Source organism: Neolamprologus brichardi, chromosome 7 (assembly GCF_056152115.1).
Source record: "Neolamprologus brichardi isolate AB-2024 chromosome 7, ASM5615211v1, whole genome shotgun sequence".
Lineage (NCBI taxonomy): Eukaryota > Metazoa > Chordata > Actinopteri > Cichliformes > Cichlidae > Neolamprologus > Neolamprologus brichardi.
In genome coordinates this window covers 21670327-21814505 of record NC_142110.1, presented here as the reverse complement: position 1 = coordinate 21814505, position 144179 = coordinate 21670327, and the positions used below count along the sequence as shown (strand labels likewise).

Genomic DNA, 144179 nt, shown 5'->3' with positions numbered 1-144179 from the left:
TTTCATACCATGTCACAGTTCAAAAGTAAGATAACTAAGTGGTTATATTTTGGTTACACAGGCAAACTTAGGCTACTTATACGCACGCCGTAATACAATTACATTGTAATTTCAACTAAAATACATTGGAATTCAGTTTAATTACAGGAGAATTATGCTGTTAAAATAAACACACACACAAAAACCCACTGGGAAAAATATCCAGGACCATGGCACAGCAGGGTGAAAAACTACAGAAAATACTAACATAAAGGGTCTTATTGAGGTGATAGAGCAACTTTGTACTTAGGCACAGATTCTCCAGGTTTCTGGAACTGTTTTGGAGGATGAAGCATCGTCGTTCCAACACATTTCCCTTCAGTGGTGTCTTCATGATGGCGGTGGAGAATGTTATTTAATGTTTAACTAAATTCTCCTATAGATGTTCAGTTGAATTGAGATCAGGTGACTGCAAAGGCGATTTCACATGATCATTAATTTCATATTCATTCAACTGTTCAGTGACCCCTTTGTGCCTGCTGCAATATCTTTGTATTGATTTGCTGTGACCCTTCCTTCCAAATGAACTGAAAATTCTCTCAGCAAATAGAGCCACTGAATCCCTTTTTCCTTTAATATTTACTCATCTGCATGAATTAGCAGTGTTTTACTACCTTAAAACATAATTACAATACTATACTAAAATGCACTAATTGACATTTTAACCACTGTGTTCTACTGTACTGTATTTGTTGACTATTAAACTGTTTTTGATGTTTTTAAAAAACAAAGAACAAAGGTGATTCTTTCTGTCACTGCTGCATTATTAAAACACAGTAAGAAATATCAGTGTTGTCATGTATGAAGATAAAGTTAAAGGAAATGCGACGGAATGAAGAGCGATAACAAAATGTTTGCTCACTTCAGGGGATCTTTGGGGGAAAAGGAGAGAAGGTAGCACACAGAGAGGCTTGATGAACCCGTTCACCTCTTTAACTGTCAGTAATGACTGTTCACAGTCTTTACCCATGCAAGAAAACGACATGAGAAGAAGTATCCAAGATGGGTTTTTTTAATTATTTGGTTTGACATTAAGCTAAGTTGGCCTCAGTGCACACATTTAACCACCTCCTCTGTAAATGCTCACTGTTACTTTACTGCTTACAGTTTAATGACGTTTTAGCAAAGAAGTCTTTCAAATAAAAAGTTCCCTCCTGGTTTTTGTCTCCTTGCAAGTGAAACGTGACTTAAAGCATACAAAATAACCTTCAGTGAGAGTGAGCTTACCGAATCAGTGGAGACAGAGTTCTTCAGAGTGCATTTAGTTATTTATTTTACACGCAATTCATAATTTCCATTGGGTAAAAAAAGAGATTTTTGAACACTGGATAGGTGGTGAGAGAGAAGATGAGAGAAGGAGGGAGTGGTGGTTACTGGTTTTAGTGAACACTACTTCCTTATGCTGTACAGACTGGCTTCCCTTATTCTGCTGCATGATGGGGCAGAGAGACTCTCCACATTTTCTTGACAGGTTGCCAGATTCACATCAGCCTCACCAGGCTGTCTGGCAGTGAACGGTGCTGGTCTCATGCTGGGAACAACTTCATGGGAAGCAAAGAGAACTGCAGGATTGGGAAGTAATACATGTGAAGCTTGCATCATATTTTAGCTGACAGCCTTGTGGAATAAAGTGAAATTAAAAATCTTTGTGTGTTATATAACTCAAAGCATGCAATCCATTCTTCCATCGATGAAATAATGAAGAAGGAGGAATACTTCCATATTCTTTAACTTCACCTCAAATCGACAGCTTAGACACAGCTGGATGCTTCAACAGGACGATGATCCCAAACGCAGATCAAAATCAGTACAGGACTAGATAAAGTAGGCTAGCATTAAACTTCTGGAATGGCACAGCCAATGCCCCCAACTGAACCCTATTGAAAATGAGTAGATTATGGTTAAAAGCTGGGTCTGTGCCAGGAAACTAACTGAGAAGAGTCATTAAATAGTCACCCGAGATTAATGCCAGAAGCCTGCGGATGGCTACCAAAAGTGTCTGGTCGAGGTGCAACTTGGTAAGGGACTCTTAATTAAATATTAGTGGAGGTGTAAATGTGAGCCTGGCCTGCCAACAAAGGAAGAGACGAGGAGGAAAGTGTGTCAGGAGGCATCAAGAGAGAAGGAAACGTATGTGATAGTAGAGACTCTAAATGTAGGGACGATGACTGGTAAAGGGAGGCTGTTGGGTGATGTGATTCAGGTTAAAATGTGTTTTAAATCTGCACCACTGCTTTTTGTCATGAAATTACCTCCCACCTACACCCTCATCTTTTTTCTACTGCAGAAACAAAAGTCTGATTTAAGCTTTTAATGAAAAGTCCTTCTGTTAATAATAAAACTAAACTACATTATTATTACTGGTATTTTTATAGTTGTTTTTATGGGTACTGTGATGAAATGTAGGAGCCCAAAAATGGTCTAAACTCACTTATGAGAACAACAAAGACTACATGTGTGTGACAGAGATGGACACAGACGCAAGAGGAAAGCATCGAGGAACAGAATGAGTGAAGGTGGATGAAATTCATGGGATGAACCATCCACAGCAATGGACAGTGGACAAGAGAGGTGAAGATGAGACTGCAGGCAGGGTGGAGTGGGTGGAGATGTCAGAGGTTATTTGTGACAGAAAGATAGTAGCAAGAATAAAAGGAAAGGTTTACAAGATAGTAGGGAGACTTGTGATGTGTGATTTGGAGATGGTGGCACTGACAAAAATACAGGAGACTAGAGCTGGAGGAAAAGTTGAAGATGTTAAGATATTCACTGAGGGTGACCAGGTTATTAGGAATGAGTGGGACAGCTCAGGACACAAGGTTAGAGAGCCGAGATGTAGATATCTTGGACGTGTACAGAGGAAGGACAATATGGAGCACCAGGCAGAAGGGAAAGACAAAGACCACAAGAAGATCAGAAGATCCATGAATCTTCTCTGATCCACAAATCTACAGAAAACATTTATGGATGTAGTTAAGGAGGACGTGCAGACTGTTCATGTGAAAGAACAGGAAAGATAGGGTGAGATTCAGGCAAATGATCGACCTTTGGCGACCCCTAGAGGGAGCAGCTGGAAGAAAAAGAAGCTTTTAAAATATCGGAATTTTCATTTATGTTTTTAAGCGCAATTTTTAATTTTTGTATACTTTAAAAAATCCATTAAACAATTCTTCTATCATTGCTGTGCAGATTATATAAAATTTTTAGACTATACCCTTTTATTCATCTCACCTTGTCTGCAGCGATGCACAATTCGGCCGCTAGGTGGGAGTAACGTCACAGCTTTGACAAACGATACCTTCCGAATAAAAAAGGAGAAAAAAAGGAAGGAAGCAGCAACAGCAAACCGCCAGCACTGACCTCACGTGAACTTAAAATGTCGTTTACAACTTCATAGGCAGTTCAGAAGTAAAGAGAGAGGTAGTAGCCGTTTCAGTCAGCGGAAACAAGGAAGTGAGCAGCTGACTGCCTTCCAGTTGTTCTCTGCTGCCGCTGGTAAGACTTGTTCACTTTAACGCTTCGTGTTGTCTCGTCGCGGCGGAGCCGTGTGTTCGGAGAAAGTGTGGGTGTGTGTTTTCTTTTTGTTTGCTGGACTTTGTAGAAATGAAGAAAAGCAGCGCAACTTTTTGTACCTGGCGTGTACGTATGTGAAGGGTGCTGAGTGGTGGGCAGGCTGACGCACTGATTTGTGCGTGTATTTCGTTTCTCTGTGGAGCCACGTTCCGATTTTTAAACCTCCAAAAGCCTCATTCATTGTTTTTGAAGCGAAAGCGGAGGGAGACCTGTAGTGTTGGTCCCTGTTGAGGTGTGTAAAACATTTAGAGAGCGAGGGGTTTGCTATTGTGCAAAAGCCATAGTATCAGAACTCATCTGAACCATTTCCTGAACATGAATTCAATGTAAAACACACTGCAAAGAGACTAGAAACACGTGTGTGTGTGTGTGTGTGTGTGTGTGTGTGTGTGTGTGTGTGTGTGTGTGTGGCTTCTAACAAGGCGAATACTTGTGTCCAATGAATACGGAAATCGTTATTTTTCGTTATTCTAAACACAAAAAATGCTTGTCTTTATTTTTGTTTACTTATTTATTTATTATTCAATTTATTTTCGAACTATTTTGATTCAGAAGTTGAAAAAAACAAGTCAGCTGTAAACAAAGATCACAACTATTATCAGTCGGTCCTCCGTTTGAGCATTTGGAGCACATCCTCTTGTGAAACTCTTGTGAAAAAAGGAATAAAAAAGAAAAACGATCTACACAAAACCCTTCACCTAATTAAACGCTACCTGGTTCACAACAAACTATTGTTCTAACAGATGGTGCTCAACAGATCCGCATTTTTTACATCGCTATAAAAGGATCTATTGACTCCAGACTTACCTGGAACAGTAATCAGTTGTTTTTGTCTTGGCTTTGGCCTGGTACGTGTTACAGGGATTGGTAATGTGGATAGACAGGCTGTTTTAAAAACATTTCATTAGGCTTTTTTATATTCTTTCATCTTAAGTGAAGAAAATGGCCTAATGAAATGTTTTTAAAACAGCCTGTCTATCCACATTACCAATCCCTGTAACACGTACCAGGCCAAAGCCAAGACAAAAACAACTTAAGAAATGTTGGCCACTCTTTATGTATTTTCATTTTCAGACTGAACCTAATCATCACGTGCTATAACTTGTCTGGTTTTGTAATAATAAAACAAAGCTTTTGTTGAACTCAAATTAAAGTCAAAACTGTATCAACACAGTTGGGTCAGGTCACGATTACAAAAACAGCCCTGCTGTACTTACCAACTGTATATCATATATTAAAAGACTTTGAACATTTAAAACTGTCTGAGAGCTGAGCTCTTGTTTGGGATGCATTCTCTTCTTGCTAACTGAGATGAGTTGGACTTGATGAGCATAAAATCTGAACATCATCTTTGAACACAAAGCTTTTGTTATTTTTAAGCATCTCCTCATGTAGAGAGAGTAGGTTTATTTCAAATCACACATTTCTATAGTAAATAGTTGAAAAACATGAACTTTTAATTGTTTGTCTAATACTTTAGCGTTGTATATGTGACCATAGGTGAGCTCTTTATCAGTAGAAAGAGCTGTAAAAGTAATAAAAATACAGTGAACAGTCCAAAATGTCTGCCCTCCTGCACAAAGCCAGCCAGTTTTTGCTGTGCTGCCTCTGGCCCCGGGCCTTATGTTTGACACCCCTGCTCAACCGGATTCAGTGTAATGTAGCCACACAGTTCTTTAAATGTAAATTGGACTAATCATAGGTACTTAGTTTTATAATCAGCTGTGTGTCGAACTCTTTAGGATTCCTCTGTCCTCTCACCCCTAAAGCCATTTTCAGAGCTTTTTCCTTTATGAGAGGTAAACCAGTAAAGCTGCGTAATAGTGGAAAAATCAGGTTGTGTATCTTTCAACCTAACATAAATGAACCTATTAGTTTACAGAGGTCGTGTGTCCTGCGGTAACACTCTGATAAGTGTATGTAAGTAGTGGACCTTTATACTGGCAAGCCTTTTATGGGCTCTTTTTTCCCCCCAGTGAAGACAATTTGTATTTGCATGCAAAGCTAATTGTGTGCTCAGTGCATAATAAATGTATAATCTTGTAGTGGCCGCTGTACCTGCTGATCCACTGGCTGTGTCATAAAAACGTCACACGCATGTTATCTAGCTCTCCACGGTGATATATTTCAGGGCTGATGTTCACCTGCGCTTCAACAGGAGACTTTATTAAATATAATAATTAACAGCTTTGTTAATGATTTAGTTGTTAACAACTTTTGGAGAACAATAACCTTTTCTTTGGACCATCTCAAAAATTATGCTTCAGTGACTCAGTAGTTTTTGTGTTTAATAAAAGGGAGCCAATAACTATTCAATCAGTCCACGGAAAACAAATAGTCCAGCCGCACATTACGTCTCTGTATTTCTCATTTGATAGCTAATCACAGAATTGCTGATGGCTAAATTGAACTAATGACTGACTCCTCCCCGTCATTATTGCGACACAGGTGAACTGTGGCAGATTGTCTCAAAGGTTAAAAGCCTTTTATTGGAGCCCTGTTGCTGATCTCCGGTGCTGCTGTGATGAGATGACTAATCCCCCCCGGACAAGGAGCTGCAGGTGACAGCTGGGAATGTTATAATTTAGCTGCCTAATTTATTTATGGGCGAGCAAGGTTTTTATTTTTCCAGGGGAACAAAAGAACAGGCAGACTGGAGAGAATGCTGTTGTCATTTTTGTGTGTGGTGCTTTTGTTTATGTCTGTTTGTTCTGCTTTATAGAGAAACATTAACTAATGCGACTTCAGTGGAGCTTTGGTGGTACTGACAGATACAAGATTTCTATTTAGTTTAACAACAGAGAGTGATGCTCTAAAGTTCAATAAATAAATGAAATACTCTCACTTGCCACTGTATTAGGTACACCTTGCTTGCCCCCCCCCCCCCCCCCCCCTTGCGCCTCCAGAACTGGCCGACTCCATAATAGCATAGATTCAACAGAGATTTTGTTCCATATTGTCGCGATGGCATCACACAGTTGATACAGATTTATCATCTGCACATCCAATTTCCTTTCCTCCGCATCTGCATCTTGCTATATTGGATTGAGATCTGGTAACTCTTGCAGTCAAAACATACACTTATTGGATGGTCTTTATCCCACAGCAAGATGTTATTTCTCTTATAATCCCAGCAAAATGCTTCAAAAGGCAAGCTCCAATACCCAGATCAGATGGAGAAGTTTGTTTGCTTGTGTGAATGGGTGTGATCGGGTGAATGTGGCATGTTGTATAGAGCGCTTAGAGTACTCTGGTAGAGTAGAAAAGTGCTATATAAGAATCAGTCCATTTACCATTTACCAAAAACCCTCCAGAGTCTGAGGTTCCTTTCCTCAGGGTAGCTCAGTGTCCCTGCCACAATATTAAGTTAAGTTTGAAGTTAAATAAATGTTCTACTCTATTTTTAAATTTTCAGGATTTATGTAATTTATATTTAACACACTCACTCATCTCACACAAGTCTTATTTTGTTGCCTGTTAGCCATTTATTGAATCTAGACATAGGTGGTAAGCAGCGGCATTGCTTACTACCGATGTGTACGCACCGTGGATACCTCATGAATGCCAATCCAATCTTCAGTGTGCACTATACCTTGAAATATTGTAATGGCAGTGGTGCTAAGTCATGTTTAAAAGAAAGCTGATAGCAAATGCACACGCTGCTCTCACTGAGCCTTTGCTCAGGCCCTGCCCAGTTATTTATATTAGAATAACTCTAGAATCTGGAATGCTAATTAAAACTTGAACTGCTGTGAAGTGTTTGCATTCAGGTGTTTCTGGTCGTCACGCTATATTTCGCTCTGTTCTTTAACTCTGTCTTACTGGTGGCGTGCTAAAGGTCATGACCTTCGTGTAACAAAGACTGAATGACCTCAGGGTCACTGTCGGTTACTCACAGCAGTTATAGATGTTTATTTACAGTTTATATCCGTTAGAATTCTTTGACCCTCTGGCCAGCAAGAAGGGCTTCCACTTGCTTTACTGCGACCTGTCATCGCCTCAGAGGTCAGTAATGATAAGTTATCTTTGGGCAGTGGCTGGCCTCCCAACTCCCTGCCTTGACTCCTCCCCTTTTAGTTTGTGTGTTGCAGAAGAGGACACGGTTATTTCTGGGTACCAAGGTTAGCCAGGGTCACGTGTGGGATTCAGCTTACGTCCGTCCTGGCTGAAAGTCCAGGACATGGGAGGGATGTGTCTGCTCTTCAGCAGCCAAAGCATTTAACTGCCACTAAAATAATCTGCTCCGCATGTTGAGTGGAAGTGACTTTAAATAAGCTCTTAGAGTCATTCAAAGACTGTGGGGCACGTGCAGTTGGCTTATGTGCCATCACTGAGAGCTGATATGATCTGCCTCGTCTGTTCCCGACGACTTTTCCCCTGGAATCAGCGGTTTGGTACGGGTGGATGGGTAAGCATGGCAGTGGTGTTTATACCGATGAGAGAAGAGTAATATAGATCTGGGTTTGTGTTCTGTTTGTGGACATAACAATCTCATACATTAGCAAGCTTCTACTTTAAGCTTGGCTTCATTTCACGTATGGCTCATGGGTTTTGGCTCAGCTAAGAGGGTGTGACACATCAGCTTTGCGTCCTTATTGTGTGGTCTCGGGTAACATAACAGATAAGCCGTGGCCCTACAGATGCTTATTATATCAAAATGCTTAGGCTGCAAGTCTTAACAGTTAAGCAACTGCTTTCACTATGGCTAGGCCACTTTCTTCTCACCTGAGCCACAGGTGATGGGACTGTATCCTCACTGTCTGTCTGACTTAATTCACAAAGGTATAATGACCAAGTATATGTATATGAAAGTCGTAAACAGAAGTTTCAAAGCGAGCACTTTCATTCTGCGTCTTTTATTCTGATAAATCAGCTTTTTTTTTTTTTCTTAAATAAACTGTCAAGTCAACTGTAATTAACTCCTTTTTTCCTGCAATAATAAATGTAGAAAAAGTAGTGTGTGCGACCTTTTTGGTGTACGTTCCCACTTCCCAGTTTATGGGCGTTACTTGTACATATTGAGCTTGGAGTTTGTTTGCATTAAATTCTGCGTTGTTCTGCGTTTTTTGTGAATGATGTATATCAGTTGGCTGATATTATCAGATGATTGTGGCCTTTCATAGATATACTTGCATTAATATACTGGATGTTGCTCAATATGAAAGCTTTACTGATAATTGCTAGTGGGAAGCCACATTAGCAGTGTATGGTTTGAAACTCCATTGTTTTCTGGCCATTGTTACAACAGTGGCGATAGCGAAACAGCAGCAGCAACAAAGACGATGGCAGGCAGCAGCTCTGGGTTCCATTTCCTCGAACACCTCTGGGAGATTAAACCTTCAGTTATGCATCAGCATGTTGTGAAGCAGTTGACTGATAACCCTGACCACAAACTTCATAGAGCAAAAATCTAAATCGGAGCGGTTGAGATCTCTAGATCTACGGACACCTAAAACAATGAATGCATTCATAAAAATACTTGGAAAAGTAGAAGATCTACACTTTAATTTAGACTTGTTCATGGTACTACATATGGTAACACATAGAACAGAGGTAATCAACTAAAACTTAACGAGGTCCATTAAACGTCCAGAATATAAAGTTCCACATGCATTATCATTCAGTGCGAGATACTCAGAAATAGCCCAGCAGTCGTGGAAGTGTCGGTAAACAAAGTACAATTTAATTATAAACTTCTACAATAAGCTGAAGGCTACTCTAATAACAAAATATTAATAAAATCGTATTTTCTCTTTTCACATGTAAACGATCTAAGCTTTAGACTCTCTTTTCTCTCTATCCTTCCCCTGACTTACTTTTACAGACTTCTGCATCTCGTGCCTTTATGCAGTCTCTGTTTTCACACACTCTCTGAGTAAAGGATTTGAGAGGTTGAGTAGTGTCACGTGTGATGAGTTAAAGCACGTGACTTGTCTCCTGTTTCCTGTGTGCAGTCAGTGAGTGCTGCAAAGGCGAAAGAAATGGTTGCACAGATTAAAAAAACATTACCGTAAATAGGAGAAATGTTGCATGGCGTGAAACAGAACTGTGTCTGACACGATCATACTGGGGATCTTCTCACTCAGTTGCATCATGTAGATCCAAAACTAGGCAATAAAACTGCCTTAAACCATTTACAGCAGTCTGAAGCTTGAGATTTAGCTTCACGCAGGTTGCATGTCCATACACGGACATCATAAACAGTCTTTGTATGCATTTATGTGATAGGTATCGAGCTGTTTGTATTTTCTATCTTAAGAATGTAAATGCTAGCTAGAGTAAAAGGCTACAGTTAAATGTACACGTGACTCAATAGAGGGAAGGCCTGGCTTCTGTTTGGGCCTTGTCGTTATGGAAACAACAAGTAGCCAGACTGGCTCTTTAGAAAACAGATATTCATCTAAAAAAAAAAAAAAAATTAGCGTTCTTGATAAGGACAAGTAGTTGCAGAACCTAAGCTACAGCATGGGCTCATATTTATGAAAATGACAGGATCTTTTAAAGATTTTTTTCTATCAATTAAATGTTTAAATTCAATTGGAGGCTTAAGGTCCTCCTCGAGTGTCTAATGAGAGTTTGCAGTGAGGATAAAGCTGGGACTGATTTCACTGATGCATCAGTCTGGCACAAAACTCTGTTTTCTCACACGTCTGTCTGATGGCTGCTTTGTTTTTCTCACAGCACATTATTAGTATAAGCTTCATTTGCCTGCTCTGTAATGACAAGGGGATTCCTCAGCACTTAATTCCTTATGTTTGATTTGGCAGGATTTTTTTTTTTTAAATGCCAAATTCCCTTGCTGACACAACGCTGAAAGGATTTGTCTCCCACAGATTATATGTATAAGTGCAATGTCAAACATCGAGGAATGAACATGAATAGACTTAAATAGGATTTAAAAAATAGCAATGTACGATGACTGACAAATTAAAGGAAAACCTGAACTCTTGACTCCCTACAATGTAGGAATCCAATGGCTCTGGTCAGCATTATGCTGGCATGGGAGGGGTCTTCTGAAACTTATGTTACAGTATTCACATCCACAAGCTGCCAAGAGATATAAATTTTGTTATCAGAAGGTGAACACAGGGCACTATATACACATACACATTTACATAGACAAAATTAGAAAATAGTACAGCAACTAGTTTTTCAGAGTCACCAGAGATCAACTCAGCCCACCTTTTTTTTTTGGGGGGGGGGGGGGGGGGGGGGGTGGCCTGATATAATGGATAACTCACTCCATCACCATCATCAAAACACAAAATGAAGCAAGAAAGGTGTTTCATGCTTCCTGTAGGATGGTAGTTTTTTCCCCTTTCATACTATCTACAAAAAAGCTACTAATTATTTGGCTTTTTAGATGATTCATACAGAACTCGTATATTAAAAATAATTACAGATCTTTAAATACCTCCGCTTCCATTTGGGAGGTTTTATGTATCAGGGCGTAAAAATGATCTTTTCCGTAGTTCTTAAAATACAACTTAAGATAAACTGCAACACAAGATGTCATACTGTGCCATTATTAATTTAACAAACTAGTTAAAATGCAAAAGCAATGAGTGAAAAAAACAACAACAACTAGGGTAAGCACATAAATATTTGAATGAGTAGTAGCCAGTTGCTGCTACTCAAATTCACTTGATTATCATCAGCAAGTGTTTTCACCATTTTGGCAGTTAGCAGCACTCAAATGTGTTAACAAACGATAAGGTAGAAAAATATTAGAAGTGAGAATCATTCAAGACACAAAGAGTGGACCTCTAAGCAAATTCACCCAATGTCAGAAAAACTGAAAAAAACAAACCAAGAGCAACAGCTCAGACTCTACAGGCCACAGTTACCATGTTAAATGTTAAAGTTCATGACAGTACAATTAGAAAAAGTCTGAGCAGGAACATGGCAGCACAGCTTAGGTTTGCAAAGTTACAGCTCAACAAACCATAAGACTTGTGGGGGGTCATTCCTATTATCCACTGCCATTTGAATCCCTGTGACAGAAGTGAAAAACTGGTCATTACTTATTTCTGAAAGCGTGCCTTATACTTGTAACCCACATCTACCATAAAATGCAATTATATGTGTCAGAAATTATTTAACCATAATCCCACATCCCCAGTTACCTTTGTTTAAGGTCAGTTACCAAGTAGGTCGGTAACAATTATCACTGTTGCAATCCCTTGCATTCACAAGGACCACAGGAAGTGTCACTCTTTTGTTCTTTCAAAATGGTTCACTGATGTGTTAAAGCATAACATCCCCACCCTGTGACCCTTATTTACAGTTCAAACTGATATTGTTTTTGTAATCTTGATCATATGGATGATAAACATGTTGCAAATTCTTTTATTGTCTTCTGTGTGTGTATTTGCATGTGTGGTTCTGCATCACATGAGTAATCATAGCTGACTTGAGCATAAAACATCTACCCTGTTACTGCTTTGCATACTAAAATGGTAACGTGCACACACTACTGGGCAGGTTGGTCATTGATGCGATATGCATAATGTTTGAGTGTTTTTAATTTATTTTAAGCATGACTTGTACAGGTTTACCCTATAAAACCTTTTTTAGTTTGAATATTTTTCCGTGCAATCATGTAATATAAAGTGTTTCATATTTTGGTATCTAAACCACAAACGTGTCAGGCAGTGAGACTGCCCATGTGAGGAAGACTATTAAAACTATTACAAGTTGTGTTTACACGATAATGATAGTAAATTTGAAAGGAAGTACACTGGAATGATTTTATTTTTAATTTTTTATCTTGTGCTGTTGAAAAAATTAAAATAAGCAAGCTTTATAGCTGTTTGAGTTTTAGCTCTCTCTGAAATTTGAGTATGAATAACTTCAAAAAGGTGGACTGGTATTCCTTTCTATGCCAGGTGCAGCTAGCATAAAACTAGGAACATATTAACTTGTCATGAAATCTTTATTGTATTTAAAAATGATGTGTATGTTCTTGTTATCAAAACCAAAAGCAAATACAGGTGTCCAGGTATTTTTATTTAAATAATGTTAGAAACTTTTAAACATTTTAAATGATTATAATTTCATTAAACAAGGTGAATTAAGCATTTCATATAATGATGTAGTATGAGATTGTACAAATTTTGTTTGTTTTTTTGCTAATTGCTAAGCCCTAGCCATGAAACAAAATAGACCAAACTGCATTAAAATTTCTTTTCAATTCACATCTTTTAGATTAAAACTAGGTTGTACTTCAAAACAGATCATTCATTTTCTTTGAAATACTTATCTATTAACACCCTCTTAAAATACATTTCAGCTGTTAGAAAACATAAATATGAAAGTGACTGTACATTCAAACCCCTTAGTAATAGAGGTGAGATTGTCTCGTAACAGGGGGAAGATTTGACGTACATCACATGTGGAGAATTTGGACAGTTGTTATAGCATGATATCCTGACTTGAACAGTGTGTTTTTCTAATAGTTTAACAACCCCTATTTTACGTTAATTGATAAAATCATGAAAATCTTGACTTTTCTATCTACTATCTTGAAATCAACCAAATTGTAGGAGTGATCCAGTAACATCCATAGTGGAGAAAACCAAACAGAGTATATCATCAGAACTACCTCGTTTCAGCTGTCAAGCATGGTGGTGGAGAAGTCATGATTTGGTCGTGTTTTGCTGCCACAGGAACCATGAAAATACAACAGCACAATGATCCCAAGCATAGCTGCAAATCTACAACATAATGACTGAAAATAAGGGGGAAAAGTCAAGGTGTTGCAATAGTCCAGTGTAGTTTTGATTGAAATGCCTTTAAGAGAGATGTGCTTAAATGAATGCCAGCAAACCTCAATTAATTGAAGCAAAGTTATAAAGATTCAAGGCCAAAATTCTCAACAATGATGTGAGAGACTGAAGTCATAGAAAATTATTACTTTAAGTTACTGTTCAAAGGCAATCTGCAAGTTACTGTGTCATGGGTGTACTTAGTTTTTTTTTTCTTGGTTTTTGTGCAATAAATAATGACACAGTGTAATATGCTATGTGTCATATGTTATGTGTTTTAATGGTAAATGGAATGGTTCTATAGGGACATAATTGAACTTCTCCTAACCCTGTATTTCTATTTTGGTACCTGGTCATTATTACTACATGCATTGTGAATATCTCTCAATACAAAAATATAACAATAACAAATATGTAAATGTTATTTGACTGTGGTTCAATAAATAATTGCATATAAATAAACTGCAGTTATCTCATAGGTAGAATGGGCTTTAAAATTGCAATAACCCAGTTTCATCATGGTTTTTATAGCCCTCCATTTCATTCTCCACTGGTAGATGTAGCGACACTGTGCAAACTCGTAATGTTGTGTTTCACATACAGTTCTGTCTTTTTCAGCTACTGAGTGCTTCTGCTACTACCAAATAGTGCTTCATTAGTCATGCTTTTTAAAGTATTTGTGTACTGTTTGTTCCCAGGGCAAGAACAATGGTATGCAGATGTTGGCTGTGAGGTTTCCTGTGTCAAGAAGACGCTTCTACGCTGGGACATGACTCTCTACCTCAGTCCACGTGGAGTCCACGCCATCTTTTCTACCTCTTAGGACAGCTGCTGTTGTTTTATTTTTTCTGTTTTCTTCTTTCTTTCCTACCTCAGCACATACTTTATCAAACTTGTTATCAGCCAACAGACTTTCGTCTATGACCAGGCCTTCAAGTTTTAGTCACCCAGTCACGGTCTATCACAGTTGACTGGTTTTGTTCTTGCTTAGTAGCCACCTTCATCACAACCTACCCCCTTTGACGGCAGGAGCAACCTGAAGGAGCCATGTCACATTGGAGTGTGTGATGTTGGAGCCCTGTGTAGGAGCAGCAAGAAAAAACAGAGACAAACCAGGGTTGGAGCTGCAGAGACATTCCTCAGTTTGTGGTTGGCTATGAAAGTTATCAACGTGACATGGGCCAAATGGACGCAGGCATGAAGAACGAGTTGTTTCGAGAAGAGGAAATGGACGATGATGATGAGTCGGTAAGTAGCAAGTGTACAATATTAATATAGTTACCATACACTTTTACAGTGGGCAAAGAAGATCTCATTTTATAACAGAACAGGAAGCTGCAGTGTTGGACATTTTTAGGCATGAGGAAGTGACAGGGCTGGAAACTTATAAAAGTTATGTTTGGAATTGGATAATGGAAAAAGAAATGGAAACAAAAATACACAAAGAATGGCATGAGAACAGTGTAGCAGATAAACAGTGGTAAGGCTTCTGGGCCTTAGTGTCCTGTTGCTATAAATGGGCTATAAAGTCCTGATTCATTAGGAGCCGTAACCTTTGTCTCCATCTTTGAGATTCACAACGTTAGCTTGGTTAATAGGATTGTGGCTGACACTATATTGTGGAGTAATCTTGTATCCAATATATTCACCATAAATGTGATCAAGTGTCCTTATCAGAAAAGCTTTAGTTTCTTTTCGTGTGATGTTTAATGCATTTGCAAAGCTGCAAGAACCATCATATTTTTCAGGTTTCAGAAAGGGTAATTACTGACTTAATGTTCTAATGGTCATCCACGGTTGTTCTTCTCGCCCTGTGGGACTGTAGCGCTCATTACCCACAAGACGGGGTGTTGATGAAACTCCTATTTTAGGATCCTTATCAGATGAGGAAAAGTAATTCAAAGTTTGGCTCAAGGAAAGAGTGTGCTGCAATTTAAACACTGCTCTGTCCCCTCTGCAGTGGTCCTCTTTATTATCACACTTGTAGCAGCGCTCTGAGCTGGACTTTGAACAGCTTCAGTTTGTGTTTTTTGCACTTTTCAAATATCATTTTCAGGGTTTCGTAGCCGCAGTACTAATTAACAACATAATCTACTCTCTGCCCCCCAAAAACTCTATATTTAAATGTAATAAACAGTCAGAGGGAACTTTAGAAGCAACTGAAGGTGTCTTATTTCTCTGTCGGTCACTCTCTAAACCCTCACTGCTCACTCATCAAGTGAACACAGAAGAAAGAGAGCTTGCACTGTGCTTCCAGTTGGAGAGGAAGATGTCATAAATCAGTACTGTCTATAGGTTAGATACTAATTCTTTATTGCAAAGCATTAGAGAATTAGAATTAGAGTTACTTAAGCTTCAGCTCACCTGATTTTTAACAGTTACTGCTTTGAAGGAGAGAGATGTCATTTGGATAGTTAGTAAAATAAATAATAACCATAATTAAAATAAAAAGAATAAATAAATGTGTACCCTAACAAATATCTCAATATTTAAATATTTAGGTCGATCTCTACACAATGATTAGCATGCTAATGAGACATAAAAAGCTTTAGCTTAACTTAAATTTACAGCTGTGCTGTGAACTGAAAGTTAGTGATAGTTCAGTTAATGCTGCCCACTACATGTCTTCACTATACATACTTGTATAGTGCACATTTTCCTTTTTTGATAGTATTATTGTGGGTATAACCTTAACCTGCAGCTGTTTATTCCTACTCTGCCCACTTTGCTGCTGTGATAATGTGAATTGCCCAACTGTGAAAGTAATAAAGCCCATCTTTACACTGCCCGGCCACTCAGACATGTTGTCAGGGTCAACTGACTCTTGTCTTCTCTAGCTTAACCTTCTCTGCCCTCTTCCTTGCTCCACCAGCCCTCAGAGCGACAGATTGTGGTCGGCATATGCGCGATGACAAAGAAATCCAAATCCAAGCCCATGACTCAGATCTTGGAGCGCCTTTGTAAGTTTGACTACATTGATGTGGTCATCTTTCCTGAGGAGGTCATCCTGGAGGAGCCTGTGGAGAAATGGCCCCTCTGTGATTGCCTCATCTCCTTCCACTCCAAAGGTAAAAGTTGCAAACCGAAGCATCTGTTGTATGAGGAGAAATGCGAAGGTGGGAGGGAGACATGACTGGGGGATATTAGGGTTGAAACCTTACCTGGTTTAAGTTAGATTTGGAACGCTATTTTTTTCATCTATTTTTATTTCTTTACTTTTTGTGATTCATGTTTTATTCTTCTTTTCTTTTTGTACCTAAACAAGATGAGATGCTTCTCACCACAGATCAGTTCATTAGTAAACACAGGAAAAAACTGTCCTTTGTGAAACAGATCATATAGCAAGTACAGTAAAATAGTGCAACAGTAATAATGAAAGTCTCCACTGCAGACTGTAAATACCTGTTTATTAACCCATTTATTTTGACCACCTCACATGCTCAAGTTCACATTTATGACAAGAGACTTTCTGTTGATGAAATGTATTTGTTTTTTTTCATCTGCATCTTTTCATAGTGGTGTCTGATGAAAAAATAAACTTTGAAGGGTGTTCCAAGTGCATATTTTTATGATGTGGGGAAAAAAGGCAATATACAGCGCCTCTCCATATTCTGCCATTTCTTACAAACTTTCCTGGGGAAAGCTCAAATGAGTACCTACATTAGAAATCTGGAGGAAAACACAACTTTCATTTGTATTGCCCAAAGTCATTTCTGCTCTTCCAGATTTTTGAAGAATTTCATCCCCTCATGTCGATCGCATCTTCAAAAAGCAGGTTGAACATGGCCCTGCTAAATTATACCAACTTCATAACACGGAAAGCCTCAAACATCTTTATATATTTTTAAGTGCTGAGGCCATTAAAGGACATCATTTTGCTCCTGGGTGTCAGAGGGTTTCAGTGATGACTGTTTAAAACTTCAACGAACTGTAAATGCTTTTAAACACTTCCTGATTAAAAATTTATGCTCATTTCGGAATTGAAGTTAAAACATTTCCAACATTTGCATCTAGGAGATGTTCAGTTTTGTTCATCTCTTATTTGAGGACTCACACACTGTTGTATATCCAGAGTTTTCAAAGCATAAAAAAAATCACGATTACTGTATTATTTTTAAATGCTGGTCCAGCTTGTACTGATGAAGATATGTTTGACTTTTTAGGTTTCCCTCTGGACAAAGCAGTGGAATATGCCAAACTTAGGAATCCACTGCTCATCAATGATCTCAACATGCAGTATTTCATTCAGGATAGGTACGTGTGAGCACACACGCACAGCTGAAGGTTATCATAATGTAAAAACGTAACTAGCTGATTTTAAAATTAGGCCTCAACTGTGTGGCCGCCAGTGAGATGGTGGCCACACAGCTGAGGCAGCTGTGCCTAAAGGGTCCTCCTAAAATATCAGTTTAACTCTTAAAGTGCATTTATCAGATGCTGTCGGATTTTCCAGAATGTATTTAAAAAAACAAACTCACTGTTTTGCTTGGAAGAGTTTTGATGTCAGTGAAGCTGAAGGGTGAGCTCATTCTTTGGAGCGGCTTGCAGGAGAGATGGGAATCATTTTCAAACATTTGCATTGCTCTCTGCCACGGTCCTCATGCAAACCCCCACACCTCTAAGACCGGCTTTTGCTTGCCAAAGGGAAATTCTAAATGTGAAATTCTTTCATGAATCTGATTTATTTGCATCTTTGTTTATTTTTTTTCCTGGATAATCAGAGCAGCGAGAGGTTGTGTGATGTGAACAACATTGCTATTTTCACATGTATTGCATGTTCCCTCCGACTTGCCCAGCTCTTGTATACATACACTGCACATGGCCACATTAAATAAACTGTGACGTTTGTTCTCGGAGGCTCACTAACTCCTATCAATTCATGTCAGGAGGGAAGTGTATCGGATCCTGCAGGAGGAGGGCATCGACCTGCCTCGTTACGCTGTGCTGAACCGAGACCCTGACAATCCTGAAGGTGGGCTTTTACTTTGTGTTAAAGAAGTATTTTCATTTCAACAGAATGAACACAAGATAACATGGTAAATCTCAAATGTGGTGATTTCTGCTACCGAATATCACATAGAAAACATCAGTAATCTAATTAACTGCCATCTTTAAGCAAAACTAATTTCATTCCATATGTAAACATCAATGCTGTGGATTTTCTTGTGCTTTTTCTGTATGTTTTAACTATTTCTTGGCAACCTGAATTTAAAAGCTTAAGTCTTGCCCTGTGCAGAGTGTAACCTGGTGGAGGGGGAGGACCAAGTTGAGGTGAATGGGGAGGTGTTCCATAAACCCTTTGTGGAGAAACCAGTGTGCGCAGAGGACCACAACGTCTACATCTATTACCCAACATCTGCCGGAGGAGGAAGCCAAAGACTCTTCAGAAAGGTACCCGTTTATCACTGAAGCTGGAAAAAATACCATGTTTTTGTTGTGACAGTTAGCTTAACATGCTGAACATTAAATATGGCTATATGTTTATTTTGGGGGGGGGGGGTTTCTTCTTCTGTGTTTTTCTCTCTCTCTGCTGTAGATAGGGAGCCGTAGTAGTGTGTACTCCCCAGAAAGCAGTGTACGAAAGACTGGCTCTTATATCTACGAGGAGTTCATGCCGACAGATGGCACTGATGTAAAGGTACCGTTCATAGTTATTTGAGGTTTATACATTGTTGAACTGATGTGGTGCGAGCTACCATATTGGTCAAGAATAGAAAAATGAAATATTTCATCTGCTCTGAGACGTCTTCTGAGTCATTGGCTCTGTGCTGTTTCTTAGGTTTATACAGTGGGCCCGGACTATGCTCACGCTGAGGCCAGGAAGTCTCCAGCACTGGATGGGAAGGTAGAGAGGGACAGCGAGGGGAAGGAGATACGCTACCCAGTCATGCTGACCGCCATGGAGAAACTGGTGGCCCGCAAGGTCTGCCTGGCATTCAAGGTAAAAGACTCGTACAAGCGCACCATGTGTGAATGTAGTGAGTGTTCACTGTGAGCCGTGTAACCGCCGTGGTCTCTTTCTTGTTATTTTTACTGCTTCCTGTGCCTCGAGTGGTCAAAGACTGTACACCTGTTTATGTAACCCTTGTAGAGTCTCCAGATGTGGGGAAAACGATGAGTGAAAGGCGAAACTACTTAGATTTTTTTTTTTTTTGAATAAATGAAAGGAACTAAAATCATTTTTTGAGTACACAGTGTAGTAACCAGCAGAGAGGATTTCTGCTGCTTACTCTTCTAACACCTACAATTCATCATATACGACTCATAAATAGAAGAAACTCCTGCACTCTGAACAAAGTAAAACACATAACTGCAGCAGAAGGCAAAAATGTATTACTGCTGAGAAATGTAATGTAATGTAGCATTTTGTTCCCGTAATGAAATCTTAAAACAGCTTCTCAGTTGCTCTATTTTCTATCCAGTGGAAAACAACACATACGCACATTCTTTATGTCAAATGTCACCAAATTAATTCAAATGTAAAGTAGGATATATATATATTTTTTTTTATAATCCTACTTCACCTGTTTAGTTGTTTGAATGTGTTTTCTGCTCAGCGGCTAACTACATTCTCATGCACTGTGAACTGGCTTTAATGCTTTTGCTTGTGTGATTATAGCAAACAGTGTGTGGGTTCGACCTGCTCAGAGCCAATGGCCATTCGTTTGTCTGTGACGTTAACGGCTTCAGCTTTGTCAAAAACTCCATGAAATACTACGACGACTGTGCCAAAGTCCTGGGGTAGGTGTCGCTGCTATACTGTGTTAAACACTGGACTGTGACTTAGATGGACATGCTCAATTTCAAACAGCCGTGGATTGTTTAGCACAAGGAAGAGCTGATGGAATGAGCTTTGCTTCGCATTTAGTCATTTTGTTTGTTTTTCTGCTTTTCTCGACATCTCCAGGAATATGGTAATGAGGGAGTTAGCCCCCCAGCTCCACATCCCCTGGTCCATCCCCATGGAGGCTGAAGACATCCCCATCGTCCCAACAACCTCAGGAACCATGTACGTAGAGAAAAACAAAACATTAACTAATTCTGAGGAAAGATGTTGTTGAGCAGGCCACTGTGTGTACTACACGTCTTTGTCTTATAAATTCCTTAAATGATTTTTTTTTTTTTTAATTAAGGGTCATGTTAAAATATTTTTGCACTTAAAAATATTTTTAAGTGCAAAAATAATGAAAACATAAATTAGTTTTTTATTTTATTTAATTAAAAAATTTTTGTTGCCTAGTACTACATGGGATAAGAAGTTCCATTTTTCATTTCTCGTTTTAGCCTTCACTTAAAATTATTCCCAGATGGGATTATGCAAAATCCTCAAAGGATTCCCAGAATAATTCTTAAGAAAAAAAAAAAGTAGTAATGGGAAAATGACACAACACATTAACAGATGGATGCTTGGGTCCACTGAGATCCCAAACTCAGTTTAGTGTCAGTTTGAAGTCTCTGGTGTGTTTTGCTCATTTTGCCTCATTTTTTATTTCTTCAGGATGGAGCTGCGCTGTGTTATCGCCATTATCCGACACGGAGACCGCACGCCAAAGCAAAAGATGAAAATGGAAGTCCGCCATCCTCTGTGAGTCGCTCAGACTAAGCCTTGAGTTGCCTTCCTTCTTCCCTGTTCATACAACTTAATGCTTAGTTTTGTTTTTTTTTAATGTATAATAAAGTTCTGTATATGTGGAAAAATAAACAAGACAAGGATGGATATATTCCCCATTTCTCCCATAATTTACTCATGAGCGTGTCCACATATATACATAATTTAACATGAAAAAAGTAAACCTTGTGTTGTTAAGAGATAACAGATACAGCTCACTGTCATGAGTAAATCATAGTATAGAAACATCTATTTACAGGATTTACAAGAAGCATAATTTATTAAAAGGAATGTGGAAGCAATTAGATTTATTTTCCACAGAATGAAATTAATGCATTTAGAGGATGACATACCCATATACCCATAATGAGTTTTGTCACCTCAGTACATATTAATATAGATGTGGTTTGATGATTAGTCAGAGTAGTTTCCGGGTTTCTCCGTGTGTGGCTGCATAGGCAGAGACCAGCTTATGATGCTCACTCAGTCATTTTGTTTTATAAGCCTGAAAGACTTCCCGAAGCATTGCTCCGAGTAGCCTTTCAAGGAGTAATATAGAAGAGAACAGATGGTAACAACAAGTTTATAAGCTACCTCACAAAATTAATGCTCACTCACGGCTTTGTATTGGGCAGCCACTGTTGAATGTTGCTGTGCATTTTATTTCAAGAACTTCCCCTCAGAAACTTTAACTCTGGGTCAATGATGGCAGTGTCTGCTGTCTGCAATCCTCCTGGTTGTCCGCTTTTCTGTTTGTGCCTGCATGGGTTTCCTCAGGCCGCTCCGACTAGAGTGTATGCGTGCATGTGTGTACACGTCACTCTGCTGGCCCAGTGATGGACTGGTGACCTGTCCACTGTATAAATAGAATTGGCTCCAGCTCCTTGCGAACTTTTGTTGGATAAACATTTAACATAAATGTTTTGTTTTTTAATTGTGTTCTGATATTTTTCCTCTGATTATCCTTCACCAGATTCTTTGAACTGTTTGAAAAGTACGGAGGATATAAAACAGGAAAGCTAAAACTCAAAAAACCAAAACAGCTGCAGGTGAGAGACAACAGTAATAATCTCCTGCTTCTTTTTTCCCAGGCTGTCTCTTATTTGCATATTTGTTTTTCTTTTGTTTGTTTGTTTGTTTTGACTGATTATGACTGAATCCTTTAACAATAATAAAGTACTTTTAAATATTCCCACATATCAAGCGTTATCATCATCATGGACCACAAACCTTCATTGTCTTGTTGTCTAAATATTTACACTCAGCTGTCTAAATCCCGTCTTGCACACTGCGTTCATGCCATCACTGCGTGCAGCTCAAGCTCCAATATTTCACCAGCACTCGAGTTTAAAGGTAAAAACCTCTGTGCTTCCAGGAAGTGCTGGACATCGCTCGCCTGCTCCTGGTCGAACTGGGTCAGCATACTGACTGTGAGATTGAGGAGAAGAAGTCCAAACTGGAACAGCTTAAGACTGTTCTGGAAATGTGAGTGACATTTCACCTGGAAAACAAACACACACACATCATCACTCATCACCCTCCTGTTTCCTGTCATCTCAGTCATCAGCAGATCAGCAGACTTTCTCATACTCACAGACACCTTCACCATGAAGATGCTCCCTCCCTCTTGGCTTGTCTTTAACTGCGTTATCTTTTCTTCCCTCCTCCATCCCTCTTTCCCACCCACCCATCCTTCCCTTCTTCACCCATCTGTTCTCTCAAAAGGGAATCCAGCTTGAATGACAATCAGTACGCACCCTCTCCCTTCTCACTTGTAAAGGATGAGGTTTTACTGGCCTCCTTTTCTTTAGCCAACCTAGACTGTGTGTACAAAATATTTGAAATATTACAGATCTTTTTATGTTTCAGGCAGACCAAAACTCTGAAACTTTTTCCCCAGATTTTACTGATTAAAACTGTAAAGAAAGCAGAAGATGGATTAGTTATTGCATTTTAAGATTAGGCATTTGGAAGATATTTCTAATGTTTTGTACACTAACTGTAGACTTAATTTCCATTAAAATTCATTCATTTGTAGCTATTAACACCAGACACATACACAGTCAAATGTCTCTGATTATTTCACTGTGTTTCTGTGTGTGTAAATCAGCGTGTGTGTGTGTGTGGTGCTACTTCGTGTGCATGCTTTCCTCACCACCTATCAGCTACACTCTAAACCTCCTAATGTCTTCCTTCCTCCCGCCTCAGATCTGCATTCTGGTAATTTGATGGCGCTGTACTCTGCACAGGAGCACATTAAAAATCATTAGAAAGACAGGGACGGTCAAATTTGCAAGAAAAGCACCGTTCAAACTACTGGCTGTTTAAACGCAGTGACATCACCATTTTTTTAGCCTCAGCGGTAACATTTTGCCTGACGCTATGTTTGTTTTTAGAAGCCAGAGGTTTACCACATTTGGATGAGAGGGTGAAGTACTCAGTTATCCAATAACACTAGCTAGCTTGATTGGCAAGCTGCATTCATAAACTGTGCGAGTGCAATGCAAAGATGCACACATGTGCAAATTAGTTTTTAGTAACAGTTTAATAAAATGCTAGAATTTCACTCAAACAGACTGGAGCACAGTCTTAGACAGACAGTACCACACAGCAGGGTTTATCATTTTTCAGATGATTTCATTAAAAGCGCTCCAGAAAGCACCACCGACGCTAAGACGGCAGGGCGGTCCATTTCAGTGTCTCTAATTAGCTTAGCTGAGACTTGGTAGACACCGGTCGACTACAGCGCTACGTGTCGGCACATTTGCCAGTTAATGCAGCCACACCCATGTTTCCAGTAACAAGGTTGTTTTAAAGAAATTCATCAACTGTAGAGGTGATGGGAAATCTGTTGTGACGATTCTGAGGCCAGGACTATAGTGTTTTCTGGCAGGCTGTGAAGCTGTGCATTTTATGTCAACTAATTTTACACCTTGATGTAAGTGGGCCAGACCAGTGAAACACCCTTTTCTGCTGGTGTAAGGAAGATTAACTAAACATTTAATTCGTTAGGCATTTAATTATAAGAACAAGAAGTGCAGTCTCAACAATACGTTTTAGTTTTTCTACAGGATAAAGACATCTGCTGTAGTACGTGAAAGACATCTATCAGCACTCTTTGGGCTTGGACTGTTTGGACTGTAAGAAATTAATGTGGGGGATTAAATGTCTCCTAGCTCATTTGCTCAGACTGTCCTGTTTTTGTTAATAGACAGAAAATGTCCTGTTTTTTTGTTTGGTTGTTTGTTTGGGGTTTTTTTTTTTGGGGGGGGGGGGGGGGGGGGGGGGCTTTCTCTCAGTTAATTGCTTATCTATTAATTAATTACTTATTTACTTTGGTGTCGTGTGAATGGCTGTAGGGGAGGTCTTTTACGGCTTTTTTACTAATGAGGTTATAAAAACGCAGTTAAAACTCCAAATTTTATACTCTCCTTTATCCATTCACTGGGCCAGACTGGAACCTTTGATGGGCCGATTCTGGCCTCCAGACCTTATATTTGACACACCTGTACTAGAGGAACTGCAGCTTCTAACTTTTGATGAATAAATATAAAATTAAACTGTCAGTGAAGTAGAGAGGAAAGCCAGCTCATGTACAGTGACCAAGCGTTGCATAGCAAGGCCCTTAAGTCTGAAGGGCATCTATACGCGTGCTGTGAGCTTATGCAGTAGTGTAAGCTGTCCTGCTTTTTCAATCTAAAAAAGCTATAAACAGTGATCATGTTGCTTCCATTAAGACACAGAGCTAGGGAGCTGGCCACTTTAACATCACGTGGAGCTACGCAGATGAGACCAAACCACATTTCCACATTTCTATAGGCGTCTGCACCTGCTTTCCCTTATTTTCTCCCTTATTATTTATAAACGTTGTTGCATCCTCCGATACTGCGTTTTAATCCAATAGTAGCAGAGTGTATGATCGTTGTGTCATTGAAAGTTGTTGCCTTGGTCTTATCTCTCTTAAGCTCGTCTTGTCATAAACATGGAATGAAAGTCAGACGTGTGTTTGCTGCTAAACATTTGGACGAAACTCTTGGATTTGAGATGAAATCTATTCGACTGTCTCTGTACATATGAAACTTTGTTGTGTTTGCTTGATGGTGTGTGTGTTCATCCCCCCCACCAGGTATGGTCATTTCTCAGGTATCAACAGGAAAGTCCAGCTCACCTACTTGCGGAATGGCAAACCTAAAGCATCCAGTGAGGAAGAAGGTATCGTACTCAGACACCGATTGTTGTGTGTGCTGGGTCACAGAGATAAATTATATGTAAACAAATACACACAAATGGTGATTGGAAGTGAATGTCAGTGTAATCAGTCATCAGTTAGTAACTGTGTTTTGGAGCCTCGCCTGCAGTGTTTTGGTTGCACCTCACCACGGACAACATTATTTGTCAGTATGGCACAGAAAACGTTTTGAGTTTTGATTATTTATATAAAGAAAAACCAAATGTTAAACTTTCTGCTTCTTGTTTCAGATTCTAAGAAGGATGGCCCATCTCTGCTGCTGGTGTTGAAGTGGGGTGGGGAGCTGACGCCTGCAGGCCGGGTTCAGGCTGAGGAGCTGGGCAGGGCTTTTCGCTGCATGTACCCCGGAGGTCAAGGTACCAGCCAGACACATGCTCTAGCCTATAAGATGTAGTTACAACGGCTCTCACGCCTTCTGCTCTGGTGTCAGTTTTCAGTCCCCCTTTGTAGTTTCTAAAAATGGCACGTTTGCAGTGCCAACACATGATAGGAGTCATACATGCACTGTGTGAAAAGAGGTCAGGCTGAAACGGCTATGTTAGAGTTGACAAGCCAGAGTTTCAGGCTTCCAGCTGCCGCTGCACTCTTTTTATCCCATTCATTGTCATTTGTGGCTGCGATGTTGTAGAAGGATTGCTGACTTACTGTTGCCAAGAGCAGGAACTTTAAAGTGTTACTCAACAACAATTTATTATTATAGTGTGGGACATTGTTTTGTAGTAATAAAAAACATTAGAAAGGCTACTTGTAGCAAATCTCTTAAGTTTACTGAAAAGTAAACTGAGGAGTTGCATACACAGCATCTGTAAATAAAAAATACTGATGCCTAAAGTAATGATGACTGCACATTTTTCTTCTTGGCGCAGCCCCTTAGCTCATCTGCTGTCTGAAACAAACTGTTTCAGATGGCAGTAAACTTTAAGTAAACTTTGCTGTGATTGGCCTGGACTTGCAACGAAAAAGGTGTAAACAATGGGGGGGTGGGGCTTCTGTGCTCACAGTCAAAGCTGTCCCAAAGACAATCAAATTAAAAATTTCACTGTTGTTAATATCGTACAGAGCAAACACTGGAAAATGTTTGGCCAGGTTTAGTATGAACAGCCAGCGCTGTAACAGTGAGACAGAAGATAAGGAAAACAATGATAGGGATGAAGGACTTTGGTGACCTAGTTACACTGTTTATATATAAAAAGATTAATTAATTTCTTTAAGTTTAAAGAAATCCATTGCAGTTAATTGGTAGTAAAATAATCTTTAGTTTAAGGTGGAAAAATTAATGAGACTAATCTTGCCACTTTAGTACAATCACTCATGTCTTGCAGACACCTTCTGAGGACATTAAGTCACATTTTTACCTCAAGGCTTTAAAACTGTTTGAACAAACTGCTGCTCCATAACAGAGTGAACTCTCTCTGTTGATGAAGATCATGTGGTCTGCACCACAATAAGCAGGAATTATGACCTGGATTTAAGAGTATACTGTCAACACCGGCTTAAACAGTCTGATGTGAAAGGTCGTTGAGATTAAACAAAGATGCTGAGCTGCAACTCTAGTGAAGGCTAACAGTATCAGGACAAAAATGAGAATCAGAGGATCCAAACAGAAATGCAGTCAGTGGATGATTTATTAGGTACACATGTAAAATCTAAGCCAATACAGTCAACCTAGCTATAAAATTCATTATTACACTCGTAATGATAACTACTTCTTACTGACACACTCAGAGAGGTATTAATTTGGCTCTATTCATTCCTATAGTGTTGTAGATTCAATTATACTGATTTGTCCCACTCTAATAAAATTCAATAAAGATATAACTTTAATAAAGAATAATTCACGTAAGACTGCTGTAACCTTAATTCGTAGCCATTGTGCTGGATTGAATGTTCAAAAGCCAGGAAGTGTAGCCTCAAGTATGGGGGGAAAAAAAGAACTGCTTACACATTTTTTTAAAGTACTGATTTAAATTCACGACATTCAATATTTTCTTTCTATTTTTTTTAAACAGTAACAGTACCTAAGCTGAAAATGCTGCTCGCACTGCCACCTAGAGGCTGTACCAAGTTGTCCTGCAGTTAGGTGTGGCCTCATCTGAGAACACCCAAAATGAGTTTTGTTCAGTGTTTTAAAACAGAAAAGCAGCTTTAATTTTTCTCTGTTCAGATTGAGCAGTAAGAAGTCAGCTGCATAAAGGCTTTTCTTGACGTTATTTCCTGTAGGGTCTTAAATTTAACAATAGTGCCATTTAGTCATCACCTGTCCTACTTATAGGTTTGTTTTGTGCTGCATGCAAAACTCAAACTATAAAGAAAACCAACCTGAAGCAGAACTAAAAGTAGACCTTGTGTTGCTTCTTTTTTATCTATAAAAAGAAGACAATTGTCTCATCCCAGCCACTGTTTTCAATCCTTTCTTTCTCTCCACCACAAGTTTTGTCGATTAACTCTGCTCTTCTCTGTTGTTGTTGCTCTATGTAAACTACTAGCCGGTAATCGCCGGTCCCTTGGCTGCGATTCCCCTATTGACTTTGGTAAGAGAAGGGTTTCCTGGATATCACCGCTCTTCCGCTCCTCTGTCATTCTGAGCGTTTGTCGCTCCGTCCACTAACGTGGTCTGCTCTCTCCTCATATCCTCATGATTTTGGTTAATTTCACATGGCGACTAGTCCTGTTTTGTATCAGATTGCTGTGGACTGCTTTATTTTGTGTCGATGTGTTTCCAAGATGATCCTCCAATGTAGACATTGTTTAGGTCACTTGCCCGTACATATGCGGGCAGCTAAAGTGACTGGAGCTTTTCTTTTTCAAAGCTAACGCGCATCATCTCACACTAATCCTACTGCATTTTTTTTCACGAGTTGTTGAGATGTTGTTTGATAAAACCTATCTATTTTGGCCTGTGTTAAGCTTTAAACAGGGATATGTCTTCATCACGTCCCAGATTTGCTGATCTCTGTCAAATGAGGCATGGCGATGCAGTGTCAGGCTACCTGCAGAAGAGAAATGCATGAAGCATCAGTGTGATTTGATCTGTAGCGTTTGCATCCACCCCCTACATTAACATGGCATACTGGGAATGTTAAAAGACTTGGTCTGTTTTCAAAGAGAGGTAATCTAGGATATTTAATCTCATCTGCAGGGGAGTTATTGTCACAAATTTTGGGGAGACTACTAAAACTTCACTTCACTTCACTTTCACTTCATTTTATTTTCAGCTTAAACAACAACATTTAAGTGAAACGAACCCTATTAAAATCTGACAAGCCAATGCATTTGAACTGAAAGTGATGTTGCACTCGCACATGTGCTGTACTGGCCCGTTGTGCAATATTTGATGGAAATCTTTGCTACTATTGGGTACAATCAAAACTAAAATTTGTTTTTCTCTATTCTTTCAACTATCTCACCGACTCAGTCGTTTCTTTAAAAAAGAAAAGGAAAGGGAAAAAATGTGTTGTACTGTACATCTGAGTGCTGTAATCATGCCAGTTAACTGTGGCGCTCCACTCTGTGTTCAATTCTACAGGTGACTATGCCGGGTTTCCTGGCTGTGGCCTCCTGCGCCTGCACAGCACTTACCGCCATGACCTGAAGATCTACGCCTCTGACGAAGGAAGGGTGCAGATGACGGCTGCTGCTTTTGCCAAGGTAACTATGTCACTGTATTGGAAGACTAAACTCTTCATATAAATGTTACTTTAGTACTTAAGCGATTCTGATGGAGCTTGAGGAGAGCATTTAAGGCAGCTTTGCATGAACAAGACCCACTTGTTTGCCATAAATTGGAGCCGCTTGGCTTGCTTTCCTGGCCAGTGTGGAATTTATGTTCCCACTGCTCAATATTAAACACAGAAGTGTGATGGCTGTAAAACGGCTAACTGATCATCTGCAGAGGAATGGTCTGTTTGAAGAGTTTGAGACAGGTTGAGAATTTATCTCAAAAATAGAAACAACATTAGTTAAGGTTATGAATGACAACACGAGCGTAGTGATGAGAGTGGACTCATCTACCTTGTTTGCTTCGGGTTACTCGTCACGACTTAACCCTCACATATTTATGTTATTTTTTAACCATTTCAAATCTGATGCATGTCTGCAGGGTCTGCTGGCTCTAGAAGGGGAGCTCACGCCCATCCTGGTTCAAATGGTAAAGAGTGCCAACATGAACGGTCTGCTGGACAGTGACAGCGATTCTCTGACTGACTGTCAGCAGAAAGTGAAAGCCAGGCTGCACGAGATCATGCAAAAGGACCAGGACTTTACAGAGCAGGACTACCAAAAGGTGTTGTCACACATGGAATTGCTCAATTAGTGATAAGCTGTATGGTGCAATTTCTTGTTTGCAAGTAAAGTCTCCAGTTAGTTTAAACAGTTAAATGTGCCTCTTAATCCAGATAAGATTTGGATTATCCAAAGAATTTTGCAACTGCTCATACATATATTGACTGTCTTTTCTGGCATAATCTCTTGCATGGTGTTTGGCAGAACATGTTATCTATTTACTTCTGCTTCTATCGTGTCCCAGTTGGCTCCGACTGGCAGTCCGTCACTGGTGAACTCCATGAAGGTCATAGAGAATCCAGTCAAAACTTGTGACAAGGTGTATGCCCTCATCCAGAGCCTTACATCGCAGATCCGAAAGAGACTAGAGGACCCCAAGTCTGCAGGTACTGAGAACCTGCAGAAAGGATGGCTTTTAAAATGTTTTACTGTTTTTAAAGCCTCAGTATTTATTTTAGTCATCAGGTGTTACGTATGAATAAGACTGATGCAGAAAAGCTTGTAACTGTAGTGTATATATGGACAAGTTCAAAATTGATCCACCCCCCATTTCTTTATATTCTGGTAGGAAAATTGGAACCATGTGGAGTTATTTATTGAAACATGAGGTTAGCCAGCTTTCTTGTCATTTCTTTAAGAAGTCTTCAGGAATAGTTCTCCAGGCTTCTTCAAGTACATTCAAAGCTCTTTTTTGGATGTTGGCTGCTTTTTGTTCTGTTCTCTGATAAGATGATCCCGCCCTGCTCAATAGTGTGTTTTTGTTTTTTGTTTGTTTGTTTTTCTATCCAGTTATGCTTCTATTACATCGGCAGTGTGATTCCTTGGTTTCATGCTGAAAAGTGAAGCTGTTGCAAATAAAACGCTTTCCGTGTGGTTTTGCATGGTTAATCAAAATCTGAGGGTGTTTTTTCTGTATTCATGATTTCAACAAGATCTCTGATACCAGTGACTGAAATCCAGCTCCAGCCATGACAGAGCCTCCACCCTGTTGTACAGGTGGCTGTAGAATGTCAATGTCCCAAGAAGAAATGTGTAAAAACCTTCAGAAAGCTGGAGTATTAATCTTCAAGAACCCTTTTAAAAATCTTTTATATTTAGGGTTTGTTTTTTGTTTTTTTTTTTACAACAATGATAAAATTAGTCACTGTATTTTAAAAAAAATTTCCCCAGACCTACAGCTTTACCACAGCGAGACGTTGGAGTTGATGCTACAGCGCTGGTCTAAGCTGGAGAGAGACTTCCGCATGAAGAATGGGCGCTACGACATCAGCAAGATCCCAGATATCTACGACTGCATCAAATATGACCTTCAGCATAATGCCTCTCTTGACCTGGAGGACACGCGGGAACTTTTCAGACTGTCCCGTGCTCTGGCTGATATAGTCATACCACAGGTAAATCACATCAATGTCTTTAATTGCATTTTTCCAAGTGCTGCCCAGCACTTATTTTTAAATTCTGCACAAATTTGGCATTAGTAATGAGTGATGTAGCAACATTATTCCAATAGCGCATTTAAAATGTCATGCTTTAGTCAGAAAACCTTACCAGCGAGAGCAGGGTTCAAATCAACCCTCTATTCATTAACATGTCTTCTGAATTAAAGTGCCTTGTCACAATTAACATGTAAAAACATGGTATTTTAATGGATTGCCCTCTTGTTCATTGACATCAGGAGTATGGCATCAACAGAGCAGAGAAATTGGACATCGCCCAGGCTTATTGTGTTCCCCTGATGAAGAAAATCCAGCTGGACCTGCAAAGGACCCATGAGGACGAGGCTGTCAACAAGTTGCACCCTCTGTGAGAATGCAGAACACCACTGAAGTGCACAAACATGTTTATAAGCCACATGCATACATGTATTAACAAGTATTACAGGTGTTGTGTTACTCACTTGTGTCTCTTCCTCCGCCCTGGTGTTCAGGTATTCTCGGGGTGTCATGTCTCCTGGGCGTCACGTCCGCACACGCCTCTACTTCACGAGCGAGAGCCACGTTCACTCCCTGCTCAGCATCTTCCGCTACGGCGGCTTGCTGAATGTATGCAGTGGTTTTGTCACCTTTGACTTTTTGATTTTCTGCAGGTGTGCATGTGCACATTCAGAGGGCGAATTGCCAGAACAGAGCTTTTGTAGCGTTGCACTTATTGCACACAGGTATTCCTTCCAAGACAGAAGGCTTTTTGAAGATGACTTCAGTGACTTGTTCTAATAAAACTAAGTTGAACTGTAGTTCTAAGTTAATAGAACGCTTATGTCTAAATTAGACTGTAGAACTGATGTTTACCTTGCCCTTGCATGAATTTTCACACATCTGTGGTGTTTCAGTCATTGGCTTTAATTTTGCATCTGCTTGTCTTTGCACATCAGGAGGAGAAGGACCAGCAGTGGAAGCAAGCAATGGACTACCTGAGCGCTGTGACTGAACTCAACTATATGACACAGATAGTCATCATGCTGTACGAAGACAACAACAAGGTGGGCAGGATGGAATGAAACGCATACCTCCTCCTCCAAACTGCAGCTTCCTTTGCAGGATTGCAGGCTCCTTTACGCAGCCTCTTTTGTATATTTGTGTCTGTGTGCTGAGCAGGACCCCTCCTCAGAGGAGCGCTTCCATGTGGAGCTTCACTTCAGTCCAGGAGTAAAAGGATGTGAAGATGAAGAGACTATTCCTCTTGGATTCGGCTTCCGGCCGGCCTCCTCAGAGGTGTGTGACCATACCACACTCAAATTGCTGGTTGAAAATGTGAAAAATTTCAGTTTCAAACCAGACAAGAGGCCATTTAAGGTTTCAAAAATAAAAAGCTCCCTTGTAGTTGTGTGTCGACATCAGGTGTGTTTTGTTGCTCAGAGATGTCAGTCACTTCTTTCTTCTCTGACCAATTAGAATGAAGACAAGAAGCCTAATCAGGGCAGTCTGGAGGACCTTTCTCAGGATGAGCCAGACCAGGCACTTCAAGTCTCCGATCCAATCAACATTCAGCGAAGGTCTCCCATGATTCGGAACCGCAAGACTGGCTCCATGGAGGTACCAGACTGCCAGAGTTCAGTGTTAAAATGACAAAATGCGGTCTGGGTGTGAACTAGCTCTTTTGACACTTTTGCCTGTAATTTTAAAAGTGCGATGATGCTCTTGAAGCAACTATTAAACATCAGGTCCCTGAATAATATGTTGAGGATATCAGTATTAATCCCTGGTCTCTTTGGCCCCATTCAGGTCCTCTCTGAAACCTCCCCCACCCATTCCGCCAAAGGCTGCACATCCCATCGACTCTTCATATCCTGCTCACGCCAGTCTCCTGAGATCAAACCAGCCAGTGGCTTAGGTAGGGATCAAATTTTTGGAGCAAGTGTGGGAGAATGTGTGTTTTCGCTGTGTTCATATCTGCGTTCATGGCCCCACCGCTCATTCCTTTCCAGCCGTCATCACTGCGCCTCCTCTTCATCACGAGCTGCAGCTGTGACTTTTTTCCCCCCTTCACCCTCCCACTTTTCCATTTCACTTTCAGTCTGTCCCTCGTTTCTTTCACATAGCTTCCACCCCAGCTTAGTGTAGCTTAGCGGCAGCCGAACAGGATCAGAATCCAAACTATGCTGGCCAGAGGTCAGCAGGGAAGAGTCATGTTCACAGCCAACTGCAGGATCACTGTGTCATATGGTGATCAAAGACGTGTTCCTCTCCCCTCTAGGTGATAAGGTGACAACACGGTGGACACGTTTTACTTGTGTGTATATAATTTAATTTCATATTTCAAAGGCATCCACAGACGCTAATACCTTCATAGTCAAACAAAACCAGACTCTCTAGTTACTAATGTTTGAGTTTTCTTTGTTTAATGTCAGTATAACTGATATTGACTTGACTAACATAAACTAATATAATTAGTAAAGATTATTAATATTGTCATATAGTGACTTGGAGACTCGGAGACTCAATAACTCAAATCCCTGCTCCAAAAAATGAGGTCAGCATATGTGCTGATAATCCAAAGTTCAGGTGTTTGTGGATAGCAGCCAATCAGAAGAAGCCTGGCTGAAAGGGAAGGAGAAGGGAGCAAAAAAACCAAAAACTAAACTAAACCAAAACTTTTTTGTTTAAAACAGTGGATAAACTGAGGAGCTGGACCGAGGACCAGTATAAGATAAATGATTATTTTTAACAGTGAATTATACAAAGCATCTCTAGTAGAGGCCAAGAATAAAAATACCGGTGACCACCAGTTCTACCCCTCAGCCTCCTGGTAGACACAGCTGTGGTATTAATTTCAAAATCCTACGGCGATGCCTGCCCAGCAGGATTAAGCCAAAACCCCATCCGCCGTATGCAGCTGTGGGGTAAAAAGGTTTAGCTGGAACTGAGCATACAGTAACAGGTCACCTTTGAGTATACACCTATTCACGAGACCAGATTGCTGCATTTATTTTTTTCAGATCAAGTTTGATTTTTTTTTCTTCAAATCTTCACATGTGAATAATCAGATCTGACCAATGCATTTAGCTGCATTTGACAAATGTGTGCACGAAGTTCAAAACTCAAGACAGTATTGAATTATACGAATTTTCCGTGCTGTTGCCTTGTTGTGAGAAATGGATGAATCCACAATCTCAATTTCTTCTTTTTCTCACCAAGTTGGCATCCCAAAAATTTGTAACTGAATTTTATGTTGTTGTTTTTTTTACAATGCGCTCGGTGCGTAAAAGCCTTAATTGTGCAACATTAGCATCAAAAGATGTCAGAACAGAAGAAGTGTTATTATATTGCCAGAAACTGAATTTGCTGTAAGCTCACACAGTTGAAACAAATGCAGATGATAATATTACAAGTATGTGACATGTTGCGCTGTTGTAACCACTCCAGATATCAGGTTATCCTGCTAAAGAATACATCTGTGATTTAAAAGAAAAGCGTCTTCATTAACATTAATTGTCCCTTTATAAATAAGTTACATGTTCCTGTTTGGTAACTCCTTCAACTAGAGAAAATTGCCCTCACAAATTCTTAAAAATCTACTCTAAATATTATTAGTCTTATAACAAAACATTTTTGGTCCCATACATAAAGTAAGATATCAGTGTAGGTCCCTTTGACCTCTTTAAATTGTTCCAAATCAGACCGCTCTGGTCCATGAATGTAGTTTAACCTCAGCCTAAATAAAGGGAATTTTGAAGGGCATGCAACATCCAACAACCTGCTAACATGGTGACACTTACAAGCATGACATGCTTCCATCTAAATAAAGACGTGTGGAGAAAACCATAAAACCAACAATGTGAGCAGAGAGTGGAGTCGTGGTGTGGAACGAAACAAGAGATCGAAAGCTTTCAAAGACTAGCGTACATCAACCTGCGTCACTACTTACTGCTGGATATCACCAGGGAATGAGTGATGGTCCTTTAAAAATCCTTATTGTTTTAAATGTCACATCGCTACAGTAGGTTAACGTGCCCCTTTCTGTATAATGCACCGATCGGCGTGCTGCTCGGTGCTTAATTGTCACGTTTGAAAGCAGCAGTTGGCTTTATGTCCACGTTACATTAATGTTTTAAACCCTCTCTGAGTGGAGCCATTCGGTTTGTTGTGTGCTGCGTTGCTGAGGTCACAGTTCTTCAGCACACTGACGCTCCGTCAACACAACGCTTAGTCGGTGTTTCAAATATTTAGATAAAATATTCATTTAAAGTCTTTGGAATTTGAATTTGTCCTACGAATATGAGGATTAGTTTGTTTTATTCATGTACAGCAAGTCTAAAACTCCTGCCTGCTTGATATGCTATTGTGACGGTTGCATAGGAAACCCATATGTTCTGTGCATGTGCACACATCACTCACATAAGGGTCTTACACACTGAGTTACTGTTCTGAAAAACCTTAAAGCTTGCATGTCATCTAGGTATTTTCCTTCTATTATAAACTTTATCAAATCTATATAATAAATATCTGTTTACAGGGTGTTCATACAGGTAAACTCATTTTTCCCAAAGCACAAACACACTCTTGGGCCACACTATTTAGTGTGTAATTAAAAAAAAAAAAAAAAATTCTCACCCTTCACATGTCCACTTCACCCATCCCTTCACCTCTTCCCCCCGCACTCCCACGGCTCCTCCACACAGGCTCGCTCTGCTCTGGCCTCTTCAGTGCCTCAGCCCTCGGGGTGTCCTGTAGTGCCCCCAACCTTCGGGACTACGTCCGCACACACCACCGTCACCACCACCCGAAGCCTCCTCTGTCCCCCGGCAGTTTGCCGTGCAAGAGTGGCATGTTTGGTACGTTCACCACGCTCTCTGTCCTCTCGCATGGAGCTGGTCTTTTCATCTGTATCCATTTGAAAAGCTTTTTTTTTTCCTGGCTTTGAAAAGTCTTGTTTTTTTTTCCTTCCTACTTTATGTGTTTTTTGCTCCTAAATTCATCTTATTGATTTTTGGGGACATTTTTTCCCTTCACATCAAAACAAATCAGCAGCTGTAATATATTGCATCATTTCTCCTAACGATTTTTGCCCTGCAAGAATGGGCAGCAAGGGCACTGATTTGACAGCAGAGGGATTGGCTGTGTAGTAAATGCTGAGCATGCAGGCTGGAATACAATTAATACTTTTCCACATCAACTTGACTGCTAACCGATCAACCCGCTCTCCTCTCGGATTCAAGTGTTTTGTCTCTCTGTGCATGTTGTGTTAACATATCCTCTTTATTTCACAATCCTTCGTAAAGTGAAGTAGTGTGTCTATAAGCCAAAAGCCTGGCTTTTTATTTTTTCATATTAATCAAAATTTACGGTAATCCTTACATTAAGAAACTCAGCCTGTTATTTGGAACAGATATAAGACCCAGTAATCCACCTTAAAATAATCCCTTTTCCCTGAGTCTGGTAATGGTGGTAATGGTAAGTGAAAGAAAGCTGTTTTCACAGCCACCAGGGGTCCTTGCAGCAGGTTTAATTACCACAAACATCTGGAATGGATAGATTTCTCATGGTTGCAGCTGGTTAATCACACAAATTTGTTTAGTGCTTCCCAAATATGAATGTGACTCATCTACAGGTGACGTCATCATTTTCCTATTAGGTGTATTTATGCATATGGATCCGAACTGCAGGGATTTGTTTTCCCACCACTGCAGGTTTTTAAACACAGCAAACTGAGCCGGTCAGTTCATCCGCTTGGTGTCACTCTGACTGCAGAGCTACACACTGGCAGATGCTTTACTTTCTCAGCTCTGTTGCATCAGGGCTGTGGGCTGCTGTCTGAGAGACAGGTCAGGGTCTGGACCTGACGTCAGTGCAGTTCGTTTAAAGAAAAAAAGAACAGGGCAACAAGAGATGGGTTTATTGCTGGAAAGGTGAAAGGAAGTGCACACTTCAGATCTGAAGATGGCCTGCAGTGTCAGTGGTAAGTGCATTTCAGAGAGGCGGTTCCCAACCTTTATTTTACAGCTTTTCCCAATAATAAAAAATTACCTAATGGATTCTTACCTGACATAAAAGTGGGTTTTCTTCTTTTGTAAACCGTATATTACATGCATAAGCTCTACAGAGCTTTATTTCACCTGTCAGCTCAGTTGTTTTTTTTTTCTGTTTTATTTTTCCCAGTCTGCAGCTTTACTGCGTTAGTAAAAACTACGTTACACCAACACATTGAATGTGATCAACAGCCAGTAGTAGTCAGGCTGGAGGAAAAAGGAGACGTGTTCCTGTCGGTGACATTTAGATCAGCACACTTCTTACGTCCGTTGTTTACTCCACCCACTCCACAGCAGCCTTAGCACTCAGTCTCCACTCTGTTCATTCAAAGATGACCCTCCTTTTCACACAGATCTGTTGGCAGACAGACACTGATGAATCGACAGGCCAACTCTCCTAATCTGTTTTCTCCTTTTTTTTTCTTTCCCCCCCCTCGTGTTCAAACACACAGACTCACAAGCAGACTCAGATCCCAGCTGCCCCAGTAATGCCAGTTACCTTTCTTATCTCCTCAGAGCTGTTGTCTATGCCGGCAGTAAAGAGATTTTCTGTGTCGTATGCCAGGCATCCGACTAATGGTATGTCTGCCTTTTTTTTTCGACACTCCTCCAGTTCTCCTCTTATCTTGCATGACCATTTTGTGGGAAAACATTTTCTATGTTTTCTGTTTTGGGAGGTGTGACATGTGGCTACATTACTTACATCATCTCAGATTTTTTGGTTTTTTTTGTTTTGTCTTCCAGCACACACCTTCGGTGTTTGCGTTTTGTTTTGTTTTTTACTTATGTTGTCAGCCCTTCACCTCTAACATCACCTGCTCTGCCTGCAAGTGTTTTCACCTTCAATCCTGCTGTTCACAGGATGGGTAGCTATGTGGAATATATCGTGTTCCTTAGATATATCTCCACGGGTAGATAATCAATGCACATAAAAAAATTAAAAAATCCTCACTGGCATATGCACTGTTGATTCTAAAATAATTTATTTGACAAATGTCTGGGTTTTTGCTATAAATGCCAAATAAAACTTTAAATAGGAGGTGTTTATCTTGTTTAAGTTTAACCCCAGTTTAACCACACACATACTTACAGTGATGTCACAGTGTACTGACCACACACATACTAGACGTCCACATCACTGATGCAGGGTCATAAATTCTAAATAAAATCTGGACCGTGTGTGTGTGTGTGTGTGTGTGTGTGTGTGTGTGTGTGTGTGTGTGTGTGTGTGTGTGTGTGTGTGTGTGTGTGTGTGTGTGTGTGTGTGTGTGTGTGTGTGTGTGTGTGTGTGTGTGTGTGTGTGTGTGTGTGTGTGTGTGTGTGTGTGTGTGTGTGTGACGGTTGCAGAAAAGCGATGTGTGAACGTGTGATATTTGCTTTACCTCGTCACACTTAGTAGTTGATGTACACGTTGCTGCTCAGCAGAATTGATGTCAGCTGATCCACAGGCTGCTCTCACATGTTGATTCAGAGTGGCTGAAGAGTTGGTGGAATTCACAAATCTCATATGTTGAAACGTATTTATTTTTTATTTTTTTTTAAAGACAGCTGGAGCCACAGTCATGAGCCTTTCCCTCCAGTTTGCTGTAGTCACATTTTAATTTATAATAATAGGCGCTGATGATCCATTTAAAAAGTGTCAGTTTTCCTTAGATCCATTAACATTGGTGTGATCTGCTTTGTTACAGGTATTTGCTTTCAATAAATATTATTCTTATATTTTATTTACAATTGTCCAAGTTCAGTTTTGAACAGCCACCTGCGTTAATGCTCATCAAGCTGCTGTTTGTTATATATATTATTATTTAACTAAGGACATTCCTCACTTTATCAACGATGAATTATCTGTTGTTATGAAGCTGTGTTTTTTTTCTGAATCATAACCATGTTGATGGGTAAAATATTGTAGATAAAGTAACGTGTGCTGTACACATATTCTCATTTGCTTGGTTACTCAAATGGCACTAGAGGTGAAATTGTTCTCATTTGGTTGTTTTGATGTGAAAGCCAGGTGGGATTAACCAACCGAGGAGCGATGTCGGGCAAAAATTGAGCTGAAGAATGGGTCAGTAATGAACTTGCATTCATCAGGTTCACACAAACGCATGTTTGAGGGTCTGTGGTGTCCTGTTAACTGTTCCATTTGTAAATATGCAAATGTCTGGTCTTTTATTGCAGATTGAAAGCTCATGCTGCTTTCTGATGATGGGATTGAGTGGTGCATACAAACAAGTTAGGAATGAGTCACCATTAGCCAACTGCCACACAGTGAACACCGAACCTTTGAACAAACCCCCCCCCCCCCCCCCCCCCCCCTCCCCCGAGTGTTCTGAGCCCTGGGGCAGTTGCCCAATTTGAAGAGCTAGTGATAGAAATCTGTCAGAAAGTCACGCCTTCATGCTACAAATCTAAAATACGACTTCTCTTGTCACATTGCAGTTCTGTTCTCACACATACAGTTTCTTGAAAAATACCCTGGGGGTCACTGATGTTTGAGCACTGATTGACTGAAAAAGCCTCTCATTCAGATTACGTGGAGCAGATCTCAGGTGTGTTTTTAGTCATTCGTTTCCCCCCCGACGTCTCTATTTGACCTCAGGCTATCTGCTTTGGATTTGATTTCTTTGAAATGGAAAGGTGGGACTGAGTCTGTTTTTTTTCTGTTTGAGCTGTGAGGTTTTTGTCCGGCGCAGCCTACAATCAATCGAATGCCCTCCGGCCGCACTGCTTTTCAGCTCCTCCCGTTTCTGCTCCCGCTCCGCTGCACTTTCCAGTTCTACTCTTCTCTCCCTGCTCTGCCTCTCATCCCCTTAGAGCCCTCGGACGTGCCTAACGTAACCCAGCTGCTGGAGTGGCTGCCTGCTGAGACAGCCCTGCTGGGGTTTGCCCCTCTGGCTGTGGATGGGGCCATGGCCCACCACCTGCGTCACTGCCCCTACCACTTCCGCCTCTTCAAGACTGAGCTGGTGTCTAGTCAGGAGCTCCCAGAGTCTCACTACGGTCAGCCACTGCAGTCCCTGAAAATACTTGGTGCTGCCTCCTCTTCCTCGTCCTAGCCAGTCGGTGCTGGGAAAAGTGGGATACTGCCAGTGCCAGTTCTTAGCATCTGTTGTGGCTCATTGCTTTTATTTTTCTTGCAGCCTGTGCGTTCATTTTCCCTCCTAGGTCTGCCTGTTAATGATATCTATAGCCCTGCCTCATGCTCCATTTATTGTCCGACTATAAACATTCTCATTTTGCACATCTGCCCAAATATGCAAATGCTGTATTCCTCTGCTTATTTAAAGACACAGTGAAACTATTAAAGCAACTTAGCTTTCACTCGAGCACTGCGGCTCTCAACATTTTTTAGGTGTCACCTGACAGAGGTGAACAGGAGGGGGGAAAAAATCTAATGGACATCTAAAGGTCATTAAGTTTCCAGCTTCCCAGCTGAATGTCCATGTAATGTCCACTCGTGACATTAGTGGAGGTAATTGCCCAGATAATTCCAGTCAAGCAAGGCTGAGGCATGTGTCCTGAATGCTTCACCCAGACGGAGTATTCTTAGGAGAATAATTAGGCCTGAAGTTTGAGAGGCGTGAGGAAGGACAACTTTCTGACCTGAATCTTGTAACACTGTCTTGGGTTCATCTGTAAAAACAACTATAATTTCCAACTAAACCAGAATGTTGTCCTTTCTTATGAATGACACAGAAGGAAATGGACGAGCTGCATCCACACTGCTGGGAATACACGGATGGCGTCCCTCTTAATTCTCCACGCTGTTAGCTGCTCAGTTTTCACATCATTATAATCCCACATCACACAGCTTTGTACCAGGCATCTGGCAGATTAAGATGCGTTTATGTGACTCAGTTCAAGGGACATTTGAGTTCTCACATCTTTATAAGATGGTTCTGCTTTGATGTGAGCACTGAGAAATGCTCATGGACTAAGGAGCTGTAGAGACTGTTAGCATTATTGTAGTTTCATTCTTTCTGCGTCCAAAAAGGGGAGAATACTATGACAAGAAGTGAGAAAAAGGTTCAATCGATATGAAATGGGATGCGTATATATTTTATTTATTTATTTTGAAAGGACCAATAAGTAACCAAACAATTAGGACCTGATAAGACACTTTGAGTGTTATCTTTAATTTCACTGTGTCTTTAAGTCTTTGCATATGATTGGACATTTAAAGCTCACTTGTGGAATTGGTAGAACATAGCAATTCATTTTTAACCATAATCTCAAATTATAACAAAAAATACCTCTGCAAAAAGGACGACTAATGGATCTACATGCATGCGGTTCAGTCTGGTAAACCAGACTCTTTTATGCGATGGTTAGAGGCCTGCCTAATTGCATTGTGTGCATGTTCCATCCTGAGCAGTGGGTGCAGGAAAAAGAAGCCTTTACAGCCGGGCTTTTGTTCAGGAATGAGGTCTGTGTGGAAATACGTGTCGGATATTGATGGCGCTAATTTGGCCTTTGCACTGGGAAGTAACAACTGAACCTCCACTGTGTCTTCCTCAAAATAACAAAATATCTCTTGGCTGGGTTGAAGATATTTCAGTATCTGTCTGTAAGATCTGGGTCATCATCTATTGGCTAATTTTAATTGGCTAATTAAGTGGCGGCCTGTCCGTTAACTGTCGATCGCGTCAAGTGTTTATGGAGCAGGTCCTGGTACATTGTCAGCTTAACACAGCTTGCATGCACTCAGCAGAGATGACCGTCTGTTATGACTTGTGCCATCGTTATCTGCATTCATTCCCTGCCTCGTATGTTTATGTCTGCCTTTGTGGAGAGTGAATAGTGCAGTGAAGGATCAGTGGGCTTTTTTTTCTCCTCTCACTGCATCTACTGTGTGAGCTGAATTGTAAAGTCCATGTGAACGCACTGCAGCAGCGATGAGGAGGGAAAGGTGATAAAAGCCAACTAATGTGTTTTTATATAACGCCTGCTCTATTACACAGTACACTAAAGACAGAAGGAGAAATACTGGAGCATGGAACTTGTCTGAACTGGCAAAACATTTCCTCCTGAGACTTTGTAATATCACTTTAAACGGTAGAATAATTTTTCTGCTGTCATCACATCTTTGGCAGGAAGCTGTTTTCAGATTCCATATTAGTCTTTGTTTTGTCAAATGAATAAAGCTGCTCAAGGCTGTATCGGGTAAGGAAAAGATTTTTTGATTAGTCCATGGAAGGCCTGAAGGCCTTTGTCGTATCCTGACATTCCTGTTCTTCTTCTAGGCTTTAGATTAAAAAGCAGAAGCAACAGGTTGTATAATGTTCTTAACTCTTGAAAGTGCACACAATCCCATGAGAAACATTAACAACAAGCAACTCAACTAATTATAAATTGATATCTTGGCCCCTTGAGGCCTTGAAAGGTTCCTCTCCATTAAGCATTTCGTTCCGCTTGAATTGAATAAGTTGTTTTAGGTAATAGCCGTGCACACATTCGTGGTTGTTGCACATTATTCATGGTGAAGGCAAGGATGACCAGCATGCTGTCTGGGTAGATGGATAAAGGGGGAAGCAGCACTTCAACCTCCATCCATTCCTTACTGTCATCATAGAGCTTCATGTTCTCTGTTGGGCTACTGTGAATTCCTGCTAAAGAGGCCACAGCCAGCGGGTAATACTGTTCAATGAAAGGGTGTACATGGTCTGCAATATTGCTTGGGTAGGTGGTACGTGTCAAAGTAACATCCACATCAATGGCAGGACCCAAGGTTTCCCACCAGAATATTATCCGAAGCATCACACTGCCTCAGCTGGCTTGCCAGGTGTTCCCCAGGTAAATGCCTCACATGCACCTGACCATCCACGTGATGTAAAAGAAAACACAATTCATCAGATCAGACCTTCTTCCATTCCTCCGTGGGCCAGTTCTGATGCCCTTCGTTGGTGCTTTCAGCAGTCAACGAGGTCAGCATGGACACACTGACTGCTCTGCTGCTATGCAGCCACATACACAACAAACTGTGATGCTCTGTGTACACCTTTACATCTGAACCAGCATGAACTTTTTTCAGCAGTCTGAGCTGCACTTACTCGTCCGTTGGATGAGACCACACAGGCCAGCCTTTACTCCTCACATGCGTGAGTGAGTCTTAGCTTCCCATGACACTGTCACTTATTCACCACTGTACCGAGCACTGCAGATCAGGACCGCCCCACAATAGCTGCAGTTTTGCAGATGCTCTGACAAGCACCAAACTCACTCCAATCCTTACACTTGTCATTTTTTCCTGCTTGCAACATCAACTTTGAGGGCAAAAGGTTCACTTTGCTCTCTCATATATCCCACCCCCTAACAGGTGCCATCAGTGTTTTTCACTCCACCTGGCAATGCTCATAATGTTATGCCACATCTCCCCAGAATTTCATTTTCTTCTTTGTGGTTTCAGAACCTCATCTGTAGCTAATATTAATTTTTGCTTTATATCACACACTTCACCTGAAGGAAATACCATTTACAGCATCAACTTAGAAATGAAGTTGAGTACTCACATCTTAAACACTCGAATCTCTGTAGTCCTCACCTACTTATTACATATACAAACACAGAACTGTATTTCTTCTTATCTTTAAATCAACAAGCATATCATATCCTGTTAACACACAAGTGAGCTCTACTATAATCACTTCATGTATCAGCAGCAACATGTAACGAGTGTGTTTTCTTGTCATTTTAAGCAGAGTGCTCTGTAACCATGTTAGAAACAAGACAAAAATATTATTTTTGTTCTTGTGGTCTCACTAACTCAGGAATTGGTTATTTGTGTTTGCATTATATCTGGCTTGCTTGTGTTGTGTAGCTACAGCCAGTCAGCTGCTGTGAGAGGTCACACGCTGCCGACTGTAGATCTTGTGTGTGACTGGTAACAAATATAAATCACTGCTAGATTTTTTGTTTTTTTTTCTATGGCACTCAAATCACGTGGAACCGTAATGCACAGAGAGCAGTACTTTCCTCACCGCTCTTCCTGCTAGTACACGATCGGCTGTATTGTACCCTTTGTCCTGCAGGCTTTGAAGGATGCTCCATGGTGCCTTCCATCTACCCGCTGGAGACGCTGCACAACTCACTTTCCCTGAAGCAGGTGGACGAGTTTCTCAACTCGGTGTGTGAGAGCAACAGTGAGGTCCAGGCCAAAACCATGAAAGGTGTGAAAGCTTCAGTGTAATTTTTGTTTTATAGAATCTGATCGTCAGATCTTGAGCATGAATATAAATGGCCACAGTTCACTGGTTTTTAATCTGTTAATTCATATAAAGACATTTAAATAAAGCCTGAGAGTCGGCAGTTAAATGTCTAGCAACAAAACATCACTTTCTGAATCCAAAAGCAGAAGAGAGCAGTATTTCTCAGAAGCATAATGAGCTTCAATTACATTTGTAAACTGATCCTAATGTGTTTTCTTTTCTCTCTGCTCCAGCGCTCTCTGGCTTGTTTGCCTCTCAGAGCCAGATTTCTCTCTATAGCCCGCAGCAGCCTCTTTCCTCTTCTGGATCTGAAGCATCTCTTCGACCGCCTAGCCAGCCTTTGTGGCGTAAGTGCAATGATTTTCATGGCATTATCAGTGCGTTGACCTGCTTTCACGGCACAAAGTGTTTTTCAAGAGGCTGAAACCTCTTTAAACATATCGGCTTCATGTTTAAATATTTACCCTCCTTACTATCGTGTAAAAGTCTAAATGACAACATTGCGTAGTCAAACTTAGTAGCATTTATGTATATGCTTTTATATTAATGGATTATTAGACTTACAATTATGACCGCATTCTTCGTAGCTCACTAAAGGACCTAAATGTTGGTAATAATGTGATGGGTAGGGGAAACAAAGCAACCTAAACATTAGTCTGTTTCATTTTTTTCAGCAACAATATTGATTCAAGCATTGATTAAGCATAAGAGAGCGCAAAGAACACAGGCCAGATGTCTTCTGTTGTTTGACGTGTGCACAGACCGCAACAACTCAGTCGCGTCACTACAGTTTCACACAGATTTAAATGCTTCAATACTGTGGTTACTGCTACAGCTCAACCGATGTAATGATTTTTTTTTTCTTCTTTCAGACACACGAAACAAACAGATTTCCCCTAAAATGTGTCATGTGTAGTTTTTTCTGTACATGTTTACACCCTGTCCAGCTCTGCTTGGTTTCACTGTGTGTTGTCTGGTGCTGAAGGGTGTTTGTCCCGTCTCTTCGTCTTCTAAATTGTTTTTTATTGGCTGTTAGAAATGCTGACAAATCAGCAAATGGCTAATGGCAGCTCAGCTAAATTGGTCCTAGTTACCACAGTGAAGATGGAATCTCAGGTTGGAGAGATGAAACTCAGCACTTTATCACATTGACAAATATCATAGACTGTGCAGGGGGGGTGGATGTAGCCATCGAGACGTCAGCCATGCTTTTGTGAAGCGTTCATATGTGGATGAGACGGGGGAGTTTCAAGATAAGTCAGCCAAAAGCAGCCAGCTTGGTTAGCAGGGTACTGCATGGATATATCACACAGACACAGATGAACTGCTAATTAGTGTGTAGAAAAAAAATGTACAGTTTCACTCAGTTGCACTGACAGACTGTCCAAGTCTGCTCCAGTTTTAACTACAAAACAATCCACATATTTGTCATATAATATCACTGAAATGCTTCGAAATGCAGATTTTCACCCACCATACAACCGCTCTGAAAATTATTATAGAGACCAAAACACAGGAGTCTAAGCACACTGATTTACAGACTCAAGTGGCCGAAGGAGGAACTGCAATTTTTGGCAATTTATTGTCTTTTTTTTTTTTTTAATCCCTCGATGTCTTATTAAAACTTTAAAAACAAAAAACGGGGGGAAAAAAACAACCAATTTGTGACCTAGTAAACAATAGCACACTTGTGAATTTAAAAAACAACAACAAAATATCCAAATAAAGAAACTAGAACAAAAAATGTGTGGTTGTTGTTTATAAATAACAGCAGACTGTGCAGCAGATTACACCGCAGCATCAACCGTCACTTAAAACTGAAGTAAAAAGTACTCTGAAAATCACAGCCCCTTCATCTTTAACCAGCACATTGTCCTCCTTTCTCCCTTAGATGGTGAGCTGAATTCATGCACATGTTATATGTGTGCACTCGGTTTGGGTGGCTGCTCCAGATTCTGGTGCCTGTAACTGCACAGAACTCATTTAGCCTCATTTACCACACAGTGCGCAGACAGACGGGGAGGCACTTCTTCTGCTGCTCGTGTAACTCTGTTCTCTTATCAGCTGTAGTTACAGGGCAGCTGTTTACAAGTGTAGCCCTGTGACCTGTTCAGGAACATTTTTAACCGCAGCTTCTATCTTTAGTGTAAAACGCTTTAAACCCTTATTCTTGATTTTGCTGCTTTGTGATTGACGGCAAATCTTGATTACATTCTAGTCAGATTATTGATATAAACATTCATGTGGCTCAATTTATGAAACCCAGCACATAAAGTAACAGTTTACATAAAGTTCCCCATGGCAACGAGATGAAGAGACGAGCAGATGATGCTTTCCTGTTATTGTGCCAGCTCGCTCTCTCATTTGTGTTCACTTTGTGTCCTTCCCCGTGACGCACGTACAACAGCAAATAACATGGCTCCTGACTCGCAGAGTGAAGCGAGGGCTCCGGGGTGGAAAGTAATGGGATTATTAGTTGCGTCATGGATGGACCTTTTAAAACATCGACAGTTTGTACCAGTGGGGGAAAACAAGTGTTTACAGAGAGCTTGTGTGTGTGTTTTCTGTTCAGATGGCAGCATCCCCTCCAGTGCTGTATCCAGTGCGGGCCCCTCATCCCCGATTACAGAGTCTTCTGGTCTGAACTTCAGCTTCAGTGAGTAGGCCGTCTGTTTGGAGAACCACGAGGACCTCTGGGAATCGGAGGCCACGGTGTAACGACTTCACTTCCTGCGCTGTTATTCAGCCTTCTGCTCATATTCACGATGTCAGACGCGATATGATCAAACAAACTGTGCACAGTGATTCTCCTGCTGCACCCCCACTGCATCACCACTGACTGCACTATCCTCACCACGCCTGCTCTTCTCCATAAAGAGGAAATAAAGAAAAATACGTGGGACCTCTCATCGCCTCAATCCACCTCCTCAGATCGCTCACACTTTCCTGAACCGTCCATTGTGCCAACATTCAGACCATTTGTGCCTTTAGTTTAATTTGGATCAGAGCAGTTCTTGCTATTTGCTCTGGAGATGTTTTTTTCCCTCACACATCAGCAGTCTGTTTTTCTCACCTGAACTGCCGACATTTCCGGTTCAAATGCGTCACGGGCAAGTCTGTGGTGGATTTCATCCAAAGATGTCAGCACGCCTGCTTTCTAACCAAGAATTAGATTATCAATACTGCTCTCATATCTAGCTGCTAGCTCAGCTTGGCAAATACACTGGGAATGGGGAAACAGCCTGTTTTAAAGATGGCAGAACAGTAGTAGTCTTTTCTTTTTATGAATTCTATGTTTTATCTTTTTTTCTTTTTTTTAATAATAAGTAAATTGAACATTAAGTGTTAGTTTTTCAAGCAGTTGTACCTTAGACAAGGCCACTGTTAGCTGTTTCCATTCCTTAAAAAGGCTGAACTACCTGCTGGATTTGAGAGTTAATCATGTTATTTAAGGCTTCAGTCATACAGACTTGGAGACCAGTTAGCAACCTGCTGATGTTGTCGCAGTCACGTGTAGTTTGCATGGAAGATGCCAGTCTGTCTGTAAACACCTCCGTCAATAAACCAGACAAACAGGATGCACAAACTGAAACCAGAGGTTCATCTACTAAAAATGTCAGACAAGTTTGAATCTAAGAGGTGTGAAAATCTTGTGATCACTCAAGTCTGGTTTGCTTCGCACTTTTCACAGTTTCACTGCTGCTTGGTGACTGTTTGTTGCCAGATGTGCAGACAACAGATGGGATCTGCAACAGCCACCAACCAATCGCCAACTGGATTTTGGATACATATTTTTCCCTAGTTGTTGCCGACCCTTCTCTAAGCCTGTTTGTGACTGAAGTCTATCCTGTTGCAAGAAAAGAAGGAAGGGTAATTTAACCAAAAATGTCAAAATGTTCCTATATCCGTTTCACACATCAAACGTCTGGATTACAAAATCAGTTCTCCCGCAGACTGAAAACCATCATGTAAAGCTTGTAACACTGTAACCAAAGCAACCACAGCCCAAATACTCTCTAATGTAACATACAAAGCATCTGCAGAGATGCAAGTTTGCAGTGTGCCTGATAAATTATTGCTCACATGATTTGTTTTACGTCATGCATTAAACAAAAAAGAGTAGTATATTTTATAATTTTTCACTCGTGCCAGCCTGATCAAGCTGTTTAGCTCTGTGTTCTTCAGCTGTTAAGTAGGAACAAAGACGCATCTGTAAATGTGCCTTCAGATAATAATGTGATATTAAATCCAAATGTTAGGAATCTGCTGTATTCTTTTACTGAGATGTTTTAGAGTTACAGGGATAAGCCACTTGATTAAGTGAGTAGTATAGCTGTGTCTGCAATCTGTCACCATATATTGAGATGTGTTTTTAATGTCAAATGACTGTTTCTCATCTCATTAATCATGCTCAGGTAAAGCAGTATAATCCAAAGGTTGCAACTGGTTCATCAGTTTGTGACTGAACTGTTGGACGGTCAGTTCACTTTCAATTCAGAAAATAATTACAGTTAATTGAAATTCCAAAATATATGTATATACTTTGACAAAAGCCTGTAAACAAAATGAAAAGCTGAATGTAATTGTGGGCATTGTGTTCAGTCGGCATTGTCAGCTTTAACAAAGTATAAACAGCAGAGGGGGGAAAGTCCCTCTTTTCATTACAAAGCAGTTCAATTGAAAAACAAACTGACCTTCGAAACTTGAAACGTCTGCTGTTGAATGAATTTCTGAATTTTAGCCATCTTGTATAAGAGTTCTAGATTTTTGATTTGAAGGCTTATAACCTGTTTTTATCGTAATTGTGAGTTGATGTTGGTGTAGTTGTGTATTTATGTGGTTATTTAATGTCAGCCAAAGAGAGGTGCGTGTGTGTGCGCGCTCTCTTTAACGAGGTTTAAAGGTGTAAGATGTCTGTGATGCCCTGTCTTCTGTGGTTCAGGTCAGGCTGTGACATCGGGGAAAGGAGAGGGGCAATAATAAAAAGAGAAAATAAAGACTGAAAGTGTTGTTTAGTGTGTTATCAAGCACAACAAATCATGTTGTCACACCTGCTGCAATAGATGGTGTGAGAGTGATGTTTTATTGAGCTTGTGTTGACCATGGCTGCATGCTAAGTGGATTGAGTTGATGCCATGTGATCAGGTGATTAGATATTTGCATTAACAGTTAAGCATTTGAACAAGTGTACCTAATAAAGTGGCCAGTGACTGCATGTCAGCTACTAATTGTGAAATTCATCATGTTTGAGAACTCAAACATGGGTGAAGAATTATTTCCCTGTAAAACTGTACAAGCAGGCAGCTTTTTGAAACCAGAGAGGTCGCCCCCTGCTGGACAATAGAAAGAATGCAGGTTTAAAGCACTTCGACGTCACCTTTACCATGCTGGCCCAGAATCTACAAATGTTTTGAGTTTCTGTGGCCACAAGATATTTTTTTTCTAGTTTTAATGACATCTTGAAGTTCTCTGTAAAACTGACAACTTGAGCTCAAACGGGACGCATTTTGGAGTTTCCAAAGCGTTTTTTTTTTTTTTTTCGTCAAATTGATATGTGAATATTATTTGTAATATTAGCCCTCTGGACCTCTCCTGATACGGTCAGTAAACACCACATTTTAAATGTTATTAGCTACCATAGTGTCTTATAAAATAGAGGTCGCATATTAATCATATTAATCATTTTACCCACTCGTTTCCTCCTATGCCTCCTGTCTCCTGCTTGCTTCCTCTCCTTGTTTCCTCTCATCTCTTCTTTCTTCCCTTTTCTTATGCCTTTCCTCTCCTGGTTTTCTCCTCTCCTTCTTGTCTCCTCTTTCTATCCTCACGTTTTCTCTCACCGACCACCTGTTTCATTTTTTATGCTTTATTATCTTATTTTCCCTCTCTCTACCTTCTTTTTCCTTTCCTCTCTTGCCTTCTAACCTCATCCTGTTTACCTCTCTCCTTGTCTCCCTCTCCACTCTTCTCTGAATGGCTTTTAAGAATAGTGATGACTCATGTCTCCTCGTATTGCTGCCATGCGTTGCTATGGTGACACCCCCAGATGTAATTGGCTACTCCTGAGGGATGCTGGGTGAATGGAAGGGAGGGAGGGATGGGGGTACGGACACAGACTGCCAACTCACCGGAAGCCAAAAGCTGATGTCATTTATTCTGTCTGGACGACAAGTCTTTCCCTCCTGGGTTTTATGTCCTACATTCTCACACACACATTCAGCTCTCATGCGCGTACGCACACACACACACACACACATTCAGCTCACACACACATTCAGCTCACACACACATTCAGCTCACACACACATTCAGCTCACACACATATTCAGCTCACACACACATTCAGCTCACACACATATTCAGCTCACACACACACACAGTTCATCTCCAGACAGCCTTTTCCAGCTTCAAAACAAATAACAGTTCCCAGCTTCTGTGAGTTTTTATGAGACAATCGCTCCTTGGCTGTAGGGTAGTTTTTGTGACCTTTATCAAATTGCAGTCACTCCAGCAGGAATCAGAAAAAATGCATTAATTACTTTCATTGGTGTTTACTTCTTAAATATTTTAAACCTACTGTTACATATTAGGTTTTACATATCGCAACGTGATTCAAAATCATCTGGTTCCAAATTTGTGTGTCATTATTTATTTAATAAAAACTGAATGAAAATACAGAAGCATTGTGTCAAGAATTAAGTGCACCTTATGATTCAGTAGCTTTAGCAGCAGTAACTTGAAGTAGCTGTTGATTGAGTCTCTCACACTCCAAAACAGTATTTTAAATTTGCAGTTTAACCCAGTTTAAAATTTACTTAAGCCCTATACATGTGTACACACAACAGAAACGTTATATTCTGCACAGCTAACGGTTGGGTGTGTAAATGATGGGCGGGAGGAGGAACACCGAGCACATCTGGATGATTTGGGGGAAGAAATCATGAGCTTCTGAATGTGAAGATCAGAGGTGGTACTCGACTTTGGGACAGGATGTTGGCATGGTGGAAGAGTGGTTGGTGGAAGCACCTGGGCGTCCACACCAACAACAAACTGAAGACCGACACAATACAATTCAATTTTATTTATATAGCGCCAAATCACAACAGCAGTCGCCTCAAGGCGCTTTATATTGTACAGTAGATCGTACAATAATAGATACAGAGAAAAACCCAACAATCATATGACCCCCCTATGAGCAAGCACTTTGGCAACAGTGGGAAGGAAAAACTCCCTTTTAACAGGAAGAAACCTCCAGCAGAACCAGGCTCAGGGAGGGGCGGCCATCTGCTGCGACTGGTTGGGGTGAGAGAAGGAAGACAGGATGAAAGACATGCTGTGGAAGAGAGACAGAGATTAATAAGAGATATGATTTGGTGCAGAGATGTCTGTCAACACATAGTGTTGATAGGACATACAGATGGAGCTCGGAGCCACTTTTCCCTTGTGTCTAAAGCCAGCTGAGGTGGCTCAGACTTCTGATAAGGATATCTGCTGAGCACCTCCCTTTTTAGATTATCTGGCCTGTTGGGAGGAGACCCAGATTCACACTCAGAACCGGTTACATAGTTTACAGCCATGTAAAAAAAACAAAAAAAAAACAAAACTTTTCCACAGGACTCTGTGCAAACACACTGTGATTCAGTCATCTTTTTCTGTATGACTTTATCAGTTTCTCATGCGTTTTGGAGGAATCTTGAGCTACTCTCCTTTACAATGTTGCTTCAGTTTGTTAAGGTTTACAGGTGTTTGTTTGTTTGGTTCTTTTTAATGCACAACTTCCTTGAGGTCAGGCCACAGCGTTTCAATCAGGGTGAGGTCTGGACCATTGCAACCCCTTGATTCTTTCCTTTTTCAGCCATCCTGTTGTAGATTTGCTGCTGTGCTTGGGATCATTGTCCTGTTGAATAAACCAATCTCAGCCAAGCTTTAACTGTTGAACAGATGAGCTCATAGATGGCCTTTGTGAGCCTCACATTTGTCTTTCGAATACTCTAGAATACTTTGGTACACAGGGGAGTTGCCAGGTCTTGTGGCCCCAAAACAAGCCCAAATCATCACTCCTCCACCACTGGCTTGACAGCTGGTATGAAGTATTTGCGCTGATATACTGTGCTTGGTTTGTGGTGCTGTGCACTATAGCCAAACATCTCCATTTTGGTTTTGTCTATTCCACAGCAGATTGTTCCAGAAGTCTTGTGGTTTATTCACATCCAACTTTGCAACTTAGCCATGCTGCCATGATCTTTTTACAGAGAAGAGGCATTTCTCCAGGCAGCCCTTTTCAAATCATATTTGTTTAGTCTATTTCTAATTGTGAACTCATGAACTTTAACATTTAGCATGCTAACTGAAGCGCGTAGAGTCTGAGATGGTACTCTTACCTAGCTCTGACACCAACCCCTTTTTTTTTTGCAGTTTCTCTAAACACTGCAATATCTGACCTTGAGGTAATTTTGCTGGATCATCCATTCTGGGAAAGATCAGCAATTTTCTCAAATGTTTTCCACTTTTGGATAATCTTTCTCACTGTTAAATGATGGTTCGGCTTTTTAAGCCGGGTGCTACTTTCCATCTTCATTCTTGTGGAATAAGTTACTTGGTTTTTGAGACACTGCTTTTGCATTCTAGCGTATGTAAAAATAAATAAATAAATAAAGACACGGGGTAATAGGTCATGTGAACTTGTATTTACCCAATTTTAAGATCTGCCAAAGACCAGATTGTTTTTTCTTATGTTCATATAGTACATAAAACCTCAGAATTAAAAGCAGGCATACTTTTCCACTCAGAGGAAGCAGAACCATTCTTTAAAAACAACCCTGACAAACTTTTAAGGTTGTTGAGGACAAAAGGACCCCCTGATGATCCTCTAATCGCCTGAGCCAAGGTGTGGAACTGGGTGTGGGTCCCAATCAGCCAGAGTTTCGGGTGAGTTTATTGTGAAACCTGGCCCCACCTTATCATGCGAATTCCTGAGGTCAGATGGCCCAGGGTGTGAGTGGGCGTTAAGGCGTCTGGGAAGGAATCTCAAAACTGGATTATAGATGGCAGAGAGTTGGTGTCGTAAACCACCGCCTCTGTTCAAAGATGGTCGCTCACAGTGGACATAGATGGCTTCTTTCACTCCTCTTTCAAACCATCTGTCCTCTCTGTCCAAAATGTGAACATTGGCATCCTCGAAAGAGTGACCTTTATCCTTAAGATGCAGATGGACAGCTGAGTCTTGTCCTGTGGAGGTGGCTCTTCTGTGTTGTGCCATGCGCTTGTGAAGTGGCTGTTTGGTCTCTCCAATGTAGAGGTCTGGGCATTCCTCGCTGCACTGTACAGCATACACCACATTGTTAAGTCTGTGTTTTGGCGTTTTGTCTTTCGGGTGAACCAGTTTTTGTCTGAGCGTGTTGCTGGGTCTGAAATGCACCGGGATGTCATGCTTGGAGAAAACCCTCCTGAGTTTTTCTGATACACCGGCTACATAGGGGATGACAATGTTGTTGCGTCTGTCCTTCTTATCCTCCCTCGCTGGTGTCTGATCTTCTTTTCTGTGCCTCTTTGCTGACTTTAAGAACGCCCATTTGGGATAGCCGCACGTTTTGAGTGCTTCCTTTACATGTGTGTGTTCCTTCCTTTTCCCTTCAGGCTTAGAGGGAACATGTTCTGCCTGGTGGTTAGGTAGCTCTGATTTTGGGTGGCATCAACTGCCAGGGGATATGTATGGTTGTCAACATTTTACTGCAGCTATTAAAGAAGGCCAAAAAAAAAATTTCAGCAGTGCAAACACGAAAAAAACATTAATAGGAAAAAGTGAATTTGCCCCACAGAGAGATGCTTCGACAGACAAGAATTGGATATGGTTTGATTTCAGATGAAATGGGAGGGAAAAGCAGCAGCACATAATCAGATAACTGTCAGAATGAATCAACTTTATAAAATGACAATGTAAATTTGCCACTCTGTAAAATGCTTGAAGTCTGAGCCCACTGTATGAATAATCTGACCAATATTAGAGTGAAGTATGAAGTGGAGGTGGTCATTCGGTTTATTTCTTGCATTTTTCCAAAGCCAAATTATTCATCTAAAGGCAAAAAAAAAGTTCAAAAGTATTGATTTTTCTTCTAACCTGATCTAAAACTCCAACTAGGCTTCCACTCAACTTGTTTTATTTAGCTATTTATTTCAGTTACATCCCTTTTACATGACTTGTTTACACTTCAGTTTCCCAGAGCATCGACTTCCTGCTGGTTCCATTTATTTGCACTCAGTAAAGAGAGAAGTGGGAGGGAAAGACAGGAGACAAGACTAACTATTAGGCTGGTCTTGTTGATGAGACAATTACCCTCATCCAACGGGAAGGTGTCTGGTTCGACCTTCAGTGCCACCTCCCCACCCACACGCCATCCTCGACTCCCTCATAGCCTTCCTCCAAATTGTGTCACCAAGGTAACGTAGGAAAGTAAAGTAAAAGGGAGCACATGCTGCTTTCCTTGATGATGTGGCAGGACCTGGGTGATCAACGGGTCACATTTATGTTTTTTCCTTCCCTTTCATTGTCTTCTGCTGTGAGCACAGACAGAAAAAGAACAAGTGGCTGACACACTGACTGCAGAGGAGTAATGAAATGGAGGCAAAGATAAATTAGGAGCCATTCATCAGCAACTGACACGAATGCACCGAGTTTGCTGGAGTTTCAGGTCTGGGTGTGGATCCATCAAGTTTGATGCTGGAGCCCAAATTGATCTGCTTAATTCTCTCCCCGGGAGTTTTTTTTCTCCCTCTATTATTGAACCATTCTATCTCTGTTTGTTTCAGTTACCACCATGAGTAACCTCAATAAACAGTGTTGTGCAATGAATAAATGAATAAATAAATAAATACAATTTTATTTATATAGCACCTTTCAAGATAAAATCACAAAGTGCTTTACAGAGGCAGAAAACAGACATTAAAATCTAAAACAAAACAAAATAAACCAAAAGCGAATGCAGCTGGAGTATAGCATAACCTTCATTTTTCAGACATTCATGCTTTCAGATTTTAAAAAATGTACCTCTAGTCTTTTATTTTAGTGCTGCCAGCGTTAATCTCGTTACAATGCATTAACGCGGGGCAGCCATATGCATGCCATCGCATGGGGCGATTTGCGTTAACTCGCTAACGGAGATTTGCCGTGTTAATGCGGCGTTAACATCATTTTAATGAGATTAACGCTGACAGCACTAGTTTATTTATTTATTCATTTTTGATGGAGGGAGTTCTCTCATTGGACGAGAGTACAGGATGTAGTGTAAAATACATTGAGTGACATCCCTTTCTCAATCCCTGGGGTTTAATATGATCTTGTCCCACCCTTTGCAGCTAGAACAGCTTTAACTCTTCTGGGAAGGCTTTCCACAGGTTTAGGAGTGTTTATGAGAATTTTTGACCATTCTCCTGGAAGCAAATTTGTGAGGTCGGACAGTGATTTCTGACTCGCAGTCTCCAGTCTAATCCATTCAAAAGGTGTTTTATTAGGGTTGAGGTCAGGACTCTGTGCAGGCCAGTCAAATTCTTCCACACCAAACTCACTCATCCATATCTTTATGGACCTTGCTTTGTGCATTGTGTGATAGAAATTTTGTGCTTCACCTCATCTAACCTCTGTGTACTATTGATATGTATTTGTAACTTTCTTGTACAAAGTAAGCGTGTATGTAGATGGGGAAACAACGCACTGTAAACTTTGCTCAAGGCCATGACATGGTTCATTATCAGGCTGGTGCCCACATGATGGTGAGAATTTCACTCCCAACCGCTGAATAGACAAGATTGTATCCACACGATGGATGGATGGATGTAAAGGACATGTTGTAGTTCTGCCTTTTTGTAAGTTCTGGTATGAAGAACCCCTTTCGTGTTGTATTGATCCATCTCCAAATGTTTTAACTTTCTTTCAGTAAATCTCCGAGAATCTTTTTGGTTTTGAAGCTCAAATAACTTTTCCACAGCACACTGGTGTGCAGCCTTGCTGGAAAAGGAAGGGGCATCCCTAAACTGTTCCCACAAAGTTGGGTGCATGAGTTATCCAAAATGTCTTGATATGCTGAATGAAGCATTAAGAGTTTCTTTCACTGGAACTGAGGGGCCGAGTCCAACTCCTGAAAAACAACCTCCTCCTAAAAACCCCTGCTCCATCAAGCTTTACACACAATGCAGTCAACAACAAGTACCATTCTCATGGCAACCACCAAACTCAGACTTGTCCACTGATTTGCCAAACAGAGGAACATGATTCATCACTCCAGAGAACACATCTGCACTGCTCTAGAGTCCAGTAGCAGCATGCTTTACACCACCTCGTCTGACATTTTGCATTGCATTTGGTGATGCAAGGCTTGGATGCAGCTGCTCTGCCATTGAAACCCAGTCCATTAAGCGTTCTACGCACTTTTCTTGAGCTAATCTGAAGGCCACATGAAGTTTGGAGGTCTGTAGTGATTGACTGATTGCTGACTGATTGATTTTATGTGGCTCTGGCTGATTCTCAATCACTTCCACTTTGTTATAATACCAGTAACATTTGCTCCTGAGAATCACACCCCTTGAGGGCAACCCATTCTTTCGCCAATCTTTGTAGAGGCGGTCTGCATGCCTAGGTGGTTTATTTTATACACCTGTGGCCATGGAAGTGATTGGAACGTATTTTGAATCATTTGGATGGCTAAGTGAATACTTGGGCAACACAGTGTATGTTTGTGTTGTGTCATATTTTCCACAGACCTATATGACAACTTGCACAGCTCTGACTCCAATCACGTAATGCTGCTTTGTTTTTCAAACCAGCATTTTGTTTTAACTCAAAACCACAGAGGAAGGTATTTTATAAAACCTGAATCTGTGGAGTACACTCACTCATGACATCCTTTACCAAATAGTTACCAAAGTATCTCTATGTATACATTTTTTATGTGGGACCTCTAAATGAAGGTTCATGGGGAAAAAAACAAACAAACAAACAAACAGGACATTCACTGGCCAATTTTTAAATTGCATTTTACCTTAGTTCTTCATGACATAGATTAAATAAGGTGTTGGAAATATTGCAAAGAGATTCCAAAAAGTTGATTCTGTTCATCGGGACGAAGCATTTTCAGTGGGAGAAACGTTTCATCACTCATCCAAGTTCTTCTTCTTCAGTTTCAGCTGACTGCAGGTTTCCCAACCTTACGAAAATGACATTTGCATAATGACTGAAACTAGCGCCACTGACTCTGTGGTCAGTTTCTTGATTATTAATATGCAAATTGTCATACCTGTTAACCAACAACCGCCGATCAATGACCATTATTCAATTGCCATGAGTACCATTCACAGAGAGTTGGGGGATGGCTGCAATCACAGCATTGTAAGATGGTGAAAATGTACCCTTAAGCCCCTCCTCGATTCAGAGATGGTCTTTCCCTTTTCACATGATCAGTGGTTATTGGTCAGTGGCTTCCTCCTCCTTTGACCTCTGATATCAACAAGGTATTTTCATCCAGAGACTTGCTTCTCGGATATTTTCTCTTTTCGACCAATTCTCTGTAAACTCTAGAGATGGTTGCGTGGAACATCTGAGATGATCAGCAGCTTCTGAAATGCACCAACAATCATGCTACCGTCAAAGTCTCTTAAATCACCTTTCTTTCCTACTCTGATGCTCGGTTTGAAATTCAGCAGCTCTTCTTGACCATGTCTACATGCCTAAATGCCTCGGATTGCTGCCATGTGATTGATTTGCATTAAGAAGGGGTTGAATAAGTGCATTTAAGAAAGTGAGCAGTGAGTGCATAGCCTCATGTAAAAATAATCGATGTGAAAATTTAATCTGATGGGAAAAGAAATGTCTAAACTAACTTTTACCGCAGTCCAAATATTTCAAATATAGTCAGTCTTAAATTAAATGATGTCATCACCAGTGAGACTGGCCAGTGCTTGCATTGTGAAGGGTCTAAATAATAAACACAAATAGCATGACTGAGTATATTAATATGTTATGATGTCCCATAACACTCATGGTAATAGACTTGTTAATCAGCTGTCACTGTTTCAACCAAACGTGAAGATTTGGTGCTAATCCCGTATCACAGAGTGGTAATGTCAGACTGTCAGACTAGCACAGTTGAGCTGCTGTAACTAGAATAGAAGCAAATAGCTGGATGTCCACCCTCTGGAACTAATCACAGTTAATGAGAACAGCCCAATAAAGCAACAAATTAAAAAAAAAAAACATGTTCAAACCAGCTTCACTTTATGTGACAATATTATGTTGCTAAAAACAACATGAATGCTCTGCTTTATCCTATATTTGCTATGTGAAAATATAGACATCATGCTTAGCAAGAATCATTCTTACAAACTGTGTCTTCATTTCATCCTTAATTGCATTACTTTATGCAATTTTCTGGTTGCTTATTACACTTTCGAGTGAAGGGTGGAAGGTTTTTTGTTTGTTTTGTTTTTGTCAAAAATCGTTTAGTTTCCCAACCTAAAAAACTAAAATAAAGTAAATTATACCTGGATAGTAACTGTTGTCTGGATCAGCTGACAGTATTTTGGTCTGACTGCGTCAGATATTTGATATTGTCACTGCAGGCAGTGCAGACACTGTTGTCCAAATTCACCCTTGTCCCCAAATTATTTTGGACAATATATGTGCTCACTTACATCTGGATGAGAATTTCCCTAAAATTTGAACATTACATCAAAAATACCATCAAAAATATTCTTTCAATACCCTCTAGGGTTATGCCGCATATTTATATTTGGTGTCCACAGCTGTAAGTTGTTTTGGTAGAGAATTCATGTTCCCCTTAACATAGTTTTTTCCCCCCAGAACCATCAATTATTCAATTATTTGTACTTTTTGCCAGTAAACTGGCCAGCATAGCTACATACATTCATTAATGAATTTGTACTTGCTGTTGTTTTGATTTCTATTATTATGTCTTATAGCTCATAAACAGCTTATAGCCACACTTTATGTGTAAATATTTGAATATAGAATATATAAAAGTTTATCATTCTGAATTAAATGACCAAAAAACCCTTTTTTTTCCTATTTTTTTGTGATGCCGTAGTACTTAATATACAGAGTGTATTAAAAAGAATGGTCTGATTTCAAAGTATAATTCAAAGTGTTTTACAAACAATGGCATTACCTGCTTAGAATTAACAACCATTTTATGCTCAGTCCTGGTTTTCAGTTAACTGGACATACATTTATTCCTCTGGCTGTGGTATGGGGCCTCTCTTCAAGTGTTCTTGGCTTCACTAGATGTTTATTAGAAGTTAATTTTCTTAACCATAGAAATCATTCTGAGATCATCAACTTTCAGGTCTTTTGGTCTTGCTGAGCTGGCCAGTGCATTTATTCTTTTTAAGAATTAACCAGACTCCATATCCTGAAGTTTGTTTCTATCTCTGTAACAGGGTTTTGTTTTGTTTTTTCAGCAAAATGATGGCCTCCTCTTAATTTCATACTGTATTTAGAGTGCCTCTGACATGATACCAAATACAAGTTAAACACTTGAACTCTACTCCAGATCTTTTACCTGATTAATTCATCACAGAATGATCAGGGAGCAGGCCTTGTCTGGTCAGAAAACTGCTGTCAGTCAATCATGCAATTAGTTTTGTGCCTCTGAAAATGGGGGACTGTGTATAAAATGTCTCTAAAACAGTTAATCAGATAATTAGACCTTGCTTTACAGCTGAATTGCTTAATTGCTGGAACAAACTGTAGTGGTGCACAGAGACAAAATCACAACAACAACAACAAAAAATCACTTAAAAAAAAATGTGTACAGAAACATACAGCAGATGACATACTGTAAGTGGTCTCTCATAATTCAGTTAGATTTTAGTGACATTTTCAAAAAAGAAAAATAATAAAAATAAAAAAACACACACAGGGACCACATTTAGATTTCATATATTTTAATTGATGATCACCAGGCTGTTTCCCTTTTACAATGAATCTGCAGTAGTTCTAGTTTTACCAGTTAGATTTAAAGAGACAGAGAGATATTGAATATTGCGCTGCGGAAGAAACCATAAATTTAATACAATGCAAAAAAATAAAAAATAAAAATAAAATAAGAGAGAGAGACAGAAAGAGAGAGAGAGAGAATCAAACAGAACTACCAGTACAGTGTCTTTTTTACAACATGTTAATAGGGCAAGCAATAAAAGCACAGCCCAGTTTTATATTAGGTCAGTACCAGTTAAGACAATTAGCTTTTTTTTTTCAAATATACTTCTTTAAAATAGCATTGTATTTTTTTTTCATTATAATTATTATTGTTATTATTATTTCAATGTTAAACAAGTACATTCAGGATATAACTAAATAAATCACATGCAGAAAGATTAGATGGACAGATGACACCATACGCTGATTGCGATCATTTTAATGCAGGAGATGAAATCAAACTGAAAGATGCACTTTTTTTTTTCTTTCCATATCTTATCAGCGTTTTGTGTAGCTTCAGCTGTTTTTGATCATCCCGTCACATAAAACTGCCTAAAATAAACAAGATTCGCTTCTTCATTGTATCTTTCAGATTTGCTCTTTCCAGAGCAATATGTACAAATCTGTGTACAGCACACAAGTGTGCGTGTCGCATTTTATTGAGTTTATCAATTTTATTAATGGTGTATTGAGTCTGCATGTGTTTCAAGTCATTTTCAGGAAAAGGAAAAAGTTGCAGCTGCAGTTAGTACTATGTTACTGTGTTACTGTTAATATGTTGCTTGTGGGATCTCAGTTACTTTCTTGAACCTTCCTCTTTCTTTGGAACAGAACTGAGACTGCAGTATCTGCTCGTCTTCTGCACACCGTTAAATTTATTTCTGTCTAAGTTGGTGTGAATGTTTTTTTTTTCTATTTGCATTTTTTCTTTGTTTTTGTCTATTGTTTTTGATCCAGCAGCATTCATATGGTAGTACCAACTCTACATTCAGAAAAATAGATCTCCTGTATAGTGCATTCAGCTTCTGTATAGCAATACAGTTCAGTATTAAGTGATTCACAGCGTTCTACTTAATGCCTCGGGAAAAAAATCTCAAGGCCGGGTATTTGGAATCTGCCAACTTAAAAACATTATTCAAAGACAGTACAACAAATCAGACCATCCATAAAATCTGATTCGCACATTTAATAAAAAGCTTTTTCCTGCTTTGATCCCAGCTCATACAGCATCGAAAGGAGAAGTGAAAAGGACTTTTTGCTTGCTTGATCGGTTCAGACATTTAAACATGTCTTCAGGGGAGTCGTTTTAAAACCTTCATGCTAGGCTGGATATGTACTTGTGCGTACGCATATGTTTGATATACAACCTGCATCAAACTCAGAGATTCTCTGCAGGTGTGATTTTTTTAAAAGAAAGGAAAAACACACAGAAGCCATGTCTGCCTCTGAAACAACAGAAGCATGGGATGCATATCAAGGCTTGTACAGTGCATAATGGATAAGGGTTATGATGAAAAGAAAAGGAAAATAACATTCAGTGGCAGCCGTGTGAGTTCGCCATCTTTGATTTTAAAACTAAAGTAGAGCGGGCAGAACAGAGAGGCATTGGAAGATGAGGTATAAAGTAAGGAGTCTTATGAGCAGCAAGATATTGGCACTGGTCCCAGGCTAGCCCGAGGTGATGACGCGGTCTAGCCTTAGTTTCTTCTGTGTATTGAATCCAATTGAGGTAAAGGACTGACTAAAGTTTAGCTGTGAAAGCTTTTAATAGCAACATCCTGACAATAATGACTTTTTGGGAATCAAAACCAGCCACGCGTCCTCCATCCTGGCCCTCCTTTTTAGCTTTAAATCAGCCAACAAAAGAAACACAACAAAACAAAAAAACCATAAAATATTTCTTGATTTTATATCTCAAACAAAGAGCGAATTAACCTCTGAAAAATAAATCAGAATTGGATTTGCTTTGCAGCACAAAATTTAAAGGTTAAATTGTGAATATCTTTTAAAAAACGTGCATATAAATTAGGAAATGAAACATGGCCCAATGTGAATATGAGCTGCTCTCGAGTCTGGCTGTAAACAAGCAGAAAGACCTTTCACAGTGAACTCGCAGAAAACTCGCCTACAAAACCAAAACCATGCTGCAATTAAAAACAGCTACTCAGAGAGCGTACTGTATACTCAAGCACACAAAAAACTACTTCTAAAACATTCCTACAGTATATCTGGGACCATAACCCACATTCATGCTCATTCTCTATATATATATGTATATATATATATAAATATATATATTACTGTGTGACTAACATCAGGCAATTGCTTCACGTTGATCTCGTCCCTCGCTATTAGCAAGCTCAGTCTGGAGGAACGTCCTGTACATAGTTTCATTTATATTATTGAAAACTTCCTCTCTGCTACTACACAAACTCTCTGTGCTTCGACTTCAAACAGTGCCCCATCCCTGCCTCAGAAAAGTGCATTGCTATTTGGTGCAACACGTTGCTCTCAGACATTCATATTGGTTAGAAAGTAGTATTTCGATATGAGGATTTAATGCTTGGCTTGAATTATACGGTTCCAAAGTTTGAGCAGTGGGAGTGTACTATATCGCAGTGCAATTTACAACTTTAGTGTATGAAGAGATTGGTCCTCAGTTTTAAAGTTTTAAAGTCTACTTGGTTTCTTTCATATTTTTTTTCTGACTCTGCTTCAAAATGGCTGACATGTCCATAAAACATCCTCCCCTCTCTAAAGGCACGTGAAAGAAACCTCCTGTAACATGTTTTTGTTGTGAAAAGTACCCCCCTCCTTAATAAATAGAAATACTGCAGTTCCCGCTGGCATATCGTTACCTCTGAAGGGACGAGCAGGCAAGCTTTCGTTGCTACATTTGCCACAGGTCACTGCTTGCTGTTGTTTTTTTTCTTTCCCATCCCTTTGTGATACTAACGGAGACGGTACATTGTAGCTAAACAGGAGGAAATGACAAGAATTAAACCCTCTCACTTAAAACGCTGCGTTCTCCTCAGGATCAAATCATCACAAAATATATCATTTATTCAACAGAAACTCTGTGTTGATATGAAACATTAATCTTATATGCATATGTACACAGAACCAACAAAGACTGTGATAAAGACTTAAAGAAGAACACCCAGCAGAGATGTGATTACTGTAGAAACGTTGTCCCTTTTGCCTGGCGCCTACTGAAATCACTTGAGCGCAGACAGCCAACAGTGCAGTAGTCTATCCACACTATACTGCATTTCACACTTGAAAGGCCGGCTAAAGAAAGGTTTAACCCTACGCAGTTCTCTCCAGAAGAGTCCGAGCTAAAACACAAGCAACATGCACCAGCTAAGCTGTGAGAGCCAGAAGAAGAAAGAGTTTTCCAGGCACCTCCTAAAACTTCACCACAAATCACAAGAAGGAACTTTTTTTGTTGTTTTGTTACATAACATCAATTTATGCCGTTATCGAGTTAATCAAAACACTACTGTAGCATGAGCTGAATTGCAAAGGATGCGTTTTGCTGTGTACGCCGATGGAAAAGAAAGGTTCGGATTAAGAAACGAAAGCTTTTCTAGTCTTCTAAAAACACTTTGCGTATGATCTTAAGAAATAATTGATCACGGATTCGTTTAGACACCATTTTGGAGATGATGAGAATTCCTAGTTCAGTAGTGTTTTGGCACTTGTTTTGACCACTTGGAGGTCTAACTTTGCAATGCAATTTGAGTCACCTTCGTAAGAGCTACACGTGACTAATCTTGATCTTTAACTGTGGCATTATTATTCCTTTGTGGGATAATAATCTATGTTTATCTGTCAGGTGTTTGAAAAGTATTTAAATTTGTTCCACAACTGCTAGTGCTTGTATAAGAAATGTGTAAGGGCAGACATTTAACTCACAGAAAAAAACAAATATAAAAAGTACGGTATTATTTGCGAGATAGCCCCACTATCACAAAGCATATACCCAGAATTTTGACTAACAGAATCTAGTGTATTGAGGACTGCAGCAAATGGGTCCGAGACTGGTACCATGAGAGAATGAGAAGCTTTGAAGAAGCAGAGTACTGTTCGCTCTCGCTCTAACGTCATGATGAGGAGAAAGGGGTTGTTGGTGGCGGGAAAAGCGGAGCGGTGCCCTCGAAGCTCAGAACTCGATCTTGCAGGCGGGGAAGGATTCATCCTGCATGACTACAGTGCTGCTGGAGGCCAGAACCATGATGTTCAGGTCTTGCTGCCTCTCGTGCGTCTGCTGATACCATTCCCGGGTCACCTCTGTGTCATGGGTCGGGATCAGAGTAACCTGACAGAGATATAACAAAAGGAAATGAGAGGCGAGCTGGCAGGAAGGGAGTAGGACAGATTGATTTGTAGAGGACTCTGGATTCAGAATTTGTACAGATCCATTGGCTAGTGTTTTAACTAACAGTACATAGTCTCCAAACCATTGTCCAGACAGCTCTACCTGCCAGAGATGTCTTATATCATCAATGCTGTTCATACGTGCCACAGGGCCACTGACTGTATAAGACAGCTTCCAAACCGAAAGTACTACTATTGATCCACTCAGTTATGCTCTGCACTCTTCTATTTTTGACTGACTGAGCCTCTACCTCTAAAACAGTTCTTATAATTCAATTCAATTCAATTTTAGTGATATAGCGCCAAATCACAACAACAGTCGCCTCAAGGTAGACTCTGAAATACAAAAAAGAACAACAGGAAACCCTTTTCTTAGAAATACAATAGACATGTGATGTAAATTTTATTAGCATATTAAAGATACTCCCTCCATATCACCCTTCTGCCTCTTGTGGATGCATCATATAGTGCTTAGAATTTGGATGAGAAAAGGTGTCCAAACAATGCGGACTTGTACATGGATAGTAATCTTCTGACAATTAACCAGTAATCTCAGATATATGAGTTTTGTCAAAAATATTTTCAAAAACATGCAATTAAAACATCTGATATCATCAAAATATAGGCAATGTGAGCTGCCATGATCCCATCTTGGGGACTCTATTCTTCACAATAAGAACAGCCTTGTTTGTTGCATGGTGGTGAATCCAGTACTGACATGTGTGACAGAATACAGATGAAAAGGAGCGGGGACGGGTACGCTTAAAAACCAAATACTTAATCTATTCAAACTAGAACGAAACTGTTAACATACAAACTGCTGATGAGGAATTATATTGCACCAGTGAACATTTCTAACACATGTGTCAAATGTTTGAGGTAAAAGCCACTTTCACTGTGTATGGGACTATCCTAAATTACAACTATGCTCGAAAGCAGTTGTTTAAATTTTATCAACTGTAAATTTAAAGATTTGCTATTAGGCAATAAATGTACATATTTGGTAAACAACCCAAAATTTTTACTGTCTTAATTAATTTTGGACTGCAGTAAAACAGGAGGCCAAAACTGGATTTACCAACAATACATGCATGAGTCAAAGAAATGGCACGGCACTCTGATGGAAAGACTGACTTAGATAACAAGAGGAAGAGCAGGAGACTTTAAAACACTGTGGAAAACTTTAGCTGAATTTCTTGGTTGTCAAGGTGCACAGTTATTTATAAAGTGCTCTGTTGCAGAGTGTGTGTTTTCTTAAATATGTTTAGTTCATAAACCACGTGAGCCTAAAGCTCAGGCTTCAGATTGCTCTAAATGCTCAGTAGCCTTAATAGGGTCATGTTGTGCACACCATAGACAGCGTATAAGGTGGACATGGCTATCATGACATCGCCAATCAGTTTCTTAAGTCCAGTGAGTTGAGAGGAGCAGCCAATCAGAAGAAAGTTGGCTTAAAAGGAAATGAGGTAAAACAGCTTTTTTTAGACAGTGGGTTAATTGAGGGGCTGCACCAATTAACCCCTGAATTTATCTCACACAATTAACTGTGTGAGATAAATAAGGTTTACTTTGAGCTGTGACTCACACAAAGCTACTCTAGTAGAGTATATAGGAATACAAAAAAGGAGTCGGAAATGAAAATAGCAAACCTTTAATTTTTTGTTACAATTTGATAATTGATATTGTGCTCACTTGAGCTATAGCTGTCTTTTCTTTAGAGACAAGAATGACGTTCTAGTTATATTTGCTGCTGTGGGCCACAAGGTCAAGTAAATGTACACATTAGGTGCTCTGTGGTATACAGTGAAGTCATCAGCCTTATTATGATTATTATCCTTTTAGCTCGGATATCTACCAACTTCTGTAATAAGAAAGTGTTGATTCCATGATTGACATGGTTTCCCAAAGTAATGAATCTATGCTGTGCACTTCATATATGTAATCCAGCGGTCCCCAACCTTTTTTGCGCCACAGACTGGTTTATGTCCGACAATATTTTCACGGGCCGGCCTTTAAGGTGTTGCGGGTAACTACAACAAAATAAAACTAGTACTGGTACCAGAAAAAAACATTTTTTTCTGGTACCAGTAACACATGGTAAAAGACCCAGGGAAACAGTTAATGATAAAAACAATTTAAAAAATAACGATAAAAACCCTGAAAACCATAAATTTCACACCCGAGCCTCAACTCTTGCTGATGTAATCTATCCATATATTATAGAGTACATATACTATAGTCATAGAAAATGTGAGAAAATATCAAAAGAGAACAAGATGCCCAAGCTAAGGCAGCGAGGGGTTAAATACCTGCAAATTGGAACCCCACTGAGCTTTGCCTTCCAGCAGGGCATCCAGGACTCCACGGCTAGGCTCTCCACTGCTTGGGTCATTCCCACTCACAACGTAGTATGCAGCCCGCACTCTCTTGAAGAATTCCTGGTCCACATTCTTGGCACTGCAGTGGTTGGGCACATAGGCCAGGTCAACATAGACAGGTGGTCCAGGGGGGACAGTCGAACTGGATTTCTGGGCGTTATTACCTGGAAGTGATCAAGGATACAAAATAAGAATTCAAATATTAAAAATGACTCTCCTGAAAATGCAGAAAGAAATAAGCGCTTTCATCAAGTGAGATAATTATCTAATTCATTCATATGATGAAATTCTTTTTGCAATATATGACTGTGTCATCGCAACACAACGACTGTGTGCTGCATTTCCATCACTCTAATGTGCTCTTCCTTACCCACGCTTTGCTGTTAAATGTTTGATTGTAACTGAGCACAGTAATTTCCATCATTACTCCCTCACATAAAGATTAGTGTAACTATATTATATTCACAGACAGATGAAAAGAAGCAATACCAGTTTCATGCAAACACACACGCAAACAGAACATATCCATCTTTCCCAAATTATATCTTTTGAGGGCATAACTGAGAGCTTTGAGATTTAAAATTGGAGAATGACATTTAAATCCACTTCTGCTTGTGTCTAAATTTTAAACTTAACAACTCTCTTTAGTTTTATCAAATCCATTACAGAATATTTTGTTTGGATTTTTAAATGTGATCCGATTGGGACCTGAACATTCTCCATTTTGTTTGAAGTGCTAATGTTATCACCACCTGAGGAGTTATCACTTGAAGTGATTTTTCTTAGAAAATCTTTGTAAGTAATGAGTTCTATTGTTATACAATCAACCTTGATGTCACTGTTTTGTGTGCAACAAACATAGACTTAAAATTCAAGACAAACATAGCCAATAATTTTTCAGCTGTGAAGCCTCAATTTGAGCATTTTTGCCATTGTCACTTTGGCTTTTTGAAAGCAGATGCTACAGGTCTGACAAAGCTTGCCCTGCTTAATCATTCTTTTTACTCTGATGAAGGCATACAAAATGAAAAATATGAACATCATGTTTCATGGACCCCTTCTGGCCATTATAAATAATACAGGTTAAAGGAACCTTTTCACTGGCGTCACTTTTCAGACCCAGAAGCTATTTCCATCAAACAGTAATACAGCAGGTAAATAAGTATTAAAAAACTCATACATTTTCTAAGAAAAGAGGTGCAGAAAGGCATGGAAAGTCACGACACCCACTGAAATCTATCAGTAATTAGATAATGAGCTCTTTCAAGGCTTAACCTTATTGTTGCAAAACATACTGATGGCATTGGTTACAGAACAATTTCTAGACTACTGGATGTTCCAGTGAGCACTGTTGGGGCCATAATCTGGAAGTTGAAAGAACATCATTTCACCATAAAGTGGCCACAACCAGGTGCTCCCTGCAAGATTTCAGACAGGATTGAAAAGAATTATCAGAAGAGTTGTCCAAGAGCCAAGGAGTACTTGTGGAGCGTTACAGAAAGACCTAGAATCAGCAGGTACAATTGTTTCAAAGAAAACAATAAGTAATGTATTCAACCGCCATGGCCTGTATCATGGCAATGGAGTCACACAAGACTCCATTGCTGAAGAAATGGAGTTAAATGCATGTTAAATCACATTTCAAGTTTGCTGAACAACATTTAGACAAGTCTGTGAAATACTGGAAGGATTCAGTCTGGCTAGATGAGACCAAAACTGAAGTCTTTAGATGCCATGATACGTTCTACGTTTGGAGATCAAAAGTCACTGCATTTCACCAAAAAACACCATACCAACAGTGAAGTCTGGAGGTGGGAGGTGAAATCTGTTTTTCAGCATACAGTACTGCTTCATATAACAGAAGGAAGGATAAATGGGAAAATGTACCAAGACATTCTAGGTATAAATCTGCTGCCATCTACCAGGAGGATGAAGATGAAACAAGTGAGAACATTTTAGCAAGACTGTGCGTGTGTGGATTGGATGGGCTGTTACTGACGTCTGGTGATAATTTTATGTCAACAGCACCTTTAGAAGTATATTTACTTGGAAAATTGGTGACTTGTTCGATGCTTATTTTACCTGCTGTAAGTGTGCAAAATTCTTAAAGTGCTCCTTCTGAATATGCATTACACAGTAAAGTCAAGGTCAAATATCTAGGGGCAATAATGATAATAACAGCTCTCCTGATTAAATTTGGTTTTCCAAAAGCTTAGTCTTACAGAATGTTAATGATTAACCTCACCTGAACTGCTCTTGATGCCATTGACCAAGCCTTTCCCAGGGTTGAGGATCTCGCTCCTTGAACCATGGGTTTCAGACATTTTGATGAGCCTGGAGCTTCTGTCTGTGTCCTTCCTCCTGAGGGAGGCTGATCGCGGTGAGGCAGAGTCCTTAGACTGTTTCACTGGAGTAGAAGACCTCTTCCTGACTTCCCCCTTTCGAGCAGGAGAGGCTGACTTGGGTTTCCCCTTTCTCAGGCCCTTGGTGGTCTTGTGCTCCTTCTTGAGAATTTTCTCTGTACTGCTGTGATCATTGAGAAGAGCCTCTGGATCCACCATGCACACATCTGGGTGAGGTGGGTGGGGTAGAGGGTCCTTCATCGGAGCGGGAAGGGGATCGTGAGTCTTCTGAGATGACCGTGGTGATGAAGGATGGTGGCCACCACCAGCTCCAGATAATTTGTCCACCGGCAGATGCTCAGCATCTTCGTCTGAGTCCAGATTTCCCTCTGCCGTTATTGATGGACACTCCTCAGTTTCTGGAGGGACATCAGAGTCGGACTGTGACGGCAATGACTCGCTCACTGATGTCGGTGGTGTCTCCTCACCAGCTAAAGTCACAGCCAAACCAGATGACATTGCACCAGGCAGCTGGCCTTGTCCCTGTCCGGCATCTCCATGGTGACTCTGAGCATGGTGGCGCCTCTGCTTGTGTGACCTCCTTTTCACAGAGTGCTGCTCTTGATCATCCTCACCCCCTTCCTGGGAGTGGCCACTGCCACAATCATCTTCACCCTCATCACTGGAGAGCTGGTGAGGGCTGGGGTTGATGAAAGATGGCGAAAGTTCGCCTTTGCGATGTTTGTATTCACAGGAGGAGAATCCTGGCGGGGATTCAGAGGAGGAAGTTGCTCCAGTGTTCAAATCTGAAGGGCGATCAGTCTTTACATCTCCTTTGCTGGATGTTTCAGTGTGGTACATGTCTTTTGAGGTACTGTGGGCACTTGCCATCCACTCCATTCCTTCCTCATCATCATCATCACCATAACCTGGAGGGGGGGCACTTGGAAAGTCGTCCGGCCTTTGTAGAAGCTCCCAATCAGATATACTGCTCTTTCTCCTTACCTCTAATCTCTCAGACGGCATCTCCAATAAGCTTTTCTCCTCCACTATTTCGGCCTCCCTTTGTTTCCCATCTTCTACCTTTTCACTCAGTTTGGGATCAGAAGTTACTTTTTTCTCCTCTGTGATGTCTTTAATGCTCTTTTCCTCTGGTTTATTTTCTTCTATTACCTGTTTGAATTCAGTGTCTTTCATTTTGTCTGCCTTTTCATCTTTTTCACTTGATTCTTTTTCTGACACCTTGGCATCATCTTTTAGTGGTGCAGTATCCCCAGCACTCTTTTCTTCTTTTACCTGCGATTGTTTCTCTTTCACCTCTTCTGATTTGGGCAGGTCTGTTACGGCACATGAGGTTTTGGTAGTGTTAGTGTCACTCACCGGAGTGACCGATGCTGCCTGTTGAGCTGTTTCCATCGTTGCATCAGGTTTAGACACAGCGGTTGCAGAGGTAATGGCGACTGTCTTTGTTTCTTCAGAGGATGTTGTACTCTGTGCAACACATGATTCAGTTATTAATGAGAACATCTGTTTTTGCTCAGCTACTTGGATTTTTTGACATTCGATACGACACGGTAGGGTGCCATCCTCCATTTCAAGGGTATCAGGTTCTTGGGACTGTTTGTCAGAAGAGTCAGCCCTTTGGAGGGGAGAGACATCAAAGCGTGCTTCTGATGTGGATGAACTCTCCTTAACGTCTCCTGTAGTTTGTAAAAATGGTGCTGTGGTGGATGCTTTTAACACAGGTTCAAACATATGAAAGCTGTCAGTAGAAGATTTTGCGTCTGGCTTTACAGAGCTACTTTGATCTTCTGGCTGCTTGGCAGTAGTAGACAAGCCTGGAGATGATGGTTTGCTCTCTTCAAACTGACTGGGCAAGGACTCTTTTGTTTCAGGTTTTGTCATTACCTCCATGTACTCATCTCTTTGAAACCCTCCAAAGCAGGAACTTGTTGACGCTGCCGCAGTCGATGGTTCCTCTTTGGCCAAAGATACTTCAGAGGTTGATAATTTATAAGGTTCATCTTTGCCTCCCAGCTTTTGGCTCAGATGGGTAGACCCTGAATATGAATAACTGTACGATGTTGAGGAGTACGTCGAAGCGGAGTATGTTAAGCTTGTGTATGGGCAAGGTGATGAGGTAGAGTCCTCGTGTTTTTCTGTGATACCAGAAGTATGCCTCACATCTTGACTTCCTTCTTGGACATCTCTTTGGCTTAAATACTTATCGTCACTTTGCTGGGAGGCATCTGAGAGCACAAGGGTGTCTTTCCTGTCATCCTTCAATGCTACTCGATTCTCTTCACTGTAGTAACTCTCATACCTACTATGTCCAATATCAGCATAGCTACCTGTTAGCGGTGAGGATGGACTGGACGTAGGCTTTGACATAGAATCAGTTTGGTCTGTTGCCAAAGAGCTGCCAGTTAAGCTACTCGTGGATGTCGGGTGACAGGTTTCCTTTGTTGAAAGACTTGACTCTGGTAATGGAGACTCTTTATCTTCAACTCCTTTCTTTGATTCTAGTACATCAGATGAAGAAACACCCTCTGCTGACGACAACCTCCTCTTTGTGGATGGCTCAGGGGACAAATGCTTTTTGTCAGTATCCTCTAATTTTATTTCTTCAGTATGTTTGGGTGTAACTGTTGGAGCAACAGAGCTTTCATCTATTTTCTGCGCACACGTGCCTTCGTCTTTACTTGCTGCTTCAGGAGGTTTGGATGTGCTTGTATCTCTAGCAGTGTCCTCCTCTTTAATTGGTTTTGGTTCAGATGCTTTTTTACTTACATCCTGGACTTCTTTATCCATGGCTTTAAAAGCTGAGGCATCATCAGGTGTCATCTTACATACAGTCTCCTCTTTAGTTGAGTCAGGGACCTGTGACTTTTTATTTGAGTCCTCTGCCTCTGCTAACCCAGCACTGTCACCAGAGCTACGTCTGCACATTTCCTTCTCAGACTGTTCTCTCGCACCTTTTTCCATATCTATGTCACTTGACTCTTCCTCTTCTTCGTCCTCCTCCTCATCCTCATCTTCATCTTCGTCATCATCAACGTTAAAATCTTCTCCCTCAACAAGTAATCTTTTGTCTATCAGGCTCTCTTTTCCTTCAGCACAACTTAAGGATTTAGATGTAGCAGAACTGCTAACTTCGCTATAATCAGATGCCAAAACATTATCATCAATTTCATGTCCTATAAATGTGGCCGAAGAGGGACTCCTTGAATCACTTGATGCATCCTCGCTCTCTAACACCGATGGCTGCTGAGGTAAAATGTCTTTTTCTGCAGGCGAGTACCGACCAGATGGAGATCCCTCTCTATGGTCACAGGAGTCAGTTTTGTCTTTGAGTGACTCCTCAGATTTTTCTTTGTCTTTTTCTGTTGCTTCCTTTTCTCTGAATTCTGCAAAAGGTGAAGCAGTACCTGATGCTTGTGCACCAAGATCTGTCTGGCTCCATGGGGGAGAGGGTATTTCATGTCTTACGCCTGCTGATTGAAGAGCAGCACTGCTGGACTCTAAATCACTTTCTACTGGTGCCTGTGTTTGAAAGGCTGCTGCAGCACCTTCCTTTATGTCATCTTTCTCTTTTTCTGACCTCTCTGGTTTGTCTTCTTTTGGAGTGAAAGAATAGGCCTCAGCAGCTTGAGACATTTTGTTGTCTTGCACCTCTAAAGCTGAAAAGCTTTTGTCAACATATGGTGTGTCTGCCCTTTCTTCTCTCTCACTCTCTTCCTCTTGGCCTTTCTCACGGTCTTCATATCTTGGGGAGGCACTTCGACTGTGGTGGCTGCTTCGCTCGCTCTCTGTGAGGGAAACTGGGCTGTAGTCGACTCTGCTGAATGAGAGAGGTTCTTCTTTGTACTGCTCATCCAGGAGGAACATGGCTCCTCCAGCTTCTGCCTGGCTTGATCTTCTGTTATCATCAATGCAGATGTCAGAAGCATGATCAAAACCAAGAGAAACTTCTCGTGAGTCCAAATCGTGATCTCCTGGAATAGGTTTTTCATATGGATCGTACTTGGAGGCGCCAAAGCTGTGCTTCTCGTCTTCAAGCCTTCCACTGACAGTCTCCTCTGTGCTCAGTTTTTCACTTTCCACTTTTGCTGGGCCAGCTGTGCGTCTGACATGTTCAGAATCTTTGTCCAGCATAAAATACGAACAAGGTTGTGATAATCCCGGAGACGCCACCTCTCGTTCTCCTTCCATCTCTCTCTCTGTTTCTTTTACTGGTTTCTCATCCAGTTTTGTCTTCTCTGGAGCACTCTGGATTCCTGAGCTCACCTCAGCTGGCATCTGTTTCTCTTGATGTGGCATTTCCTCCACGCTAGATTGGCTTTCAGTACTTGAAAGTGTGTAGCTCATAGGTTGGCTGTCTGTGCTTGATATTGCTGACAGTGCTGGCTTTTTCTCAGATGAGTCTGACACTGGTTCTGTTCTGGCAGAGGTTGTCTCCTTTGATGTGGGAATATCAAAGGATGGCTCGGGCTTGGCGAGTGGTGCAGGTGTAGCTTCTGTTTTTGCAATATTTTTGTCTGCTTCAAGGAAAAGCATGGACTCCTCTTTCCCAAACTCTTTGAAGTCCTCATCCATAGAGGGTTCCTGCATTGTAAGTGTAGGTATAATCACTGTGGGCTGTTGAGATGTAGGTGATTTTGTTTGATCACCCATCTGTACTGTTTGGGTTAAAGGCAAACCTGCAGAAGAGATGTCATGGTCAGATTTTCTAGGCTCCACTGACAAAGGTCTGGAACCTGCTCCTCCCATACAAATGTCTTCATCCTCTTCATCTTCTCTGTCTTCATCAGATGACTGAACCACAAATGCAGGTTTGTACTCTAACTTGGATGCCGATACTTCCTCTCCAGAGAGCACCAGAGCAGGTTGCTTAATGGTTTTGTCCATGTCCTTCTCCTGTAATTCCTCTTTCTCCCATTTCTCCTCTTTGGTGTGGTCTGCATCAGAGACATCTTGTTTTTCCTTCTCTGAGAGCTCACCGGTCTTTACGCTGGCAGAAACCTTTTCTTTAATCATCGTTTCGTCCTCTGTCGTCTCTTTCTTTTCTTCTGTGATGCCTTCAGGTTCGTATGTGTATTCTTTTTCTTGCTCTTTTTCCATTTTCTGTTCTTTGCTCAGTTCCGCAACATGTGCATCATCTTTTTCTTTTCCCATCTTGTCTTCAACACCAATAATGATCCCTGATTCTATATCTTTTTCTTTTGTATCCTCTAAAATTTGGTCAGGAGATTTACAAATGTCATCTTTTACTGACGTTGCTGCCAAGGAGTCTGGCTGCTTTTCGACTGATGCAGCTCCAAAAATATCCTTCTTATCTGCTTCAGGAAGCTTATCAGAGGTCACTCCATGTTTATCACTAATATCAAAAACATAGTCTTTCTTAGTCTTCTCCTCTTCCAAGATCTGGGTCTGTGAAAGACCTAGTTTTCCATCATCTTTCTTAGATTCTGGCTCAAGAGGGAAATAATCTTTCATTTCCTTCTCTTCTTTAGAAACTGTTGGAGTGTACACCTCCTTCTCCAGTTCCTGTTTGATAGATTCTGCATCACAAATGTGATGTTTGACCGTATCTATTGTTTCATCCTTAATGGTTTCAACTTTAGATGGTTCTGTTTTTTTTGCATCTGTGGGTTGCTCGTCAGTGGTGTCAGCTTCTTTCTCTTTTGTTGCATCAACCTTAACAGTTTCTTTATCCTTAAAATCTTCCAAAATAGCTTTGTGGTCATCAGTATCACTCTTCCCCTGCTCTTTAGGCTCCTGCTTTATTTTTTGTTTCTCAGAAATGTCACTTTTTCCCACAACTTTGTCATCCTCAGTGGGTTGAAAGTTGGTATCATCAGTGTCTTTTTCCTTCATCTCCTTCATGGGTGCCCCTTCAGAAATAATCTGTTCATCCTCCTTTTTAATATCTTTATCACAAGTTTCCTCCTTTGGTATTTCTTTTGCCTCTTCCTGGATGAGTTTTACATCTGATGGAGCATCTCTAAGTTCAGCCTCCTTTACCTCGTCTGTGAGGGACTTGACACCAGCTGTGTCTTTGGTTTCCTCCGCTATGGAGGGTTTTGCATCAGAAATTACATCTTTAATAGTGTCTGTATCTTTTTCTTCTTTCTTGATGGGTTTGATAGCAACACTATGATCCTGGATTGTCTCTTCTTCCTTGGACAGTTTGACAGTCAGCATTTCCTCCTCACGTGTCGTCTTCCTTTTTCCTTCTTCTGTGGCTGATTCCACAGCACAAATATCTTTACCATTTTCTTTGTCTTTTTTGTCCTGCGCTGTTGGTGTAGCACCAACTACAACAATCTCTGCGCTTGTTTTGACAGGAGGAATCTCTTTGCTCATCATTACATCCTCTTCCTCCATCTTGGCGGATTTGACAGAAGGAGTTACGTCTTTACTCAATATTTGTTCCTTTTCTTCTTCTACAACTGGTTCGACGGTCTGAAGTGTTTTCTTTGTGTCTGCTTCAGTTGGTGTAGCAGAGAAAGTATCAACTTTAGATACGGTCAGGTGATCTTTTTCCATCTCGGTAGGTTTAATGGTGGCAGCATCTTTACTTTCCTCTTGTTGCTTTTCTTCTTCACCTGCTGGTTTAACACCAGAAATTTCATCTATACTTGTAAGTTTATCTTTGTCTTCTGCCAAGGTAGGTTTAATAGCAGGAGGAGTCTCATCTTTACATATGCCCTCCTTCTCCTCTTCTACAGTGGGTGTGAAGATGTAAGCGTCATCCTTGTTTGTTGTTATATCTTTAGCCAGTTCCCTGGGAGATGTGGTGTCATCACTCTCTTTTTCGCTTTCTTTTTTGTCCTTTTCTAGCTTTTCTGTGGCTGGTTTAGGCACAGAGCCATCTCTACACATTGTTGCATCCTTTTCCTCTGACTTGGTAAGGCTTGGTGTAATATCCATACTAATCTCTTGCCCCTTTTCTTCTTTTATAGTAATGGCTGATTCATCTTTTTTGCTAATACTTTCTTCTTCTTTGCTGACTTTAGGAACAGTAATGTCAAAAACCTCTTTTTTCTCCTCTTTCTGCTCAACAGTAAAGGGCTTGGCAGCAAAAGAATCTATCTTATCGATCTCTTTTTCCTCTTTATTATCTTTGAAGACTTGACTAGTATCAAATGTTTCAGTCTCCTTTTTCTTCTCCATGAAAGGGAGATCTTCTTCCTTTCCCTCTTTCCCCATGTCTTCCTTCTCAGGCTTGATATCTGAAAGGTGGATTTCTTTGACTTCTTTTTCTTTAATCTTAAAAGTGCTACTATCAAGGGTGTCACTCTTTTCTGTCTCTTCCTTCTCCTCCATCAAAATCTTGCTATCAGACACATCCTCCCTTTTAACCTCTGTCTCCTTAACCTCACCTGTGGTTTTGAGGTCAAAATCATCTTTTTGTGTTTCGTCTTTCTGTTTCTGTTCATCTGTAAGTTTTTTGTCCTCAGGAGCACCAGTTTCTACCTCTACGTCTTGGGCTACTGGGGTGTAGTCTTTTTCTGGCTCCTTGTATTCATCTTTAATATCAACAGTCAATGTGTCCTTAGCCACTTCCTCTTTGACAGGTTTAGCATCAGAAGTATCATCTATCACTGCCTCTTCCTGTGTGTTCTCATCTGTGACAGATTTAATGGCTGAAATGTCTTCCTGAATGACAGATTCCTGCTTCTGTTCTTCCTTGATTTGTTCAGCATGTAAAGTATCGTCATTTTCCATTTCCCGGTCTGCCTTGATGGTTTTAACTGCAGGTTTATCATCATGATCGTCATCATCTTTCTTGTTATCATCATCATCATCGTCCAAGAAACGACTCTCCCTGTCTGGAAATTTACCCGTTTCAGGCACTTTAGGTTCTTTCTCTGTGAGCCTGTCGTCAGATTCCAGTGAATCGCTCCCTAAAACTGGTAGTTGTACATCTGTTACAGGTTCTGCAACAACAGGTAAAGTTTCTGCCTGTTTTCCTTCATCTTTTGGCACGAATGAAGCGTCTTTTTCTTGGTCTTTGATCACTGGAGCCTCTTTCATGTCTTTTTCAGATAATTTGTCCAAAGATTTTGCAGATTCTACTTCATGCTGATCTGCTTTCTGTTGATCAACCTCTTTCTGTGTCTCAGTTTTTGCATCATCTTTTGCGCCTTTTTTGTCCTCAGTTGTGGTCACTATATCGCCAAATTCCTCTTGCTTTTGCAGCTCCAAATCAGGGAGCTTCATCTTGTCTTCCACTGGTGACTGACGAAGTGGAGAGTGAGCTGCGCTTGAGGGTCCAGACTGCGGAGGAGAGGCCATTTTCACAGTGACATCATCCGGACTGAAGCAACGCTCTTCGCTCTCTGAAGTCACTGAGTCGGATCCGAAAGGTCTAGTAGGCACAACAGATGAAATGTCTTTAGGTGTAACTGCGTCAATATTTTCCTCTTCAACTGGTAGATGGTCAGGTTTGAGGTCTTGTAGAGACTTTTCAGGTGACCCCGAGCTAGCAACTTTTTCAATGTCTTTCTCTTTACCCTGCAACAATTGGGTTGAAGCGTAGCCCTCTTGGAGTTTTTCAAGTGAAATTTCAACATTAGGAGTTTGGTCTTCTTCCTCCTCCTCCTCTTCCTGCTCCTCCTCCTCTTCCTGAGTATCTACAACCTTAGCTCCCATTTGCACTTCTGCAACAGGAAGTTGTAGATCATCAGATGGAGACTTGGACTGTTTGTCTTCTTCCAAAGAAGGTGGTGAAAGAGTTCCTGCAGAAAGTGGCTGCTCTTTGAATTGAGTAGAGTCAGGCGGAGTAGACAGGGGACTTGGAGCTTTAGGCAGCTCTTCAGATTGAGGTGCTGCAACGGATGTCACCGACTGATCTTCAGCGATAGATGTAGGAAAGGAGGATATTTTGTCGTACTCTGTTATGGACGTTGCAGAAGATACATGCTCTTCTTCTGCCAGAGGAGCAGTGATGATGTTGGTGAACACCGATACTTGCTCTTGCACACCTGGAATAAAACCTTTCTCTGTCATGGCTGCAGCTTGCATCTCCCTCATGCCGTGGATGTTTACAAATGAACCCGTCTGATCTGGAACAGAGATGTCGTAGGCACCAACATCATACTGAAGATGTGGTATTCTCTCCTCTGCCTCCTCGTGAATCTCCTCATCAGAGATAGTCTGTTCTGTTTCAGAGTAACCAGGAATAGTTTCATCTTGGATGTAGGACATGGGTTCAGCTGCAGCAGCACCTTGAGCTACTGAGGTTATAGGAGCAGTAGCCCCTCCAACATGTGATAGGTAGCCTTCCTCCTCTTCTTCTTCTTCTTCTTCCTCCACTTTGACGTCAGTAAGAATTTCTGTGGTTTCGCTTTCATCCATATGTTCAGGTTTGATCTCTTCATCAGCTATTACATCTAAATCTTCCACCTCCTCCAGTTCAGCCTTCTCCACTGCCTCCTCCTCTTCCTCTTTCTCATCCCTTGATGGAATCATCTGTTGCTCCTCTTTAGTCACAACCTTGGCTAAGAGAGTTTCTGACTTCTCCATTTCCTCTATCTCGTGTTTTCTATCAAATGCTTCATCTTTTGCCTCCTTCCATTTTGACTCATCTTCCTCCTCACCTATTCCCATGTCTTCTTCCACCTCCTCCTGTATTTTCTTTACAGCAGCTGGGGGCTCTTCCTCTTCTTCCTCATCCTCATCCTGAGTTTGTGCTCCCTCATCTTCAAACTTTTGAGCGTCTTCTAGCTCTCGCTCCTGAGTCACTTCCTTGTCTTCGTCTTTAGCTTCAGCTTTGACTTCTGAGGCTGGTGATTCCTTTTCAGGGGACTTTGTTCCAGGTGGAATTTCAGACACTTCTTCGTGTTTTCTTTTCTCTTCTGTTTCTGCTTGTGGCTCAGAAGAGACCTTATTGCTGTCCACCAGCTCTGCTGAAACAGTTTTAACTTGAGTCTTTTTAAGTTCTTCAAACTCCTTGGTGAGGTCTTCAGGTGTGGAGGGAACAGATGTTCCCTCAACAGCTCCATTTTCTACCGGTTCAGGTTGTATAACTTCAGGTTTGGACACCTCTGCTTTGGGTTCAGCAGGTTCAACCTTCACCGTTTTGCTTTTGCCAGTTTTGGCTTTACTTGACACTTTAGCTTTATGTAATGTCTTCCTTACCTCTGGTGTAAGTGGTTTCAGGTCAGGCTTAGTAATTTTTCTCAGCTCAGGTTTGGATGAGTCCTTCTTCTTGTCATCCTTGAACTTTGCATCCTTCTTGTCATCTTTTTTGGCAGAGTCATCCTTCTTCACTTTTTTGATCTCCTTTTTTTCCTTGTCCTTTTTCTCATCCATCTTTGACACTCTTTCCTTGGAATGTTTTTTCAGTGATTTTTCTTTCATGATTTTTTTCTTCTCTGGCACTTCAGTTTTAGATTTTATAGTCTTAGTGGGCTTTTTCTCCTCTTTTTTCTCTGATATGTTTTCTTTCACAGAGTCACTCTTTGCCTCTGTGGTGGCTGACACATCATCCTGCCCCTCGACTTCTTTCTTTGGGGCCTTTGCAGTGGTCTTAGGAGAGGATTTGAGACTCTCTTTGCTATCCGTTCTTTGTTTTAACTTGGTTTGTTTTATAACAGAGGGAGGAGCTCCTGAGGCAATGTCCTTTTGTGTGGCGACAGGATAGCGCAAGAAGTCAAGGTGCTTTAATTTTTCGAGGCCCTCTAGGATCTTGTTTTGTGGCGCATTCCCGGGGAACAGCACCCTAACAATCTTTTCTGTAGGGCTGGCAGGAAGCCATACAACTAAGGCTGTGACTGATGTCAGGTAGGGCACAGATATTTCTCCTTCTTTCCCGTTGGGCAGCACAATGCCAGTTTTGGCCTTGCTGTTGCCAGCCCACTTCTGCATTAAAAATTGCATCTCTTTACTGTCTTTGACGGGGTTGAGAATGTACATGTCTAACCGGCCCACTCCCATCTTGTGGAAAAGTGTAATGGGCTCAATGGTGTTGCTCACAACTCGAAAGAGAGGCTCCGGCTTGATACCGAGTTTGTTAAGGTACTGCAAAGTAAGCGAGGCCTCTTCGATGCTACGTTTCACTTTAAGATTAGATTCTGGCATGCGAAGCTTCTCTGGCACGTTGAAGAACACAACACCTAGTTCAGGAGAAATCAGGTTCTTCATCCAGTCACTATAGTTGGTGGAGCCTTGTGACTGCTCCTCTTCCTGTTCTGCTATCTTCCTTTGAAGAAGCCCATTGATGCCCGGGAGATTGTCAGCGCCGATGTGTGTGAGGAGTATTGAGTCGATGCGGTCTAAGTGGCGGACCAGCTTCCAGAAGCAGGACTTTCGATCGGAGCCTCCATCCACTAAGATGTTGAAGCCATTCACAGCAAACAGAGCAGAGTCTCCTCTTCCGCCAGGAAAGATGTAGCAGCATGGCTTGGACAGTTTCAGGAAGCCTCCAGAAGTGGGCGGCTCCAGGAGGTCAAAAGGTGAAGGGACATCGACGGTTTCAGAGACGTACTCTGTGAACTCTGTGACGCCCTCCATCTTGGGCAGAACAGGTTCAGGGTTTAGTTTGTATTCAAAGAACTCCCGCAGGGTCTGCTGCTGTCCCAGGGAGCTCCAGCCCACCTCCCCGCGGCAGGACACAGTAAGTGTAGCCTGCTGCTTGGGGGCTGATGTGCCCAGCAATTCACTGACCTGCAAGAAAAGCACACCCAGACATGTCTGAGTCAGTGATGATATGCATAGAAACAACACAAACTCTTATGTCAAGGGAAGAAATGACATAAAAAGATATTTCAACTAAACGAACCACCAAAACTACCTAAATAAATAAATAATACAGAAAATAAAAATAGGCAATTGGGGATTTCAGTTTTTAATTTGATTTTGTATTATTTTTGTGTTGTAATGAGATGCTTAGACAATGACTTGCTTGAAATTATTTAAAACTGAAGGTTCAGCCGTGTGTCCATGTATGCTGCTAATTGAAACAGACGGTAAGTCAGAGCATCCACACGAAAAAGTAAATAGTCCTGACTGACAGCACTATTTTCAGCTAGATTAGCTAAGCGCCTCAGCTCTTCAGCAATCTCCCGACTAAAGGAAGTCATTTCTGCTGTGAGCCTGACATTGATCAACAAAGGTGACACCATTGCACCCTTTGAATGACAAGCCCTCATTTCCATAATGCAGAAATGCAAAAAGTGTAAAAAGAAATAAATAAACATTCAAGGAAGCAAACAGGAAACAAAGTGAAGGGTAAATAATTAGCAAACAAATACATTATAAAATACTTTATAATTAAAGTGAACTTATGATAAAACAAAGGTAAATAAATATAGAAGTAAATTATACAGATCTTTTAAATATAAATTAATAGACGACTTTATTTATTTATAGTGCTTTTTATTTAATAATCGATTGACTTATTTCTTCTTCCTCTTCTTTCGGCTGTTCCCTTTACGGGTGTCCTGTCACACTGCATGTCCTCCTTCACTACATCCATGAAGCTCTTCTAAAGTCTTCCTCTTTTCCTTCTACCTGTAAACTTCATCTTCAACGTCCTTTGTCTGCACATGTCCAAACTACCTCAGCCTTGTGTCTCTAACTTTGTCTCCAAGCCGCTCAATCTGAAACGTCCCTCTGATGCACTCATTTCTAATCTTGTTCATCCAGGTACTACCCAATGAATATCTTAAGATTTTCAACTGCCACATCCAGCTTGGCCTCCTGTCTTTTTTTCAATGTCACCATCTCCACACCATACTTCATAGCAGGTCCCACTATCATCTCAATAAACCTCCCCTCTCACTCTTGCTGCTATCCTTCTGTCACAAATCACCCCTGACACTCGTTTCCACCCATCCAGTACCACAGTTCTTCTCTTGGCACCCTATCGTCTGCTTTCACTGGACCTCTAGTCCTTCTGTCTCTATCACCCTAACTTTCTGCACATCCTTTCCAAGTCTTTTTCCTCTTCCTTAACCTCCTAAGACCCGAACTCTTCCAGAGCATGCATTTTTAATTTCTCTTTGATATTTGGGCATATTGGGGCCCGATGAATGTAAAAACAAAGAATTACCAGATTTTTTTTTTTTTACCTTATTTTTGTTTTTAAGAATAATAAGAGCCACATATGAGCATATTCGTTTAAAATTTTGATAGAACAGAGGCAGTATAATGTTCTTGTAAGTGGATATCCGGCCCTTGTAGAGCAAAATTGAGTATTTTGGTCTAAATAACCCAAAATGTGATGTCCACATATGTGGACGCCAGGTCCTAGGAGGTTAATGTACAGCCTAACATACAACTCACGACAAGCCTTTCTTTTTGTCATTTCTTTACACCTAGTCTCACTACTTTCTCTTTCCCTCTCTCTACTTTCTTCATCTCCCTAACTATCCAACTTTGTTTTGTTTTTTTGCTAATCTTTTCCTTTAACTTACCTCCTCATTCCACCACCAAGTCTTCTTCCTCTGTCCAGAAGATCATACACATCAAACACCTTCTTCACCCCTACAGCTGTGTTTTCCCAGTCATCTGGTAACTCTTCCCTACTACCCAGAGCCTGTCTGAACTCCTCTCTGAACTCTGTGCAACACCCTTCTATCTCACTTAATGAACATATTTATTTGTTTAATTTAATTTTGCGAGCTTTGATCTTTTTTAAAACTGAACGTTTAGAAAGTTGGGACAGGAATACTTTCAATTCTCATCATCTTTTGTGAAATATACAGTTATACATATTGTTTGTCTTTGTAGTCATTTTACAACTGATAAAAATTTGCATTTGTCCTTTGAAAGTAAACAGTTTTTAACCACACACATAACTGTGAATGCAAAATCTGAATGTTGTTATTTGTTTCATTATTACCAAAGAACAGTAGATGGCTTACCCCAGGATCAGTAAAGACACGTGAAAAGGTCTGGGAGGTGAAAACACCAGTTTGAAGGAGGAGGGCACCGTGATCTGAGCTCTGCCCACTCAAGACCAGAAGCTTGTGTCCTGCTGAGTCTGTGACTAAAGACTGGATCTGGGACACACACAGAGGAAGAAAGGACAGAGAGGGACAGAGGACAGTTAAAGGGGAGCCAACACAGCCAAGATAGATAGAGAAATACCTGCATTAGTGATAAATAAAGATTCACTTAAACTGTGTCAAGGTTAACAAGATTAAGCATTAATGGCCTGATTTTTTTCACCCTTCTTTCCTTTCAAAAGGGACAAAAAAATAATGCCAACTACTTGATTTAAGCAACTGAAATCAGGCCTTTATTTTGTGTCATAGAAAGTCATAGAAACAACTCAAATTTGTGTGCAATAAAAAGATGAACGTAACTGTGAGGAAAATGACATGGAATAAAGAATTTGAATTAAGTGTATTTGTGGCCTCACCACTATGCTTTAGCTTTTCCCCAGAACCTTTGTACTTTTTGCCAATTCTACCAATTGGCAACTCTAAAGCAGTCATAACCTCGCCAATTCCACACTACATTTAGGTAAACATGTAATATGGCTTAACATCTGTGGAAAGGTCTGCCATTTTAAAAAGGACTTTTAAGAAGAAAGCAATCTCCATCTGTTAGCATAGTTTAATTTCAGCATAGTTGTTAACATACATCTGCTCAAACATGTCTGAAAACCATCTGAGCACAATGAAAGCAGAAACCTCTGGAGCTGAAAACAAAATGTGACGCTGGTTCCAGAACATAGCTAATCCCCAAAGACTCCCGTGTTAAAATGTCAGACTTTACTGCAATAAAAAGCTGGCAAGGTTGAAATTTTTTTTAACCGGAGTAAGGGGAGTGGTCATATTGACACGTGTCAGTAGAACAAGCACGAATGCAACTGTAGCTGATTGTGTGTCTGCTAAGCGTCATCTGGTGGTGGTCAGAGGGCCTGGTGGCGCCTGTGTCCGGCAGCCTCGCCTCTGTCAGTGCGCCCCAGGGCAGCTGTGGCTACAATGTGGCTTGCCATCACCAGTGTGTGAATGTGTGTGTGAATGGGTGAATGACTGAATGTAGTGTAAAGCGCTTTGGGGTCCTTAAGGACTAGAAAAGCGCTATACAAATGCAGGCCATTTACCATCTCTGCTAAATGGTGTCGCTGAACTGGAACTCTACTGTTTTGTGCATTTTTGGAGCCTTTTTAATGGAATTATCAGACAAATAATGTGGCTTCATAGATGCTGACTGCTAACTAAGTTTGCTTGCACTGGCTGGTAGCTTAGGGCTTCATCTTCTCGTCCATATATGGTAACTTCTGCCTCCAAAAACATAGGGCAGCCAAACTAGTCGGTGAAATCACAGTGGGTACATCCATATTTTACATCACCTATGGTTCTGATAAACTATGGAAGGAATAGTAACAGCTAAAACCAAAACCAGAAGAAGTTAACAAGTTCATGAATGTCATTATCCTCAAAGAGGTTTTCCATAAAGGAAAGTTAGGTAAAATAATTAGGTAAAATAGGGCCGCTAAACACAGATGAACTCACTGTAAGCATCTCCTTTTCTCACATCAATAAATGTAAACCAGCAAAGAACAGTAATTCAGAACATGCTGCTCTTACCTCTGATAAAACAGTGCCTTCTGAAGGGTTGACGAGCACTACGGTCTCTAAGACATCACTCCTGTGGTGGAGAGTCCTTTGTCCTGAAAGAGAAGATGGAAAACCTTTTAAATATTTTTTTAATGTAACAAATCTGAAGAAAGGTTATAGAGGCCGGAAAGGTCGAAGAAGGTAAGCGACTTGATCGAAACTGCTGGCAGACATTCAGCCATCTGGTTTGAAGACATCCTGTTTGGATTGCATCCAGACTTGATCTGGAAAACCTCTTTGAGTCAGAGAGATTTACTATACTGCATTCTCTACTATATGTGGGGCAGTCCCTTTATAGAGACAGGCAACCCACTTGTGCATCAATGCAAGAGCAAAAGTTGGAATAAGAAAGAGGTCACAAATGTCTGTTGGGTGAAGTTTAAAATTAAAGCCTCGAGATTTTATTTGTTGTTTCTCTGCACTCGTCTTTCCTCCCTTCGTTCTCTCCTCACCACAACCTGGTGAGGGAGATGCTCCCCTCCCTCAGGCTGGTTTTGCTGGAGCTTTATTCCCATTAAAAGGGAGATCTCCCCTTTCTGCTGCAAAGTTCTCGATTAAAGGGAACTACTGGGCCATGAGCTTGCTGTATGCAAGTTGCGCTAGGATGGCTAACAGCATTTTATACAGTGCATTACAGAACTCGGGAACAATGTCTGTAAATTGGACATCATTTTTCTCTATTTTTTGACTGAATAGAAACAGTATTTGGACATGGATTGAAAGTAAACACTAACGCACTTATGCATAGAGGACATAAAACAAGCTTTTTTTTTTTTGTGCATTTAAATTTTTGATATTACGTGTCTCCCCCAAAAGTACACCACAAATTAAAAGTTAGGTTTTATCTCACTTATTAACAGAGAAACAATCAACACTTTAAATTCAAAGATTTAAAACAGCAGCAGCATGTCAGAGTCATGTCATGTTTAGCTAGAAACAAGCCACTACAACAGAGGCTGCTGTCCCATTTTAGAGAGCTCAGCCCAGAGTTTATATTTTAGTTAATGTGCAAATGTTACATATGGCAAAATTCCTATAGCTGCACAGGGAGTCTATGGAGATGCTGAGATCTCCGTTGCACTGAGGTTGATCACAGTCAGCTTGACTATAGTATGAGTTACAAAATCTTTACATGGATGATGAGCAAAATATTGTTTTATATTCGTGCAGATCATTTCATCAAAAGTCTTTGAGTGAATGGGAATGAATGACACAGGGACAGTGGTCAGCTTCCCTGCGTTCTCATCTAACGTGTTAGGCTGAGGTCTGGCATTTTGTCAGCAACTGACAGCTCTACTCACATGATTGGTAACCAATGTATTGTTTATGTAGTACCAGGTGACCAATCCAGGGCAGGGATTTTAGAAAGGTCTAGACAGGAGCTAAACGTACAGTATGTAAAAAAAAAAAGACATTTTAAACATTAACATTTAAAATAATTTAAAAAACACTTACTTACTAAATGAGCATAAAAATGGGAACTATCATATTTGTTATATTATGTACACTACTCATTTTAGAGGTGGTGTTAAGCTTTTAATTCCCCTTTGTTTCAGGGCAAATTAGATATCTCAGAGCTCTATTAATAGGAGGATCTCAGTGACTCCACCATCCGCCGGGATCTTCAGTGCATCCCCCGAGTTTGCAGTACTTTGCCTTCCTCTTTGCAATCTGTCACATGTTTTCCATGAAAAGACTATAATGTAAATCACTGCCAGCTTAAGATACCATGCTGCAAAAAGAACAGCATTAAGAAAAAAAAGGACTGTTAAGATGCAGCGGAGTTTATATGAAACAAGTAATTTAATACATTAAAGAGAAGCTCTGAAATTATTCCACTTGAATATCAATAATGCAATCAGTGTGATATTAAGTCTAGACCATCTGTGATCACAGGAAGAAGCACTCAAATATTATATTGCACACAATAATCACAGACATATTATCTGTTTTCAGCTGATCTGATTCATCCATTTATATCCTTTTTTTTTGTACCAAATGACATTAGTACAATTTTGGAAAAAAACAGAGTGAACTGAATAATTTTGTATTCAACCACATTTTTCTCTTTTCTACACATCATCTGTGACATTTTCAGAAAATGTCAAGAGTTATTTTCTCTCCTCACAGTGATTCTACCTATTCTCAGATCACAAACTCATTCACACACGTGATCTTTTTGTGGTGCGTCATAAGAACTAAAAGCTGCATATCACGTTTTCAATAGCAATAACAATGGTTCAATGTAGAGTTAATAAACGTTTTATCCTAATTAAGCTCCCACAGTTTTAACACCAAAAACCACAGCATATATACTACTATTATCAAGGAGAAGACAGGCTATCTGGATATTTACATTAAATTACAGATGTTGGTTGTTACTTCAGGAACTGAACAATGAACTTTCAGACGGTCTAATTGCTTCTTTTTGATTCAAATGTTCTGGTTCATTAGGAGTTACACAGGGATATGGTTGATGGTTTTTGATATCACCATTTCATAAACACAATATCCTTTTTTATATTTGATTTATGTCATTTGAGAGTAATAATTGTGTTTAAATTACTGGCACACGTACGTCAGCTTAATCTCTCTTCTGAGTGGTCTTGGAAACAAAAGCGTTTGGACTTCTTTAAGTTTCTTGAAGATGTTTCATCTCTCATCCGAGAAGCTTCTTCAGTTCAGCTCTGAGTGGATGTTGGAATGTCTGAGGTATTTTTTTTACATGTAATTTATATGCATAATTTAATAAATGAGTACATGCCCATGCTACGATATTGGTTGACCTGTTCTTGGAACTGGATAAATGCAAAAACTGAGTCATTTTAGCCCATTGCTAGGTGGTTGCTAGGGAAAATGATGACATCATGCTATCTGATATAGATGAGACCCTTATAGTTGCTGCTGATTTTTAGCTATCATCTATTTCCATTTTTAGTCATGTTGATATATTAAATTGTGTCAGTGTCCTTATATAGAGCCCTTAAAACTGGCTAGTTTAAAGTAGCTATACAAATAAAAAAGACTTCTGCTTGCATTTAGCATTCATTATGTTTTGATTCGTTTTAGCATTTTAAGCTAATTGTTATTGTTCATTAAGCTCTCCTGTTACTGGTGCATTAAACTACAAACAGGAAATGTGAGCTAGCAATACATCTACCATAGTGAAAGACTATTTTCATCCAAAACCTCTTGCATCTTGACTGATTTATCACAACTAAGGATGCAAACTGTTTAAATTATGAAACCCATGTGAACCTATAAAGTGGATTTATTTTCATATTGCAATGTATTCTTCATAAGGCAGCATTCAGCCAGCATCATTCAACCAAATTAGAAAATGTGGCTCCCTCTGTTGATGTTACCATAGGAACACACTGCAGACCAATAGAAAGCAATGATTTCTAATCAACTGACAGCTTCATGGGGTGAGTGGCGATGAGAGGTCACTGAAGGATTTAACTGAAGAACGACACCCCTTGCTGGGACAGCAGTCAGAAGTTCTAACACTCCAGCAGATCTGCCCACAGACGCGTCCGGTTTCACAGCGCAATGACTAAGCTGCGAGGGTGAGCCATGATTTGCAAGTTTGCTTTGATACTTTAATCCCTGGCAAGAGCAAAACGCAACACCGAGCAGCCTCATCGATATGGACAATAGAGACGCTGGAACCACACAGCTGCAGGATGAATTTGTTAATTTGCTCTCACAAGAACGAGGCCCATACACTTGGTGCTTTCCTTTCACCTCCAGGTGAAGCAGATGAGGAGAGACTCCATTAGCTGCTGCCGATGGCTGCCCACAAGCTGATTGTTCGCTGACACTGCAGACTGGTACGACAAGATACTACAACAACAAAGACACTCTCTGTCAGTGTGAAATGCTGATGTTTCTCCTCGGGGTCACAGCAAATCAACAAGCCTCTCAGAGGGCTCGTTGTCACTGCAGGATAAGGTTTCTCAGACCACGTCACCTTTACTCCTAATTACTGCTAATGGGGATAATTCTGTGTAGGTGACAGTGGTGCACTGGCAGGTTAAAAGGCCCTCCAACACTCAACTTTTAGCATTTTGTTATTATATTTACTGTAATTCAGGTGAAGACCCCTCCCCTCTTATGTTTTAACCCTCTCAGGCCCAAATTAAGTTTTTTGTTGCTAATGCACAACCAAGTCCTGCAGTGGTACTTCTGAGTGAAAAAAACTCATAAAATATGTATGTGGGGTAATCAGGTTGTTAGGTCTTAACTGTTGCAAATCTGCAACGTCTGCCTGGAGAGGGTTAAGGGGATTTAATTTTAAAAAAATGAATTTCAAACAACATTTATAATCATTTCATATTTGGAGGTATTTTTTTTAAGATGATAAACATTTTTTAAAGCTTTCCATATAAGAAAATGTGCAGCTAATTTTTGTTTTAACTATATAAAATATAAGATTTGGGTGGTATAAACTGGAAAACCTGTGAATGGGGTACAGCAGCAGAAGACACCAGGTCGCTCCTTTCCGATGAGAACAAGAAACTGATGCTACAGTTCATAGAGGCTCACCGAAACTTGACAATAGACTGGAACTGGTGCCAGGTCTCATGAGTCTGATTATTTTTCTTTATGTTAGAATCAACAACATGAAAGTATAGATCCATCCTTCCAAACCGTGTCAACAGTTTATGCTGGAGGTGGTATAATGATGTGTGGGATGTTTTCCTGGAACACGGCCTCTTAGTACCAACTCAGTATTGTTTAAGATTACAGCCTGCCTGACTATTGTCTTCCTTAGTTGTCTTTCAGTGACTGCCTCTGTCACAAAGCTCAAATCAGCTCAAACTAGTTTCTTGAACGTGACGGTGAGATCACTGCTTTAAAATGGCCTCCACTGCCACCAGATATCACTTCAGTAGAGCACCTTTGGGATGTGATGCTGGGAGATTTGGATCATAAATGTAGGGCCATCAAATCTGCAACAGATGTTATCATGTCAACATGAATCAAAGTCTCTGAGGAATGTTTCCACAACCTTGTTGAGTCTATGACATGAAGACATTAAGGTAATCTTAATGCGCTAGACTTAACATACAGACATGCACAAGGTAAAAAATGTAAAACGAGTAGCAGGCAGAGGAGTTTAGATGGTTGTAGGCAAGTGAAGGTTAGGGCACCGAGTTAGTCATCCCTCCTACTGAGGAGCTGGAACATCAGTAATGAAAATTTCTTGTCCTTTAAAAAGACAAGGTGTTACTACTACTGCACTATACCAAGTCACTGTTTTATCATTATCTTTATTTATTTATGTTTTTACTTTTTAACCCAATGTATCCTAATACATGCTGTTTCTCTGTGAATTATAAAAATTCTCTTCACATACACAGTGAAACAACCGGGTCAGCATCATTATATTCCTGTCTCCAAAATAATGATGTAAGCTACATTATGAGCCAAGGACAGATGTCCTTGGCTCATAATGTATTTCCAGTGTCATCTATATCTGTCTGAACATGAGACACATCAATGCATCAGCAGGACTTCTTCAAATAAGATGAAACTGACCAATGGCAGTGGCCAATTTAGCAATGGATAAATGACTAAATCTGAATGAAACCGTTATAATAACGATTGTTTTGTTTCCCAGTAAAAAAGGGTAATACATAAAAACAAAATAAACACACACAAAAAAAGAAATATTGTGAATAATGCTGTCCCAGCTTCCACAGCTATCCAGCCTGTAGTTCACTCCAAAACCACAAATACCAGCATGTTGCTGTGCATTCAGGGCACACCATTTACCTTCAGGACAATGTTGGTGTTCTTCATCTAACTTCAGTTTTTCTTTGTACACAGGCAGGCTCACCTGCACACAAACACACCCAGACACCTCGACATTCAACACAAAATGTCAGCTTGCTCCTTTATTTTCTATCCTGTCCTAACTTTTAATTCATTGTCCTGTCATGTACTGATTGTTTTACTTTTGTTTCTCCTCTGTGTCCTTGTCCATGTCTCCTGTTTTGCAGTTTTAAAACCCCCCAAAATGAAGCTTTCACATTCAGTTGGGTAGATGTGATCTCTTACATTCTGTCTCTATTCCTCCTGGTGATTCAGGCTATTCCTGAAGCTCTATTTTCTCCCACACTTCTGATTTCCCACGCTGTCAGAATCACCTCATTCTCAATTTCAGCATCACTACTCTTGTCCAGCGAACTTTCTGCCCACGCTCTCCGAGCCAATCAGCACCCACTCCCTGTTCTTTAAATTCATTCTGCGGTAACTCTGCCTTTGATCTATTTTGTATCCATTCTCATCTCATCCAGGTTGTTCAGGACATCCATCATTGATTAATGAGCTCTTCTTATAGAAACTGTTGTTGTCAAAAAGACAAAAGTGTTACACTGATCGGCCACGTGAACTACGAATCTGCAGGACAGTGACAAATGACAAAGTCATGTGCAAGTCCTGCCAAAGTTTCTCACTTATCTAATGAACACGATCAGCATAAAGAAAGCTGTCAAATGCTGGTGGATTTTTCAGTGGTTTAAATTAACACACACAAACACATATATAAATAATAAAAAAAAAGGTTAATGACAAACATCCATTGTTCATATCAGCCTTTTAACCCAGTGCCCTGTGATAAATTCCTATTGTAATAAATAATGAGACATTTACTGGAAATTACAGCCCGGTGATGTGAGTCAGCCTTGTGGGTCTCAGTGCACCGAGAACCAAACAGTGCGAAGCTAAAGGCTCCTCAGGCAGGCCAGCATCTGCTCCACAGCTTAAATGTGTTTGTTTAAAGAGCCCTATTGAAGACAGCAATGTTCAGCCAAGTTGCCCTCATCTATTCATCCCTGTGGCTTTCTTTTACTGGCATTGCAGCCAGCGAGGAGGCATCATCCTATCACATAAAGTGACGTCCAAGCAAAGGCAGTAAAATGAAGACTCGCGCTGTTCAGACTGGCTGATTTTCACTTTTTTTTTTTTTTTTTTAAATAACTCATATCTCTGCAGAGGCTTTACTGCTTTTAGAAGGTTCCGGCTTTCCGTCTCAGCTGAATTTGTCTTAAGTACTAATGACATACTCGTATCAAATCAGCTCTCAGGCTTTGTGATATGTCTGCGATTTTAACATCAAAGCAGTGCATTAGAATATCATTGTCACAGATTTTACTAAGTCCACAACAAAGACTGCAGCCAAAGCTAAATCTTCCCATTTGTTAGCAGTCGCTTGGTGAGTGTCGAAACTGCAAAGCACAGTTATTTTTTTTAAACAAGAGCAATTTTTTTTTAAATCATATATAGTGTAACAACGGTGGCCAAATGTAAAATAATAATAATGATAATGTCAAGTAATCCCCATTAACCAAAAGGTTCAGGCTTCAGGCTGCTCTAAACTCTCAGTTGGTTTTATGTAATGATAATGAGAGTGGATACATGTTGTCACCTCTGGCACGCAGAAGCCCCGCCTAACACAGTGGATGAATTGAGGGACTGCTCCACGGCTATAATTAAGGATTATTATGAACAGTGAGTCATGCAAAGCTACTCAGTCTGAGCATAAAACTATGGAGATGAAAATGAGCAGATATTGAAGGAAATATTCAAGGAAAACCTTTCTCCTTGGTATAGATGGGCGTTCTACTTAATCATCTGTTAAGCTTCTTTTTAGGTAGACAGTTTAGATCAGGGGTGTCAAACTCAAATACACAGTGGGCCAAAATTCAAAACTGGAAAAAAGTCGCGGGCTAACGTTAATATTTATTGAAAGATATTTATTGAAAGATATTTATTCCTCCAGATATAAGAATGAATCTTTTCTTATGGACTCAAACACGTTTTGCTGAAAAACTGAATATGGAACAAGCAAAGCTTAATACTAAACAATATATATATTAGCTGTATAATACCAGAAGGCCAGCTCTAAAAGTAATTTTGTATGGCTTCGCGGGCCAAATATAATTAAGCTGCGGGCCAAATTTGGCCCGCGGGCCAGAGTTTGACACCTATGGTTTAGATGATGCCACCATTGTTAAAAAAAAAATCATCTTAATAATCATTTAAAACAATCAAATACAGAGACTGACCGATGTTGTTTTTATTTCACATTTTACAATGTTACTATTTTACATTTGACTATTTTACTAAAACTGGCCTATTCTTTAAAACGATATATTAGAAGTATAACCAATAATGAACAAGATTGTACATGTTATTGTATTTGGTGATTTTTTGTGTTTTTTTTTAAATTATACCTTATCTAGCATTGTCTTTTAACTTATTTTGTTTCTATATTTTAACTTTATTATTATTTGATTAAATGTATTTTACACACTAGGCTGCTTTATTTGATGTTTCATCTTTGATTGTTAACTGCTGCACATTATTTGTTTTGCTTCATTACATTTCGCTCCATCTGATTATCCAGTTGTCACCGTTAATTGCACTAACATGCAAGAAAGGTGTTAGACAAAGAGCTTGATTAACTAATTGAAACTCTGCTCTGAGTTTGTTTGTTTTTTTTGGTTCTTTTAAACAACAAATACCCCGCAGGGCAAAGTATTCACAAATAAAGTTTCCTTTCTTATGAAAACTTTGTGATTACTTGCAGCATCTGGGTACAGTGGTTAATATTCAAATAGGAGCACATTAATTCAGCAGCTTCATATTTTTTGACAATGTGTGACAACAGTGTCTCTAAATAAACAATCCATTGAGTGGATTTTGCTTAGAGGGCTCACTGCAAGGTGCAAATCTGTTAAACTTCTGTTTTTACCAACTTTCTCCATGTTTGTTCCTTGTTTAACCCTGAACTTCAAAACTGTTACATATAAATTTCATCAGTTCAAAGAAGTACTCTGTAATCCATCAGAGACATTCGTGCTAACACGAAAAAAAATAACTCTGGCAGCAGGTTACATGCTGGGTGTCATCTGTCCTGCTTCCATCGGTTGACTTGGGGATCTTGGGAGATGTGAACTCTTCACTTCCCCTCAGTTTTTGCACGACTCTGCCCGTCAGGCCCAGAGGAAGGAAGGTCATTTGTTAGACAGGACTCAGTGTTTCAGCTCTCAACTCTCTCTTCTCAGCTGACCTGCTTGATATAAATATCCACGTCTGAACTCCCAAAATGAGAACGCTCTGTTTAAAGGCGACTAAAACGGAGCACTGATCGACCGAGGCCCAGCCACTGCACTGCTCCATATAGCATGTTCCACATTTACAGCAGCGGGCTGGCGTGAGGGGGGGGTTCAAGGAATTTAAAGACAACAGCTTAAAAAAAAAACCTTCTAGGGAGATCGGTCTAACAGAGCTTAGAATATTGGGTTTTATTTACAGTGGAAAACAAACTTGAAAAATGGACCACAGCTTGGATCAGAGGCTTTGAAGCATTCATGAGGAAAAGAGTTGAAAGTGATTCAGGAACAAGGATCACTACTTTTTTATATTTAAAAAATAATCATAAAATATCTACAGGGAGATGTTTTTGAATATAAAACCACTGAGTTTGAGAGCGTACCTACAAACCTTGCTTCTGTACCACCTATGCAAATTTTTTACCTCGACCACGCACATTCTTTTAATCAATATGATGCATAATTTTTTACCAATTAAATTATTAAATGAACAACTTAATTTCTATTACTTAACATCTTTCATGCCTATGGTGTTCAAAGAAGTAGCCTCAGTTATTAAGAAATATAATAATGTTTTTAAAAAGAAAGCCATTAGATCATGAGAGTCACTGCTGGAGTTATTTTACAGGATCTTTAACATCAGATCAAATGTATTTACCGAGCATGACTGGAGGTGACTAAGATACTGTAAATTTCAGAGCAGCCATCAGAAAGGTGTGTGAAAATCTAGGATATATACTTTATGTGACAAATTAAAATAAATAAATAAATTCAAAAACAGCACTTGAACCCTACAGTGAGGGGATATGGTGGCTCTGTTATGTGGTGTGGGGGGTGGGGTGTTGGCATGGTTTTGATCCCCTTGTTCCCTTAGCTCAGTGTTTCTCAAACTTTTTTTCTGGCATGCCCCAGTTTCCAAGCCTAAAAAAGGTTTATGCCCCACAACCCTCACTGTTTAAAATGAGTAACAATCAAAAAGGATCCACAATGAATTTCACTCTAATGCTTAGCACAGTAACACTTCATATTTTTCACCTGGTTGTTCCTGGTTGCTTAGAAATTGGTACTGCAAATCACTACAGTCACTGTTGGTTCTGAAGGATCACCTTTACCATACAATCAAACACAGGAAGTGAGTAGACATTCAAAGTTCTTCTTTGGATGTTGGCTGGCTTCAATAATAATAAGGTCGGGGATCTGGGGAGGCCACTGATACTGCTCCATTGTGTGTTTTTCTATCCAGGTATGCTTTTGCTGCACTGACAGTATGTTTAGGATCACTGTCTTGCTCAAACATAAACCTTTCACCATCAGACATTTTCCACATGGTATTGCCTGGTGGATCAAACTCTGTCGTCCGTTCACCGAGTTCATAATACAATTAATGTAGACAGGAGCCCCCAAACCACTCACTGAAATCCAGCCCCAAAGCATCACAGAGCATCTACAGTGTTTTACAGATGCCTGCAGATATCAGTGTTGTACCTCTCTCCTTACCTTCTCCATGCATATTTATGATGATTTCAACCAAAAAGTTCAAATTTGAATACGTGAGTTCATAAGACCTGGGCTGAAATAAGAATTTTCATTCCAAGCCTACAGTAATATGTAATGTGTCAGCTGTTTCTCTTTTTTCCCCTTCCTTAAGAATGGTTTTGTGACAGCCACCTTTCCACTAAGACCATTTTTGTGTTCAGTGAACAGTAGATGGATCATGTGAAGGACCGGATACATCGCTCAAGTCCTCTGTCAGATCTTTATTTGATTTTTCTTCTTAAGGACATGACTTGTAGATATTGCTCATCTGCTGTAAATATTTTTCAGGCCAAACACCATTCTGAGATATACCAGGTTTTTAGGTAATAGCTCTTCGGGCATCACCTTGTTCGTACAGATATACTATTGTATGCCTCTTAGACTGTCCTCTTTGTAATTTTTGTAGATTCAACTATAGAAATATTAGACTGTTAGTAATAAAATGCCAAGAGACAAAACTTATAATTGGTTATTTGCTATTTTGTCTGTTATGTGGGGAAACAATACTGGTTCATGCTTTGAGAACTGGACAGAACAAATGAGTGAAATAACAGCCAATGTCCAAAGAAAAACTTCACAAAGACCTCCACAAAGCCTGAAGTTCTATTGCTTAACACCATTATTTTGGCTATAGCCAAAATGTATAGCCAAAATAATGGTGTGCTAGCTAGCTAGCTAGCAACCAGCCAGCCAGCCACATAGATTTCATACTCAAAAAGGTAAAGAACAAGCAGTGGTAGGAAGACTTCAAAATCTGTGACGTGTGTTCATGATTATTTGTACTCCATGAACATCAGCAGAGAAATGGGTCAAAAAACCAAGCACTGGCAAGAAATCAGCTAGAGTCTCATTAGCTGAAAATGTTATGCAATTTAAGCAGCAACATTTTTGATTTTTCTGCTAGTTATTTTCTCCACAAACTATCGTTTTCATCTATGGAAAAAAGAAAGATCAGAATTAACAATTTTTCAAAGACCAAGATGACATCTTAAGATGCATGATTTTCTCAAGCCGACAAATAGAAGATACTGAGTTTATTATCGTGGAAGATGAAAGAAATCAGCAGAAATTAGCATTTAAAAAGAGTCGGTTCATTTTTGACACTTCTGATGAATAAACTTCTTAAATACTTTGTCATGACAGGCCGGGACTTCTTGCAGCTGTAGCCCTGGACATGATTTCTCCCGAGGAAAATAAAGTTAAAAAATCAGCGAGTTAATGAGGAAGAACCGATGCTTTGGGCTTCATCTTTATATCCCTGTCAGGACAGCAGAGGTTGACTTAAGCAACATCACAAAGTCATTACCCTGCTTTTAATCTCATTTGCCTAATGTGAGCTTATTCCTTCCCTAGGACCGAGTACTATTGTCTGTACTTATAGATAAAGAGGTGTGAAGTGGGCTGGAAAATTAAAGAAGTCAATACAGACATTGCTTTTTCCTGCTCATTTCAGGACTGTGTCGGCTTTGAGCAGTAAAGCCATGCATCAACACTACAAGGCCAATCGTCTGTTTGTGACGAGTGACTGCTGAGTCAATGTTGCAGTCTGCAATCCACTGAAACAGAGCTGCTATAGCTGTTTAAGTTTTAGTAGGTTTTCATCATTTCTAAAGAGTGCTAACGGAATGACAGAAATGAAAATTATGGGATGAATACTGATGAGAATAATTAGCTTCACACACACAGATTTGTCCTGTTCTTTGAATCTAATAGCTCAAATCAATGTCATATTTCTACATTGCTGCTTAACATGTTTAAGCTGACTGTGTAGTTATGACTGCCTCATCCACTGTAATTACCCCTAACCTCAGCTGCTTTGGGTTGTTCTTGTTAATATTTTCAAGGACTTCCAGGTATCAAAGCTAAGGTATCAAACCAGCTCCTCGAACTATAGTCATTATCATCAGTTTACAACAGCCACAGAAAGCCACAGTCTTAGTTTCTGATGCTAATCCAGGTTCTGTGATTTAACATCTGAATGTTTGGGATGATAAGCCAGATAAGTGTCTGTCAGTGACAGCTGGGTGTCAGTGTTGGGGATTCATTGTATTTAATTTGGACAAAATCATAGATATTTTCCACAACTTGCACATTAATGTCTTTAGGTCACTGGATTAGGTTTTGTTATAGTAATTGTTAATCTTCCTGGAGTCACCACTTTAAAAATGACTAAATAGAAAATAACAAATGAAAATACAGACAAAACTGAACTAACAAAAATGAAAGCTAAAGCTAATGTTATATAAAACACATAATATAAAATGCAATATTGTGTCCAGGGGCATAACAGTGTGCTTGAGCATCAGAGCTCAAACTGATGGCTGGACATTCTCCTTCAGGATTTTCTGGTACAGATCAGAATGGTTTCATCAGTTGAGACAAGTCATCCAGGTCCTGAAGCAGCAAAGCAGCCGCAGACCATCACACCACTACCACCATGTTTGACGGCTGGTCTGATGTTCTTTTATGAAATGAAAAACTTCCAGAAAGTTTTGCTTTTGTCTTGTCAGTCCACAAAATACTGGATCATGTGCATCATTTTTATGACTTTTGAGAGTGTTTATTTTTATTATTCAGACTATGTTTCATGTATGTGTCCTACACGTGGACTATAAACAGAAACCTAAAATGAACATTTAGCTCTTTGCCAGCAGATTCTTCTCTTGTAGAGAACAAAACTGCAAAAAACAGTACTACAGCACTTAGTAACGGATGGATAATGGTAATGGATACTCAACACAACAGAGTCCACTCAACTTTGACTTGTAATGCAGTAAATCCTTTGCAGCATCTTTTTCGAGTCAGCTGGTTTAATAAGCGGACCGTGTGTGAGCTACCAGATATCCAAATCCCTACAAACTCTACAGATTTCCCCACAGGGATCCATTAAAGTGTATCTTGTCTTTAAAAAAAACACTTAAGTCCCACTTGTCACAGCCTAAATATGTGCACAGAAGTGCCAGTATTGGATTGTCTCAAAAGTAATCTTCTACTGAACTCATACTAAGGCCCATTGTTGATGATAAATGGTCTATTATAAAAGTGCAAAGCCAGCGCAGTGATGGCTTCAGTAGACTTGGCTTGCTTAAGACTCCAGTCAAACAATAAGCCATGAATGTAGTAAAATGCACCTTTAACACTCTGAAAGTGGTCAAATGCATCACAAATCTGGTTTAAAAAAAAGGTTTTGTAACTTCACACGGGAACAATAAATGGCATATGATTACGACAAAATTTTAACTTCAGTTCAAAAGACTCACCTGCCTACTTTACCTGTTTTTTTCTAAATACCTGCAAATCATTATCACCATATGAGTCACTCCCAAGTCAATAAGGGAGATGAGAACATAGAACATTAGGCCACCAATTGCAAAGTGCTTCACTAACTTTCCCAGTGTTTCTGAAGTGGTGAAGCATTAGCTCACTGTCATTATGTCTGAAACAGTGAAAGGAAGAAATCAATGGGAAGAACAGGAGGAGACTGAACCATGAAGGAAAGAGACACAGCTCATTGGTGCTTCAGTATGTAAGTATTGCTACGTTTTGAGTCTAAACGTCTTCAGAACTTAGTTTCATACCAGCCTTCCTTTCTGCGCCCTCCTTGAAGGGCCTCTGAGCTGCTTTTGGAAGCCTATCATTCAGTCTTTGTTGCTGCAGACTGCCATGGTGATGCCTCGCAGCTCAAACATCCACACACAAACACACAGTACCTGCGCCACATGCCTTTATGTGAACACTGGAGTATGTATACTAAAAGTCTTTTTTTAACTGACATTGCAGATTCACTATCTACAAATACTGTTTTTATTTAGTAGAATATTGATCATAACATTTGCTTCAAAACACAAGGTTATACTATTTTATTTACCCAGAATTTCACTTTTTATTCTTGTTACAGAGAAAAGCCTCTGAATGAGGCATTTATAACAATAATTAAATGATGGATCAAAATAGCAATAATAATAGCAAAGCCCCAAACAATCGCATGCCTATACAACATACTAAAAATAGCTATTCAGGGATTAAAGTAACATGTTTAAATTGTTTACGCAGCAGTGGCACAGCCTGCACAGGCACATGCCAACACAAACGCTTTAGATTTCAACCTTCAAAGTGAACTGTAGGAATGATGCAGATTATTTAAACCATTTTAATAAGTCTAGCTTGACAAAAGACCTTTAAGGCAGACTTTATAGGACTAACAGAGAATGAGAAAAACAACCAGGCCAACACGCCGACTGACCACCCTGAAAGTGAGGAGCGGCGTGAAAAAGCTGCTGCTAGAAAAGGGCAGCGGGAGGATATTGGCAACGTGTCATCGTCTCTTAGAGTCCAGTCCACAGTGTGCCAACTATGACATCATTGCTACCCCCGGTACTCAGACCATCTAAATGGCCCCAAATAGGTGCTCAAAACAGTAAAAGTTCAAACAACATACACACATAAAGAGACACAGACACACACACATGCTGCCAAAAACATCACACCAAAATGTGTCAGTCCATCCTTTTCAGGCCACCACAAACAGTTTCTGTTCAAACTGTGTCCAGCAGAGAGGAAGACCCATTCAAACATGTCTGTATTATTTGTCCTAAGTCAGCTTGTGTGGCAGTGTGTATGTTGCAATGCCAAACTCTGGGAATTATAAAATCCAATTAAATCCAAGCAGCAATCCCAATGCTGAAGTGATAAAACTGCAGTTCCTACGAATGACCACTTGAGGCTGGCTCCAAAAGTGAGCCATCATTGACTTCTATGTTAAAAAGCCAGAATTTAATGCAAAAATAAAAATGTTTGTATCTTGCTACAAAAAGCAGTTCTGATCTGTACAGTGGGCGATTTTTTTTAGAACTTACTTTAAATTGTTTTAAGGTTTAATGCACTTTGAGTGATATATACCACAATGGGTGGTATAAGTCAAAGTAGCATCCACATGGATGGCAGGACCCAAGGTTTCCTAGGAGAACATTGCCCAAAGTATCACTCTGCCTCCGCAGGTTTGCCTTCTTCCCATAGTGCATCCTGGTGCCAGGTGTTCCCCAGGTAAGTGACGTAGATGCAGGCAGCCATCCACGTGATGTAAAAGAAGACATGATTCATCAGACCAGACCACCTTCTTCCATTGCTCTGTGGTCCAGTTCTGATGCTTACGTGCCCATTGTTGGAGGTTTGGAGGTTGTTGGAGGTGGACAGGGTCAGCAAACTGTGATGCTCCATGTATTCTGACACCTTTCTATCAGAACCAGTGTTAAGGCTGGAAGGGTGGTCTGAGCTAAGTTGCTAAGTCTGAGTTAAGTAATTGAGACCACCGTTCACTCCCCTCATGCATAAATGAGCCTTAGCTGCACAGTTTGGCCCTCAAACTCGCTCAAACCCTTAAACTTGTCCATTTTTCCTGCTTTAAGGGCAAAATGTTCACTTTCTCCCTAACATATCCCATCCACTAACAGGTGCCATGATGAAATCAGTGTTATTCCCTTCATCTGGCAGTGCCTGTCCAACAACTTAATAAACATTCATCTAATATCATATACTTTGTGATTACAGCAAACATCTGTATTTTTATCGTTTGTTAAAGATACATAATTGCACGGTACTTTCATTCTACTTCTTGCTGTTTGAGCATAGTTAATGGCAGCTTTGCATATAGTAATTCTTATTACTTTGTATTTCTTTTCAGAACAAAGTGAATTATTTTAAAAACATTTCATTTTTCATCGTGGCATAAAAATATATGCACATTCACGCACAAGCTCACATGATTCTGGCTTGTTTTTTAAAAGGACACTGCTTATTTTTCTCGCTCAGGTGTCAGGAGGTGAGGCGCATTGATAATAAACTAGCTGTCAGCAATATATTGAGAAGATAAGGCATCTCATTCATCATGGAGATGGCCACAGGACAGGCTCCCTGGGTCACATACATCCAGGTGAGTGAGAAGGCAGTTTGTAAAAAAAAAAAGTGTGTCGATGCGACCTTACCTCACACAAGGACAGTGTATTTAATCCTCCAAACAAAATGAAGGGCACGGGAATGACAAAGCTTTCCTTGTCTGTTTGAGAAGACAGGCCTGAGAGAGAGTAAATGGGAATGGAGAGGTGGGAGAAAAAATTGTCATTCAGAAGTCACAGGCTGTTAAATTGGCTGCAGATAGACTGCTATTTGTTTGGAGCTCTTTCTGCGGCAGCTCTTCTGTGAGAGGGTTTGGCCCTCAGGGATTTACTCTCAGCTTAAGGTGCTTTTCAAACCACCAGAGTGCAGGTTCAAGTTACTGGCTGGTTGCTTGGTAATAACTTGTCGAAAACAACAGCCCTGTGGATAGATGTCTCTGGGTGGAGGATGACTCACATGGTGATCCAGTCTAACACACGTAGAAGTTTCTCGAGCTAGAAGTATATACGATGACTCTGTATCTCAGAGCTTTGCCAGGAAAAGCTGATGGAGATCCAAACTAGATGAGCTTGAAAGAAAACTGGAGCACACAGCTTCTGCTTCCACTGTTATTTATTGCCTCCATTGATTTCAAAGTAATAACGAAAGAAAAAAGAGGTGTTCCAGTTTCTTTATGGACCCAGAAATTTATGGCTTGAGAGCCTATGAGGAGTAACGCTTGAAGCTCTTTTCTGAACTGTTTTCTATCATATTTCAGGCTTGCTTATAGAACAAAATGACAGAGTATGCCTCAGACGTTAGTGAGAGTGGTCTTTGCCTATGCAGCTACCCTTGGAAATCCCCAGACACTATTCGTCTTTACTGATATATGTTGAGGTGACAAAACTCGTCACTACAGGGGAGATTATCAAATGTTGTATTTATGGGGGGGAAAGAGTTAAAAGTCTGGAGAAACTTCAATATTTAAATTAGAACTGTAGCTATTCAGTATTTGAAAAATTCAGTCTTCTAGTAAAGACTTAAAGACATCAATTACTCAAGGCCTGTGGACAAATCACCTTCAATTTCGAATGCAACAGAAGAGAAAAGTTTGTTTCTGAAGTGAGTATTTTTAATCCTCACCTTTTTTTTCCAGGTTAGCTCAGCTTTCTTATGAAACATAATAAACCAGTCAAGCTATTTCACATTACAACAGGGTTAAGTGAAGGACAGGTTGCCATGGACACCTCATTAGTTATTGTCTCCCTCCTCATTTGCATCTCCTCGTTGCAAAGCACATTCAAACCTGCAATGTTCAGCAACATGAAGGTCCTGAGGTTAAGCTTCGTAATTTCTTACTTGCAGCGTTTCTTGTCCTTGTACAGTCTAATGACTCACTGTGTTCACTTCAAGTGCAGGAGCTTCATAAAAGAGAGGCGGTAAAACGCTGCTCTTTGAAATGCTGCACATTTAGTCCAAATTTAAAGAAACAACCTTGGCCACAAATATAGCTCCTAACTAAACTTCTCAGTTTATTAAAAATGAAATTGCCAAGTGTGGTAATCTACTTCACTGCTTCTTCCAGCAGCCTGCATTTTGTACACCTACTTAAAACAGCATTTCCTCCAACTCCCAAAAAAGCCCTTCAAAGACATCAAGGAAAAAGCAGACACATTTGAGCTTAGGGTTAAAACTACAGGTGGTAGGCAAAGGCTAAGGCCTGGGTGTGTGGGCACTCAGCATCGTAAGAACCTGAGCTAGAGATGGAGTGCTATTGACTAGAGACAGACCTCGAACTCACTGGAGAGATTATCTCTCACATCTGGCCTGGAAATGCCTCAGGATCCCTCAGCACACAACAAACCCTACTATTGTGTGCTACATATGAGAAAGGAAAACTGCAGACAAAATTAAGACCTGATTCTTCTAACTTTGTTAGAGTTCATTTATTAAAACTAAAGATATAAAAGATGGACGTAGCCATACTGATATCACTGTTTGAACTGTGCATTTTGAAGGCATAAGGTCATGACTGACCAACACTGTTGATTTTTTGGACATTGATGTGACCATATTTGGATGAGAGGGTGGATTGCTATGTTATTTGCTAAGAAATTCTATGGATGCACAGCAGAGACGCACATTTCTGCTAATTAGTGCTAAGTAGCAGACTAATAAAATACTAGAATGGTACTCATAAACACGAAAGCCGAAACTATTTGGATGGGCTGGACTCAAAGACAGACGTATTCATTTAAAATGAATAGTAACTACGACAAAGAGGTCCACTTCTGTGAGGTCTAAGCAGCAAGCAACTACACACCATACCTGCCAATCAAATGTTAATGGACTGGTTCTTATATTGTGCTTTTCTAACCTACTGGAGCACTCACAGTGCTTTATACAGCTTGCCTTATTCACCTATTCATACAAGTACTTTTCTCGATACCTAAGTGCTTTCCATCTAACATTCACACACAATCATTCTCCAGTACAGAGAGAGCAGCTTGGGGTTCAGTATCTTGCCCAAGGATACTTTGGTCAGGTATTGAACCACCAACTTTTCAATTAATTAGTGGGTGACCTGCTCTACCTCCTGAGCGACAGCTACCACTAATTTTAAGCACAATCCAAATGTATGACCTATAATAAATAATAACAATGCATCATGAAGTCTGCAACTATCCTTAAAGCATTTTATCTTTACAATATTTTAACTGTCTACAGAGATTAACTCACTTTGGAGGCGGCCACGAGTGACCTCTGCAGGAAATGCAGCTTTTCGTACTTTCAGATTCACTAAATAGTTGCTTTAAAGTGATTTAATTATGGCTTAGTACAACTTTGCTCTTTTAGATGCCCGTCTTTTTTGTTTTTGACAACAAAAAGCAGAGCATGAGATGGAAAAGAGTAGACTGGACAGCACCTTCACTTCACAGCAAGAAGGACCAGTAGGTCCTTCCTATGTTCTTTCTGTTATACGGTTCCTCCCACAGTCTACTACCTTTGGTGTTTGGTGGCTAGTCTATGATTTTCATCACATCCTCTTTCTCATTGCTGACATCATCTGTACCAATCCTCTTTCTGCCCGCCATCTTCAAATCAATTAGCCTCCACTCCACGTACTTTAAATCTCACTGCTCACAAGTCATTCTCCCTTTCAGACTCTTTCGCCCAATCCACCTCTTCCCCATTTCAACCTCTTTTACATTCCTCAGAGCTCCATCTCAGCCTCCATCTTTATCAACACCACCAGCATCTACACTCTTGGGGGTCCTGTCTAATTCCTATCACCACTGGAATTTGTGGTGAAAACCCTGTGCTGTGGCCAATCGCCAAATAGCTTGACTGAATTCTGTTTATCAATAAATCATGTTAAATCCATCCTAACAATCTCTCCTTATTAAACTGTTAGGGTGGACCTTCTTTTTTTTTACCAATGCCACATTTTGAAGTGAAGTCTGATGAAGCACCATGCAAATGTGGCTCATTGCAAACTTATCTTGCAACATCTTCCATCTGCAATGCAGCTGCATCAAACTAAAAACACTTTTCCACAAAAGAAAATGAGCCAGACAATAAGAAGCACAAGAAAATTTCTTGTCTTGTTTAGAGGTGTGCTAAAACTCATGGTAAAAAAAAGGTAAAACAATTTATTCAGATTACACGGCTGAGAAACTGGGTGTGTCGGGTGCACTGCACACGTGGAGGCTCTGTCAGCAGTTCAGAGGGGACAAAGAGATGGAGGATAAGGCGAACAACTCCTGAAGGAGGAATCAATGTTTACTGCTGCTCTGCACCATCAAGAGGCAGGGGGAAGGCAGCAGACACCGTGGCATCACCAATATGGCTACCCTCAGCATGAACTGACTGTGGAGTGACAACTTTCCCTTACCCTGCCCTGTTTTTGTCATTCAGGTCATTCCCCGCCAGTCTGTTGTTGTCGTTGTTAGTCAGGCCGTCTTTCTGTCAATTTAGAACCATCTCCTTCTCTCTCACTCTCTCTCTCTTTCTCTCTGTTGTGTCATATATTTATTTCTGTCCTCTTCTATGCTTTTGCTTCATCATTCACACTCTTCGATCTTTGCAGCGTTTTAATGAACCTTCAAGTGACATAAGATTTTCCCATATCTGTTCCTCTCTATTTCTGCTCCACGACCCCCCAGGGTGCATGGAGAAAAAGATGAAAACACTTGGTTGTTAACCCTCTATGTGCCTGAGCTGCTGGCTAGTGGACTGCATGTTTCAGAATGTGGGATGAGGGTTGCACAGTTCCACAAGTATAAATATATATATATAATTTTTTTTTAAAAACAACAGATTTTTTTAATGTTGGTAAAAAGGCAGGTGGAAAGCTTCTGCAAAAATCTCGTCAAGCAGAACGAAGCAGAGGTAGAAAATGAACAGAGGGACAGATACGGTGATCTACATTTCCTTTAGAGCAGAAGACATTTTTGTCTCAGCAGGAGACATCGTGAAGGTACGTCGCATTGGTCTGAGCTGAGGGTCGAAACGGTCTCTTTTTAGACAAACGTAAGACAAACACAGCGAGGAAAATTTCTGCATAACTGTACATTGTCTCTCTGTTTCTGTGTGTGTGTCACACACTCCAGCAGCAGAGAGAGCTGGCAAAAAAGCAGCAGAGCAAACAGGGAGGTGCAAAAACACTGCAAAGACTGCTCACTGCTGCATTTTCTGAGCCAGAGCCTCCCTTCTTTTCTCTCCATTGTTGTCGATGAGTCCCGAGACTCTTGCCTCAGTACCCCTTCTCTCCGTGCTCCTCCTTTTGTATTACTGACACAGCGCAGTGTTTTCACAGGCAGAATAAGATACAGACTTTCATGTTTGCACGGATGGCCATTTGTGCTTGGCTGTCATTCAGGTACTGAGCTCTTCTATTTTGGACATGAATGTCATAAAGAGATAGAACTTGTATTTTTTGCTGTGAAAAACAAAGCAAGGCCATGCAGCAGTTTAAACAAGAAGAATTTTGACAGTCTTTTAAACATTAACATGTTGTGCATGTTAATGGAAATTTCATGGCCCCAAAATAACAAGTACAGTACTTCATGTTCGTTCGTAGAGTGATTTTTCTAAGTCTCTGAAACTGGAAGATTGGAATATTAATCTTTCTCATTTGGTGTCTTGATGCTCCTGTACATGTAGGTATTCATCTGGATCTCAATCTGTGATTCACATCATTATCAACCCCGTCAAACAATTCCTTGACACCGTACCCTTGCCTTATGGGAGGGGTTGTCGTCCTGAAAGAGACCACTTCTATCAGGGAGTGTCACTTTGTACTGATTAGCAGTGACTGTTTCCCCCAAAGGAGACCATCAAAGTGTCCACCAACAGCATAACATAGCCACCAGATGCGTGCATACCTACTAAACAACCATGCATGAATAGAAATCTATGCCCTACTGGTTTAAGATCATTCTGCACTAAACAGAATCCAAAGAAAATACTATATATGTAAATGCTGACAGCCAACATCACCGTCAGCAGTTTAAATTTGTTAACCGGTAATAAAACTTTCACAGACAGCTTCAGTGTGAATTATTAAACACCCTAATTTCATATTTATACAGCCATTCATTGGATCTTTGCTAGCCTTCAGACTTACTCTATGCCAAGCAATGTCCACCCAAATCAAAGCCAAACAATGGCTCTGTCACAACAGGACAAAGAGTCTACAGTCACACTAGCATTGCTGTAAAGTTGTACTTGGGCACAGTGTTGCTTTCAGCTATATATTCACACCGGCATACTACTAAGACCATAGTAACAATAACACAGTGTTACAGATATTTTTTACTACATCCACAATGTTTGTTTAATGTCTGAGCATGCTAGCATTCGAAAACTGGCACCAAGTAGCTGACAGAAATCTAGTTAATGGACCTGATCGTGAAAAGTCAGAAACTCACCAGACGTAATCATGGTCCCTTCAGGAACAAATTCTATACGATGACATGAATACACAATGTAATTCAATGGTAATTCATCATCAAATTGTAAATGGACTGCTACCAGTAGGCCATGTTTCTACTCTAATTGAGCACTCAAAGCACTTTTCACTAAAAGAATCATTCACCCAATCACACACATGTTCATTCAAGCACTTTTTCCAGACCTTAGCAACTTGTCTAATATTTGTGCTACACTGACACCTCGGGTCAACTCAGGGTTCAGTAACTTGTCCGAGGACATTTTGACATGCAGATTGGAATAGTCAGGGATCGAACGGCTCCCTCTATTACCTGAACCACAGCTGCCCCTCTAAAGTCAAATATTCCCAAAGAACAGTTCAACTGTTATCATCATTACTAAGATATTCCAGTGTTTTATCAAAGTCATGGACTCCCACAACACGCTACCATCCTTAGAGCTGCTACCAAGGCTACCTTTGGCATTTGTCCTGTGTAGTTGTCCCACACAACTGGCACTACCGAACCTACTGTTTATAATTGAAATGTAGTTTATTTGAGGATAAAAGTTTCTATGTAAAAGCCTTAAATCATCTGTAAGGCCAATGAAAAAAATATCCTGACCCTTAAGTTTTTTAAATTAATCTCTGACATGTTGTGTTTCCATATAGCACCTGATTCCTCATGTATGCTTACAGGGAAACTGACACATCTGGTGTGGAGAAAAATAGGCAATGTATTCTATTTACATTTATTTTTAAATGACCTGCTGGAATATAAGCCAAAAATAACTCTAAAAATTGATTTTTGGACACATACTATAACCCAGCAGCATAGTGATGCCAGTTTTCTGGACTGCCCTTTATGATGTCAACACACTTCATCTAACAATGCAACACAGTCCTGGTATTTCTGAACATACTGTTGAGGATAGTGAATGCTCTTATCTGAACTGAGCAGGTAGGGGCTCAGTGTCTGCAGAAATCATGGAAGCCGCCAACAAAGCTGGGACTTTCCTGCTAGACATCTGCCTCTCTAAGAAGTCAGCTGGGCCTGTGGAGAGCAGATAGTAGTAACTGGATTCCTCACTCTGTGAGACAGGAGAGAGGGGAAAACAGAGAAATGTAGAAGTAGAAGTAATAGTAGTGGTTGTAGTAGCCCAATTAGCAGATCAGTGGACTTCGTTACATAACGAAATAAGTGTTTTGTTTTGGGGGGGTTTCTAAGAAACAACAGGTTCTTTCTACAACCCAAGAGGATTGCTCAAAGTCCAGTTAGTAAAAGAACAAAAACAAAACAGGTTCAAGCTGATTTCAGCTGCACTTACATAATCTGGTTGGTCACTAATTGGAAAGCTATCTAATGTTCCCAACCGAGCATTTACCCAGTGACATAAGACGGCTAATACTTTAATAAGATGGCCTAATGAAGTGTGTCAACGATCACAGTGGTCGCCATCTCGGGCTCTGCCAAGTGGTCCTGCGAGAGTCACAGGGGCTTCGGGGGCTTCATAATGGCCTGCAGTTAAGCCTTTTAGAGACATTAAATGGGATCAAGGTGGGTGGGTGTGTGCCACATATGCGTGAAGCTCATGTGTGGCACACACATGTATGTGTGGGTGTATGATTTTAATCAATAACATTTATATAAATGAGGTGTTTGCTCTATCATGTGATCTGCACCAACCCCCCACCCCCCCACCCCCACGCATTTCCCTCCCCTCTGTGTTAAGCTGGCCAGCAGCTAATCCGTGAGCAAGCACAGCTCATTGTCTCCATCACAATCCCAAATCCTCACAGTTTAACAAGCAAACACCTTCTCTTTCGGCTGAGAGTTAGTGATTTGAAAACATACAGTGAGGTAAGTTGTGTATAATAAGTGAAGTAAGCATAACTGCGTTTGAATAAACAAAGATAAACTCCCATTCACAGCTTTGGTCACTTTAGAATCACCAGTTAACCTAACATGGGGGTCTGTGGACTGCAGGAGAAAGCCAGAGTACCCAGAGAGAAGCCACACAGGTGCAGGGAGAACATGCAAACTCCAAATCCAAAGGCCACAGCCAGCCGGTGGATTTCACCCCAAGCGTTCTTACTATGAGGGAACAATACTAACCACTGCATTGACCTTGTGTAGCAACACAAGACTTAATCCCTTTACTTACAACAAATTCAGATAAAACTCTTAAGTCTATTTTTTATGCATGACTCTCAAGCATTCTCAAGCTCCAGCCAACTATGAGAAACTGTGAGAATTTCTGCTTTTCTTCAGCAACCTGAATATCTTTGGAGTTTTTGTCAGAGAAATCAAGTTTGTTGTGATGGACACTATCCCCCCCCAAAAAAACAGAATAAACAAATAATTGATTCTTTAACATAATAAATAGCAAAATAATGGTTTTGGTCCTGGTGCGTAATTGAGCAACATCCATGTTTTTCCTGGGCTATCGATGTCATTGCAAAGACCACTGAAGGTTAAAAAGACAAATTCCTACTTCCTACTTGTTGGTTGCAAATTTGCTTCTGTGATGGCTCAATATAAATAATGGGGAATCACAAAACATGCAATTTTGATCAAACAACTCTAGCAAGATTATAGTTTTGTTATACTTAGTTTTTGACCCCTTTGCTCAGAAATAGCAGCAACTTCTTAAGTGTGTTGAGAAAGCCACACACATGAATAATTATGTGCCCGTGCGTCCTATCAGCAGCTCAGGTGAAGCAGTTGAGAAATGATTCACTTTATCAGAGGAAGCTGATGAAACGCACCAACTGCTGACTCATTAATTTTTCTTTCCCAACACAGATTAATATCATGCAGTCTGCTCCTCTAACCTGGCGTAGCTCCAACATATTAAACCAGAAGACCAGATTCAGAGCTCTGAATATCGACTTTTTCTTTTACAATTAAAGATTCAAACAACCGACCAGCATCTAAGACATCATTTCATTTGACAGCTCATCTAATGATTTTTTTTCCTTCACAGGTCATCACAGTTTTTAGAGTTCATGTAGAAGCTCTGAAATTATGTAGAGGCATGTGAAGACTGAATCATGTGAAGCAAATGTCACAAAAAGTGATTCAGCACTCTCACCACCGCTACTTACTGTTGATTCCCTGGTAGCCAAAGTAGCCAGGACTGTATGCTACTCCTGAACTTCACTGATCAGTGACTGAGAGAAGCTCTGAGGATTTAAACCATGCAGCTTTAAGCATATTTTTCATTGTCACCATTGTATAAGAACATGGATAGAACCAGCAGGAATGTTACTTTAATGTACAATTAACCAGGTACTTTCAGCTACTGAAATACAGGTTTACTGTGCAGTATTTTATTGAACTATTTCTATATTGTGCTACTTTCTGATACTAAACAAAGAAAAAATGTAGAACCAGTGGGAAAAACTAAGTAATATTCAGTAGCTTGTAGAACTACATATAGCATCAATAACGTTAAGTAATCATCTTCTGTATGTCTGTCACATTGTTATAGAGGAATTCTGGCCCACTCTTCTTCAGCCAAGCTGTCAAACAGGTGGTCCCACATTTTAGTCTGGTAAACAGAGGAATTCATGATCTACTCAATGATTGGAGATCCTGTGTCTGCAAAACAAGCCGCCACCGTGCTTTTACCATGACCGTGATTACAATTGCATCACTAACTGATAAATATAACCCATTCTTATTCATCATAATTAGTGTCTTTACTGTACTCTAACTTTTGCTCTATGAAGATACTTAATTAGGATTAGAAATTTGACTTAAGTGAAAAGTAAAAAGAAAATTTCCACTTTGCAAAACAATTACTCAGCATAGAATGACGTTTAAACTCTTGTGGAGCACCACTTGTACACAGGGCTGTGCATAAACCTGAAAACCACGCCCAAAGTTTTGTAGATGATTTTCTACACAGATTTTACTCCTGATGAAAAGTTCTGACTTGCTGTTAGAACGTCCTTCCTCTTGCCCCCGCTGATGCGACCTTATTTAAAATCATGCATTATAAATCTCTCTCTTACTCCTCTGCACTACCTAGTCTGTGGATTTTTGTATACTTGGAAAGTTAATCCATGTGCCTCCACTAGAAAGCACTTTGGTTCAACTCCAGCTCTCTGCCAAGGAGTCTTATGTGATTGGGTCAGTCTGTCTGTTTGTTTTGTCTGTTAGCAGAATTACTCAAAAAGCTATGGATGGATTTGCATTAAACTTTTACCAGAGATGGGACTTGTTCCAACTTAGAAGTGATTAATTTTTGGAGTTGATCAGTATGTGCATTTTGATTCAGGAATTGCTTCCCATTGTAAGATGGACATAATTATATATTTTGCATATTAAAGTAAGTAAAATCAGAGACATTTATCATTTGATGTTCCACAGAAAATACCACAAACTAATTAGGATGCAGATATCCAGGTGGATCCAGGGATTCAATTTAAGCACGGCATGGAGAGAACTTGGAGCTGCTCTGTTTAAATGTGGTATACATTTATAAAAGTGGCTTTACTTAACTTGACCTGGTAACAGCTGATTGGTTTGGCAGTCACGGCTAAAAGTTTAGAGTAGCCTGGCGATCAAAGCAGTGCGACGGATTCCCAGAAAATTGCAGATTCCTAATTCTGCTTAAGAGAGCATCAAGGTGTCTCAGTGAAGATGTAAGTTTTGACACAAACTTTGACACACACACACACACACACACACACACACACACACACACACACACACACACACACACACACTACTGCAGGACAGTAGCAGCTGTACGTCTAGCTACTTCGAGATAGCAGCTAGTTAACGTCAAGCAGAATATTAAGATATCATCTTCCTATGACTTCATAACTAATGCAAAAATAAAATATAAAGTAATGCTGCGTTTTACAAAGTCACTAGCTGATGGGCAGCTTGACCAACAAAAATCAAAGCTGCACATCAGAGGAAATGTTTCATGATACATGATTAGAGAATCTGATGGGTCAATTTTACCCGAAAATGAAAGTTGGGATTATTAAACTGCAAAGTAATTACAGACACAGCCATGCATGCAGACAATCACAGTTCAGATTGCAGAGTTAAAATCATCCTGCATGCAGACAGACACTCATTTAGATCAGTAACAAACACACACACACACACACAAACACAGATACAGATACACACAAAGAGCCTGGGTCGAACCACCTTTGCTGAGTCACTGGAAACATTCAGTACCAAACCCGGTACAGGAAACTGGAGCAGACTATTACATGATGATAACTTAATAGCACAGGATGAAAACTGACTAATGGGGAAAAATAGGAGCTTTTCCATCTGTGATCATCACAGACAGCCCACAACACACACGCAGACACACACTCGCAGACACCATAGAGGAGGATGGCTTCAGAGCAACGGCAGTGGCAAAATGCTCGGCATGAATGAATCATCAGAAACACAGTTATCTACCCTAGAGTACAAATGACTGGTTGGTTGTTTTGCCACCGCAACATATAACCCTTACACACACACACACACACACAGTCTCAATCTCCTTTTTTTGTGCTCTCAAGTTTGGTTTTGCATGGTCATTTGTCCCGTTCTGGACAAACACGCAGACAACATCAGTCTTCCCAGCATGCCAAATGGAAACCATAGCAATGTCTCAACTAACACAATACAGGCTCTTTGTTATGTTTTGATTTTTTTCCACCCCTCTGGGGGAGGGGGGAGGGGGCAATGGGTTCATCTGCATCACCTGCCTTTAACTGGCAGTGACAACACAGGAGAAAGTCATTTCAGGGAATCAAACCTGTGTCCCTGCATATACAGGGCAGCTGCCACATCCACCACATCACCCTTTAAACTCTTACGTTTTGCCTACCGTTCTTTTGATTAGTATTTCACAGAGATAAGTAGGTCGCTGTGTTGGCTTTTAATGATCTTGTGCCAAACAGACGGTGTATTTTTACGAACAGGTTAAAGGCTCGGCTCTCCTAAACACCTGCATTAATCCCGTCACTTGGATAAGGACAGGACTTGCTTAAATCCCCGACTGAACCTTGCGTGCTTCTTATGTCAAGGTAGGTAGAGGACCGGCTGGTTAACGAGTTTATGTGCTGTCTCATGCCCTAATTTCTTCCAGACATTTCTCTTTCCCCTGTTACGCACCACCAAAGGTAAAAAAAAAAAAAAAAAAAAAGCACTGCGCATAAAAGTAAATATCTGGGTACCGGGTGATGTATGCTGGATCGGAATTATGCAACAAAACCAGACGAAACGAAAAACCAGCTCACAAGCAGTGGTTTGAGAAGAAACGTCACGTCTGTGCGGAAAAGAGGAAAAAAATCTTAGCTGAGGACGGAGGGGAAAAAAACAAGCAACATATGCAGCAGTCGCTCCACAGCATCCCACTCAAGCAATCTGTCGCTGTAATCAACTCCGAGAAGAAGAAAACAAGGCAGAAAAACACACAGCATACATCGTTTTTTGGTTTTTCACAAACACTTTACGTACCGTTATGGGTGACAGCCACTTTAGCGGAGTGTTGTGCGTCTAGAAACCGGAGAGGAGCGTCGGCGGTGCTTGCGTGTGTGTGTGTGTGTGTGTTTGTGTGCGTCAGGCGGAGACAGGAGGACAGAGGAGGAGATTTGGCACATTTGGAGAGGAACGCAGCCTGGTGGCGGAGCGCAGAGCACCGGGATGCGGCAACATCCGTCTGCAGACGACAGACCAGCGGCGTGCGCTCCTACCAGGGAGGGGCGCACCAGGCACACACACACACACACACACACACACACTGCACCAGCAGTAACTCATTCACTGCCAGGGCGGTGTGGGTGGGTGGACTGCTTTTGCAGAGACAGAGAGAGAGAGCAGTTCGCCGTGTCTGTGTGTGAGTGTGTTCATATGCGCCATATGTCACAGCTCTTTATCAAAACACCAGCTTGGTTTAACACTTTTATGATGATATTCGCTGACAATTACAGAAAAAATACTTCTGGACGAAAAAGCAGCAAATATAAAGTATGACAGTAAAAATCTCATATCTGTAAGGAATAAAACAGGACAAGTTCGACATCAGGCCTACAAAAGTGATCTTTTGTTTCTGTAAAAGTTTAAAGTAAGGTTCTGGCTCTATACTTCTACGCAGTCTTTAACAAGTCGAGTGCTGTCTTTGAAAAATAAATGCTTTTTTTTTCGGTGCTACAGGAAAGATCTGAGTCACCCAAACTATTGTAAATCGGGCATAGAAAAAGACTATGACATCCAAATGCCATGCCCACAAGCACAAGAGGGTTACAAACAATTACCAAAAGGAAAAAAGCAGGTGAACACACAGAAGAGTCTGGAAACAAAAAGGGAGGCCCCATGCCCCTTCACATTTTTCCTACACTAAACACAGATTAATAGAGAACATGCAGTTTGTAGCACAAACGCCTTTAACTCAATGACTTACTTTGAGAGACTGGGTCTTGAGATTGCTTTGAAAGTCTATATAGTGTGTGATTAAACACACGAAATGGAAAGACATGTTGTTCCTGCAATTTAATCAAATCGCCACAGCTCAAAGCACTTTAAATTGTAAAGTACAACAATAGACAGAAAACCCCAATGATAAAATGCCCCCTATGAGCAAGCACTTGGTGACAGTGGAGAGGAAAAACTCCCTTTCAACGGAAATAAATCTCTGGCAGAACCAGACTCAGGGAGGGGCAGCCGACTGGAGGCGGGACAAAAAGGACACACTGTGGATCACATGACCGTTTTGGACAATGCTCAGCTGGCCAATCGTGTGCAAGTAGGAGTCGCAAAAGGAAGCTAACTGCACTTAAAGCCATGGATGTTTTCTGAAAGTTACACAGAACTCTAAACTTAACTTTGGGAAAAATCGCTTTTTAAAAAACTTAATAAAGTTGATTATCAAATTAAATTGGTGATTCGATGTGGAGTTTATGTACTGGTGACTGTTTGAATTACAATTATGATTTCTCTCTATTTATTTAGAGGAGGCTTTTAAAAACCTGCCCTGGAGGCTTTAACATGATGGTTGTTGATGAGGGGAAGGAGAACTTTTGACAGATTCCAACATCTCATACAAGGACATGCTTGAGAATTAGCTATGAAAAAATGTAATGATTTGTAATGACTGTGTTTTTCTTGCTCTAGTTGAATAGAAAACTAATGTACACATAACCCTGCTGTGGTCTGACCTAAACAGGCATAATCATAATCCTGCATGCATAATGTACACCCACAATACTGATGAGTCTATATTTAGTTGCTGAATACGTATCATGTTGTGTGACAAGCAGGACCAGCCTACCCTCATGTCGTTCACGTTTGAGCTTTTACACCTTGCTCTGCCTCTGTGCTGTTTTATTCTTCGCTCCTCTCTTCTATATAGCAAAAATATCTTATAGTTATTTATAAAAGTGATGACAATATTTACACTCCAGTAAAGGGGACTGTGAATGTGTTTGCTTTATAAGCTGGATGAATAATAATGTTTGGATCCTGTTTTAATGCATGCCAGTAGAAGCTGGCCGTTCTTCTGTGCGCTCCTGTACTCTTGCCATAAAAACACGGCACAAACTGCAGTCCAGTTTTATCTCATACTTTAAAGACCCACATGCCATCCTTTTCCAGATCGTATATAAATTTCTCACCAGAGTAAATTCTGTCAGTCGATCAGGTCATATTTCACAAAGCCCATTCTGGAGACGGTGAGACTGCGCCGCTTCACCCGGCATGCCCAGCCAATCGAAAGAAGCTGAGTGGCTGCTGGATACGTCCCTGAATACATATAGGGGAGCAGTTTCGAACAAAGTTTCTCCTTCCTGTTCTTGGCAACAAAGCAGCTTAGTCATGCCCGTAGGTTTGCTGTAGCTCTTCCTAATACCCAAAAGGCTGTAGACTGTAACTATAAATACACGTTAGCATTTTCATGATTGTTTTATTTTGTAAGAGGTTGTTTTGCAGTATTGCCACTGAGAAACTGAGAGCTCAAAAAACATAAACACCCAACAAACACACTTAAACGTCCGCCCCCCCCCCCCCCCCCCCACACACACACACACACACACACACACACTCACACACAATCACACACACTGTTAGCTACTATGAGGTCACTATGAAGCTGCCTTTCAGTTAGTAACTTGTGAAACTTTGAACAATTTCAAAGTTGCCATTTAAGCTTTTTAAAACAGACATCAGGGACACTGGCCTGCACGCTAATTGGCTGATGACTTTTCAGTCACAAAACAAAGCCTGCTTTATCGTCCTTTTTGACTACCGGCTTAAATTCATGCTGCTTTCAACAAGCCTTAAACCTAGTGACTAAGACCATAAAACTTGCCATGAAAATGTTTACTGAGGTCACAGAGCACACAAAGTGAGGGATATTTTCACAAAGGGTTCTGCACAGCTGGACAACTCTTTGCGCAAACAGAGGAGTCGCCCCCTGCTGGCCATTAGAAATTATAACACATAAGAAACTTCCACGCTGACCCAAAATTTACGTCCAATCACAAGTCAAGGAGTTAGGAGATGATACTTTTGTTTTGGGAGAAATTTCCAGATCATTTCTTAATAAATATTTTTGTGTGTTTTTTTTTTTTTTAATTACCTAAGCATGTGTTTTTATTATTAGCCATTTGATTATGTTTATGTGCAGCCACCACTGAAGCAGTCTACATGGTAAATGGCATGCAAATGGTAAATGGCCTGCATTTGTATAGCGCTTTACTCAGTCCCTAAGGACCCCAAAGCGCTTCACACTACATTCAGTCATTCACCCATTCTCACATACATTCACACACTGGTGATGGGAAGCTACATTGTAGCCACAGCTGCCCTGGGGCGCACTGACAGAGGCGAGGCTGCCGGACACTGGCGCCACCGGGCCCTCTGACCACCACCAGTCACCACCACATGACAAAAGAGTGTGGAATAGGATAAAGGGCCCTCTTTAAAATATGATTCATGAGTTTAACTAGTTAACACTGGGTAACACTCTTCTTTATTTTGAATTTGTAGTACTTAAAATCATGCATTCTGCTGCCACAGCGCTAATTCCTTTTCACACTGAGGCAGTACTGCTCCTTTGATCAATCACTATGCAGAGTAAAGCATTAGGACAGCTGGTTGTTGTTCAACAGCGCATCCGTTTCTAATGTTTCAGTCTTTAAAGTTAGTGTTTCTCACTTGATGTGGTAAACCCCGACTGAATTTTCCCTCATGAACCCGTCAACCAGGAAAACAGTACTGTGGAGACTGACTCGATGTAGGAGTTGCTCTCTATAAAACCAATGCTGATATAAAAGACTCAGCATTTACAACATATTCTAAATGGATCATGTGCTAAGACCATCTTACTGTTGGCCCTGTAGGGACACCTTTCATGATACATGAAGTAAAAAGCTCTTCCCAGAGGGATAACATTTATCCTAAATATTTCTCTCTTTACCTTCTCTTCTAAAGCACTTTCTTTGTTCTCTTAACTTCAAAAGTAACTTTTCAACTTTAGGTCTTATCTCTGTTCTTCAAAGCAAACTTCCCCGGTGCTGTTCTCATGCACCATCTTTGTCTTATTTTGTTTTTAGCAGGTTCCCCCACTTTCACCAGTGCAATCTCTCTTACAGTATGCACGTCTCTTTCACTACTGCTAATTTCCTTTAGTTACTTTTTCTCTCTCTTCTTCCCTCTCACTCACTTTCTCTCCATCCCACAGACTGCAGCGATGGCAAGCCCTGGGATCAATATCAAAGCTTTGCATAATTCAGCAGCTGCTTCAATAATGAATGACGCAACGAGCCACTTTGGAAGGAAGGCTCCCTCCCTCGCTCCCTCGTCCTGACTCTGTCAGTGTCTCCCTCTCTCTGTCTCGCCTGGCCTCCCTTAGCCAGATGAAGTCAACCTGCTTTACTGTCTTCATTAATGAAAAATAACGGGCATAGATCTGCTAATGAAAGCTGGAAGGCTGCACATCTGACTTCCAGATTAAGGAGTTAAAATCTTAACAGTTAAAATTGTTCCTTCTCTTACTTAAATACCAATGACTCAACAAAATGTTATACAACTACAAAAAAAGTGGGTGACTCACTGAGATGTGAATCGTTGTGTTGAACGTTGCCTCAATGCTACAATTAGCAATTTTACAAAGATTATCTTTGAGGGAAAAGAAGGTTTAATTCCAGATTCAAGAGTGCAAAAAAGTTGTTAGATGAGCTGCAGCTAGGACAATACAGAATAGATGAGTACTTACGTTACCAAGGGTTCACAAATTTCACAAACTTCAAAGTAAAGCAACAATTTTGTTTAACCCGAAGAAAATCTTTATCTTCTTTAGGACGGAAATTTAAGTTGAAAAATACGCCGTAACAACCACACATGCTCATTTGCGCCCATGTGGGAAGGGTCAGGCTGGTGGCTGAACCACCTAAAAGAGATTAGAGTAGAGCTGTCTGTGATGACGCTGCGCTCTAAGCACTGCTGGATTAGCATTAGTATAAACGCAGTTGTAGATTGACTCCATTCAGCACCCACGGGAGCAGCTTAAAATATATCCTCGAAGATCTGAGCTTGTTAAAAAAATAATTTTTCCTCCTCCTTCAAAGTGTGACCTGTTATCTGCAGTTACTGTGAATCTGTGGATTCATTTGAGCCTGCCAGTCAAAAATCAACCACCACAGCATGTTTAGAGAGCTACTACGCAGAAGGACTTTGATGCATCCATTAATCACAATGACTCATTTCAGACTGTAGCTTTTTATTACCAATGGTAAATAGCCTCTTACTTTATTCAATGCAATGTGAATTGATTTTTTGTTACAAGTGAAACTTGAGAAGTCCTTATCTTCCTTTAACTGTGGCTTCCAAGAACCTAATATAACCTAATAAGTAAAGACCCTGACTACCAGGAAGTCTGACAATATATTTTCCATCTTATTCTGTGTTTATTAAAGGTTCCAGGTTACAGAGAGGGAAATGCTGCAACAGTTCAAAAAGATGAGACTTTCTTGAGAAAACTTTTAAAAAGATGATGTCATTGCTTCCTGTTTCAAATTCTTCTCCTATACAATCTCTGATGCAGAATTTTGTCAGTTCAGGAGACAAGTGTGATGACCCTTATAGCAATGCATTGGCAGTCGGCGCATTATGTGGTGACCATGTGAAGGCAATATAACTTACAACACAGGTAGCAAAAAAAAAAAAAAAGAACATTAAAAAAAAGTATTAGAGAAAGTGTGACTATTCATTCATGCTGTTTGTCTATACAGAAAATGAACAACAGAGATTTTTGATTTACCAGTAAGTCACGTTCCCTAAAATAACCCCCTCCTCCCTCTTCATAGCTCGTGTTCATAGACAGTGAAATGATTTGAAATGTTCCTCGACAGCACTCGTATGGGACTGCATCTGGTGAAATTATTCAGGCGAACCTGCCAAAAACACGAATACAAGAAATAAACATGAAATTTTCATGTTCCACTAAGCGACGGAAGCCTGTGGCACTTACGAACTTTTCACCCTCCTCACCGCCTCTGGTCGCTGGGGAGTGTCTTACTAGAAAGCACAAGACAAGACGATGTGCAGAGAGGCAGAAAGAAAAGAGTCGACTCGGCGCAAACAGCCTTTCCACACTGGTTCATCTCAGGGCCAGAGAAACGGAAACCGACAGCTCCTCGGATGCATTTACAGCGATATGGCTGACTCTGGGAGTACTTGTAGAGCAGATTGTCCTGCAAATGTAAGTGTGTGTGTTTGTGTGCCTGCATGAACATAAGCATATGGTACACACATTGGGACTGCTGCATGAGAAAGAAGCATCTATGTGAGAGTGTGTGTGTGTTCCTGTCTAGCTATCTTTGTGAGGACCAAAATCTGCATTCTACTATACTTGTGAGAACCAACAGTCACTTGTGAGGACATACTCACTGATCCTCACAAGCTTGAAGGCCTTTTTGAGGCTCAAAATGTGGTTTTAGTGTCAGTGTTACAATTAGGTTATGGTTAGGTGTAAAGAGAGTTTGATTTAGTTCTCTTTTGCTAAAGCTTTTGATGCATGGTCCTAGGGGCTGCTGGATCATCCATACTCTCCTTTAAGGTTCCTGATAAACTTTTCTGCTCCTCTTCTCCTTCCCTCGACGGTCCTCTTTGGCGTATACTGTAGTTGATCCCTTCTGACCACGTATTAAGTTAATGCGGAAATATTCCGCTTTTGAGTAAACAGAAAAAGTGGTATCTTAGGCATTAATTTTTAATGGCTAGGGTTAGGGTAAGGGGCTAGGGAAACCATTATGTCAATGAAGGTCCTCACTAAGATAGCTGAACGGGCTTGTGTGTGTGTGTGTGTGTGTGTGTGTGTGTGTGTGTGTGTGTGTGTGGTCGGCAGGTCTTTTTAGGAAGGTTAAAGTGTCCCGGAAGTGAGTCGGCATGCCGCTCTCCTATTAAAACTGCGACAAGGTGAGAGGACAGAACTGCTGTATCACTGTCAGGACAATGTTACACAGCAGAACTCATTGAGTGTAATTAAAGCCAGCGACACAGCCGGGATATGATGATGAAAATGAAGATGATACTAAATATTATTAATCTTTTTATGTCAGGTTTTACCGGTGCAGCAGACTGCCCAATGACACCATCTGTGATAAAAAAAAAATAGAGCACCACCTGTGATTTGGTGATGAAATTCACAGGGGGTTAGCACCTTTTGTTATGTGTCTTCATTCTTCAAGACATTTTGTCTGCTTCAAGTCATTTTCCATATTCAGTTTCTTCTGTTTTGACTGTACTGACTACACAGTTTAGACTGTAGAAGCAACACAAGTCTGCTTTTATTACTTATCGAGCCAAAAAGGTTTACCCTAATCATTCATCCAGTTTTCCAGGCCCTTGTTTTATCACACAGCCACAAAACAGTTCATGAACACACTTCATATCTAACAATTCAATGTTCAGATAAAGATAAAAGGCGAAAAGGTTCATATTTAGTGGTTTGACAGTGACATTATTTTTTTTTCCCGCTCACATCTGGAAGACTGCTGTTTGAGTCCCAGATGGAAATGATGATTTTTATTTTGTATGTTTTAGAAAATAAAACTACTTACTTAGGAAAAAGCTACAATGGTTGCCAGGCACCAGTTTTGCACACTTCCTCTGTTCTCTTTCTTGTCTGCTCTACACCCCTGAACTGTTAATTAAAGGCAAAAAGCCTGAAAATAAAACGGTTAGGCATTAATTTTTAATGGTTAGGGTTAGGGTTAGCCACTTTTTCCAAAGCTCTGATTCGTTGGTTGACAGGATGACATGTCAACTTTGACTCTCAACAACAATAACATGTGCTGCTAACACTGTGCGTACTTCCAACTCTCGTGAAAAAGTGGAGCAATCTGTGTCCATGCACATAAAGAAACACAACACGCTTTGTTGTGGCAACTTTAAGTTTGGTATTAAGACCAGACTGAAAGACCAGAACAAAACCCAGAAGCTGTGCAGTTTACCATTAGCATGACCAGGGAAAGCTTTATATTTCTACTTCTGAGAAGCATAGATAAATAAAAGGTTGACACAAATTTATATTTTTTAGATTTTTAAAAAAATAATTGTTAATTAACTTCTGGCGACTTTTCCATATGATCCCCATGTGTAGCTTAAACAAATCCCCAGAACAAGAAGAAAATAAAATTCTGCACTTTGTGTGACTTTGTCATGCAATAGCAATAAATAAAAAGCCACTTATTAGTGGGAAATCTGGGGGTGGTACTGAGGACACTGGAGGGTGAGATGTTAATTGTGTAAAGAAAAACATTGCACTTCTTCTTCATTTAGTTCTCATATAATAAATATCTCTACACCTACATGTCTGGCCGAAATTCAGAGACTAAGACAGCAAATCGCTGTCAAATAATAGCAATTCAATTTCGGTGTTCCCTTTCTTGTTTAGTTTCTTGGGCGGGGGGGGGGGGGGGGGGGGGGGGGGGGGTTGTTATGTTAAAGTACCAAAAGGCAGCCAAAATGCAGATGTGACAACCTTCCCTGCTCCTGGGGGTAAAACCCTCTGTGCTTGCTAACCATAACTTCTTCTCCTACCACGCTCAATCGATTTCTTCAAGGGAATCTAGCAGAGTTGAGCAGTGATGAAAATGTCTCCTTTCCACCATCCAGTACACAAGATGAACACAGAGATGGACACAAGAAGAAATATTTCCCACACTGGAGGTGATAACTGGATGAAGTTTGGATTGAATTGTAATTAGGCAGTTCACCTTTTCTTTCCTTCCAAGATTTTACCACATACCATAGTTGGCAAATTTAAAAACATAAAACAACCAATGCAACCTGAAATCCCATGCATCCCTGAATAATTGTGTATTTTTGTTTTTATCAAAATTGCATGGAGGTTTCAAATTTTAGTGCAGAGGTTGTTCTCCTTTTATGCTTCCCTCAAGTATGTAGGAGAAAAAGAACTTGACAGAAACATCAGTATTAGATAGTACAAGATTTCAAAAGCATGGCATGGTCCTTGGCGCAAGACAGGTTGCTGATCTACTGGCATTTTCTGGGATCAACTATCTATAGGGTTTACTGAGAATGGTCTGAAAAAAAGAGAAAATATCCAGTGAGCAGTCGAAGTCATGTCAGAGGTCATAGAGGAATGGCCAGGCTGCCTTAAGCTGATAGGAAAGCAACAGTAACTCAAATATCCATTCATTGCAACAAACAAGAGCATCTCACAACAACATGTATGCACAACACGTCAAACCTTAAAGCGATGGACAACAGAAGACTAGAAAAAACCTCCAGGTCTAGCTGATTTCTGCAGCCTCATTCAGATGTTAGACTCAGAATTTGGTATAAACAACATGAAAGCATGAACGCACCCTGTCCCTAACAATATTTCAGGCTGGTGTTGTTGTTGTTAGTGGTGGTATAAGAATATGAGGGATATTGTCTTGGCACATTTTGGGCTTCCTGTCATGAACTGGACGGATGGCAGGCAGATAAACCAAAGTAGATTTTAATTCACAGCTTTGTTTACATTGAGAGCTGAACAGGAACTTGAGGCTCAGACACCATCAGGGAGGACACCACAGAGAACAGAGGGAGACACAGACAGTGTATACACAGGCAGAATGGACACATCTGGGTGCACAGCTGAACAGAATCTAATTAAGTAGACAGGGGACAGCACACACAAGACAAGTGACAATCAAAATAAAACACAAAGTAACAAACACACACAAGACAAAGGACTATCAAAATAAAACACAAAGATGACCACAAGACTGATGACCACAAGAGACACTGAGGGCAAGACACAAAGACAAAACTAGGACAGACTGGCCATGAAAGGCCACTAACATAATTATAAGAGCATAGAGAACAAAACTCAGAAGCACTGGGAAGCAGGGAACAATATAATACTTAACAAGGTAATCAGTTATTATTCAGTATGTAAGGGGGCTGGTTTACAGTACTACATTGTTCTGTGGAAACAAAGAAAATAGTAAATCAGAGTGGGTGCAGTTGTAAGCTTAAGATATGTATGAAAAAAATGAAATAAAAACAATGGAGTTGATTTGCTAACCTCTTTTTTACTGCCAATTAACCTCTATTTTACCTTTAAGTTATTTAAAGTGTAGGTGTGACCTAATAAAGTGGTTACTTAAGATGTCTAGTTGCACATTGCACTTAGTCATTGACAGGAGGTAATAGCTTCCCAACCTTTTTATTTACCACTGCAGCAGGGAGTGAAACCACTGGGCCTCAACTCAAATCCTGCTGGATCACATTTTTCTCATGTCTCCCCCTCACATATTTCCCCTACAGCTCCGGTCTATGAAAAGAAATAAAAAATATGGGCAGACAAGCAATTTTCCCTTAAAAAAGACATCAGAAATGATCAGTAGAACTGTTATTTGATGTTGAGATGTTATTGAGCTAAGAGGTCACGATGCTGACTTTTGGTCAGTGCAGGTTTTTAGTACGCACAAGTGTCAGAGGAAGATGAAAGCTGTGAAGTATGGGCCACAGCTCTGGTGTGATTACAGCTCTGAAATCTTTGTGGCTTTCCCTCTCACATCCACATTCAAAGTACCGTCTCCAGCACGAATGATCCTAAAGCTCCAACCTTACAAGCAACTAATAGCGGACTGATTCTGAACCAAAAAGACCCAGAGCGATGGTATTAGAGGTTAGAGAGAGAAAGAAATAATATGGAAACTGAGGAAAGAGAAAAAGTCTTAATGACGTAGTTAAAGCCATCAGCTGCTTAGATTTTAGGTGTAAAACTATCAATTTAAATCTAAAAGGACAAAAATTTGATAAAAAAGGAAGCGAGAGCTCATAAGAGGGTCACTTTTGCTTTCAGATAAGCATTTTTTAGAGCCGTTTATATTTGAATTTGAATTTGGAGTACGTCACAATGGGACGTGAGATAATGCTTCCTAAAATTTAAGGCAGTAAGACTAATAAGACTAATGAAAGGTTGACCACATGATGAACTTTCACATTAGCTTAAAAAATGATGATTAAAAGCTCACAGCTCAAGCTAATACTTCAGAGCAGACTGAGCAATAGCAAAAGGTTAGCATTAACCAAAGTAAGAAGATTGTTTTGAATGAAATAATCAGAGATTCAGAAGGCAAAAAAACCCTTTAATATCTTTGATTAAATATAGCATCATTAGGAATAAATGACATACGTAACTGCCACATGACAGGGACAATTTTTTACTGCAGAGCCTACTGCAGACCAGAAACAGCCAGACACAGAATCCAACCCACAGACTCTCCATTTACATCAACAAATTGGAGTCTATTAGATAGATATCATTCAAACCACTTCAGCGCATTACATTTAATACCTACAGCATGCTCTAATTACTTTTAGAAATATAACGGTCAACGGTATCAAATGCTACTGTTGCATGTGCAACAATATGTCTCAGTTTTTCCAGTTTTGCACAATATGTCCACTATCCCTCCTCTGCATGTCGAAACCATCTCAACAGTGTCGCTTTACAGTGAAGTGTTCAAGGAGGAGAGGTGTTAACTGGGGTCAACCATCCAAAGCAACAGAGAGGTGAAGAAGAGAGTGCAGGCAGGGTGGAGTGGGTGTCAGGGATGATTTTTGACAGAAGCATAGCAGCAAAGTGAAAGCGACAATTTACAAGATGGACGAGACCTGCTATGATATATGGGTTTGGAGGAGGTGGCACTACCAAAATGACAGGAGGTGGAGCCGGAGACGGCAGAGCTGAAGATGTTACATTTTCAATGGAAGTGACCAGGATTGAAAAGATGAAAAGAATAAGATTTAGTGTGAGTGTGGCCAAAGGTAAAGGGTTTGTCAGTAAGAATGCTGTAAATTGGTTGAATCCAACTACTGGCTCAGATGAGTCAGACTGATGATGTGAATAATTCTGAATAATTTCTAACACAATGCTCTCAAAAATTATGCTCTTCTTCTCTGAGATCTTTTCCCTCTACAAAGGCATCCAGTTCATCAGATGATGATGACGATGAAGCTCATCCAGTTACTATAAGCAACCGTTTTTTTTCTTGTCTTCACAATGAAGATTTTTACATAATATGCAAGAATATGTAGAACAATATGTTGTAGATGATCATAAGCAAAAAAAACACCATGCACTTTTTTATATATGAATTCATGATTGCCCCAGGATAATTCTATTGACTTTGGTAATTCCCTGAACTGCCATCTTTAATAAATACCAAGTTAAATTTTCACTTACATGAAATATGACTGTAATAGTTTTTTAAGATTTTAAGGCAATAACATCCACTCTAGATTAATTTTTAACTTAACCCTTAAATTTTAATTTGGCATCTCTATAAGGTTAAAACAGAATTGTATCCACTTGGTTTGTGACCAATCCTCTTGACACCACCAGCAGCCTCAGTTGCTCTTTGTGTTTATTGGTAACTATAAAACATTAGAAGACTAAACAAGCATTGTAATGCCAGCATTTTACATATACTATAGCTTTTGAATTAGTCTGTTTGACTGGAGCTCATTGTTCACATCTTAATTTAAAGGAACATACAGTCCAATGTTTTCCAGATTTGCACAAGTAGACATTAAACTCAAAAATATGCCTATCATTCACAGTGAGGCTTTAAAATGTTCGCACTCATTAATATCACGTTGTACCTGATTACACATTAGTGATTACACATTTTGGAGCTCTTTGAGCTGCAGATTGTATCATATTTCTCAAACCAATACCAGCTAAAGTGCATCCTCTTATGGAGCAAGGTCACACACAGTGCCTCCTTCTTGTGACCTTCAGCACGTGCTCTGCCCATCCTCCACCAGTTTGACTTTAGCCACAGTTAATCGATGAAGGTCATGCAAACCTCTTTAACATTTCATCTTTGACACCTTCAGGGTCATTAGAGCGTTATTCCACTCGGGCCCTGATGGGGAGGTTGCTACAGCAACAGTCACGAAAGGCACATTTCCCTGGGCGCCAGAGCTAATTGGCTCCACCATCAAATATGAATCTTTAATCACCCGCAGCTAACTCTCACCTCGACCACATCTACGTCAGGCGCCACAGAGATGACGCTCCGCCGTGTGTGTGTGTGTGTGTCCATACATACACAGGTCACACACAGGTCGGGCTGAGGGAAACATGTTGGAGGAATTGAATTCTCGAATGATTATGTTTGATTTTTTTTTTTTACTATATTCATCATAATCATGTTGAATTCATGTATGTATTTATGCATTTTTCATGCTAAGAGGTCACATTAAGATGCAGTCTAATTCCAGTAATATGACTACCTTCATGAATTAACTGCAGTAGTTGTAAAATGACGTCTATTCTGCAGATCATTTTGGAAGCCTCTTATTGAGGATCGGATCAACTATGTAGTCTTTCATGAGCCCCCCTGCCTGGGTAAGCTATCTTACTGAGCTCACCCTGCCTCTGCGTGTATGAACGTGTGTGGGAGGGAGGATCCAGGCGTAACGACTGCATTGAGTTTATTCCCACCGATTCTTTCACTTTTCTCCTTTTTCTCCGCCCACACCTCCCTCAGCAAGATTGAGCAAAGGAGAGAGAGTCAGGAAGAAACGAGGAACGTGATGCTTCACATCTCACTTCAAAGCATCTCTGGACCTTTGGGACGTTCAAACACGTTTCCCGCTAACCCAACGCACAAATTCTCACTACTTTGTTCACTGTGTTTCAGATATGTTCCTGCGTTGATGGACTAAGAGCAGCAATACATGCCGTTAAAGCTGCTCTCATTTTAAGCTACCTTCTAAAGGTGTCTCCTAAGAGTTTTGATGTGCTATTGAAACAAATGTGCCTCTATTTAGACCCTGCGAGACGTACATGCTGCCAGCTAAATAATAAAAACCTGCTTTCAAAATGTTCTGATTTGTGATCTAGACACACTGTTCTTTTCCACAGTTTGACTGCGGGCATATCAAATAAGACTGAAATTAAATAATAAATAGACATACTAATCATTACTAGAGTCACATATCTCGCCTTTGCTTCACTTCACTTAGCCTAGCAGCTTTACACATGATTCCTGTTGCACAATGAAGAAAACACTTATTTCATAATCAGGCCCAAACATTAAAAAGATCAGACAGACGGAGCAGTTCAAATAATAAATCCAAGTAAGAGCTCTGATACTCGAAACTCAAACACTACAAATGACACGCACAAGTAAACTAATCAAATAAATTAGGGACACATGCAGAGATACTTGTTAATTCTAAATAGGGGGGTTAATCAGTATAAATCGCTCACACAGGATCTGCAGGCTCTCTCACCCGCTCCTCACCTGGGTATCTGTGTGGCAGACACTTCGTTGTGTGTCTGTGTGTGTTTGTGTGTATGTATACAAGCTACTGCTTCGCAGAAAGTGCATCACTTAAGGGCTTTTTGATTTGTCATTGTTTAAAGAGTAGGACCGTAGAAGTAGGCAGCGTCTCTGTGCAGAAATATCAAGTCATCCCTGCAGTACTCCGTTTCAACACTGGGGGGCCACTGTGTAATATTAATAGGCTGCAGAGTGGATATCTTGAGTACAGCATGTGTTTTATAAACGTCAGCTTATAAAGTGAACCCTCAAACTCCTATTATCAAATACATTGCCCTCAGTTTCTGACACGTCGTTCTGCTTTTTCATCGTGACAGGCAGATGTTGTAAAGCAGACTCGAGCATCTTTTTAACTGGAAAGGTGATTGTGTTCCCTTAACTGTAAGGCTCTGTATTGAATAGCAGTGTCATCATGCTCCTACTGAATGCACCCATTAAATGAAAAGCGATCACCATGGAAAACCTGATGTAACATTTTATATGTTAGATCAATTTTCTATCTTCCATATTTAACCTCAACTGTATTACAGTAACACAAAACTTCCCAGTATGGCCCTTCAATGATGTTTCTGAACTTCAAATACAAAAGCACAGCAGTGGGTGTTTCACTTATTTAGCAGTATAGTTGGCCTCTGCTTTCAGGAGATAAAAACAGACCTGAAACATATCTATAGACAAACAGCAGCTGTACTCTGGATACAGTAACTGTATCATGTTATCAGTGGGAATGGGTAAATCTCGTGGGTGAATCCCAGTGCATCCGTATTGTGATGTGACCTTAAGATCAAGATAAAAGGAAGCCACCCTCCTCATTTCACAAGAATGCACAGAGCTTCATAGATGTTTATTACAGAAAACAGAGTACTGTGAAGTGTGAAGACATAATTCCAGCTAGTTTTGAACAGCATGCTGTGTGATTCTAAATAATAACGGTGATTAGAAGTGCTGTACTCTTCCCATTTAATGACACACTAACAAACAAAGCTTCCAATGCTTTTGTTAGTTCACACTTGGATATGGTTACTAATGCAACAAGGAGACTTCATATCTAATTGTTAACAGTGCAACCAACCTTGGTTGTGGTAGCACGACCTTGATAGTTAGCAGGATCTGAATAATCCTGCAATGTTTCCGTTTTCTCTGCAGTTACCATGAAGCTCAGAACTGGTTTTGAGGGCAGCTAATCTACGTCTGAAAATATAAATGACACCTCCATATACTGTTGTCCCAACTAGCTGACAACAGCCCCCTGGAGAAAACAGTGCTTTCATTAGTGAGAAGAGACCAGCTGCTAGAGCGTTATAAGATAAGTGTCCCCTCACGGTGTTTTACCACCAGAGAGTTTGGATACAAAGAAGAAATCCACCAAAAAACATTGTGCATTTCAATGGGGCTGGCAGCACAAAGGCTTATCTGGAAAGGAAAAATTGTAGTAGAGCTGTAAGTTTCAGAAACAGGCTCACATTGGGCTGCTGACTTTTTAAATGTTCTCTTAATACTTCCTTTGCTCTAAATATTTCCTTAAAAATAAATCGACTTTACACTATTTCAATTAAGTTCATTTCAATTTTATTTATATAATGCCAAATCACAACAGTCACCCCAAGGCCCTTAATATTGTAAGGTAACAACAATGCAGTAATACAGAAAACCTCAAAAGACGATTCCCCATCAGCAAACACTTGGTGACAGTAGGAAAGAAAAACTGCCTTTTAACAGGAAGAAACCTCCAGCAGAACCAGGCTCAGGGAGGAGCAAAACAGGACAAAAGACACACTGTGGAAGACAGCCAGAGATTGATAATAACTAATGATTAAATACAGAGTGGTTTATAAACACATAGTATTTCAAAAGTCTTGAATCATCCCACATTCCATTATATTTTGAGTTATCTCGACTTATCTTGAGTGGTCTTGATCAACACTTCTCCAGGCTTTCTGAAGGTATTTCAGAGTTGGGCATTAACTTAACACTGACCTAAGAATCATTCAAGTATAAATTGGCACCTTTCTCAAGGGATGAGTCAGCGTTACTTCCAAACGTAACTAGAAAAAATGAAATTGGGTGGTTGTTACATTTACAAGAGTTTAACAATTTCATGTTTCTATGGTGAACATAATTAAATCATGTAGGATCTGCATGAAATTCAACAACTTAATTTGTTCTTGTTGAGATGACATGATACAATCTAGTAAGTGGTCAGTTGCCTGGACAAGATCACACGAGATTTCAAACCACAGGAAACTCTCCGGGGGAAAGACAACCATACACACACTACGTGTATGCTATTGCTATTTATTGTGGTTTAACTTGTCAAGGACAAAAACGTAAAGAAAAGTTTGCATCAAGCATTGTAATCATAGCTTTCCTACTTTATTTGTCCAAAAACTGGACAAGTGGAGGACAAAAGGAGAAGTGGCAGACCTAAAAAAAATGGCCGGAGGCAGAGCTGGAGGAAATGACCTGGTCTGGACATCTCTGTAGAAACTACTGGAAAAGGGATGAACTGAAATTGAATCTGTAAACAAAAACATATAAAAATGAATACAAATCAAAACAAAAACTACAAAACCAAACTGAACTATAATTTGTTTGTCCCTGGCACACCTGCAAACAGCAGTCTAATACTTTAACTTAAAAGGACTGCAAGATAACATCTTGACAAAGCAGAACATAATCGATGCACTCTGTTGACCTTCCTACATCTGATCAGAGAAGCGATTGGCCCTCCCTCGCCGTATCAGCTCATTTCCAAAATCCGCCCACAGGGTAGCACTACTGCCGATTTCCAACATGGGAAATATTCCATCAACCCAACGAAATGTGATCTCCACATCTATTTCTGCAGTGCAGCCATTGGATTGCTCTGCATCAAAGGGCTATTGATTTAGCTTGTTGTCCTGCACTGAGGAAAGGATGGTGGGATAATCAGGAGCAGTCAATAGTCCCAGTTTCCATCCTCGGCCCTCTGGTCTCAGAGGCCTCACAGTTTTCAAAAGGGATGAGGGACTTTCAGTGATCTCCCTTATCAGTTGTTTGAAAGCACGCCGTTGCTTTTCAGCACAATGTACAGCATGTAAGAATGAATAAATGGTTCTTTTTATAAACGTAGCCCCTAAATACTAGAGACAGTCTCACAAGGATCCTGTAGTCAGAATTAAAAATACACTCCCTCTACACATGGTTAAGCATTGAGTTTTATCTGTTGATATCACAAACACATGAATTCATCAACAACAGGGAGTTCCACACTTCTCCTTCACCTCATCTCTTTTCCAAACAAGAAAAAACCCCAGCCATACACTCAGTGTGTTTACATTCTTTCATGCACCGTGTTAGTGATCAGTGCTCACTTTGAGCACAAGGTTTACACAGGAGATGGCTTTGCTAGATGTGTGTTATGATCTGTGAAAAGAAAAAGAAATAAGGAGCCTTTCCTCGGCTCTCTTAACAATGCCATTCCTATAAACAGTCTCTGCAGAGTCCTGAGATTTAGGAGACAGGAGAAAACACAATCTGAAGCTTAAAGGTACAATATGTATATTTAACAGCTAGATGCTTTGTCCACTGAAGAGACGCCATATTACATACATTATTACATGGATTCTTTTTAAAGGAAACCAGGCAGCAATTCGTCTGGTAGGAAAGTCTGAGAAAAACACCATATTGCCAAAAGTATTTGTTCAACTACCTTGACACATATATGAACTTGAGTGCCATTCCATTCTTAATTAAATTAGGGTTTAATATGACCCTTTGCAGCTAGAACAGCTTTAGCTCTTCTGGGAAGGCTTTCCATACGTTTAGGAATGTTTATGGGAATTTTTGATCATTCTTCTAAAAGCACATTTGTAAGGTCAGACACTGATGTTGGAAGAGAAGGCCTGGCTCATAGTCTCCATTTTAATTCATCCCAAAGGTGTTTTATCAGGTTGAGGTCAGGACTCTGTGCAGGCCAGTCACATTCTTCTACACCAAACTCACTCATTCAAATCTTTATCTTTAATCTCTGTGAACTGGTGTCATGTTTAAACAAGAAGGGGCCATCCCTAACCGGTTCCCAAAAATTTAGGAGCATGATATTGTCGAAAATGTCTTGCCTTTCCTTTCACTGGTACTAAGGGATCAAGCCCAACTCCTGAAAAACAATCCCACTCCATAACCCCCCTCCACCAAACTTTACACTTGGTACAATGCAATGAGACAAGTACTGTTCTCCTGGCAACCACCAAACCCACACTCGTTCTTGAGTAATACCACTTTGTGTATAGTACATTTATATCACTACCAAACTGTTCTCAGTCAAACACGAGAGGAAAAAAAGTAGCGTAGTTTATGACTAAGACCTCTCAGTGAAGGACAGGTGGTCAATAAATTAAACAACCAATAAATTAAACAACTAATAAAAAAAACAAGGATCAAACCTCCGACTGTACCTATGCTTCATTTCTCTTCTCAGAGAACTAGAGGCCTGCTTGGTTTTTTGGGTTTTTTCTGGTCCATAAAAAAAACTTTTTTTCCTATATAATATATTAGCAGTATATAATACTTTATATGTTGCAAGTTAGGATTCGAGGGGATTGGGGTCTTTCGTTTGTTCTGAGTCTAATCCATAATAATAAGTCATACTTTATTAGTTTTAGAGAAGTATTAGTTTCTTTTTTTGTCTTCATAATAAAATTGAAGAATTGAAGTGACTGAAGTTTTGAAATAAAGCTACAAACTCAGGCGTGTTGAGGGTACCACTGTTAGAAAGAGCGCCGAGCAGGTAGAAAGAATGCCTTCCTTCACATTTCTTTCAGTTTTATGCTAACATTTAAGCCACATCAGGCTCTGAACAAAGGCATACTTTTATTTATTTTAATGTAAAAATACTGAGTGTGAGAAAGAAAAATTCATTAGTGGGTTCATTTTATCCACTTTGCTTCACAGGTGGGCTCAAATGGTGAAAATGCCATCCATGCTGTATGTTTTACATTTGAATTATATTAAAATTCCTTGTAAAAACCTAAAGTTTAAATAAAAGCATTTTGTTAAGTCAATGAACAGCCATATTAAATAATCGAGATTACACTTAATGACTAAAAATACTGGTGATTATGTTTTTTGATGTATTTGAGCACAACTTCTGCTGATTAGTTAGTTATGGTTTCTAAACGCTTCCACTTCCACTGATTTGTTGCTATGGCAGCATCCTATTACAGCACCACGATCAAATTAATAGAGCTCTTCAGAACGACCCATTGTTTCACAGTGTTTGAAAAAGCAGACTGCATAGCTAGGTGCTTAACTTTATATACCTGTGCCAATCGAACTGAAAACATTGAATTTAAAGATTAACAAGTGTGAACAAGTGTAGCATAGCAACAGCTGTTTTAACATAACTGACACATCACTAAGACTCAGAGCACAATAAGAGGATATTGAGGATATGCAGTGATAAGATAGTTCAGGTGCAAGGTTTGTGGACAAATTCTGACAATCTCCAAAGAAAACACAACTTACAAACATCCAGTGTGCACACAAAAGGATTCAGCAATGCATCCACGGGGACAATGTCTCTCAAATCAATGACAGTAAGAGTCATAAATCGATACTGCTTCTTTCAATACAATATGACTGCATTCAAGATGCATTCAGTGTCAAAGTAACACTGACATAAATATTTAAAAAATATATCCAAAAAAACAGGAACTTAAGCTTCATATGCACTTGTCATCCAGCGTTCAAAGCTGAAACACTGTTACACGTGCAGCAGTGGTATTAACAAACAGCAGCTTTAAGCACAAAAAGAGGGTGAATCACACCGATTCAAATGAGTGGAGGAGTCGTTCCTTAGAAGAGTAACCCTTTAAGACAGACTGGATAACAGATGGTATGAAAGACAGTAATAATGTTTACTGTTTCACAGGAATTCCAGTGTTTCCTTTGAATGTGTTCTCTTTGTTTAGCAGTTGTCTTGAAAAACGCTGTGTCACTTTCTGCTGACTGCAGCTCCTGCTTAGCATTTGCCATCTGTGCAGTTTTGCTGGTCTTTTTTCTGCATATTTGTATATGTTTGATCCCTTCAGGCTCTTACCTGGAAGATGATTGAAATAATTCCCAGTTCAGCATCCACTGCATGCTCAGCCTGGGCTCTGAGCCTAAAGTGCTGCATTATATAGATGGGTGAGCAAGCACTCTCTCTCACTCTAACACATGCACACATACATCTAACACCACAGGTCCACAGCTCTCTGCAGAGTCGCTGTGGTGGTTATAGTCACCGCACAGCTTTGATGCAATGCAGATGAATTAAATGCCTAAACAATCAATAGCTCAAATGATTACAATAAAAATTGATTTCTGTGATAGTAGTAGTAGTTTGATGTGCTTTGTTATCATTTAAAATCCTAATAATAAACTAATCATGGTTAGCAGTAAGGTAAAACCTCTGAAATGATGTTAATTTTTGCCAAAAAATCTCAATATATCATTTTTTAATCAATGTAATTTAAAAAAAATACTGAAGTAAATAGGTTACCCAGGCAAATAAAGTCCTCCAAAACAAGTAAGTGTCACTAAGCCTCAAATAAGCCTTAACCTAAATTTATTTTTATTAACAAATCTGAAGCAATATTAAAGTGGTCCTCTTATTCTTTTCCTTTTATGCTACACAGAGGGCTTTGAACCATATTCTTATATTGCTTCACATTATTTTTTAATTTTAGTCAAGGATGACCTGAGAAAATATAAAATGCAGTTTTTAAATGATGACATTCATTAAGGGAAAAAGCTAGGCCATCTCAATCTGATTTAAGTCCAGACTTTAACTAGGCAACTCCAAAACCTTTTGGGGGGTTTTAGCAATTCGGAGGCAGACTTGCTGGTGTGTTTAAGATCATCGTCCTGCTGCAGAACCCAAGTTTGCTTCAGTTTCAGGGCATTAACTGAGAGTTGTAGATTGTACTTCATGATTTTCAGGTAAAGAATTTATGTTTCCATCAATTATGGCAAGTGGTCCAGGTCCTGAAGCAGCAAAGCAGCCCCACATCATCACACTACCTGTTGGTCTCTTTTCATGAAATGCTGTGTTAGTTTTACACCAGATGTAACGCGACTCAAACCATCCAATCTGTTCAACTTTTGTCTCGTCAGATCAAACCACCAACCTTCCGATTAGTAGATGACTTGCTCTACCACCTGAGCAATTCCAGTGAGCTCCTTAATGAGCCGACTGTGCGCACTTGAAATAGTTTTCGTAGCCCACTCCTGGGAAGTTTCACCACTGTTCCAAGTTGCCTTTGGATAATGGCTCTCATTGTGTTTCACAGGAGTCCCAAAGCCTTAGAGATGGCCTTGTAATCCTTTCAGGACTGATAGATGCTAATGACTTGTTTCTCATCTTTTCGTGACACGATGTGTTGCTTTCTGAGATCTTTTAGCCTGCTTCACTTTGTCACACAGGTTCTGTTTAAGTGATTTCTTGATTTAACAGGTCTGGCAATAATAAGGGCTGGGTGTGAAATTCAGTGCACTTTAAAAAAAAGATTTAATAAGGGGTAGCAATTACTTTTTTACTGCACTCACTGTATACTCTCAGTGTATACTGTCAGTAAGTGGACACTTAATGATTGTCCACTTACTGACAAATAATGAGGTCTTCCCATTGTGATTATGATGACTGGGACGAGGCTTTCCATGTCTGCATGTCTGCTGGGGGCATGGAGCTAAAACAGCTCATTTCAAAAAATGACAGACAGGCCCAGCGTGAGATAAATAACATTATTTTGAAATGTGAATCGTCCAAGGTTACTCTAGCAAAGTCCAAGAATAAAAATATGGAGTTGTTATTAGTATAACAGACCCCCTTTAATGATCTAGGTGTGTTTGGCAGCTTTGAATGATAGCATCTATTGACCGGATAAAGACAAAAATCCATAAACTGAAAACTACCCACAGAATACTCAGTGGTGAACAAATAAACAAGCCTAACTAGCCTAAAATCCACCCAGAAACACACAGAAACCAAAAAAGATCTTCACTTGATTAAACTGAGCACATCTACAAAATATCACACAGGTCGATAAAACACTAATGATTTATTCTGTATTTTATATCTACTTGCATTCAGTTCAATTCTTGCTAAATGTTGAATTTAAAGACTGGAGCTACATCGTCACGATAATACAAAAATATACAAGATAATAAAAAAAAAAGCTTCATTGTTTAGAATGTTATTCAGAATACGTTGCTGGTTTCTGTCAAGTCATTTCCAGGCTCATAAACAGCCACATCACACTGACCTCTGACCTCCGAGGAGAAGTGGGCAGAGTGGCGAGTTATAAACAGCTGCAGCTGCTGATCAAGGTCACAGCACTTGAGGTCGACGTCCCAGGATCGAATTCCTGCCAGGAAGAAAGACAAAGATTGTTCAAGGACAACGTGATGCAGTGAAGCACAGGCATTGGTGAAACTAAGCAAACTTTTCTGAGCCTTTTTTTTATCTGTGTACTTGAGGTAACCTTTTATTAGATGTCGTGTCTTGTCTTTCCTCAACTCGCTTTCTGAATTCTGTTTGGGTTTTGGGGAAGGTCAATGACCTGAAACCACTTCATATGTTCAAAATGTCCAGAAACTCAAAGCATCGCATGCTTTTCTCATTTCAGAAATACTAACCTTAAAAACCAGTGAAAGCACATTATATCCACAGCAGTATTACAGCCTCTCATGACTTTTAGTCAGCTAAAGGTTTCTGACATTACATCATGCACACATTGCTTGAAACTTGTCCACTATATTGGATGTTATACATTTTTTATGAGAGTGTGAACAGGGTCTTATTCACTTTACCCTAAAAGTGAATAAAATGCCATTGTGTCGCATGTCCAAAATGGCAGACGAGTTAATGTCATATGGCTAGTGGTCAGTTCTGTGTGGTAAAGGTAGATGTGGAAGCTAGCTGCTCAATATTGATGGGTCTAGCCTTGATTTTGGTTTTGGTGATTTTATGAAGTTCTTTTGAACAGTTTACACCCTGTTGTATGCTAATCTGCCTCATTTGTCTGGTGAACACTGTAAATTGGTTACACACAAGGTGAAAATAATTCAGAAATCCAATCCGTTCTTAGATTTCTTTAAAGCTCTGAGTGTTTGTAAAACCATCGGTGGACTTATTAATTGTAATTGGAAGCCACAGGACTTTGCCTAGAGTTGGATATCTGGCCAAACTGAGTAGAATAAGAAAAATCCCACGATCGCCAAGCTTTAGACGCCCTCTGAAAAGCAGAGAAATGAGCATCTCATCACACATTTTCATTTAGGCTTTCATAGCTGACTAGCTATGACTGCCTACTTAAAATATGGTAAACTATCTTTAAAAGCTTCTGAGAGTACAACAAGACAAATAATTGGTCTTCTTTTGTAACCCTTTCTAACTTTTGTTATGACATTTAAGAGTAAGCAGGAGTTCCTGTATTCTCTGGTCTTACAGGTCAAAAACTAAACTGTTTGGGCAGTTTTGTGTTTGTCAGCTAACACAAAATACTCACCATTACCTGGCTAATCCCATTCCTACAGTATAGCTTGTGATAGTAGCAACATGTCATAGGTAGGCTAATCTAAACTAAATCTATATTTGGAAAGAAAGAGAGAGAAAAAAAATCCCATTACTCCAGCAATGCATGTGTAAGTTCTTCTTTGTAAGAGTACAAAAATCCAAAAGGGGCCACTTCCATGAGAAAAAAAACAGGATACTGAACATGTACATGTACTGCTTGTCCATTTTTTCCCCATATGGGCAGAGAGGTCCTTGAAGAAAACCTGCTGAGATTGATCCAGTTAAGTTCAAGACTGAATCTTATTGACTCTTCAGTCCTTTGAATTACAAGGCTCCAGTGCATCTGGCTACTAACCATGTGTTAGCTTGTTAATATGTGTAAATGGAGTGTTGATGGCTTATAACAAAAAAAGGCACACTTCAACAGACAATAGATACCAAGAAGGTACTGAGCAGGTACTGCATTATTATTAGGTAATCGGGGCAGTTCTCTCTCTCTCGCTCTCGCTCTCTCTCTCTCTCGCGCTCTCTCTCTCGCTCTCTCTCGCTCTCTCGTCGTCAAACTTCAGAGGGAACTTATGTCAGATCTCATCCAGCAGGACGGAAACCAATGCACATGCCTCTCTCATCTCACCCACTTCTGGATTCCTTTACTCACAGCAAGAAACTAGATTTAAAATTTTTTTACAAATCCATACCCCTCTGCTTAAATGCCCTTAACAGAGTAGAAAATGTTCCATGACTACAGACTGCAGTCTGTGCACAGAGATGCTGTATCACTCTCTTACTGTTCTGTTATTAATGCTTTTAGCATTCACTGCCAAGTGTCTTTCTTTGCACTACCAGATGCATAAAAATGATAACCTTCTAGAGGCACAATATTACATTTTCATCACAATCCCCATGACAACATAACTGTTGGCATCGAGAGAAGACTAAAAGAAAGGGCAAATTATGATAATAACAAAGGCCTTCTTATTTTTGATCGACCCATCATAGAGGATGACATCTGTCAGCAAGTTAATAGAGTCAACATTTCAAACACTGTAATTAGTCTCACACATTAATGGCTGTTTATAGGCAAGAAAGGATTCATCAGTCTCTGCATATGCTTGCGTGAGGAGTTCCAGTCGAGTACATTTTTAGGCGTTTCTAAAGAAACCTCCTTTGTGTCTGTGCAAAAAACAGATGTCTGGATATGATGCTGCAAAAGGAATACAATCTCTGGTACTGGAAGCTTTCTGGGTTTGGCTTCAGTTTGTAGTTCACTTTTAGTCTGTATTTTACTGATCAGCCAGCTAACGTCTCGGCACTCCACCCTCTCTTCCAGTGTGAAGAGTCGCTGCTTGTATATCACAATAGATTTTATATTTTTGGGTTTTGGTTTCCCCACAACTTTGTAAAAATAAAATAAATCATTAATTTAAAAACCTTAAAAATATTTACTTATTTACATATCTATAAAAAGTAATTCTTAGTTAACTGAACCCATTCTTAGTTAGTTAACTGAACCCATTCACAAGTTCAAATAAGTCACCTAAACTAATGAGAAGCCTGGTTGGATTGACTTTATACATGCAGAAGAAAACCTCTGACTTCTGGTTGTCGGCATCTGCTCAAAGTGAGTGTCTCAGATCTGCATTTTGACAGCTCAGCTGTGGAGCTTCTCATACACTGCATCGAACACAGTCCATGTTAATTTCAAATAAATTACTTATTTTTAAAAACGGACAATGCTCTTCATCACATGGATTGTAAGTTAATCGTACGTGTAGTTCTTAATCTTACTGTCTGTAAGGTCTTCTTGTGAAACCTCTCCAAGTAAGGCATAGTTTTCATTCCCATGTTTAATGAGTGGCATTAAAATATCCTTAATGAGGCTAAAATTATGAATTAAACAGTTCAGCACACCACAGGAAATGTGAAATATAAAATAAAGTCATTTGGTTTAGTCTTGTCAATGTGCAGAGTCAGTAGTGGGTTTATGAAAAATTCATGTTCATCTGAATAAGACCTTAAGCAGAGCACGGCCAGTAAAGCTGGCCAACAACTACCCTGTGTACTCTGGGAATGTCCCTATAATATAGTGTTTGGAGCTGCAGCAGGACAGGAGAATGGGAAGGTTGTTAAAGGCTAATAATAGCATAAAAACAACATATAGTTTTTGAATGAGTTCTTTACTACACTATGTGTAGAATATTTCCTCTTTCCCCACTTTGAGATATGGAGAAAGGACTATAACTGCTTAATGCTGCAGACTGCCTACAGGTAGGCTTTATAGCAAAGTTTTTCAATAGTGTCTAAGTTAATCAAATCCAAAATATGAACTTGCAGTTTTTTTCCAGCTCGCGGCACATTTGAAGAAGAAATTATAGAAATGAAAGGATTAAAACAGAAAAGTTGGGCACTGATTCTGATGTAATAATCATCAAGCTGAGCGAGTGGTCAGCTTGTGTTCAATAATAAATACAAGTATGAAAGCGGTTTCATGAACTACTGAAAGCCTTAATACTTCACTATCACAGGATATATAATTTTTTAAAAAAGCCAGCCTCAGTGGTAATTTTCAAAGCACCCATGGGCAGACTGGGGGCCAATAACCATCACAATCATACCTAACTAAACACCCCCGCTAAACATTATATTAATAAATCTTGCAGTAAATGGCAGTAATGAGTCTGTACTACTGTTGATTCAAAAAAAAGGCACTACACTTGTCATGACCCTCTGAAACAAACTGTAGATTAAGTATATAGGTGTATGCATTAGTCTATATGTATAACAGAATGTGCATGTAAGAAAATGAGTTAGATCTAGGTGATTGTAAAGGCTTATATGACATTTACACTAAGTGGATTGTTTTATCTAAGCAATCTTTTAATTTTTAACATCAGAAGGAGCCAGATACCCTGTAATCTGTAAAAGGGTGAATTTGGTCAATAGCCTCAACCCCAACTGGTGGTGACAGATGGCTGCCCCTCCCTGAGCCTGGTTGTGTTGGAGGTTTCTTCTTGTTAAAAGTGAGTTTTTCTTTGCCACTCCTGCCAAGTGACCCCAACAATCAGACAACTCTTGTAGTTTTCTGATTGTCGGGGTTTTCTCTTTTTTATTGTAAGATCTTTATCATACAATACGAAGCGCCTTGAGGTGACTTTTGTTTTGCTACATAAATAAAATTTAATTGATTAGTAAAATAATCCAGTATGTCTGCTGCATTAATGGAGTTTTAGAAAAATGCTTTATCTATATCTATGTATATTCCTCGGGAAAAATGTTGCCCATCCTTGTTTTAAAGCACAAATGTCACTTGCTACATGAGCACCATGTTTGCTGATAATATAAATCATAAATGACCAAAGAACTCAGGGGGGGAAATGGCATAAATGTGACATTTGTCAATAGTAGAGATGTAGATCTCAGTCATTCAGATTTCAGTCAACTGATTTCGCTGTCTTACCCCTCCCAATAATCCTAACTACAGTGGTTACTGTATATATAAAAACAAGTTTTTTCCATCATGGCTGGTCAGTGTGTTTTCTCCAATAGTTTGGACCAGATCCATATCCCCTGAGATCCCTATCGGTGGAAGACTGTTTACCTCGGCTGCCAATGCAGCATGAGAAGCATTCGCATCTGTTCACATCATTCTGGAAAAGGCTGTAAAATTTTGTGAAAAGAGTCCAGGTATGGAGTCAAAGAAGCTCCCTTCTGACTGATGACAGCGATACTGAGGTGAGCTGTTAAGGATATCCTGAACCTTTCTGTCAGTAAGCGCTGCTGTTAGCTGCTGTTAGCCAGTGTAAGTGAAAGTACCTTTGAAGCAAATGTAACTCATATGTTTGTGAGAATGTAATCAAACTCAGAGGGAAAATGTGATTTTTGAGGCAAATAAACCTAACATTAATTGGTATATTGTTAGTTTATAACCTGCTGTTGTTGTTGTTTACTCAGCTCTTGTTTTGTCAGCTGTCTGGAGAGGGGCAAATCTATCTCCCTTTGCATTTTTGCTTCTTTGATGAAGGGAACTCCTTTGATGATAAAACAGGTATGATGCTTCATATCTTAAATTCTGAAGGTGCAGACAGGAATTGAAATGTCCCTCCACATGGGAATTTCTACAAACTGCAAACCCACTCCTCTGCATTTTAAATGGGTTCAGTGTAAGTTCATTGAAACACATCAATTTGTTGGAAGACATAATCATACACTACTCAATGTATATTTGTCAGTGTAATGTCCTTTTTCTATTAAATCACCATAAAAACATAAATCGGCTGTAACTTTAAGATCATTTAACTGTTTTTCTCATTATTTTCGTTTGATCTTTTTTAGTTATTGTTAGTTTAAAAAAAAAAAAAAACAACTTAAGGATGTAATAGTTCTTCAGTTCCTAACTTTTATTTTTCTTTAGAAAGGTGCCAAGTGCACTATGCACTTGCAAAACTAACCTAATAAAATGAGAATATAAAAGAACCTGTCATTATTTTTATTTTTCAGTGTTTTTCACATCAAATTCAGCATCAGAACCTGTCTGATGAGGTTTTCAAGTTAACTGCCTTCATAAAGATCAGCACTGCAATGCCAGTTTCTCATTATATTCTGACCTTTTGTATAAGCATCAGCCTGTTGTTTCAAAAGACTTGGGGAACGTCATGTCAACCAAAGGATTAACCAAAATGTGGCCATTTAATCAGCAATGAAATGAACCATCAGCTGTAGCAAAATGAAGATTCTGGCCTTTTGTTTTGATGAAATTACAACACTGCAGTGAGGGTGACTTGTTGCAGGCCTACACAGGGACCCTGCAGCTGAGGTGTAATGTGAGTCGACAGCAGGTCTTTTACTTTGAGTCATGCTTAAAACACCGACCTGGGAAAATCGATGCAGTAATGAGCTGAGTGGGTGTGACACTGAGCTTGTGATCACAAGAGGAGGTCAGATGGGACACACAGGGGTTGATATGGCGTTGCAACGGGAACAGCTTAGATTGGCAACGGTGGCGCAGAAAATAGCTGACAGGCGTGCTTCCGAAACATCTTTCACACAACAAAGCATTTACTCTCTAAACTTCAGACAGCCCTCAGTGACAGGAACGACTGCAAGCTGCTGCAGTTCCACAGGAGAAGGAAGAGGAGGAGGGTTTCAACTCAGAGCAGCGATGAGATATTCAGCCGAGTAATGATGGCAAAATAATCAGTCCAGCAGGAAACTGAAAACTCTTCCCTCATTGTGTCTGGGAAACAGTTGTGTTCTTGTTGCTGGGCAAAGCCTACAAAGTTTGTGTGTTTACTGATTTGATTTGACTTGACATCACGGCAACAAAGAAGGAAAAAAAAAAAAACACTATAGTGACACTCCACCAAGCACAAAAACACACTCTGATGCCTGAAAATACAAACTGTTTTATTTTCTTTTTAACTAAAGACTTCCTGTGCAGATTGTGATCTGCTGACATGCTGATTTATGTCTCTTTATCTGGTAATTGGTGAGTGTTTGTAGGTCTTTAGTGCAGTATTTGGAGCTCCGAGAGAGATTTTGGCCAAACTACTGCACTATTAAATTCCATTCTGCCTCCATGAGTCTGCAGTTTTTTACAGCAACACTCTGTGGGTAAGGAAAATGCGTAGTGTCCCATGGTGCAATGCTGCAGTAACGGCTTCTGCCTATGGATACTATCCCATCATTGCGTCAAAACACGTCTCTCCTGTTGCTGTTCCATGTTTGCTGCACACTGAATCACGGAAGACACACGGGTAATAAAGCGGATGGACGTCCGTCACTCACCCCGCTCTATCTGCGCTCTGGCGGTGTCCAGCTGGTGCTCGGTGCCGATCTCCCCAATCACTATCAGCATGTAGTAGCTGCCCCGGTTGAACGGCACCCCTCGCCGGCGTCTCCCCGCGCCTCTGCGGTGCCCTAATCGCCCCTCGCACCCCGGCAGCGGCGCGCTGAAGTCCTCGTCTTCCTCCACCACCGGGAGCGCACCTCGCACGGGGATCTCCATGGCAACAACCCCCGGAGCCGACGCCGGGGCTGACTCCATCGCCATGACAACTACCGGTGTGAACGAGGGGAAGAGCCTGGTAGGGTGGGGGCGGGAGTGTGGAGGACGCTGAGAGGTGAGGAAGGGGAGGGAGGTGAAGACAGGTGATAGCAAACGGGCCAGAAATCCAAAAGAAATTTCCGCCTAGACTTTCAAAATAAGAGCGCTTTCGTGAAAGTGTTGTATTTATGCTGTTTTTATACATTTAGCAAGCCAGATCCAATCCGTTATTTTAGTTTTGTTACATTTGCGATGTTTTACTTATAAATCATATAAAATTATATTCAAGGATGCGATATGTTGGGTGGGGGGGGTAAGAAAACAAATCCGAGTGACCCACAGTGGTCACTCGGAAGTCTGAGCTGCTGTCAGTGTAATGTTTATCAATTCTGCAAGTCTCAATTTAATTTTCTTTATACAGCACCAAATCACAACA

The 144179-nt window shown here is 40.2% G+C and overlaps 2 protein-coding genes across 10 annotated transcripts; one reads left to right on the top strand and one right to left on the bottom strand.

Annotated features, from left to right (window-relative positions):
• Nucleotides 1-3369: 3369 nt before the first annotated feature.
• ppip5k1b (diphosphoinositol pentakisphosphate kinase 1b) lies at nt 3370-49193 on the top strand. Of its 9 annotated transcripts, none has more exons than XM_035913914.2 (31): nt 3370-3534; nt 14078-14627; nt 16252-16447; nt 17543-17633; nt 18266-18351; nt 18616-18770; nt 18916-19017; nt 19159-19320; nt 19999-20120; nt 20287-20388; nt 20878-20964; nt 21962-22037; nt 22364-22473; nt 25115-25200; nt 25468-25593; nt 27724-27768; nt 28764-28885; nt 29337-29519; nt 29763-29904; nt 30689-30912; nt 31194-31321; nt 31446-31560; nt 31890-31997; nt 32113-32229; nt 32410-32550; nt 32740-32848; nt 35637-35789; nt 37500-37562; nt 44012-44149; nt 44422-44535; nt 46761-49193. In XM_035913914.2, exons 2-31 carry the CDS (start codon nt 14556-14558, stop codon nt 46850-46852), a joined length of 3567 nt encoding a protein of 1188 aa, XP_035769807.1. In that variant the 5' UTR covers nt 3370-3534; nt 14078-14555; the 3' UTR covers nt 46853-49193. The 9 variants fall into 9 exon arrangements, with proteins under 9 accessions (XP_035769807.1, XP_035769820.1, XP_035769814.1 ...); XM_035913927.2 differs by lacking the exon at nt 35637-35789 and adding an exon at nt 22714-22737; XM_035913921.2 differs by lacking the exon at nt 37500-37562 and adding an exon at nt 22714-22737.
• Nucleotides 49194-60122: 10929 nt separating this feature from the next.
• On the bottom strand, nt 60123-143783 carry map1ab (microtubule-associated protein 1Ab). Its single transcript, XM_006782418.3, has 7 exons — nt 143485-143783; nt 136448-136549; nt 84825-84907; nt 83148-83285; nt 69177-80946; nt 66863-67095; nt 60123-64494 (listed from the first exon to the last, which is right to left on the bottom strand). Exons 1-7 carry the CDS (start codon nt 143747-143749, stop codon nt 64339-64341), a joined length of 12747 nt encoding a protein of 4248 aa, XP_006782481.2. The 5' UTR covers nt 143750-143783; the 3' UTR covers nt 60123-64338.
• Between the last annotated feature and the right edge of the window lie 396 nt (nt 143784-144179).

What these genes read in the sequence shown, in the direction of transcription:
- map1ab (XM_006782418.3), bottom strand. Translation starts at nt 143,749, where the DNA reads ATGGCGATGGAGTCAGCCCCGGCGTCGGCTCCGGGGGTTGTTGCCATG. An exon ending in CTTCTCCTCGGAGGTCAGAG is followed by an intron (nt 84,908 to 136,447) that starts GTCAGTGTGATG and finishes CTTCTCTTTCAG; the next exon opens with GACAAAGGACTCTCCACCAC. An exon ending in AAGGCACTGTTTTATCAGAG is followed by an intron (nt 83,286 to 84,824) that starts GTAAGAGCAGCA and finishes TGTGTGTCCCAG; the next exon opens with ATCCAGTCTTTAGTCACAGA.
- ppip5k1b (XM_035913914.2), top strand. Translation starts at nt 14,556, where the DNA reads ATGGGCCAAATGGACGCAGGCATGAAGAACGAGTTGTTTCGAGAAGAG. An exon ending in CATCTCCTTCCACTCCAAAG is followed by an intron (nt 16,448 to 17,542) that starts GTAAAAGTTGCA and finishes TTGACTTTTTAG; the next exon opens with GTTTCCCTCTGGACAAAGCA. An exon ending in CAGAGCAGGACTACCAAAAG is followed by an intron (nt 29,520 to 29,762) that starts GTGTTGTCACAC and finishes ATCGTGTCCCAG; the next exon opens with TTGGCTCCGACTGGCAGTCC.